Below are 128774 nucleotides of genomic sequence, written 5' to 3' on the forward strand. Positions count from 1 at the left end.
CACCCATTGAACATTGACATTTATGTAATGTTTTTTACAAAAATCAAAAATGCTAAATGCCAATTCTTGTAGGTCTAATTTCATGCTACCCGACTCAAATATTTTAACACAGTTCTGATTGTCTGTGAACCATTTAACAGAATTGTATTTCAAAATGTCTTTAAATGAAAATAAAGCTTGTTCAATAGCTTTCATTTCTCTCCACGTAGAACTCTTATGAACCTCATGTTCATTCCACATCTGGTGAAACTTATGTTCGTCTACACCTACTGTACATGCCGCTGCTGCGACATTACTAGCATCTGAATAAACAATTATACTTTCTTGGTTTGTATTAGTCAGTTTTCTGCTATTATAGACTCGTATATTCTGTAACCAAAAATTCAATTCTCTCAATGTATTTTCTTGAAATTTCAAATCGATTCTTGCATCCCAAGATTTTCTTAACACTATCTCCATATAACAAAATCTAGTCATCAGTCTGCAAATATTTCCAAAAACGGAATGCAAAGACATAATTTTTCCCGCAGCTTTTGCCAGAAATCTTGCTGAAACATGAGGTAACAAAGAAATAAATCTTGATAACGTCTCTTCTACATCTTGTATTCTTCTTTCTGGAATAGAAATACTGAATTTTACAGAATTCCACTGTATACCCAGCCATTCGATTTCTTGCACTGGTCTGAAAACAGATTTGCTAAAATTAATAAGCAGGCCTGCATCTTCCAAGGACTTCTGTATGAAATCTGAAATACTCTCACATTTTTCATAAGTTTCAGCCATAGCTAAACCATCATCTAAGTATAATACAATTCTAATATTACATGCTCTCCAGTATCGAACCATAGATCTAAGGCACTTTGTAAAGACGAAAGGTGCGCTTGAAAGGCCAGAAGGTAGGACAGTAAAACAATAGTACTTATCCTTCCACTGAAAATCTAAATATGTTTGGCATTCTTTACTAATATCGATGTGATGGTAACCCGACTTTAGATCAAACTTTATGCAAAAACAATTTTTCTCAAAATATTGTAGAGCTGTTTTGTAATCCTCAAATTTGATCTTTTCTTTCTTTACATACTTGTTCAAAATACTTAAATCTAGAATAAGACGCTTCTTTTCTCGGTTCTCCGCTACACTCAAGGGGCTGACTACAAAAGGCTTGAACGGCACCTGTAAGACACAACCTGATTTCAGCAATTCATCAATGGTGTCTGAAACAAACAAAGAATTAGCCTCAGCAGACTTATTATTCTTCAGATACATCCTGGGTGGATTCTGTTCAAAAGAAATGTGATAACCATGCTCAATTATTCTTAAAATGTGATCATAAGTGCCTATTCTTTTCCAGAAATCTAAATGATTTGACAAACTTTTCTTGATTCCTTTATAAATTTTTGACTCGCCAGAATTAAGATCATCAAAGAAATGAATGTGCTCTTGCAATAAAATTTCATTATCATTGTATTGGTCAAACATATCAAAACTGACTAAATACTTATCATTCACTTCACTTGGAGGTGGAAGGCACTGCTGTACTGAACTGAGATGGGCATCTGGATTTCCAGTGTCCAGTCTGAAAGCATCTATAGCAGACGTCACTGGGCTGCGGAGTGCGTCTGCTAGCCGAACGAAAGGGCTGGAGAAAAGGGTTTGTTGATTGCATTGGATTATTCTGTTGTTGAAAACCAAAAGAAGCAAGCTGAGCAGAAGAACCAGCCGCGGCCGCTGGAGCTGGTTTAGAATAAGGTTGAAATCTTGATTTCTTTCCTTGTTTGCTTTGCCTAAGGGCCCTGTTTTCTGCACTTCTGATCCGTTTTTCGCCATCGGAATTTTCGGCAACGTCGTTGAGTTGGTATTCCTGGACAGTTTTCCATCCTGCTGGCGACCCATCTGCGATTCTTATGTACTTCTGTCTTGTACTGATTTTTTTCTTTCAAACGTTTGACAATTCCTTGGTCAGCCGAGGATAAATCTTTAAGTTTTTCAAGTTCTTCCAAGCACTCTTCATTAAATGTGTATTGTACTTTGTTACCTTCAAACTTTAGCTTTCCAGCAATGTTCTCTTTCAATTTTTTCTTTAATAACTGCGCAGAATTGTTATTTTCTTGTTGAAGTTTCTCTGCGAGCTGTTGAAACTGAGTGCTGATAGTAGACGAAATTAACTGCACAGCGTCTGTCAAAGCAAATGTACTACTAGTACTTGTATTTTTTGCAGTTTCTGCTGGAGTAAAACTGGGCTCTTGAAGTAATTCTTCTTCGCTATTTTCCGCCATTAGGTTAAGCACGTCTAAACTGCACGAAGAGAGAACCTTCGAATGGGGTTTACTTGTTAAACTGGTGAGAAGGCGTGTCATATAGATAAACCTGTTTAACAGGTTCTATTTCTAAAATAGCTAACCAATGAAAATTGGTTTCCGGTATAAATATCAATAAACAAACACGTGTTCGATCGACACACGTGTTACTATAACTGTAATAAATACATGACTCAGGTGACCTAAATAGAATTCTATTGATTTTGAGGTCAAAAGACAAACACCATGATCAGAAATTTATATGTTGCATAGTCCAGCGTTGGGTTCAATTATTTTTCAAATACATTGATAATTTTGTCAATTACTTGTAATTACAAATACATCGAGGTTTACAAATGTAATGGATTATTCTAAATTACTTTGAAAAATGTAATTAAATACATTTCAATTGCGATAGTTTTATTTTCCAAAATCTTGAAGAACAAATACATGTATATTTTTGTTCTCTGATAGAGGGGGCTTCGCACATGAACAAATTTAGACCCCTTTTTATTGCCCTGGCAATGTGGTCATGCTGTATAAACATTATGAGGCATTTGATTATCGCACAGACACAAGCCCATACCGAACAGCTGTATGCATCCGTACTAGACATATTTTTATTCTTTTAATTTGGAAAAGAGTTATTGAGATGTAATTGGAAATACATTACATTTTTAGAATGTATTTAAATACATTCAATTACTTATAATTGAAAGCAAACTCAATTATAAAAACTTTCAATTAGTGTGAAAAAATGTATTCAATACAGTTAATAACAATGACTAATTTCAATTACCCCATCCCTGTTGCATACATAGATTTCATATGATAACTTTAGGTATTTTTTTTAATCTAAAATAGACGTACCCCTATTTACTTTAAGGCCAAAAGCCGAAAGGCTGGCTTTCTTTCTTTCTACATCTGCATGTTTATTTCCAATTCTTTCACCCTCTTCTTTTTCTCTTGAAGCCAGGGAGACAAATTATGTGAAATATAATTAGCTTGTTTTCAAAATTTTAAATATTTCCCAAAATCAGAATGATTTTTTATGGAAATAGTTTTTGTTTTACATATCATTTATTGCTTTATAAAATTGTAGACTATCTTAATTAATTTTTGAGGAATTTTATTGTTATTTTATTATTATTAATTCACTTAAATTACTAAGTCAATCTGGTTCGTCGAGAAACATTTGTCAAAAACACGTTAACCCTCTGATTATGATAGGACGTTTTAACAATGCTTGACGTCAGGCGATATTCAAAAAAAAATTTGACTGCGCAGAATTTATGCGCATATGGTTCTCTAGCTGTTATACATGTATGTATTAATTTTGCATAAAACATTCAATATATATAATAAATATTCCATTCACATGTGTTGAAGGTAACATTGAAAAATTTTATCCGGCGAAAATCATTGCCATTTTCGTCTGTTCCTCGGTTACCCTCAACTACATGCGATATTTATATAATATAGCTCAATTCTTGCAATTTTAAAATTCTTAGTTCTTATTTCTCATTATACCGGTGTCCTCAAACACCAAGGAATAATGGCTCGTATTTTAGGATCATTTTAAAACAGAAAACCATTCTTGTCATATTTTTCTTCAAGTTTTCTTGGTCCTTACTAGTACCTCACTACAATTCAAAATCTGATAATTTTCTAATATTAGTATCCATATCACTTATTTGATTTATGATAATATTAGTACATTTTTTGTGATCACCCCGAACATTAGCAGTCGCTGTTGATTTATATGCAATAAATGCATAAAACATGAGTGGTCATTTTTAAATATAAGGATGTGTCGATTTTATCTTGACAGTTAAGGAAAAAATGGTAAATCATTATATACATATTGCATTCACCTTTAAAAAGAAATTGATGGTAAATTAGGCGATAAACTTCAACAAAACTTTATTTTGGTACAGGAATACAAGAACGGAATAAATTTAGACAGCTTAAACAACTCATTAACCTTATTTCTGAATTTGTATTTCTTTAACACAGGACGTATGTAGTTCATAAACAATTCATTAATTTTCCTTTTTTTAAGATAAAAGTAATATGATGTTCAGCTCATCTACTCAGATTCAGGAAGTACATGTACTAAAATGTATTAAAACCGCCACGTTTTTGAAGAATGATAATTCTATACAGAAGAAGAGAGAAAGAATATTAATTATTCATATAAATATTATACATGTATTTTTTACTGGATAAAAGATTGACTTTTACATGTGTTCATAAAATCATAGAAATAAACAGTGTAGAATAAAAAACAAACCTTAAAAAAAATCATTATTAGACTTTCATACTTTTTCGAGTACTTTTGTATTTAGTTTCATTTACTTCAGCATTAGAAAGTCACAAAAATCTAGCATATTTTTATGCATACTAGTATTTTGCCCTAACATTAAACATAAAAAAAATTAGATTTTAATGTTATCACAGAAACGTGAGATTTTCTCTTTTTCATTTTTATTTATGCGTGATTATTCACAAATTTGATGCAACGTGTGAACGTTATTAAATATGACCTATTTAAAGTGTTGTCAGACATAAATTTGATGTCATAACAAATAATATATCACCCTAGTATACATTAGATTAATTTTTGCATTTTGTTTGATAACTATTGTAATTATATGCTTAGACAGCTTTAGCTGCTTTATTGTTAAAGTAATTGAGGCCATTTTAATGTCTTTGCAATCAGTTCTACAAACTGCGCGCTAATTTTACATTTGATTGCTTAAATGAAAATATCAAAACAAAGGACAATTAAGATAATTGAAATAACTGATGTGAATATTTTTGAATTTTTATTGACATACACATGTATACCAGACATATATCTCACTCCACTCCCAAATTCTAACGACGGAACAGCCATTATTCAGTATCTACCCTTCTGCAACAGAACGAAAATAAAAATTATGAACGTTGTGTATCAAGTCACTGTTTTTGTGTTACTTTTAAAACATAAAACCATATTTTCATTGCTTTCTCAAAGGTTTCATAATATCGGATTAAAATATTTACATGCTGCATGTAAGTGCATGCGCAGCCGCTAGTATATGTGTGTATTAAAACAGAATGAACAGCTTAAAATACAGATAATCATGTTATCTTTAAAACCTTGGTATTCAAACAGAATAAATATCTTAAGAATGCATATGAAATTATTCTTTTAAAAAACTTACTCTTTTTATTCCTCCAGAAAGGTTAGGTCCAACTCCGTATGGTCCAGCTCCGTGAACCAATGAACCAGCAGGTCCAAGGGGTCCGCCGACAACAGGTCCAAGTGCACCAACTGGACCTAAAGATCCAACTGAACCCACGGGACCAACTTGTCCAAGTGTGCGAACAGATGATGGGTGAACACCTTGACCCAAAACGTGGTTGGGAAGAACATTGGCACTAACAGTACCGTCGTGGTGGTGAGTGGCGGTGGCCGTGTGGCGACCATCATTCACGTGGATTGATTTACCGTGGTGAGAGAGAGATTTTGTTATGTGTCCACCGGATCCAGAAAGACGGGTTCTGCCATTATTCAAAGCGTTGAACAATGTACTTTGATGGAGTCCGGGTCTTCGAGCGAAGGGATTGTAGTGTACTGATCCATGGTGAACTGGGCCGTGGTGACCAGGGCCGTGATGGTAAGGCTTGTAACTTCCGGCTGCGACGTAAGCAACCAAGAGAGTGGCTACACAGAAACGGATCATTCTGACCTGTAATGTTAAAATGTCTTTTGTTCTGAATATTTTCGATTTTTTTTTCAATGTGTTTCATCCGCCAACATTAGAAATTTACAATGCGTATTCTTATCTTTGAAATACAAATTAACAGTTGAATCAAAAGTACATGAAATACAATATGCATTTTGTGGTTTTGAAGCAAAGAATATTACTTTACAAAAACCTGACTGTGAATCATATAGGTGGATAGAAGTAGCATATTTAAAGTACCGGTACATGAGTTATTGATATATGTTCACGATTCAGAATATGAATTTATAATATGATTGCACAGTGTAATACCGGTATGAATTTAACGTTTCTTAACATTAACATTTCCTTAATAAAAAAAGTTGCCAATTATTTTCATATAATTTTTTCTCAAAAATATTCCTAGTTTTGAAATATTTAGAGCTTATGGAAAATATCCAAAAATACATAATTGATATCGATAATTTATTATGGTTGTTTTATATATATTTTTAATTCATGTGATTTGTATTGTCAGTAAAGGCCTATGAATTTTAGTCCTTTCTCTGCAAATGTTAACAATGCTAATCATTTAATACAGCGAAATTATTTACTTATTATTTGTAAGTTCTTAATAACGATTTTCTTTGTTTCCATTTTCTTACCTTCTGAATATAAGAAAAGTATAAATAGACCGTTTCCTGAGCTTGTCTGGTACCGTGTCATTCATAATTCGATCCATTTTATACCCAAATTTGTATTGTTACGTCACGAAATTTGATCTGTTTGATTGGTTGTACAAAAATAAACTGATTCAGCAATGTAAACCATTTCCTCGTTAGGACTCTTTATTTTGTGGTCTTAACGTCTATATTTGACAATCAGTTTATACAGTGAAATATTTCATGCGTCATGTATTAATGATTACAACTTTCTTCTTTGTTCTAAATCATTGCCCTTCGTCATTTCAAATTTGAAAATTTTCTCTCTCTCTTTCTCTCTCTCTCTCTCTCTCTCTCGCAATGAACTGAGATTGCAAACTTTCAAGTTAGGTATATAAGGTGCAGTGATGATGAACTTGTATATCTCTTTGTTTTGTTTTGTTTTTCTTTCTTTTTTATTAACCAAAAAGGACTTGTATAATACTTAACATGTATGTATGTATTTGTATGCCTATATGAACCATGAAGTTTGATTTTACTTTCAGTGCTGTTGTTTTGTATGTTGAAGACCTTCCAAAGTTTGTTTTTATCAAAATGTATTTATTACTTATATACGTTCTTATTCATTAATTGGTACTCTAAACACAAGATAGCTAACTTTATGTTTGGCCAGTATAATTCTTGAAAGTGGTTGCATGGATATAAAACCTGTGTGATGACTTTTCTTTCGGTCCTTTTTTATGCTTAATGTTAACTGTATTTATCTCCAACTTATTGTTAATTTGGTCTGTGTATGAGGAGTCTATGTTTCGAAACTATTTTAAACCACATGTCATAAAGAAGACTAAGGTCTTTACCCTATAATTATGCAATTTATATTTGAGATACATGCATTAGTTGCCAATCGCTTATATGCTTAATATATTTAAATACTTACATGTATGTCAAATAACTTTGCTCTTAAATTTTAGTATGTCCTAATGATTGGAATTAGTGGTACAAAACAGAATCAACAGACAATGATAAAAAAAAATTGTCCATAAATTCCATTTTTTATGCATATTTTATTAAATATGCTAATTAAAAACCTTTGCAAAAAAGAAAGGTTTAATCATTTTGCGTCGATTAACTTACATCGTAAATCAAATTTCCTAAGTTAAGATATAACATGTCATCAAAAAAGGTAATTTTAGATAAGGTCTTATATCTTAAAACTCTATGGTTGATTATATCCTCAAATAGTAATAATCAATTTTTTTTAAAAGAACCAATGAGAGATACAATATGTAATGAAAGTTTTACTTTAAAAAAGATACCATACAGAAATTTTCTGTATCTACAACAACTCGAGAAAATTCAGCATTGAAAGACCTATGAAATCTTTTAACTTCTATTTGATAAAATTCAGAATTGAAAGACCTATGTAATCTTTTAACTTCTATTTGATATATTTTTTTTTCACAAAACAATTTCAATAGATATTTTCACTTCAAACAATGTCAAGTCAATGTGTTTTTTCTTTCGGAATTTTATTTTAGTTCATTTATTCTAACTTCCTGTAAGTATATAGGTATTTCTTTATCATAGTTTGAGAATAAAAATTTTATTACATATATGTAGAAAAGGTAATGAGATGTTTCTCTTTACCACTGTATTATGCATTTTTGAACACATTTTTATTATACCAAAAAAAATTACACTTTTACAATTTATTTAGACATGATGTTCATTGCTTGCATTGCAATCACTGTTGATATTCCCTTCAATATAAAATGATTTTTATGGGCACTATAGTCCTGCTTGGAAAAATTCATTTATAAGTTTCGAAACATACATTTTTTTAAACAATGTACATGCTCTGAAGGAGATCATTTGTTAGAAAGTATTCAAGGAACATGCCTTTGTATACATTATTAAACAGGAGGTAAAAATATATAGAGAGGGCTTGCCCCTTCCTTGCCCCCTCCCCACTACTTTTTACGACCATGAATAAGGAAGACTTTCAAATCTAAATCAAAAAAATATTTAAAAACATATGTTAAAAACCATAAAAGATGCATTTAAAAACCTTAACCGTCTTCAACTGTCACAATGAAATGAAAATGAATGATAATGGTAATGGTCTTTTTAAGGCTAATTAACATCGCTTTTAAGACTTGTCAGGTGTCTTGACATGAGGGCTTGCACTAAATCTGTATACATTATTATATTTATATCCTTTAGGGGAATTTCTTGGATTTTACTTTCAAACTACAGGTAATTTTTTTTTTTATAAATTAAACGAGATATATTACAATTTTCAATTTAAACATTTTTTTTATTGAAATGCATTTTTTAAACTTTTATACATGTTCAATGAATACTTACTTATTAATCCAGCAATATCAAATAATAATAATAATAATAACTAGAAACTCATTGCGAGCAATGAGAGGTCTTCCGTCCGATTCTGAAAAAAAGAAAACTCAAACTGAAAAAGTGATAAAAGAAATTCAGACACTCTGGAGATTTAACCCTCGTCGTCAGCCTGAAAATCCAACGTGCTAACCATTAACCATTCCCTTATTTGCATTACTTTCTGTCACGACCGGAAGTAACGGCGATACAAGATTTTGTCACGATTCAAATAAACTGATCACTGACTATCAGTCCTGAAAGTTTCAGACTTCAATCGTTTACTGTTGCCGAGCAATAGACCGGAAGTTGACGTTTTATTTCCGGTGGAATCTAACATATTTCAAAACAGCGAAAGAGATGCAATCAAGTGATGCAAGTTTTAGCTTAAAAAAGAAAGAAGAGAAATAATATGATTGCATCCTCTGATCTAAATAATAAAACAGGTTTTGTAATCCTCAGAAAAAGTTCTATCATTTTATAGTTGCATATTTAAGATCAGAGGTTACGCTCTATATTAAATATCGAAAAATTAGCTTTAAAAATTGGTTTGTTTTGTAGAATTTTTCACGATATGAGGAAAATGTCGCATTTCATGACGTCATAATGCATTGGCTAGCCAGAAAATTACGTCATTTTGAAAGATACGCAGTCATCAAAGGTCTAAATGATATTTAATGCATTGTCAAAGAAGTTTCAGTTTTTCTGAAATTCACAGGGCCAAAAAAGGCCCTAAGTGGACCTTGTTCTTTAATATTGATACCACTACACTAGCGCAATGTACCAGCCATCATTGATGTTTACCTTGCACTCATTTCCTGAAGTAACGAGTGTCAGGCATGTTAATCTTTATTTCTTATAGTGTGGAATTATAGGATGAAAACTTGCCAGCTAAATTTTGTGCAAGTACTAGTAGATTTACATCGGATTTGTTACTTGAGTTTTAACAATAACTGATAGCAGAGAAAATAATCTGTTACTGATAAAAACTAAAAAAAAAACTATTGTGTTTACTTCCTTTATTCTTTATGCATTCAACATTCTATTCTATGCAATTCCAAATTCAGACATGTCCGTGTAATCTTTTTCTGTACTTCTACACTGCTGCATCAGACCATTTGTGAAAGGCGGGTCAAGATACATTATTTCGCGCCAAACGTCACGAGTAAATCATCGCGCCTTTTCTTTGGAATGTGTCTTCAATTGAATAAGAGTACGTGATAGCTTCAATGAAAATTTTAAAAATATGTTGCTGTAGCCTGATTTTCGAGTCTAAGAATGTATATTTATCACACTGTACATATTACATATCGTATACGGGCAAGTAACATAAAGGCAGCACTAAGTTTTCTTACACATTTTATATTCCTCTTTACCCCCAAAGTGGATTATTCCAATTAGTAACACATTAATGAAAAGACTGGAATGTTTCGCAACAAAACACGTCTCGCCATATGACGCTCAAGGAATCTGATACCTATTATGTTCTGTAACTTGCATCTATAAAGGAATATTGCCCTACTAAAATCAAAGAAAAATATCATTGAAGTTTATTTTTCTCTCATTTGAAATTGCTATATATGTTATTCAATCAACATGAGAAAGTAACAAATTCTACTTTCAAAATACAATTCCGCAACTCTCCAATTTATGATACAATTGCATAGGTATCCAGCTACATATACATTTGCACCAACATGTTTTCCTCATTTTGTCATATCACAATTGCATATCTATGCACATTAATTAGTGCAAAATTAAACTGCAAACTCTTTATGAGGGAGTAAAAAGACACGCTGATATTGTGCCGTCAAACACCGCTGCTCTGACGTCTAAAGACATAGACCCCCCCCCCCCCCTTAAGATAAAATCTTATATTTGAGCCCCAAAAAGTGAGAAAAAATTCGGAAATTCTTTGGATTGAATCCAGATCGCCCACTAGAAAATTCAACATGCTAACCATTACACTATCAAACACCGTCTCTTAAAATTGAAAAATGATAAATATTCAGAGTATGGGTTAATCAATTTTTAAACAAACTACATATTTAGCATTCTTGTAAAACTCTTTATTAAGCCTATCAACATCATAAAAAAATATTGAAAAACAAAAAAGTTCAAAAAATTACCCTTTTTAAATCACTTCCTGTGACGACCGGAAGTTACGACGACACACGAAATGTTTCCATCACACATCTACAAACCAAATTCTATCATACCTGAAAGTTTCAGACTCCTACCTTTAACAGTTTCTGAGAACATTCACGGACTAGATTTTTAGTGGAAAAAGTGAAAAATCGTAATAATTCCTGACCGGAAGTAATTTTTTCCAAACTTTTTCAATATTTCAAAATGGCATGAGATAACACATCATTCCTGAAAATTTGGCTGAAAATGATTGAGTAGTTTTTGAGATATCGCGATTTGAAAAGGTCAGAAAAATAAAAATGAATAATAATAATAATAATAACTAGAACCTTGTTGCCATGGCAACAAGAAGGTCTTCCGTCCCTTCTTTGTCATAAGAGAAGTTGCTTTCTCACTAAACAATATTTGTTATGTTTTACATTCCCTTTGACACCTTCACACATAAAATATGATTAAACGTTTATATTGTGAAAATTTATTTTTAGTAACCATATAGCAAAACCGTTCATTGAAATCAAGAACCGATAAGCAGAATTATGTCTCTTTGTGTAGTGTACATATTTGCCAAGTTTTACTGAAATCAGACCAAAACTGTAGGAGGAGTAGCGTTTGAAAGTATTTCACAGAAATTTCTATTTTTAGTAACCATGGCAACATCGTTCATGAAAATCGAAAACCGATAAATAGAGTTATGTTTCTTAGTGTAGTCTACTTGTGTGCCAAGTTATACCAAAATCAGAGTAAAACTGTAGGAGTAGTGTTTCGGAAGTATATCACAGAAATTTCTATTTTTCGTCACCATGACGACACCGTTCATCGAAATCAAAAACCGTTAGACAGAATTATGTATCTTAGTGTAGTCTACTTTGTGCCAAGTTATATTTAAATCAGACGAAAACTGTAGGAGGAGTAGCATTTTGAAAAATCGTTTAGAGACAGACAGACGGACGGACGACTGACACCTTATTATCGCATATGCTCTTCTGTCTCTCCGAGTCAGCACCACTCACACATAAGAAACTGATTGACAATTCACTGATGTATTTCGTGAAAGCATATTTTTTTCACATAATGTTCGAGTAGTTTTATTTTGTAAATACACTGTTTATCATTAATTGACAATGCCTTTTATGCTTAGCCGCTTTGAGCTCCTTATTATGATGGATCTTGCTCTAAACTAAATGTCATTAAGTTCTTTTTCTCATTTGAAATTGCTTTATGTAATTCTATTAATAATCATCATGAGAAAATAATAAATTCTACAAAAAACAAGTTGGCAAGTCTTCAATTTGTGATACAATTGCATATGTACCTAGCTACATATACATGTGTACCTCATTTATATATATCACAACTGCATATACATGTATGCATTAGTGCAAATGACAACTGCAAACACTTTATGAAGGACTAAAAAGACACGCCGTGAATGTGACGTCAAACACCGCTACTCTGATGTCGAAGGACATAGCCCCCCCCCCCCCCCATTTAAGAAAAAAATTATATTTTGGGCCCCCGAAAAGTGAGTAAACACTCGGACATCCTGGGGATTGAATCCTGGTCGCCTGCGTGAAAATTCAACGCACTTACCATTACGCTATCGAAGACCATCGCTTAAAATTGAAAAATGATAAATATTTAGACTCTGGGTTAATCAATTTTTTAATAAATTACATAATTAGCATTCTGGTAAGACTCTCTGTTAAACCTGTAAATATCATAGAAAAATAATGAAAAACAAAAAAGTTCAAAAAATTGCCTTTTTTAAATCACTTCCTGTGACGACCGGAAGTGGCGACGACACACGAAATGTTTCGATCACACATCTAGAAACGACATTCTATCATACCTGAAAGTTTCAGACTCCTACCTTTAACAGTTTCTGAGAACATTCACGGACTAGATTTTTAGTGGAAAAAGTGAAAAATCGTAATAATTCCTGACCGGAAGTAATTTTTTCCAAACTTTTTCAATATTTCAAAATGGCATGAGATAACACATCATTCCTGAAAATTTGGCTGAAAATGATTGAGTAGTTTTTGAGATATCGCGATTTGAAAAGGTCAGAAAAATAAAAATGAAAAATAATAATAATAATAATAATAATAATAATAATAAGAAACAGTAGAATCACTATAAGGTCTTCCGTGAAGACGGAAGACCTTAATAAGAAACAGTAGAATCACTATAAGGTCTTCCGTGAAGACGGAAGACCTTAATAAGAAACAGTAGAATCACTATAGGTCTTCCGTTGAAAACGGAAGACCTAATAACAAAATACATACATCAATTTTACTGCTACACCCATTTTAAGGGTACTATATTTTGTGACAAAATGCGATATTTTCTTTGAATAATTAATTATCAGTTTCTTTGGACATCTTTTAATAGTTTTATATGCTTCATTCTTTTATAATATTATTATAGTGATATGACCAGTAAGCTGTTCTTTGAGGTTTAGGCAATCATTTAGGAGAGACTGTTTCCTTTGCAATCTATGAGGGACTGTTTTTGATAGAGTCAAAACTTCCATGAAAAAACCCCGCATTATTTCTCTTATTTAGGGGAATAGAAATTTCACAAGCAAGTTATTTTTAAATGATGGATACAGAAAAATCATTACTTAAAGGCAGGCAGATACATGTACTAGTATATTTAAAGATTTAAGTATTGTCATGAAAAACTTATAGTTATACATAGATATAAATAATCAATTATTGACCTCAGTCCTGAAGATGAAATAAATTTTCAAAATATTTTTAGCTTTGACTGGAAGATTCCTTAGAGACACAAGGTGAAATGAAATAAAAAGAATCTTCAGAAATGCTCCACAATGTAAAAATGGTTTGATTGATTGACTGTATGTTGTTTAACATTCCTTTCGAGAATTTTTCACTCGTATAGAGAATTCAACATATACCGGTGAAGAGCTTCAAATGTAAACTCGGCACTCCTCAGGGCCATTGAGCAGTGAGGATTCTTTATCGTGCAAACGCCTACCGTGACATGGGACCTCGGTTTTTAAGGCCTCATCCGAAAGACCCGTGACTTTCACTTCTAGTGTCGGACGCTTGGCGAAGTAACAGTCACTACCTATGTTTACGTCGTAAGTTTGTCGCGGCGCACCGAACGAGAATCGATCCCAGACCTCCCGATCACGAAGCGAACACCCTACCACTAGGCTATCGTGGCCGGTATGTAAAAGATGAAGATTACGAACAGTGACCAATTCATAAATCCAGTAAACAAAACTAATCGTGAACTGGGCAAATATGAGAGGTTGTATTTTCAAACAAGGTCATTAAAACGACTGTAGAATTTGTGAAAAGCTGACTTTAAACGAGTTTGTTGAAATCCTTGTAACATCAACTTATTTATCAGTATTTACAAGTTTCATTTTTATTGAAGAAACAGTTGTTTATCATGTCAAAATGCCTGCTCTTTAATATATCGTGAGGAATGATTGTATAAAGCGTAGAAAAGTCATATGTATTCATGCTAAATGAAATCAAACAAATCTCCGTGTTCTGATGGATTTACATTAGAATTCTTCTCTAAGATGTTTTGGAAAATAATTGAAGCTTTTGTTGAAAGGTTCATCAATTATGCTTGTGAAAAAAAATATTCAAAAATATGCATCACCCATCTTTTTATCATCACTTATATACCTAAATTGATAAACCTAGAAGACGATTTAAAAAAAGGACACCTAATCTCTTTTCATAACTGTTTTCAAATTGCATCTGACACAATTGATAATAGAATAGAACGTTTTTGCCTCAGTGTCTTGTACTTTTATACTGAACTCTTTCAGATATTTTATTTCAGAAATGGTTGATGTATGTATGTAAGTGTGTATATATATATATATATATATATATATATATATATATATATATATATATATATATATATATATATATATATATATATATATATATATATATATATAAAAAATTTCAGCATCCATTAATAAAGGAAGGAATCTATCAGAATCTTTTCACTTTTATGGATGTTGACATCAAGAAGATCCTTTGCATTTAAATTAGTTACTTATTTGTGCAAAAATTCTTGCTAGCAGTATACGACACAATAAAGAGTATTGTTGGAAGGTACTGAATGGAATTTATAAAAATTGGTAAAATAAAAGATACAACACGAACGAAAAAAGTTTTGAAAAATTATTGCTAATCTTAAACCATAATTCTGCATCTCTCCAAGCCTATCTAAAACTGACTGAAAGAAATAATAAGAAAATATTTTTCATTCATTAGTTAAGGGTGATAATTTAAGACTGAAAAAGCAGTTTGTGTGATGAATCGTTTGACGAAACCTCTTCAAATAGAGCTTTGATACGAGTAATGCTGAATGGAAATCTTTTCCATTCCTTTCAAAATTATTAAAGGTGCTTGGACACAGATTTGAAGTTAATATTTTCTCAAATTTTCTGTATAATTTCATGACTTATATGTTGCTATAGAATTTCGTACTAAAATAAAATAAAAATCTTATTTCATCTCGAAGTTATTGAAACTTCAAATTTCTGGACGCGTTTGATTGACACATCCTTGCACTTTCACAAATTTTAATTTTATTCTTAATACTTAAGAAAAGTGGCAATTTTGTTGTGTATTAATGAAAAATATTAGAACTATAATCCAGAAAATTCAGAGTAGAAATGTTCGAAAGCAAAACCCACTCACAGTATTGTCAGTCCGTGCTCAGTGGTGTGTGCAAACTTTAACAATTAAACACACCCGGTGAATCGTAAACATTAACAATAACAGAGCTCGTGCCCTGTTTACAAAAACAGTTTACGTTTCACGGGTGTATTCAATTTGTTAAGCTCTGTACACAGCACTGAACACGGACTGACGATATTAGTGAGAGGGTTTGCTTTCGCACATTTCTACTCTGAATTTTCTGAATTATAGATGTAATGTTTTTCATTAATACACAACAAAATCGCTTCTTTTCTTAAATATTAAGGATAAAGAAAAAATTTGTGAAAGTGCAATGATGTGCTAATCAGTCGCGTCTAGGAATTCGTAGTTCCAATAATTTCTAGATAAAATAAGTTTTTAATTATATTTTCGTGTGAAATTCTATTGCAATATATAAGTCGTGATATTATACAGAAAATTTGCGAAAATATTAACTTCAAATCTGTGTTTAAGCACCTTTAAGGCACAAAACTTCAATTGCTTCAATTCAGAATAAATAATTTAATTCTTGCAACAAATTCCTTCTTGCTCCAAATTCTTTAAAATACTTAAAATTTGTGTATATTTTGTAAAACAGAAACTGAAACCATAGAAGATTTGTTGGGCAGTGTGAATGTCCTCAAACTCGTATTCTCAAATTGATCTTTACTTGGTATATACTTAATTTTCTTGAATGCGACTTCCTTTAAAAGAATTGACATAATTACACATAAAATGCCATTTAATGAACCTAACGATTGTTCTTTCTTAATATAAATGACAGGTAAATTACTTCTACCTAGATTTTTCCATCTAAGGTGATAATAAAATAAAGTAAATTATTTCTCCTCTCGCGAGACTATTTCATGATTTTTATTTCCATATATATCTTCAATTGCAGAGAAAGTATTTTCTGAGCAGATATGACCATTATCTAATCCTTTGTATTATGATATACAATGAGATATGGTCAAATAGTTTCTGTATTTAAAATAAGTACAAATTATACATATCTTGCCTCAGATGAAAAATTCAGGTAAGACCCGAGCTACCATGTAGTAAGAAGAAAATTTAACATTTTATCCAGCTATACAATTGTAAAGTTAATACAAAGTCAAACTCTTTAAGATTGATATAAACACTTGTTAATTTTTCATAACAACTTTGAAACTACATGTATATAAAATGTATGGACCCAATGGAACGTTATTATCAACTGCTTAGTTTGTGTTACTGGGCATTTGTTATATAAAATACACTACATGTGTATAATACAGCATGTACAGGGTGATCAACACTCGCCATTTGATATGCTGGAATGACCTTTCGTTTAATGACAAGTGTAAAATATAACCATGGTAACACATTCTTCTTTCCAGAGAAAGGATATGAATAATTGCTTGGGATTATATAGTTCTATAAGAACCCTAGAAACATTCAATTATCGTTAATCTGATGATTGTTCTGTTTAACACCTAGGACTAGGAGAGGATCTGTTTTGTTAATAATGTATGATCCAACAATGAGGTGATAAAGTGTGTAGGCGTTTACATGTTACAGAAGAATGTAAAATACTTTTTTAAAATCTTAATTGGGCCACTGCAAAGGTATGAAGAGCAGTCCTAACTTAGAAATCAGGTATACCCCCCCCCCCCGAAATTCTTGAATAACTTCCTTACCATAGCTAACATTATCGTAAAGAATGTATATGCATCTTATTCCAAGGAATTAACCTTTGAATTCATTTAAACATCTCATTTAATTAAAAAGGCGAAGATAAATAAGACGTCTGTAAACAGGACATAATACACAGACTCTTGGAAATTCCATAGGTGGGATCAGGTTCCTAGGAGAAGTAGGCATCCTCTGTTGACCGTTCACATCCGTCGTGAACCCTATGTATTGATCAAGAAGAAGGGATATTTCATAGTCGAATTTAGTATTATAATAACAGTTGGTTCGAAACATGTCAGTCAACATATGATCCATTGAAAGGTTATATTTGCTGACAAGGTCATTATAAAGGTCATAGAATTTATAAAATGTCGACTTTAAACGAATTTGCTAATATCCATGTTACATCAACTTATCTGTGAATAGTCTGCCTCGGCTTAAAAATTGATCGTACTCAGAGCATACTTTTGGGTATCGAATAAGCTGGGCGTAATATTACTACACTAATATCGAAATATGACACTGGAAAATCTGCAGTCATTTTGTTTATCATACAATTAAGTTATTAGTTGGACATTATCGTATATAGTCAGTAAGACTAGTTTTAATTTACCATGAGGAATAGTTGTTTAAAGTATACTCATACTTTTTCATGTTACTGAATTTTAAAAAAAATGTTTGTGCTTTTGAATTTTTGAGCTTTTTTGAGAATCCACATTTAATTTGCACCATATTCTAGCATATGTTGTAGCATAATACGTCTGAAGTTTCTTCTTTACAGCAGTTAATATTTTGTGAGGAGTAAAGATAGGGTTTTGGTAGAATATTTGCTGGACTCGACATTTTTTTCTTTGTAAGGATTTCATGAAGTTTAGGAATCCGGTATAGTTTGGGTAGATCGAACTCACCTTCGTTGACTGGAATTTCAAAAATAGTAAAGACTGAAATGTGACTTTGAAGTTCAGAAAGTGAACTGTGAGTATAAGTTGGATTTCCAATTGTAGTATTTAAACTAAGTTCTAAAATACGGATAAAATAATGAACTTTACAAACAAAGACGATATTATTACAAGCCTTAGTGTCTTCTGAAACCATAACATATTGTAGACTTCTAATTCTTTTATCACCTCCGCTTTGGTGAAAACGGAAGGATTGATTGTTAACATATTGCCTTTTATCTCCCTAACACAATTCTTTTATATATTTCTAAAACAATCCATCCTGACAATGTTTAGGTCTTCCCCTTCATATTTCGCACGTCTGGCATTTTCTTAATTCGACAAAATTCCTAATAGAAATGAATCTCTTTCGCAAATTGAAAGATTGGGTCTTCCTGTAATTTAAGACCATTTAAAGGTCATACATTTTAACTATATTTACATCACTAATAATAAGGTGCCCAGCGGGACTAGTATAGTTGAAAGGAAGGGAAGAGTAATTACACTTAAGAGATGTTCATTAACTAGGCACTGTAACGTTTGTTTATAATTGAAAAGTTTGGAAGCAAGATTTTGGGAGTATGTGTAGAAATGCAGTGTACATTTCTACTTGAAATATGATGGAATGCAAGATTAAACTTCTCCTCTGATTTAGAATGTTATTAATGTTCCCATCACCTATTCCTCTCTGTTGGCAAATTTAACTTCAAGGAGCCGACGTGTTGAATGGGAATTACATGTATTATCTTCCAACACACTTGACGGCTTAAAGAACCTGCACTGGGTAACAACTTTAATTAAAATCACTAGCTTGTATTCTGCAGTTAAAGAATCCAAGTATGAACTTGCTTTAGCTTCTTCAAACGGTGTATTAAAAAAAATTAAGGGGAACCGAGTAAAGTTTAATGAGAATGAGATGAAGACCTAATTGTTTATTGATGAAAGGCCAAAAAAGTAGATCAAAAGAGACATCATGTATATGTGGTCTATAGTATGATCAATGTCCATGACTACGCATAGGTGTACATGTATGTATATTGTTAAAAAGCCCCATCACATTCACTCTTTCACATTGTGGGCTTGAAATATTCCCGACATTATTTATGAGAATTTTTCACTCATATGAGACGTTATCATCCACATACCAGTGAAGGGCTTCAAATTTAGACCTTTACTTGACACTCAGGGCCATTTAGCATTAAGGTTTCTTTATCGTGCCTAGTGCCTCTAGGCAAACACGACCGCTCTTTGAGACACAACTCTGAATAAGATCATAGTCTACATTTAGGCCAAAATCAAAAACATGCTTATGTATTTGATTTCAATCAAGAATCCCAAAGTTGTGGTCCAAAATTATTTAATGACAAAGAGACAGACATATAATCGTGACAAAAATGAAACATCTTCAGAAGAGGAGAAAATAAACAAAATTATTATAGAAGAAAAAAAATGACATTTCATACTAATTACATTTACTAGTACTCCAATTTCACCTGAATAAGGAACTTAGAAAAAAAATTAATATCATTTCAAGGTGATAATTGTCATACTTTTGATTTCAAAAGTTAGCAAACATTTTGACCATAGATTTCTTATCTGTTAAATGTAAATAGTAAATTAAATAGTACTTCGGTACTAGCTTGAAAATACGGATAAATATATAATTGCTGTGTTAAAATCTAGAAATTTATTCTAAAAAAAATTTAAGGATTATCTCCCTCATGCATAGCTCTGATCTTTCGACGTATTTGGCTCCAGTCTTTGGCACCAATTTTTCTGCTCTTCAATTTTTTTTATTTAAATATTTCGGATTTCCAACATTTCGGCATCAGCATCATTGAAGAGACATAATTTGTCGGAATGCGCATCTGGTGCATCAAAATGTGTACTATACAAGATTTACATTCTTTATAAGCCTCCTGTTATTAGCAATATTGCTGTACATTGGTCTTTGTATGTGCACACAACATAATAAATGATAGAATCAGGCCTGTACATGTATTTAAATTATGGCAGAATAGGTTAGGATTTCATCATTTAAAATCATTTCATAAAGACAACAAAAGTAATGTGAAAAGAAGTCATAAAGTTTGCTCCCATCATTAAACTTTAATTAGGAAAACTAAAAGCCCTCCCATTTTAAAAAGGAATAAGTGAACAAATAATGCAGCTCAGTAAAATTTGGCTTGCAAAGGATGATGTGACATACGGCCCCCGGTAAATTGACAAAAAATTAAATATCTAAATTTTACTCTAATTTTTGCATGCATTTAATCACTGATATGTATACCCTCATAAAATACTATTTTTACCGAAAATAGAAACATGATTTGGAAGATATATGTCTTTATTTTGAGTAGGGGTACCATGTTTACATCCAATTCCCATTGAATTTTGGCCCCACCCCACTCTTTGAAGCCCTTAAAATATACGAGCGCAAGTAGGTACATTTTTCTCATTTGGCTGGTCACTGTCTTTTATTGAAATCTACCTATATGTGAAAGGAGAAAAATGTACCTAATTGCGCTCACATGTTGTTTTTAAAAAAATGTAAAATCTAGCCGGCCTTTCCCATTATGAACAGATCGATGAAACTTTTTTTCTGACGTAAGAATAAATTCATATGCTAATCGAGGCACTGGCGATACTTTCTAACTGACCAATCAGCTAAATGATTTGCATAACTAGTGAGTACCACAAAAATACTAAGGACATTTTATGCTTGGAAAAAAGATTGGGTTTTTAACCTGCTTTCCGATGAACATTTTTTATGCATTTGAGTCACAGATTAGACACGGATCTACAATATCCCAGTTCACATTTACAAACAATTGATTTATAAATATACATACGCCTACACCGTATTCCCGAGAATCAGTGAATAGAAGGTAGATTCCTCAAACATGCATATCCCTCTATTGTACTAAGACCCGCCTATTCTCTTTTTATAAAAGAACGTATTGTCACAAACCAGGCCGAATTTTGCTGTCATAGGGTAAAAAAAAATCATAGATAATGCAGTAATCCTTGTAATTAAAATTTGTCGGAACTATTGAAACTATTCAAAAGGCGTCGTATTTATTCACTCATGTATGAAAACTATCAAAATCGTTGTAGATTAAATATAATTCGTCGTAGAAAAAGGGGCCCCAGATAGCAGTTATGTCACATCATCCTTTCAAGTGACAATTCTAGGTTATTTAAAGCATTTTGAGGAAAACTAAAATATCTTATATTTTTGGCTGAGACAATTTTTTAGTGAAATCTTATGGTTTATTTGTTATATTTATAATTTCAAGATGAGTGATAAGGTTACCCCCCCCCCCCCCCCCCCGCCCCAACAGCTCAATCTTAAATTATCAAACTGTGACTTGCACAGATGTTGAATCCAGGAAATTTAAAGACAAATAAGTTTTTCGGATTCAGTATATGTGACTTTATTTAACCAATAAAGTATCATATTTACAGGTAAATTAACTATTTACTCTTTTTATGATAAATAATTAAGGAATTACTAACTAGACAGTGATTCCTTATATTTCCATTTCATTGTGAAATAAAATTGTAAATTTAGATTTTAAAAATGTAGACTAATAGATTTAAATTACACGAGGCCCTACATGTCAATTTCAATAGTCCCCGCCCACTGACGTCAAACACAAAGACAGCCGCACAAGAATTACATGCATATTAGGCCTCCTTAGAGTCAGACACAAAGACAGCCGCACGAGAATTACATGCATATTAGGCCTTCTTAGCTCCTGACCTTTCGCTTAGCGAAATTTGCAATCCGGTAGAATGATGAAGAAATCAACTCTCCTAACTTTCAAAGAGTTATCACAGAGAAAACAAATAGAAATGAAAATATATACACACACACACACACACACACACATATATATATATATATATACATGTATATATATATATATATATATATATATATATATATATATATATATATATATATATATATATATATATATATATATATATATATATATATATATATATTACTTACGTTTTACTAACATTGTTGCCTTGTTATTTTTTATTTTCATATTAATTACCGGACACTGTGATATTTCTTTTCATTTTTGGATATATATATATATATATATATATATATATATATATATATATATATATATATATATATATATATATATATATATATATATATATATATATATATATATATATATATAAAATATTTTTCCTCTATTTCCATATTAACAATATTCTAAATTAAATATTAATATTGAATATATCTGGAGTTTTAACATCAATTTAACATTTGTCTCATTGGTGCTAATACTTTTAAAATTATCTTTTTATATGCCACTTAACTTTAATCATCTATGCTGACGATACACTTTGCCTGATTAAGTATCAAAGTGGGTCAAACAAAATTACCTGTGGCATTGAAAACTTTCATACATGTATTTTTCAGCTGTTCGTGAGTGTTTAATTTGATTTGCACTTGTATGCATAATAAAGACATTTACTTTGTCCCAGTAAAGAGATATAGAACATATTTACAATGTAGCAATATGATGATAACAATTTATTAATATTATTTCTCAAATTAAAAACAAGATAATTCAGTGGAAGTTATGATGTATTTTTATTCAACATTGCATTGCCATCTTTTATTTTGCATTTGCTCGCATCGAGATTCCTTATCTGTATCATTAAGTACGTGTAGCATGCTTTTAAAACGTAGCTCCAGAGAAATCTCCATAAAATTGAAATGTTTTGAATTTCAAATTTACTGGCGAAAATACATACAAAATTTGAATTTACTCCAATCAGTAAATACAAAATTTAAATCATGGAAAAATTATGTATTCGACTGAATAAAATTATGTGTCAAGTCTCCATACAATTCCTTTTAACAATATATGGTCATCTGTATCAGAGTCGTTTAATTTTGCAGGCAATGTTTGTAATTATCTTAAACAAAATTGACCGATAAAAAAGTACACAAAGATATTAAAATAGTGTTCAGTTCTGCACGATCTAATGATATAGATAAAGATTTATAATTTTTAACTTATTGAAAAAAAAAATTAAAAAAGAAAAGAAACAAAGACTCAAAACTTAAATATCGTACATTGAATAGTTATATATATATAGATCTAGAGTTGTCATCTTGATGATAATTGAATACACGAGTTTACTTTGTGAACTTTTTTGGGTGTGATATATGTGTGTCACTTGAACTTTGCCATGTCATTGATGATAGGTACGCGTTAAGTTTGTTTATCACTTGAGCACATTATTTAATACCTTAAAAATGACGCATTTAGTGAAACGGTATAAAAACAGTCTAATTTGTATGAAAACCTCGTCATTCGACATGATGTCAACTTTGACCCGAATAACTATTAACAAGAATAGTAAGAAACAATTAATGAGTTAGATTAGAATTTTTCTTTTCACCTACATGATAGAATCTACTTCAAAAATACTTGTACACTGGGATTTTTAAAATTGTCTTCTTTCCAATTTGTTTTCACTAATTTTTTTAAAGTTTGAATTTACTAGCCTGTGCAATTTTTTTTCTAATTTTTTTGCAAATACCATATATATGCAATATTGTATAATAGACTGACATAGTACAATTCACATGAAACGTATTTGGGTTGATTGTTTTGTTTTTTTCTCCCTATAACTTAACATACAAACGCAGATTAAACATATGCACTGCAAAAATGAATTGAAATTTATATATCTAATTTCCAAATCTTTGGATTTTATTTATAATGAAATTGGAAATGCAATCAACTTTTGCTATTTCTAGTTCCATCAATTTTTTGACATTTTGCTCAATCTGTGATATAGTTAATGTAAATTTAAGATAGTAAATTCATTTGTTTCATGTGCCTCTTGGCAAGCTTAATATATCTAGTTACAATATGTTTTATTCAAACAGGTCCCATCATTTTTTGCCATTTTTATTTTATTTATGGACATGTTTTTTAAATCAAGTCCCATCTTTTTTGCCATTTCAGTCCTGTGTTTTTATTGTGTATATATACAATTTTGTATTCAGAATTGTTATATATTAATTAATTAGGGCAAATTTAAAATGTGCACTTCATTTTGTATTGTACGTACCTTTTGGTTGTTTTTAGATTTTCCTTGTGACAGGTTTCACATTTATTTAATATCAGACAATACTGCTGTATATTTATGTTGTTTTTACTTTACATGGACATTTGTACTAAATGGTCTTTTTCAATTCAAAGAATGTTGCTATAATCTTTTGGCAAAAACCACAGCAGAGTAGATTCCGATAGAAAAATGAAGAGAGGGTATTTGAAGTAAACATAGATGATAGTATATATATATATATATATATATATATATATATATATATATATATATATATATATATATATATATATATATATATATATATGATCTGTGTGAATTTTTTTCAGATTCTTTATATACATGGATAACTCAATAGACTGAAGTGTTAAAATGTACCACAAATTCGATTCATTCTTGCAGAAATGTGTAAGAATCTAGTTTGTTTATAAATGTTTTTGATAGATATTTAAAAAAAAAAAATAAATATACCTGTTCACAAAACTTTTGTTAATGTTAAAGTTCATTTACTTTTCAAACTAGTGTGTAGCGTTTTAATGAATCAGAACACAAAATATTAACATAATAATATTAATAGATATATTATCATTATTATTTTTACAGGTAATCCAAAGAAAGTGACATGACATATTTTGGAAAATGAAATTTTAATTTCTTGATTTTTATAGAGACTAACATAATATGTACGCAAATTGACACCCAGTAATATTTTGTAATTGATTGATGAGCTTTAAATATTCATACTGAAAAAATACACACTTCACAAAGTTAACTGCTCAATATTAACTAATAAGAATAAAAAGTTAACCTCTTGCGATATCTTGCATGATCAATCACTTCACGACTGATATTTGACATTGCATCGAGGAACTAAAAAAAGATGTTTCAGCGCCTTTGTTAATCAAACTTACACAAGGGTCTTAAAAAATCTACAGATCCGGAAGTTCCCCGACAAAGACTTGAGTTGATTTTATTCGTCAATAAATTAATTATTATTCATGAGGTCTATTATTGCTCTAATGAAACCTGCCTTCTAGAAATAAATAGACCTTTGAATAGCATGATAATATATTTTCGATGCTCTGTCACTATTGGTGAAAATTTTGAATGTCATTGGAAATGGAAAAAAAAAGAAAAATACTTGTTGATGCTGCAGGATGGCAGTACCACGTGTACTCCTCTAGTATTTTCCAGAAAATGATCGTTATGTATTATTTAGCAGCGTGCCATTACTCAAAACACACACACACACACCCCTCACACACACACACACACACACACACGAGAGAGAGAGATTCTCAAACAAAAAGTACTTCCGTTGCCCTGCAAATAACCCTGATTCAAACTCATATAGAAATATTTGGGGTCAATTAAAGAAGACCAATTCTTACTGCAAACAACTTATAAATTAAAAGAAATATGGAGAGCAAACAAGCGAAAAAGGTGCTCAATTTAAAAAAAAATCTCTTACCTCTTGGCATATAACATGTCTAAACCCATTCATGCTTTTTTTATTCTTCAAAAAGAAAAAAAAAAGTACTTCAAAGTAAATTATCAATAATGAATATCAAAACTTATGTAGAATTGCAAAATTCAACATATCTTTTGTTTGTACCTTTTTTAGAACAAAGAATATACAAAGAAATGAACTATTATCTCTTTCCTCTGTCTGCTTCAGCACTTACTGTGCAATATTTCAACAGCTGAATATTTTTTTCTTTAAGTTAATTTCATATGCAAACTGGTTGCTCTTTATCTGAAAATATACACAAATAGCTTTTAAACTAGAAAGAGGATTTTTTTAAGCCATTTGAATAAAAAAAATCTTTTTGCGGTCAACTGTTGAAGGCTCTTCGGTCATGCGGGTTATGTACAGCCCCGCCTATCTTTTAAGCTCACATGGTTTTTCGTACAAATTAAGGTCACATTATTCTTGTAATAAAAATTAACATTATTTAACTTCAGTACAACAAAATGACCCTGAGATGCATTTGATATCTCATGTCAAGAGTACATGCCTATTAAAATATTATCTTAAGTTTTCAAAGTAAATTATTTAAAGGGCATGCAGTTTTTCAGTAAAATGGTACATGTACGATATAACAACTTTATGATTCTACAATAGGTATTTACAAATTGAGTTGATCGAGCTTTCTTTAATATCATTTAGTTGAAAATTTTGAATTGTCTTCTTAAAGATGAGTATTTTTGTAAGTACTTTGCCCATTTACCATACTTGTCTTGGTTTATCGAAATGTAGCGCTGAATAGGGACAACGCTGCAAATTGAGAAACCATGCCAAAAGGTAGGATAATGAAGTATAGCTTATCTTTAAAAATGGTTAATCCTTACTTTTGAAAGAAAAGTTCTTTTACATGTATGATGTGAAGTTTGGTAATTTTGCAGTGGGACAGATCTCTCATGATGCTAGATTTCAAAAAGTAAAAGAAAAATGTCAGTTTTTTAAAAATAAAAAGCAGTTGAAGACATGAAAAATAATGTTTTCATCTTACTCTATGGAGTCATGTTAATGTACAGAAAACACAAGTTACAGGGGCTGTACTGTGTTTGTGTCTAGGCAATACATCCAAAGCCAAGAGAGAATGTTAAAAAATTTAGCATTGCAGGAAAGGCGATTCATTGCGAGAATTGAAGAAAGGGATTGTAAAATGAAACATGATATCCTTGATTAAGTGAAACATCAATTCCATAAAATTATACGAAAGAGTAAAATAAAGAACTACGTTTCTGCAAAAAGCTACTACTTTCAAAAAAATGGATACAAAGACGACTGCAATAGGCAAGAAACCACAAAACCATTTGGAAATTGTAATAATTTTAGCAAAGAGTATATACAAGTCCTATCAATTATTATCTGTGAATTATGCTTTTAGTTAGTGAAATAAAAATGAAATAAGATAATAAATTTCGTTGTCTCCTTACACAATGTCGCCTTTTTGCAATTGTTCATCCCCGTACATACATTTTATTAGGTCACCTCAGTCACTCAGGTCACATATTGCTATCTGTTTTTGTCAGTCGTCCTGCGTCGTGTGTCGTGCCTTAACATTTTCAGCTTTTAGCTTATCTGGAACCACTGAACCAATTTTCAGGAAATTTTGACATATAGCATCTATGGGTGAAGGGGTCGACGAACTAATTGCACGGTTATGATGAGCAAGGATACCTCTTTAAAATTGTGAATTTCATGGTCTCAGGGTCAGGGGTTTTGGTGTTAGGACAGGGCTCTTGATCATAATTTGAAATGCATAAATTCTTTAAAAATCTTCTCTACCCCTGGATATTAAGCAGACAAAATTGTGAAATTCATGACCCCAGAGAGGGGTTTTAGTGTCAGGGTGCTTTATTGATTATATAGTGAAAATGCATTAAGTCTTTGAAATCTTCTTCTCTGCTCTTGGGTATTTAGCAGTAAAGTAAACGGTTATAATAACAAGGGTGCCTCTTCCAAAATTGTGAAACTGCGGTTCTGATATATTTACATGGCTCTATTGAACATAAATTGAAAAAGTATAAATTCTTTGAAAGTCTTCTCTCCCCCTGTAAACTAGGCAGACAAGGTAATGTATGGTTATAATGATCGAGCCAGGGGTGCCTCTTTCAAAATTATGAATTTCCTGGCCCCTATATAAGGGATTCTGGTGTTAAGCGAGGGCTTTATTGATGATAAAATGAAAAGGCAACAGTTCTTTGAAAATCTTCTCCGCTTCAGGGAAACTACGAGGCAAACAGAGTACACAAAGTTGTAACATGCAAAGGTTTTGTTTTACCAGATTTGAGAAATTTTGACCACTGGGTCAAGTTTTCTGGTGCTGGGCAGATCTCTGTGATCTTGTAAGGAAATGTGAATATATTTTCCCTTTGCTATTCACCTATGATTATTATACACTGTAAATAATGTAATTGATAGGTCTATTGAAGAAAAAAATATACAAGCATGTTTTATGTATAATACAAAAAGTACTTTAATAGTTTTCAATGGTCAGATAGACTTGTAAATAATAGATAAATGAAAATGAGAAAAATACCTTATCTTTGTACATAAAATGTTCTTCTAAGACCAAAAGAGGCCATCCTGAGACGGAATGTGACGTGTTTATATTTTTTGAGAGTCTACATGGTGATACATGTACAGTGTAGTGGCAAATGGGAATATTTTAGCACTGCTAATGAGTACTAGACAAAATAATAGTATTTTGTTGATCCCTGACCATCCTGTTTCTCTCGCTTTTACCAACATATCTTCATCTCTCAGTTTATTTTTATTTTATTTTATACTTCTGTAGATCCTTTACAATATTATACTCAGGTCACCGTTAAGTCCCTTTTGTCTTTTGTTCAATTCATGTCTGTTGGGGTGATAAACCTCACACTTAGTTTCATCATAATGAGATGCTTTGATCTTGACATTAAAAAATGAAAGACACGTCTACATCCATGACGATCTATTCCGGTCATTAATTTGCTATATCACACGTAAAAGTAATCCAAGGGTGATATTTTTGAATACCTCCATCGGAGTTGACATTCTTTTATATCTTGAAATTCTAGACCTTTTAAAAATAAAGATTTTCTAGGTATGGCCTATTCTGCTGACTTCATGAATGGCAAAAAAATTGAGATGTCACCATCAAAATCTTTACCTTCTATCTTGATATTGGTAAAGGAAACATATACACGTGTATATACAGATCTATTGAACATATATCCTTTTGCATTCTTTCATCACATTATATGGTACATGTATTTGTAGACTAGTATCTGGACGAAACATTTTAATACCACAGCTAGTGTATAATCTTGACCTACTCCTTTTACCATGTATCTTTTAAATTTAAACAAGTTTAACTGTTTGAACATATTCACTAGGAAGTTTATATCATCATCTTCTTCTTTCATGATGGACATCAGTATAAAGTGTTTAAAATACTGCCATTAGTTATGCCTCCCCCTGGCCCCCGAAATAGCCGGGACATATAGCGTTACCCTTTTCCGTCCGTCATCCCATCATTGTCATCATTCCGTTATAATTCGTTTTGTGGACTTATTTTTCGGCCCTGCTTCTACATAATAAACTGATTTTTGGTATATCTCTTGATATTGATGACTTACAGATCAATTTTAAGTTTCGTGATGAATGAACCATTTTTCAAAAGTTATCGCCCTTAGAGTTTGAAAATCTGTACATGTAATCTACAGTTTTCTGGATTTTTTGGCTATGCTTGTAGAAAATGGGCTAATTTTTGACATGTTTCTTTAAACTTATGACTTAAAGTTCAAGTTTGAGTTTCAGTGTGATGGACTATTTTTTACAAAAGTTATTGCCCTTAGACTTAAAAAAATATCTAATTACTGTTTTCCGGACTTTTTTGCTATGTTTGTAGAAAATGAGATGATTTTGGTTATGTTTCCTTATATTAATGACTTCCAGATCAAGTTTTTACAAAAGTTATTGCCTTTAGACTTTGAAAATTTATCAATTTTCTTTAGTGTTTAAAGCTTCCTTAAACAATCGATCCATCTAAAGAGATAGGATGGGGAGAAGGGTATGGGGTAATGAATAAATTCAAGTATATGTGATAATACATGTGAGGACCTTTATTCTTATTTGTTATATTTTGATATTTCAGAAAAACTGTATTTAAAGTACTACGCATTAAATTATGATATCTTATACTCACAGTAAGAGGTACTTGATGGCAGTACCAACGCACGAGTACGTATATAGAGAAAGGGTATTATCGTGATAAAACTATATCAGATTCCTCTTGCTTGTTGTAACTTGTATTAAACTTAATTCAGGATTCCTCCCCAGAGCTTTGCACTTAATTCTTTCTACGTCTGCGGTAGCTGGTAAATATACACGTATAACCACTGAATGGTATAATTAAAACTTATGAATAACAAGATAATTCAGTGAATTTTTGTCCCCCACAGAAGAACAAAATAAGTGGGTGGAAGACCTTAACTGCAGAAGAAGAAAGAAAAGGATTGACATAAACTTTTTACCTACAGGAATCAAAATCAAAGGATGTCTTTCCTATGTTTAAGAGAGTCATCACCTTAAGGAAGCTCTTAATACTACTCACTACAAAAGAGTTCAAATTCCATGGTAGTTTTATACAGTTAGAACGATCTCTCCTTCGATGTAAAATGGTATAAACAGAAATTGGAGTAAATGACCTAATAAAAATTTGAAAAATTGGAAATTTGAAAAAGAATATTTTAACATTATATTAGACAAGGATAAAAAAAATTTAAAACATTATTAGTATTTGCGAGTAATTTCCCAATGTAAGTAAGCAATAGGGATTTCTGTTCATTAATACTTCATTGTCTTTGGCAAGTACCCTATGTTGAAAATGAAGTAGGTAAATAATACATTCAAGTTTATATGATACATTTTTCTCAGTTAAAAAAATAAAGTTCATTAGAGTTTAAAGGTTCTTAAAGCTTCATTGCAAAAGCTCTCGAGAAATAAAGGTATTATTTGGCAACTACTTACTGAAATATATCGGATCCGTATACGTAGCAACGGTTTCAAAAGGGGGGGGGGATCTGACAAGCAATAAAAAAAAAAAAACAAGCTAATTCAGAGACTTTGTTGTCCCCCGCTTAAGGAAAAAAGAAGAGCATGCGCGGATGTAGAGGGAAAGGGGTTGGGTGGGGTGGGGGTCCGGCCCCCTTATTTGCAGAATTGTTTAATTTATATACTGAAGCAAATAAAAATAAAAAAAATGACTTTGGACCACATCACCCAGAAATCATGGACAATGTTCAGAAATAATTTTTTCACTGTTGAAAAAAGGAGTTTCGGTGTTTCGTTGTTTTTGATTTTGATTTTTCTTTTCTTTTTTGTTTTGTTTTGTTTTGTTTGTTTGTTTACTTGTCAAGAAATTTCTGGGTTGGAATTTTTTTGACTGCGGCGGACCCCCTAGAAATAATTCCCTGTTCAGCGCCTGGAAGATGTTGGAAGAAATGGAAAAATTTTGCAGATGGAGAAAGAAAAAAAATGGTTGACCTTTCAGCTATTACTGTAAACATCTACTTAACGATCTTTTCATACAAAATTTTCTCATTGTAAATGCCAATATGGATATAAAGAATTAAATGCTTATATGTGTGCAAAAGATTCTTTTTATATAAAATATTTATCACACTGATTTTATCAGGAGGTTTGTACTGACGTCATAACTGCTTGTATGAAATTTGGCGCTGATCCAAATACTCTGTGCACATAAATATTGGTGCTTTACGTGTTATTCACCACATCTCATTGGCCTTTTTCTACAAATACTTGTGTTTTGTCTGAAAATATCACAGATTTTCACTTGTCCTTATCACGTCCAAACGTCATAACTGCTTGTATGAAACTGGGCGCGGATCCAAATTCTTTGTGCATATTGGTGCTTAATGGGTTATTCACCACTTCTCATTGGCTTTTTTCTAAATATATATATATTTTTTCATTTGACCAACAAATACTTGTGCTTTGTCTGAAAATATCACAGTTTTCCACTGTCCTTATAACGTCCAATTTTTCGTTCTTGGCACGTTCGATATTGTCAACGGAGCGGGATACATTGAGAGGGGCGGGCGGGGCCATTGGTCGTTATGGTATTAATTTTTTATTTTGCAAAAGCCCGGAAACGAAAGTGTTATACACAGACAGGATGTATGAATTTAAACCTTGACCTTTTGACCTCAAAATCAATAGGGGTCTTCCTTAAGCCATAGGGAGTCGTGGTTGTAAATTTCATTGCAAAAGCTCTGTAACATGCAACGCGGCCGAGCCGGTGTGTGGTGATATGTCTTGTATCACCGAGGCTTTACACTCAAGTTCGTTAACCTGTTAACTCAGGTTTTTTGACCAAATACAATGTATTTACAAATTTAAATACAATTAAAAGAAATACAAAGGGTTTTTTCTTGATTGGATGACCACTATCTGTGGTCAACGGGTATCTCCCGCACATAAATTTTCTCTGGTCCTGCCACTCTACCTTTACTGGCAACTTCTGGTATTTCCCCCACCTTCGTGGTATGCCAACCTCTCTCAATAACCAACCAACTGCCTTATTCAGGTCTTATGTTCTGGCTATTGTATACTCTCAACTAGGTGCCCTCCACAACTGTATGCCTTATCCAGGTCTTACTACAATGTATAAGACGACACACAGCTAAGAACTATAGCAAACAACGTCTCTAGAGAGGTTTCAAAACACTATAATAAAGCGTGTATTATTTTAGTGCAGTCCCAGTACCTCGGAAGTTTCGACCTACTTATATGATCGTAGAATTAATAACTTTTAGTGTTTAAGAAATTAAACAAAAACGTATGTCCAACGTCTTATACGAAACAAAACGACAAAAACCATTTTCGTTTCAGCTCAAAGGCTTCTCGAGATATCGCCCGAAAACAAAAGTGTTAAAACAGACAGAATTTATGAATTTATGCCTTTGACCTTTGAATTTTTGACCTCAAAATGAATAGGGGTCTTCTGTAAAATTTCATTGCAAAAGTTCAAAGGCTTCTAGAGATATCGAAACGAAAGTGTTACAGACAGATCCCCCCCCCCCCCCGATCTTCGCAAGATCTTCTTTTTCCTTAAGTGGGGACACAAATTCTCTGAATTAGCTTGTCTCTCTAGAGTATAAGGGGATTAATTGATACTTACGTAGTGTATTCGACCACTGCAGGGCATGGAAGACTGGTCCTTCGGATTGACCTATAAATCGAGGTCACGTATCGTAGTCGGTTTTGGCACAAAAAAATTGCTCATTGGGCTAAACGCCGAGTATAGGGTCTAAATATGCAGCCTTCCACCTGTGTTGTCCCAATATGAGTAAAATATTTTCGAAGGGACGTAAAGCAAACAAACGGCCAACCACCCGGCTTAATCGAATCGCAGATGCATGTGGACAGGACCCCCCCCCCCCCCCCCCCGAATATGCACCCGGGTCCAAGGAGATTTTTTGTCTTCTTTCATAAATTATTCTTCTAGCACACTTGTACTATGTATTTACATATGGATATTCCAAAAAATAATTCTACGTTATTTTTTTTTGAATGTCAATATGAAATACATTGTTACGGAAGCCGGTAGGTGCCAGGTAGAAAAATATTTTATCTGGCGGCCGCCAGATAAATAACTGGCGGCCGCCAAATAAGCTTCTGGCTGCCGCCAGTTATTTATGTGGCGGCCGCCAGATAATTATTTGGCGGCCGCCAGATAAAATATTTTTTCTACCTGGCACCAACCGGCTTCCGTACATTGTAAATGTCTGCTAGAAGAATAATTTATGAATAAAGACAAATAAAAATATCCTTAATTGGACCATTGGTGTGTATTCTGGGGGTGGTGGTCCTGTCCACAAGCACCTGTGAATTGAATGGGATAAGTAGTATTCAAGACAGACAAAATCATTTTATGACTATATATTAAAATCACCCTTACAATGTATCTTTAAATGTAAAAATTTTAATGTCCTCAACGCATTATTGAAAATGGGTCCTGCTGATTTTATTCCTTTTTCTGAGTGGTCAGAGACCAAAAGAGCTTGTGTCATGGTAAAGTGTTCTAAGTCCGTCTGTCTATAGCTGTCTGTCTGTATATAACTGATTTTCCAAAAACGCTTCTCCTACAGTTTTGGTACGATTTCATTAAAAAAAACAAACACTTTGTACAAATGTAGAATTACGACATCCCATTGAGCTCATTTTGGTAGGTAAAAAAAATATATTTTTCGCGTTATAACGCGAAACTTTCGCTAATAAACGCTTAACGTTCGCGTTATAACGCGAAACTTTCGCATTATAACGCATAACTTTCGCGAATAAACGCGTAACTTTCGCGTTATAACGCGAAACTTTCGCGAAAGTTTCCCTGTAAAACAGAGACGTTTGCATAAGTCTACAGTTTGTTTTACTTTAGAATGATCTAGTTTATTCATTACAATGAAAAAAGAAAGACTATTTTGAACTTGGATTATCACAAGCTGAAATTTTATGTTTTCTCGCCATTGAATGTGTCTCTCCTCTTTCTAATTCTTTTTTGCCGTCACATTTTGTCTTTCTCAATGCTGTTCAATACAAGTGTTGAATTAAGCGTATAGCAGAGGAGCGAAAATACAAGTCAAATTTTAATTAGATTGAACACTCTTTATAGAATTTGAAATAAAAAATCTCAGAAAATTGACAACAATGAGGTAAATTTCTATATTTCACGGAACAATTGTGTCACATCACATGAGTAACCTAATGTGAAAATTGGATGACAAATATTCGTAGCAAATCATTCATCTCCGATATACTCACTGTAGAAATACAACATTGTATTTTAAGGTTGCACCACTTGGTCATACCATTACTTACGAAAACATTGACAATTTATTCAAAGAAAGCAACGAGTGGATATCTTCCTGAGAAAAAAAATTAGTCTAAAGAATTTCTTGGATTCAACAAGTGAAAAACAAGAAAATCTTTAATCTTTAAAATCTTTTAGGAATATTCATTTAATTAATTAGTAGGGTTTTGAGATTAAATGCAAAATCAACACTAATCTATCCATTTCTCGCATCAGTTCTCTTTTACATCTTCTGAAGAAATGTCATTTATAAATTCGTAGAAGTCCCCCTCTGCGTTCATGCTTTTTATCTGTCACTCAAGATCACAGGTTCCTGAGTAACATGACTATATATGTATAATTCCGCGTTATAACGCGAAAGTTTCGCATTTATTCGCGAAAGTTACACGTTTATTCGCGAAAGTTTCGCGTTATAACGCAAAAGTTATGTGTTATAACGCGAAAGTTACGCGTTATAACGCGAAAGTTTCGCGTTTATTCGCGAAAGTTTCGCGTTATAACGCGAAAAATTTATTTTTTTACCTACGAAAATGAGCTCAATGGGCTTTCGTATAGAATAAACGGAGAAAAATTCTTTTCATTGCGGTCTTTGATTTTTGACTCACTTTTTCGTGTTTGCTAAAAATAAATTTCTGTGAAATTCTTTGAAAATGCTACCTCTTCTAAAGATATGGTTCGATTTCAGTATGCCTTGGAACTCAAGTACACTTACATGATGTACAACTATATTTATAGTTCTTTTTTGAATTTTTTTTTATTTTGTTCAAAGGTTTTGTACGAAAGCCCATTGAGCTCATTTTCGTAAGTAATATATATATATATATATATATATATATATATATATATATATATATATATATATATATATATATATATATATATATATATATATATATATATATATATAGCGATATAACGCGGAACTTAATTTCGCGAATAAACTCGAAAGTTTTGCGTTTATTCGCGAAAGTTTTTGCATTATAACGCGATTTTTTTTTACCTACGAAAATGAGCTCAATGGGCTTTTGTATTCCCCCCAAAAATAAAAATCAGCTAACAAGGCCGTAACTACTATTGAGGCAAGTGAGGGAAATGCCTCACTTAAATTTTAGAGCATTCTGAAAAATGAAAAAAAAAGTTTTACTTAATTGGTGTCTTTGTACTAAATTGATGCTTTCAACTTATGTTTCAGTTTCTCTGAATCGATCTTCTCATCAGGTGCTTCATTATAGTTTAGAACGCCTAAAAAATTTTAAAGCGTGAAACTTTCAAAGATTAAGTCTTTAATTTGCTGAAACCCAGGTTTAGGGAACTCCCTCCCCCGGTAACCCCCATCAGGACTCTACCCTGGACCCGCTTGGGACTCGAATGACCCCTAGATCCTTCCCTTGCCTCACTAAAAATTTGAGCCTAGTTACGGCCTTGGCTAACCTGTGTCAGTTAAATCTATATAACATTCATAACGATGAATCATAATAATTCATTTTATTATATGATTGAATAATTCCCATCTCTCTGATTGGCTGAGATCTAATAATGTTAGAAAAATACTACGTTATATTGACCTGCACGTGACCTTCCAGGTCAATATAAGGAATTATTCATTCTACATTGGACCAAAAATAGATAGGGAAATTGCAAATTGATGCAAATAGTTTTGGAAAGTTATTTCACTTGCACCTGACTTCCACTCATGTGAACATAACATTAAGCCACAAAGATTCTTGGGTGAGGGGTGGGGTGGGTTGCAGGAAGCTTCCTGTCCCTCTCCCCGCCTTTTGAGAATGTAAAGTTTTAATTTAAATCTTAAGGATTAAAAGTTTCAATGAAAGCCCCCCCCCCTCCCCTCGTTTATATACCTTTACATCCCACTAAATAAAATTTTGAGTTGGGAGAATTATTTAAATTTCCTTTTTGGAGGGGGGGGTGTGTCAAAGAATACACAGGTAATCAACAATACAGAGTTCACAAGTAAAATTAATGCAAAGCATCAAATCGGTCGCAAACAAAATGTAGCATTTTAAAAAAAGTATTTTCACAAGTAAGCTTTCAAGGAAAGCGCAAGATATTCAAAGCTGGAAGAGTTAACATTTTTTTTTATTTCAGGATAGAACCCCATCCCCCAAAAAGAAAGAAAGAAAGATAAAAAATTGCAAGAAAAAAGGAATTCCAGTGCTTTTGTTCATTAAATTGATTCATCGATAAGAAAATCAGTGATGTGTAAATGATGATAAAATTGTAGGCCTATTTATATTCGAATCTACAGATGAACTGCTGATACCCTGATCTTTGTCAGGTGATCATGTCGATGATTCCTGCAGACTATGCAGCATGGCGCGGTGATGGACATCACAATAAATGCAAAGTGTAGAAAAAGTATCCTTGTTTCATTTGCAGCTGTAGCATATACAAATTTATTTTTACTAGTTTTACAAACTTTTCATTTTTTATTCATCACTTTACCACTGTAATTATTATCCGGAAAATCGTAACGATTTATGTTCATATCTTACACTCTTCCAAGTCGGGGAGTACCTATTGTAAACCCTTTTATTGCTAGCGCTCTCGAGCGCTAGCAACTACGTTAGTCTATATTTCTGGAATACGCATGCTCGACTTCACGGTCGGGCATTCTGGGAAAACTACTGTAGATAGACTGTGCGATAACAATTTCGTTTTGCCATACAAATATAGATATGATCAGAATTTACACTAGCCTTTCCTGTCTGATATGTGCGATATACATTTCTTACGTTAGAGACAGGCAATACCAGTCTAGATCCGGATTCTGATTTTTTTTAATTTATTGTCTAACCTACACGTAAAAGTACAAGAAAAACTTAGGTCATATAATGCATAAGATTCTAGACATCTAGCTTTTCTCACAGTTGCACCACCTTCCTGGATATTTCGGCAAACTCGGAAAAAAATATTTTCAGAGTATGTCGGAAAGACATGTCAGTTTAGTTTTTATCATCTGAAAATACATATGATCTGAAGTTTCGTGTTTTGTTGTCTATCCTGCACGTAAATGAACAAAAAGTAACAGTTACTCGGGTCTTATAAAACGAAGACTGCTATTTCTAAAATTGTCATGAGCTTTTCTAATCTACCTTCATTGATTTTTCCGGCAAGTTCGGAAAACCGCCGCAACCTCGGATATGTTTACCGAGCTTGCCGGAAAGTTCCGAGAAGATGCGATAACTAAAAAAAAAAAAAACAGTACCACACTGGAATATTTTAAACTAGGTGCTCATTGGTTCTACTGACCTTTTTTTCACCTCCAAATTGAAATTACAGTAGAATACAGAATGCTTAAAGCACAGTTAGGAGTTATGCCATTGCCGACGTGAAGCCCACTCTTAGATTCACCATTCTGAATTATGACACCCCCCCCCCCCCAGTGCTCCAATGTGCCTTCTTATTAATAATTAATCGATTCAGCAAATTTAACAAATGGTTCAGATATCTTCTGTATTTTATTATGCTACAGCGCTAGCTCATCAATCTTTTTAAAAAGATAAGCTTGTATAATCATAAATTAATAATTATCTGAAGAAGAACAAAAATTGAAATAATAAATAATAACAACATTTAAGACTTATTCAAATCAAGTTTTTAAAATATTTTACTCTAATTTTAATACATGTTATCATCAACGAATTGATTTAAAAAACTAAAAGAGAAATACATGTAACACCTCATTTCTCCATGCGCACTTTCTAACACAACCACAAATAGATCGGCCGCTCCTGCAGCCGATAAAAGTTTTTAAAATATTTAATTTTACTACATGTTATCATCAACGAATTAACTAACAATAAATGAAAAAAAAAATGAAAAAAATGACACAAGGTCATACACTAACAACCATATTACGGTATTGTTTTGGTATTGAAAAAGTAATATTCTTTCAAGAATTTTCTTCATTCTTCGAAGAACTACATGAATAAACTGTTATTATTATTATTATTATTTAGAAAAAAAAAATAGTTAATACATCAGGGACGTATACTAGTCGTTTTACGTTGTGACCTCTACCAAAAAAGCACATTGAAAGTGTTCCTTTTGGAGTTGGAATTTACAATGCAATTTTTAAAAGCAAAAGATCAGCATTTTTTTTTATTTACAGTTGAATGACGTTTAATAAAACCCAACTAACGTTACAACTTTGTATAATGAATTGTGGTAAACTGATATGTATAAAGTAGGGGTCCTGTCAAAACAAGAATTGGCCACCTTTTTATTGATTGTTTTCTAAGACTTTTTTTTTCAAATATTGGGCTGGTAAGTAGGTAAAAAACAATAGAATTAAAGAGTGCATTTATGTTAGAAATTATAATCCCCCCCCCCCCCAATGAAGAAGCAATAATTCCAACAATTTCCCAAAATAATTTATATTTATTCTTCAATATGAAATATCATTATTTGTTTATATTGCAAATTATATGAGTATAGTCAAGTAGTTGAAAAGAGTAATTAGGGTTACTACATAGAATTCAAATTTTCTTAGTGTTGGGAAATTGCACATCAGTTGTATTTTGGAAATCAGAACTTCACATGCGATCGACACACTGGACGTGCTTTTTTAAAATGAAGAATTTGATATTATATATCAAATGGCGATATTTCTAATTTTATCAGATTTTACGTTTAATTTTTCTCTTTCGAAAGTCTCATTTATCATGTTTACCTGAAAGTTAAAAATGATCCCAAATTTTAATGTTTTGTTCAAATTCTTGAAAATTTGGGTATAGGTCGGTCTTGAAAAACAACTAGAAAAAAGGTGGCCAAAAACTAACTTATTCAATCTAAAATGCTGGAAAATGCACCATTTGGAGCCATTTTTTAAAGAAAATTTCTCGGGGTAGGCCCCCGAACCAGTGGCGTATATTCCTATCTGCTAATGTGTAGGCTAATGAGAAGTCACAGATTTAAAATCTGAGGCGCAAAATGTGGGTAGGCAAGGAGAAGGCCCCCCCTCTCGACAGGGATTGGGGAATGGGGGGGGGGGGTCGGTGGGAGCTTTATTGCGAAGACATCTACGATTGTCATCTACAATTTGACAAGTGAAAATAATATTGTAAACATTTTTTCCAGTTTATATCATGATATGAAGACTACTTAACAAAATTGAGAATTTTTAACTTATTTTTACTCTGCTGAGAAAATATGGAAACTTCCTTACTGAATAATCTAAATAAGATCAATATATTTAATTTCCTACTAACCAAAAATATATATTTCAAGTAATATTAATTTTATTTCCTGCACCAATCATGGCCTCTTGTTACTGTCGATGGTTTTGAAATTGTCTAATACAGACTTAATAAAACACTTACTTCTGGAAGTGAAGAAGAAAATAAATAATCTGTTCTTGGCCGGCATGAAAATGAATAATCTGACTCGAAAAAAAATTTGGCCACCCCCCTCCGCTTCAAAATTAAATGGTCGTATCTTCATCCTGACTTTTGCTATTTTCTATTATGACCCCTCCCTCTCCCCCCCCCCCCCCCCCCCCCCCAAACACACTCGCATACAATCTCTAGTACATCTAAAATTTAATTAAATAATCCTTTCAAAGGGTAATGGATTGAAATAAATCCTGTTTTCAGATGAGAAATATAACTAAAATCTATTATTAACACAATTTTTCATCATGTGTATGTGGGAGCGTAGCGGGAACGACAACTCTGGATAGAGAATGCGAAAAATATGTCACCATTAAATTGTCGGGCTCGATATTTCAAATATACCAACGTTCAGATTTTACCCGGGAAGGCCGAAGGTAGCCTCATCATGATCTGAAATTTTAGAAAAAGCAGGATGAAAATGGGAAGCAGACGAAATCTAAGCGCTGCAGCACTGGTTGGTCGTATTCAAAAATCTAAACAATGTATAAATTCCGAAAGGGAAGAAGGTTCAATAGTGAGGATCAAGCTCGATAACTTTTTGTAAGTGTAATGGTTGCGCCATTCCCATCAAACTTTGCAGACGTTCTATGTAAGGATTTTGTGTGTGTAGTGTTTTTAAGAACAGAAAATTTATACAAACGTGTGTCAATGTTGACACAGCTAACATTACTGTTAAACAGGTCCAGTACAATCAGTTGTGTACATTTAGGTATGTAGCTAGAATTACCTATCGTAGCTTGATTTAGCTACTTCAGGTAGCTTTATTTAGCTATTTCAATCCAACTTTTCACAATTTTGCTTATTATTTTTAAAAGACAAAAAATCGCAACTAAATTCCTACTAATATTTATATTAAAGATGATTTAAAAAGCAATCCAAAGCAGAGATAGTTTAAACATTGCCGCATTTGAACACTTTTAAGCAAAAGATGTAGTTCCATTGTTTGAGTAACTGTACACCTCCTTGTTTGCAGTGAGGCACTGATAAAAATGATTACTTCACATTGTGCTGAATAACTACCAATTAATTATCATGTTAACCAAAACTGGTCTTCTTTGTTATTTCATTCGAGAAGTAACTGTTTGGACACAAAGTTACTGTTGTATATAGCCCCAAAACTTTTAGAACTTTGATTGCAATTGCGAAAAAAAAGACACATCTTCAAGAGTGATTTTTTCATGAATTGTTTTCGGATGAGTTGAAAGTTGAAATTTATCACTGCACCAAAGTGTCATTTTCTGCACATCCTGAGAAAAATGCTTATTTAAGAAAAAAGTTTGATTTAGTAGCTAAATAAAGCTACTTCAGGTAGGTAAATAAAGCTATGTGGGTAATTAAAGCTATGAAGCTAAATCTAGTGATTGTACCAGACCTGTTAAATGTTTGTGTGAACTTGAAAATCAGTTACATGCCAAAAGTGAGAGAGAATTATCATGTATGAAGGGTTTACATGTCAGGCAAATTGATGGCACATGTTCATTAAGTTGTTTTCCTCTGACAATGAAGGACAGATGTTTACTAGTTGTACACATACATGCATGCAGTGTTCGAAATTAGCGTCGGCCCGTCGGTCCTGTGCCGACGTACAAACGGAAGGAAATAAATGGGTCCTTGAATTAATTTTGGGCCGATGATGATTTGCCGGGAAACAAGTTAAAGTCAATCACATCTTCTTGGACCTTTCCGGCGAGCTTGAAAAAATACACCGTTGTTTTTCTTTACCGGTTGTTGGATAGGCTTTAGAAATTGCGATTGAAGTTAACATATATTGGTTTATGCATTTACATTAGCTTTTATATCTTTCCTGCATTTTAATTGGATATTTATTAAAAAAAATTAACCAATGAGCGTCTTTAAAAGAAATTGGACTTAAGATGGGTAAAACTTGTTATTTTTATCAAGATTGTATCAATTCTTCTTTTCATGTGCATTTTAAATAAATACTGAAGATTTATTTTCCTGCGTGGAATAAATTTACGCTATATGTATGCGGTTACAAACTTTCCACGAAAAATTGTCCAAGTATACTTAGTACATTTTAAGAACATACTGTGGTAATCTAAGAAACCTGTGTAATTTTCTACCTGCCGATTTTAAAAACAGAAATTGTAATTCCGAGGAAAAATCTAAACACATGTTAAACTCTTTACATGTTATATATGACCAAGTAAGACTGTTTGACGATTAATGTTTTACCGTTTCATATTGTTAATACTTGCGAGTTGTTGTAGTTACCCTTTATTGACATATTTCATATGAAGCGATAAACTTACTGAGATCATCAAAATGTAAAAGTTTATTTTTCCCAAATATTTTATGGTATTTTTGGGCCTATGCTTCCCTGGAAGGACTCATGTGGTCCCTTTCTCTATGGGTCCTTTGGACCCATAGAAAATAATTCTGAATTTCGAACACTGCATGCATGTTCATGATACAAGTGAAAGTAGAAGGACCAATTTAGACCTAGGAAAAAAATATGTTTGTTTCTGCTTTCCCGACCGAGCCTAATTTATAGTGCTGACCCTAACTTTTAATGATTTCGTTCCATGTAACGTGCAACTTGAGTGAAATAGTCGCCAACTTTGCAAGCTTTTCAAGACAGATGTTTCGGTCACCTTTCTACTTTCTTTTACTGTCATAAAATCATCTTCCTAAAATTGATTAGAGAGGAGAGTGTAATAATTAGTGCCCAATAAAGCTGATTTCACAGCAACAGTTCTGAATATCTCGGCAGGAATCATCATGGGATCGTATCTAAATTAGTGGTGCAACACATCTGGTAAATGGCCAGCGATGTTTTGTTATTAGATAAAATACATATTTTCGTGGGGTCAAATTTTACTGGTTTGAGGAAAAACTTTGAGATCTTGGGGATGTGATTTTGTGGATGAAGAATTGTTGAGTGGTTATGTACTGTAGACCACCAAATTTTCACGAACACCTTATTTTCACTAGATAGCTTTTTGATATTTATATGTGAGAAACATTTTTAACGAATTCTGGGTATTGTTGTATATAATCTATACTAATGAAAATATACATGAGTTGAGCAGAATGTCTCGCATAACTATACGAAAATAAAATTCTGTCAAATAAAAGGTGATTTACAGTATATGATATTTAACATTATGTGGTTGACATGAAGCTGTGGGCCTCTTCATGCCTTGAAAACAGAAAATTACCCCCCCCCCCCCATTTAATTAATGATATAGCAGTAAATTCTTCATAGTTCTTCAACTGATTGCAGAGATGAGTTAATTATTCACACCAACAGATGTCCATTTTTGTTTACTTTCCATGGTGTCTTGCTTAATTTGGACCCAGATCAGTTCTGATCATGGCATAAGGCCCTAAACTATAATTGTGACATAATTTGATTACAATGTTCATTAATTTTTTTTTAATTCAATTCAAAAGGGTATGTCTTTTTACCACAAGGAACCACAAGGTACCACAAGGAACCACAAGGATACCACAAGGAATCACAAGGAACCACAAGGAACCCCAGGGATACCACAAGGTACCCCAGGGACACCATATACAACCTTAATTATTCTAAATATGGTTTATATGCACTTGTAAATTAGAAAAAAAATGTTTTTGAAAGACAAATTAACACTTTTAAATTAATTGTCTTAAATATAGAGGAGTTACCCAAGTTAAAAATTTATAGGTAATATTAATTAATTAAACAATTAAGCTCAATTATGCATGTTTAGTTTTGAAGAACTTTAATATTTTATACGGTGTAAATAAATAATCATGTTTTAACTATGATTTGTGTATTTCAATACGCAAAACCAAAGGGCACTCACATAAAACCAAATAATACTCTTAAGGTACCAAAAGAAAATCCCAGTGTACCATAGGATACCCAATTCAACATTAATAAATGTACATGTAAATATGGTTTATATTTGCACTTGTAAATGACACAGTAACTGTTTATTGTATATACTTCAATACACAAATCAAAAGGATACTCGCTTAAGAACCAAAGGATAGCCTTAAGTTACCACAAGGGCATCCCAGGGTAACCCGAAGAATATCCCAAAATACCCCAAGGACACCCAGTTGGACCTTTATAAATCTAAAAATGGTTTTATGCTTTTGTAAATAACATAGTAACTGTTTATTGCATATTTTAATACACAAAAAAGGATACCAAGGAAACCCTAGGTATCTGAAGAATACACTTAAGTACCCCAATAATGAGCCATATAACTGACATCCAATTCAGCTTTAATAAATGTAAATATGGTTTATGTGCATTTTTTAATTACATCATTTAAATACATTAATACTTAAAGCTATATATGGCATATCTGAGGTAAAAAATAAAAATACGAGATAGAGTGTAGTTGAACATGATATTCGTTATTTACGTTCAAATTAAAATTTTCACTGATTCTGAACTTGAATAACCCCACGTTTCTATAGTTAAAATGACTTTAAACTGTGTCTGATATTTCAATGCGGAGTCAGTAAATAAATCGATTATTGTTTTACCCTTAAATTTCTAATATGAAATATATGGAGATAACGAACAGTATTCAAGCTCAAAAATCCATTATACAATACAAAACAGGAGCAGAGCAAACACGGACCTCCATACATCAGAGGTGGGATCAGGTGCCATGGAGGATTGAGCATCCCCTGCTGACCGGTCACACCCGCCGTGTGCTCCTTGTCATGATCAGGAAATAACGGAAAAATCCGTCGACAATTCAGTGTGTAAATAATGGCCTAACAATTAGTATGAAAAACGTCAGTCAGCATTTGACTCAATGATAAATTGTATTTGCTGACAAGGTCATTGTATCGACCATAGAACTTACGAAATGATGACTTTAAACGAGACCGCTGATATTCTTGTTTCATCAACTTATTTGTCAATAATTTACCTCGTTTTAGAAATTGTACATACGTAGAGCATGCTCTTGCGTATCGATCAACTGAGAGATATATACCCCGTATGCAGGTGATGAAGGTATATTGCTGCATAAGTAAGGGAAGTTGACGATTGAAAAGTTAAAGTCATCACGTTTATCATAAAGCTTGGTTGTTAGATTACCATTAACGTCTTTTTCAAGTAAAATATCCAAATATGAAACAGATGTGTCAGACTCTGTGGTATCTTTTATCTCAAGTTCACCAGGATATATCGTATCGACATAAGAATGAAAATAGCCATTGTTAATTGACAATATGTCGTCGATATATCTAAATGTCGAGTTGAACACAACAGCAAGTGTTTTCTTCTTTTCACGTACAAGATTTTGGACAAATTCTGCTTCATATGAATACAAAAAAAGGTCTGCTAATAACGGGGTGCAATTGGTACCCATAGGTATTCCAATAGATTGTTGGAAGACCTGGTCTCCAAAAACCACATAGATATTGTCAATCAGAAACTCAAGCATCTTTTTAATGTCAACTTCAGAGTACTTGTGTGTACAATCAGAATGTTTTTTAACAAAATAATTTTGCAAATGATCAATGACAAGGTAAGTATATTTACGAGTTCCATTTTTATTGAAAAAGCAGCTGTCAATGATATCAAAAAGCCTGGACTTTAATTTATCATGGGGAATGGTTGTGTATAAAGTTGAAAAGTCGTAAGTTTTATGAAACGCGATTGATTTAAATTGTGTAATTTACAGGAAAGTCCTATCCTTATACAAAGTAATTAAAACAAATAGAAAGATCTTTTTAATTTTAGTTGAGTCTGAACTTATCAAAAATACGCCATATATGACTTAAAAAAAAAATCATAATTCATTCTCATGCAAGTTTAATAATTATAATTCACACATATTGTATTAATAAATTATCTCCTATAGGATAGTAAATAGCTTGGCTACTTGTCTCAATCTATTATACCTGGTAGTAACTGCATGGTTCTAAGTTTTGTAGATCTATATTTATTAGAGAACAAAGTTCACTTACTAATAGGACCTTTTTTGGCCTTGTGAATTTCTGAAGAATCAAATCTGCTCAGTCTTCATTGAAAATATGTTAAAATTTCACTTGGAACCTCAGTGACTGCATACCAATTAAAAATGACATAATTTTCTCTCTAGTCCATGTATTAATAATTATGAAGTCATGAGTTGCCTCATTTTCCTCAAATCCTGAAAAAACCTCTTTAAAAACGGTCAAAAATTGAAGCTGTTTCTCAATATTTTGCATAGTCCCCAACCTCTGATATAAATTGTTTATTTATATATTGAAAGAACTGTTTCATCAGATTTTTATCCATGAAATTTTTTTTTGGATCGTGGGGTGGGCTCATATTTTAATTATTAACTGAAGATGCTCAAATTCATCCATTTTCTTCAAAATTCAGGAATATTGTAATTTCACAAAGCCTATTTTGCAATACCTGAACCCTCAAAGGAAACTTTTTTATGGGAAATGAAAGCAATATGTCTCTTCTTTATATTGAGGTTTAAAATGGAATCTTGGGACTTTGTCAGTTAATTGGTATATATAGGGACATGCAGAGCCATTGAAATTGTGGATATATGCATGCACACAAACAAGAAATCCTGTACACAAGAGAGTTCTCCATATGTCATTGAAAATAGATGTATGCTATCATTTCTATATTCCATAACTTCTCTTAATTGAGATGATCATATTCTGTACAATCTATAGACATTCATACAATATGCCATGAATGCATGATGATTTATTTTTTAATAAATGTATCAATCTAATATAGAGAAATTTATAAAGTTTGAATTCATGCATTTCCATAACAAAGAAACTCACAACCTTGGACTTCCTTTTTACATGTACATGATTGTTTTTATATTGTATTAAGGAATAAATGCTATGAAAACAATGAACGAAAATGTTTTGTTGAGAAAAGTTTTTGTGTTTATATATATATATTTAGTTTTTCTAGTTTATTTCCTGCGATTTTTACCCAGGAAATTTTTTCAAAAGCAGTGTAGTTTTAGTAAATTAACTGAAATTATTGTTGTTTACTTACATTTGGATATATAAGGTGTGTGAATTCAAAAATTGGAAATTTTGGAGAAAATTCAGTTTGTTTTAACATATTTTTCCAATTATAAGATCATAATATGTATATATACATTCTAGTTGAATACTTTTTAAGTATATCAATAGAATACACAAATCCATAGAAAAGTTTCAGAATTAATTTTTATTAACCAGTATTAACAGAATTTTATTTGAAAAATTAGAACTTTTTATTTAAAAAGACAAATCTCCACCAAAAATTTGATCATATACAGACAGTCAGACCATAAATTTAACTCGTGTAGAAAGTTTAATAAATGACGTGTTAAAATTAATTCCCAACAAATTACTTAATATCAATTTATATAAGGCAATTCTGAAAACTAAAAAAGGCAAAAAAAGAATTTTGAAAGTGTTATTTTTTTTAAATACAAGATTTGGAAGTGATTCTATTTAACCTCGATCATTTTGTTGCATTAGCTCCTGACTTCTGATATGTTTACAAAAAAACATCATCTTAAATTTATAACACACTCATTTTTTTTTATTTTGTAATTAAAGGCACTTCATTGTTTGGAAATTGTACACCATTTATGGGTAGTTTTTCATACTTTCTAGACTTGAATGAGGATGCAAGTTTTTTTCCCCCATCATCTATAGTTGCACTTCTGACATAAATAATTTATTTTATGTGTTAAATACCAGGGGCAGAAGGGGTTTTAAAAGAAATAATTTGAAAATGGCACCGTATGCATTTTCTCAACACAACTGTAAGCACTTTCAAAAGAAGATTTTCAAAAAAATGATGCTTTTTCACTATATTACCAATAGATCCTCACCCTACACCAGAACCCCTAGCTTACCCACAGGCCATAAAGTTTCACAATTTTGTAAGAGGCACCCTTGCTCATATATGCATCACACCATGCATTTACTGGTAACATGTTTGCCTAATCTAATATCCTAGAGTAAAGAATATTTTGAAAGAAATAATGCTTTTTCACCAGATTACCCTAAAACCTGACCCCTGGGCCACAAATTTTACAATTGATAGAGAGCTCAATTAATGCTTATTACATTCATGTCAACAGTTTGACTATTGGATTTCCAAGAGTAAAGAAGAAGATTTTAACGATTGCATATACAATGTATTTTGATGGTTTTAGTCCCATCCTTCAAACCCAGAAGGGGAGAGGGGTCAAGGACCATGAAATTCAAAATTCATGTTTCCCTTTACCTATAAAAACTGGTTAACTTTATACCCATAAAACTGGTTAAAATTGGTTCAGTGGTTCAAAAGAAGCTGAAAATTTCAACATTTTATGACCAATGAACAACAAACATAAACAAATCACAATTGGTAGGTCAACTGAATGACTCAGGTGACCTAAAAAAAATTATCTTTACAATAAACAGTTTACTTTGTAATTAACAAATGAACATAAATCATATTTAGATTTATTAAGGTTGAATGGAATGTCATTTATTAATCTAAGTGGTTCTTTGGGTTTGTTTGTTGGGATTTCATCATGATCCTAAATGTCCCTTGGGGTTCTTTTATTCTTTATGTTTTGTATTATACAAATATACAATAAACAGTTATAATTCATAATTAACAAGTGCATTTAAACCATGAAAAGATTTTTTAAAAGTTGAATTGAGTGTCATTTGGATTTTCTTTCAGGTACCTTGGCTTATCCTAGTGGTACAGGGGTTATCATTAGGATTCTTCTTGGATATCAACTTTTGGTTTGTGTATTGACTATTGCAATACACAATTAACCATTAACTTTTTGTACATCATAAAAAGATACAATAATTTAACTGTTCCTCTGAACTATAAATGCATAATTTAGCTTAAATAAGTATATTTACTTTTAAATTTTTAACTTGGATAACTGCTCTATATTTAAGACAATTAAAGTGTTAAATTGCCTTTCAAAAACATTTTTTTCTAATTTACAAGTGCATATAAACCATATTTAGAATAATTAAGGTGTATATGGTGTCCCTGGGGTACCTTGTGGTATCCCTGGGGTTCCTTGTGGTTCCTTGTGGTATCCTTGTGGTTCCTTGTGGTACCTTGTGGTTCCTTGTGGTAAAAAGACGCACCCATTCAAAAGACATGAAGAACTGTTGAAACTCTTGTTCCTATTTGGTGCCATTGGAGCCTTTCTGGCTTTAAATTCTTTTTTTTTTTGGCTGATATGTTTTCAGATGTTAACTATTCTATTTAAATTAAGTGAACAGTGTGATTCAAAATAATTTTTATTTCTAAAAAATTGACACAAAGTTGTACATTAAAAATAAAATATTATAATTTTACAGAACTTTGTATTTCTACATGTAATATATACATGTACTAACATTCTATCAAATGTATATGGTATAACCATATTTTCTGTTTGCTTGTCTGATGACACATAGGGAATGGTCATTTATATCCATAATCATAACCATTTCTTTTTTCCACATAAAATTGATGCTTTCAAAAATCTAGACTGTATATATATGTGTATATTTAAAAATTGAGTTTTACAAATGACCTTTCTAATCAAAATTCATTGTTTTGCAGGACTTATGATTCGGTGGAGTTTCATGCTGGTCCTTCTTTAAATGTAATTATTGGTCCTAATGGTACTGGGAAGAGCTCAATTGTATGTGCCATATGCTTAGGACTAGGTGGTAAGACTGGGCTACTAGGTCGAGCTCAGCAGTATGGGGACTACATCAAGTATGGATGCCAGAAAGCAAAGATTGAATTAGAACTGTAAGTTACTGCTCTCCGTATTCTGTCTAATCTGGCTAATTTTAATGGAGCTGGTGGTACACATGTACTGGTTTGGACAAATTATGATTATACTGTAGAATCATCAGGGTATGAAAATATATGTTCACTGAAAAAAAATATAAAAGAAATCTATTTGTTTGGTTTGTAAACTTGTGGCTTGTCCCTAAAGGTGCTTAGACACAGATTTGAAGTTAATATTTTCTCAAATTTTCTGTATAATATCACGACTTATATATTGCAATAGCATTTCACACGAAAATATAATTAAAAACTTATTTTATCTGGAAATTATTGGAACTACTAATTCTTGGACGCGTTTAATTTACACATCCTTGCACTTTCACAAATTTTATCTTTATCCCTAACATTTAAGAAAAGAAGCGATTTTGTTGTGTATTAATGAAAAACATTACATCTATAATCCAGAAAATTCAGAGTAGAAATGTGCGAAAGCAAACCCCCTCACTAATATCGTCAGCCCGTGCTCAGTGTTGTGTACAGAGTTTAACAAATTGAATACACCCGTGAAAAGTAAACTGTTTTTGTAAACAGGGCACGAGCTCTGTTATTGTTAATGTTTACGATTCACCGGGTGTGTTCAATTGTTAAAGTCTGCACACACCACTGAGCACGGACTGACAATACTGTGAGTGGGTTTTGCTTTCGAACATTTCTACTCTGAACTTTCTGGATTATAGTTTTAATATTTTTCATTAATACACAACAAAATCGCCACTTTTCTTAAGTATTGAGAATAAAATTAAAATTTGTGAAAGTGCAAGGATGTGTCAATCAAACGCGTTCAGAAATTTGAAGTTTCAATAACTTCGAGATGAAATAAGATTTTTATTATATTTTAGTATGAAATGCTATAGCAACATATAAGTCATGAAATTTTACAGAAAATTTGAGAAAATATTAACTTCAAATCTGTGTCCAAGCACCTTAAGAGTATTTCCTCTAGGGTCAAGGAGTCTCCTTACTAATGGATAATTTGTCCACATCCCCATTATAATTGCATTGATTGCAAGTGTAATTGTACTATAAACATTAAGTAATGAAAATTGTGAATAAATACTTAATATTTATCGTGGTAGATGTAGCATATTGCAAAATTTATCAGATTATCAGGGATTTATCTAGCAATTGTATTTGTCTAACCTTTTTACATAAAGGGGGAAAAATAAGAACGATTACACAACATTAGCACTTGAGGTGTAAATATACAATTGGAGTCCAGGGGCATTAACCCTTTGAAATTTTCAGATAAATGTAAAATTAAATCTGCATTTTGAGAGCTACTATAGGGGTCATTTCTAAAAATATCATAAAAAGATATATTTTAAATATGTTACAGGGTTCGACACTAACGTTAGTCCGTTAGTCTCAGACTAATACATTTTCATTCGGACTAATAAAATATGTGGCTAATTAGTCCGAACGGACCAATAAAAATTTATGAAAAACAATATGAATAAATTACCGATGTCCGATTCTCGACAACTTTTACTGGAAAACCCCGCGTGTATTTTTAGATTTCTAGCTTTTGGCAGGTAGTTACGTAATGCTGGGTCAATTCAGCGCTTAATTTTTCGACTGATCGATATGAAGTACAAGGTTTTAGCGATCATGATTTAGTATGACACTTTTAAGAAAGATGTTGGTCATTTTGGATGTAATGTAAAGAGAGAGAGAGAGAGAGAGAGAGAGAGATCGGGAATTCGATCGTACTTGCTGATTGCGAGATTTCAATGAATCTGTGGAATAATATATTTCATGTAAATACTTTGTTTATTTCAAAAAATAATACGTATATTAATTGTCACGTTAAATTAATGTTAAAAAACATTGATGTTTCTTTTTTTTTTTTTGACGGACTAATAAAATCGCGTGCGGACTATTAAAAGTAACGAAGCACTAGTCCGGCTGGACTAAAGCCTTAAAAAGTTAGTGTCGAACCCTGTGTTACATATATGTTTAATCTGGAAATTTTTGGTAAGTAGAGGGGGGGGGGGATTTTGACATTTTTTCCAAAGGGGAAAAGTACCTTTTACCAGTAATTAAAACAGCATTGATAAATCATTGATTATATACTAAACATGCTTAATTCTTTTGAAAATGGTTAGGTATTGTTGATGTACACTGAAAGAACAAAAATGGCATTTGGTTTGTGTAGTTTACACTCTATGGTTAAATTTTTCATTACAAGAATATAATGATATTTAATCTTTTGTACTATTTTTTGAAAATGATCACCAATTCATGTACCTAATACTTTTCAAAGCTCATTTTATTTAGAGTTTGGTTTATGGAAAATGAAATGTATTAATTGATTTTTGTTACAGATACAACAGCAATGGTGAAAACTGGATCATTTTGAGAGAAATCCAGAAAAACAACACATCTTCCTGGTCTGTTAATGGTCGCACAGCAACTATGAAATCGGTACATTCTGAAATCTTAATTATATATATCCAATTTCCCGAAATTTAATTTAATATCAGTTTTCTCTTTTTCCTAAGATTTGCTAAAATCACTACCGCGGGGGCATGGATGAGGTCACCAATAGAGTGGATAAGTTTTCTGTAGGAATAAATAGGAAAAAAATGTTAGAATAACTTAAGTCTTTTTTAGATCAGCAGAACAAAATTAGACTAAGTCAAATTAATATGCAAGCATCCCCATGTAGTGAAGATTCAAGCATTTTCAAATTTTGGTCTCCAGGGCTTGGATGGGGATACAATAGGGGATCAAAGTTTTTCATGGGAATAAATAGAAAAAATAATTAAATTTCTTCAGATGAAGAATATAGCAGGGACATTAGTCATAAAAATATGCAAGCTTCTCCATATAATGTAGACAAAGTGTGGGTGCCAGGGCTAAGGCTTGGCCACAATAGGCGATAAGTGTGATATAGGTTCCACATGTAAATATACTATAAATGTACTTAATTTACCACACTCAAAATGTAGTGCAGTCATCCTCCTCAAGTGATAGTGCAGCCATAAATTATCACACTAGAGTTTAAACAATGGGATGTATTTAGTTTTAATCATACTTGTTTATTAGCATGTACATAAAATAGCAGGCAAGAAGCAGTGCTGAAGGCACTAAAGTATAAATATCGCTAAAAATAAGTATGTCTACGATATTGGGAAATCTTTAAAAAAAATCTCAAGAATGGCATTCTCTGCAAATATCCCCACACAGTGTACATTCAAGTTTGTTGTTCAAATCTAATTTTTTTTCTTAGATAAGCAGGGTCAATGTGACTCAGGGGAGCTTGGCAGCCACAGGCTCATTGTTTCGCATGTGTTTCTACTTGTTTCTGAGTTTTATATATTTATTTTTTAACTCCCAAGTTTGATGTGTTTTAAGGTGGATGAACTGGTGGCCAGACTGAACATTCAGGTAGGAAATCTCTGCCAGTTCCTGCCTCAAGAAAAGGTCGCAGACTTTGCAAAAATGACACCAGAAGATCTCCTAGAAAACACAGAAAAAGCTGTAAGTTAAATTAACTGCTTCACTAATGCCTTGTTCACATGAATGTGCATTTAATATTTAATTTGCAGTAAATTAAGGCTAAGTAAACTAATACTAAGTAAACTAATGCAAATTAAATTGCATCCACACAACAATTAATGTGAAGTAAACTAATGCGCATAAAAATTTTATTTCTACAGTAAAACTTTTATGATATCATTTAAAAATCATGTCACCTTATGCAGAGCAAATTTTACATTTGACATAATTTCATAGAGTCTGTACACAATTTTAAAGATAAACTTAATTTTCCTTTGTTTTTCACTCCAAAATAGCAAAAGTACTTATATCTGACCACCAACATGTGGCTTAGTCTTGCTATTACTCATGGGTCAAAGTTTAATTCAAATTAGCTTCGCTTCATTATACATGGTCAAAATTTAATTCAAATTAACTTTGCTTGACATTCATGTATAGAGTTGAAGTGAAGCAATTTGATGCGTAGTGAATTAATTCAAATTAAATTAATTCGCATTAAATTTCTTTGTGTGAACACGGTTCAAATTTAATTCTACTTTGACTCTCAGGTGACCTTCAAGGCCTATGGGCCTTTTGTATACTATGTATTTTATTGCATTGTAACTTTCTACAGGTTGGCATACCAGAGATGTATGAAAATCACCAGCGGCTTAAACAGTCCAGGATAGAAGCTCGGTCACATACACAAAACTTTAATAGTCTGAAAGAAAGATTAGCAGATTTGCAACAAATGAATGCTCGCTTAGAGCAGGATGTCAAAAACTTTGAAGAACGGGAAAAGCATCTGGAAAAAATAAGAATCATGAAAATGAAGAGGCCATGGCTTGTAAGATACTTGCACTTTTTGTGTTGTATAACATGATATGGTATTTTTATACGCCCGTCTTAAGACGGGACGTATTATGTTATGGCGTTCATGTCCGTCCGTCTGTCCGTCTGTCTGTCTGTTAGCTTTTCTCATGTCCGGCTCATAACTTAAATACTATTAGGCCTAGAATTATCAAACTTTGTCAGCTGATACTTCTTGGGTAGAAGGTGTGTCGTGCATTTAAAGTAGGTGGCTGTGACCTTTAATTAAGATGCTATGGCCAAATATGGAAAAATCCTGTCCAGCTCATAACTAGAAAATTATAAGACCTAGAATCATCAAACTTGACCAATTAATGCGTCTTATGTAGAAGGTGCGTCTCACCCTACTTCAAGGTCACTGTGACCTTTAATTTAAGTGAAATTTTTTAAAAACTACGTCTTTTAACTTTTAAATCACACAATCCAAAAAAATGTAAGAGTATTGCAGTATCCTTATTAAAACAATGTTAAATCAAGAAAATACTTATTTTTTTCATGATATACTTTACAGCAATCTATAACAAATGTAATGTTCTGAGAAATTCCACCTCTCCCCATGGGTGTAATTATCAAGCAACTGGTCATGGAGAATTTTGATAACAGAAAATTGCATGTCAAATTAGAGTGAAATTAATGAGTTTAGTGTGAGGAGATAACTGGTAGAGCATCTCTGATCAAGCAGATGTTATCTTTATCTCTTGGGAATTGGGCAGAGGAATCAGCCTCTTATTGCTTGTGTTGATTAAATAATTTTTGTTAACTAGCCCCTTAACTTTCAAAATAAATTTGGTGTAAAGTAATTAAAACTAGTTTGATATTGTATAATATAATTGAAACTAATTTGATATTTTATAATATAATTAAAACTAATTATACCGGGGGGGGGGGGGGGGGGGGGGGGCATATATTGGAATCAACATGTTCATCTGTCCATATGAATTGCAGCTTAACACCAGTCATTAAATTTCAAAAAAATATCACCAAGTATTAAAAAAAATGCTTTATGGTACATGTAGATAGTACAGTGGTTCCCGTTTTATCGAATAGTCAAGTTGTCAGCCCAGTTTTATCCGAATAGCCGAAAATTAGAATAGCCGATTGCTCCATACCGAGTCCAAAGATAGATGTATAGAGCTACATGTATTGATAATACATCGTAGCAAATAAACCGCTATCCGATAAAATGGAAGCCACTGTACCTACAAATCTGAGAGTCATGCAGTATTAAAAATGTTGCATCAAGATTATACAATTTTTTTTTCATGTTATAAATCTTTGTAACAAATTTAAAAAAAATTAAAAATATTTGTTTTCAACAGAATGACATTACTATGCATTTTTATTGTGACTACAAAGCAGAAAGTACAGATCCATTTCATCTCTTGGGAGTAATGAGTGGACATGCATCCAGTTAAAGATTAATTAATGTGTTCAATGTAGGAAGGCTAGCTGTCTCAATCACTTCTGTTAGAGCATCTCTGATCAAGCAGCTCTTATCTGTATCCTTTGGGAATTAGGCAGAACTGCTGGTCTCTTTCTTAATTGTAGTTGATAGCAAATTATGTCACTTGATGGCCACTTTCAAAATTATATTGGTATAGATTAAGTTGTTAACAGTGATTTTTTTTGTTTTTTACACCACCACCCCTCCTTTTGAATTGGGAAAAATTAGCGACATTTTCCTCAAATTGGGAAAAATCATTTATAGTAAATTAGAATGCTAAAAAATACATAAAACAATCAAACTAAGTAACAACAACAGATTTTGTTTGATTTTAACTTTAAATTTGATTTAAATTCATAAAATAATCATTTAAAATAATTAACATCAATATTATATTGAATGTGAACATGGCTTATATTAGTCACATCTTGTAGCTTCTATTTTCTTGGTATTGCTTTGTCTAATTTCATTAAAAAAAAATAATAACCACCATTTAGACTCATAATTTAGTAAACTGTCTTATATTGATAATCAAGTTTACAGTCTTTTCTGTTTGTTTTTTCCTGATTTTAGTGAAAACCTATGATTGTGTTGTCCATTTCCTGTTATTAGCCTGACCCTCTATGTAATATTGGCGGTCAAACCAAAATCATTATGTCAACATGCAACATGACTTGTATCTGGAAACTATTTACCAATTCATTGAGAATATTATAAGTTACTTATCTGCTTATAAGGATATCTGCATTGTTTTACACATTCATTAAAAAAATCGGCTGCATATGCATGGATTTGAAGAATAAAAACGTATTTACTCTGTCAGCAAATTTAGCGACTTTTGTTCAAAATTGAAACATAATTTTGTATGTTTGAAATTGGGAAAAATATACTAATAATTGGGAAAAAATAGCTTATTTTTGTGAGGGGAAACAGCCGAATATCGGTGGCATTTTGACCCATGCCCATGCCCATTTTGCGGTGTAATATTTGATGGGTGTATCATGCTGTGGCGGGGCACTTTATTCAGTTAATGCTATAAGGAGGATTATTTATTTTGGCCAACAATATTTTCATGACCTCCATATTAAAATTAATCTTGTTCTTGCTTTTAAGTGCTAGATGGTAATGTGTACTTCTTGAATACTTGTATAAGAGCCAAATTTAGAAAAAGCAACACGTCGTAAGCCTAAAATGATGAGTCAATTAAATGCCCATGCCCATTTTGCGGTGTAATATTTGACGGGTGTATCATGCTGTGGTGGGGCACTTTATTCAGTTAATGCTATTAGGAGGATTATTTATTTTGGCCAACAATATTTTCATGACCTCCATATTAAAATTAATCTTGTTCTTGCTTTTAAGTGCTAGATGGTAATGTGTACTTCTTGAATACTTGTATAAGAGCCAAATTTAGAAAAAGCAACACGTCGTAAGCCTAAAATGACAATGACCAAATTATGCATGGAAAGTCGATTTATACAGAGCAAGAAGTGCCAGACAAGGCTTGTATTCTGTTTAACAGGAAGATTTTTTATGGTCACATATGATAAGAAGACAAGTCACTTATTAAGACATTGAGTAGCTAAGGCAGGTTTGACTCAACTAAAATTATGTCAAAGTCAAGTCAGTAAGGTATAAAAGTTTTTTTAATTTTTGCATATTAATTGGGGGATGTGTTGTCAGCAGATAAAAAGGACATCTTTTTCTTAAAAAAAATGTAACTTTGCAAAGTGAAATTATACTCTCCTCTCAAAGAGAACTGAAAACATAAACTTGGTAGTTCTCACTTGCTGGAAGTCAGAACTATAAAGCTACATGTATGTTCAAGGATCATAGCCTTCAGAAAAATCTCTACTTGATTAGGGGAGAGAATTCAGGTTTCATAAATGCCATAAATTGTCTACATTCATTAGAGTTCATTTCTTTTTGTTAGATGGACACATTATGGGTTCATGGTGTCTGATAATTTGGTAAAATGCTTTAAAATTTGAAAACAATTAAGCACTTTTATTTGTACATTCATTATTGATTAAAATTATAAAATGGGATTACGAAATATTATGATAGCATGTATCATAATTCAGAAGTACAATAAAATATTGGTAAACAATAATTTGCTTGACTTTCTTATGGTACTATGTATTAACATTTTATGTCCATGAATTCAGATTTTGTCAATTTAGATATTTTAAATTAATTTAAAAAGTGTTTTTAATCATAGAGATTATGGAAATACTCATGATAATTTGGTGACATGCATGCCTCCTGTCCTTAATTTGAATTACAGACCCTGAAACGTGCTATAACCCCAAAAAAGCGTGTGACTTTCGTGCGCTTTTCGTTTCGTGCAAACCGTGTAGCGTTTCGTGTAAACTGTGCAGCGTTTCGTGCAAACCGTGTAGCATTTCGTGTAAACTGTGCAGCGTTTCGTGTAAGCTCCAAAGCGTTTCTTGCAAACCGTGTAGCGAGCATGCGAGAAGCGTGTGAGAAACGTGCGACTTTCGTGTAAGAACCGTGTGAGAAACGTGCGACTTTCGTGCAAGAATCGTGTAAGAAACGTGTAGGATTCATTCGGAAGTCACTTTATTTTAAATATGGCTATTGATGGATCAACATGTCATTCTGTGTTGTTTGTAACTAATATTATTCGGATCTATCATACCGGTGGTATTTTAAAAGAGAAAAAAAAATACGGAAACAACAAAATTAATTTACTCGGTAATGTATAACATATTTGTTTGATTTTCTTTTTTATTTAAAGAAAGATGGAAAGAAAATGTGTTAAAAGTAATTAATTATATGAAAATCAATTTTAAGGTATTTGATTCAATACATTTTTATAGGGAGCAATACTGAACATTTTTTAAAGAAAATTCATCAGGAATTCTTTTCATTCATTAATTTGAATATCTTCACCATTTTACAATTATTGTATATAGAGATTACAAAAACATATGGGTGATTAATACAAAATAATAGATAAGACAGGCATTAAAAATAAAATACAAAATTTAGTGCGTTGAATAAATGTGAAGTATGGGAATTCTAGGCCGGGGAGCACAATTAATTTTTTTTTATAAACGGACATAATTTTCTCACAAATAATTTTGAACCGATGAGTCATTTATAGTCTTTTTATGCATATAATTGATTGATTAATAATTATAAATGAATTATAACTCACATGCATCGGCAAATACAGGTTTAAATATTTCTGGTGGGGGGGGGGGGGGGGGGTCAAATGAAAACACACAAACTTTGAGTTTTCGTTGTAAACAAGTTTTTATAGATAAATTTCTTTTTAAAGAAAATTATTGCTTTTTTCGGGGTGCGCCCGATACACCCCTTACCCTTAAAAATATTTTGGAATCTTCTTTACACATCCAACACTCTTCTTATGACTGTGATCAAGGTCATTTACAACAACGATCACGGACTCCGCGTGCCGGGAACTGAAAACGTTTTCTGCTACATGTAATAGCTCTTGTCAATCATGGCTAAGATGACAACCGACAATAACGATTGATTTTTGATTCGTGAAATTAAATTGTTTTATTAGTATTTAATAAGTACAAATAAATACCCATGCATTTTATTTCTTAAATTTATCCGATGATCTGTAAACTGCGAATTAATTTGCCAGTCTATTCGTGAATAAAATATTATAAAGAAATAAATCCTGAATAATTATATAGTAGTTGTTTTATTAATCATGCAGTTCTTGAGCATAATTTTTAGCTTTCATTGGTCATGTATACATCTATATTGAATGTATTGTTAAGAGCCGTGACTACTGATTACATAATTATTGATATATTTTTTTTGTCTAGACGGGAATTGAAGTCAATAATTTTACAAGGAGGTGGGTATATTATTTTTATTTGATAAACAAAATGCCTCAAAAGAGAACTAAAGAATTACAATACCTACCCCCCCCCCCTCCCACCCGACTTTTTATTAAATTTAAATGATAAATCAAAGTTTAATTCTGTAATGAAACTATACATTTACCATTCTGAATAAAGTGCATTTAAATAATTACATGTATCGGTTCTCGCTGGAGATATGGATATCCTTTTTTTTCTTAGAAGGGGCATTTGTTTCTATATTTTTTTTATAAATGGTATACTTACTGAAACAAGTGCCCGTTTTATTTAGCAGTGTACAGAAGTAAGATCTCGGTAATCTACCCCACCCCCTTTCCTGCATAATGTTCTTACACATGTAAGTGATGCAGTGTACATATTACCTTAAAGTTTTTTACCTTTTAAAGTTTGCAAATTATAAAGAGATCCTAATTTAATAAAAATGAAATCATTTATTTACTACATCAAAAAAAAAAAATGAATAAATCAATCAATAATTAAATTAAAAAAAGAAAGGGAAAGAAAATCAATCCGTTTACAGAAATCATACGCAATTTAATCATTTTTTATCCACACCAATAACTGAGTTTATTTGTCAGTAATAAAACGACTTTTTAATATCAAACTAAAATTGTAAAATCATTGAATGCTGTAAAAGATTATGAATTACAAATATAATTATTTTTTCAGTGCGTAATTTAGAGTCTAGTGAAAAAGATTTGTACATTGATGATGATAGGCATTTCACCAGGTGGGTCACATACTCAGTGACAACTATTAATTAATTACAAGTGAACATTGAGTATTTTATCCGTGAATATAGCACTGGTGTAGCGAGTTTTACTCTTAAATTAATCTGAATGATTGCAATTCTTAACTAATCTTGGATTAATCTGTGATAACTTAGATAAAGTCCGAGCGATTCCGAATAGAAAATCCAGATCGAGGCCAAAGCGTGCGAGAATCGTGTACAAAGCGTGTGAGAAACGTGTACAAAGCATTTCGTGCAGGCTTTCGTGTAAACCGTGCAGCCTTTCGTGCAAAGCGTTTCGTGTAAACCGTGTAGCGTTTCATGCAAACCGTGTAGCGTTTCGTGTAAACCGTGCAGCGTTTCGTGCAAACCGTGTAGCGAGCGTGTACCGTTCGTGCAGCGTGCGTGTGGGGTAGTAGCACGCTTCAGGGTCTGTAAGAATGTAAAATAAATGTTTTTCAGGAGTACGAGATGCACAGACAAGAGCATGATAAACTAAAAATGCACAGAGATAAGAAAGTGGAGGAGTTGAAGGCAGCCAAGTCAAAGCTTCACCCTCTGGACAGAAAAATAGATGCCCTGAGGAAAAAGAAAGAGGAAATGGATGCACAGATGAAATCTAAGGTGCATTTACTAAGCTTATGAATGTTACCATTTACAAGGGTTGTCTCAAAATTTTGTAGACTGAGCTAATATCTTTAATAGAAATGAATGTAACTCCACGTAATTTATTTGGTTATGTTTAGTAAAGTTGATTGATGATTTGTAATGTTTTTGAATATGATTACATGAAAAACCTTCAAACAGTAATTTGAATGGTAGAGCTATGGTGTCGTTCTACCAGATGCAACATCTGATGTTGAAAAAGTCTCGCCAGTATTGATTTTTAGCTCTTCTGAGCCAAAGGCTCAAAGAGCTAATGCTATGGCCATTTGTGCGGTGTGCGGCGTGCGGTGTGCGTAAACTTTTTAGAATATGGGCCATAACTCAAGAACACCTTGGCCACTTATTGTCAAATTTGTCACAGGGTATCCTTGGCCCAAGGGCTTCCGATTATACTAAAACTAGGGTTGTGACCCTTAAACAAGGGGAGATAATTAGGAAAATAGAAACAAAACTACTGGTTGCTAAAAAATCTTCTTCTCAAGAACCACAGGGCAGATTATCACCAAACTTACACAAAAGGATGAGGATATGTTGTAGATTAAAGTTTGCATGGGGAATTGCCCTGGGGCAAAGGGCGTGGTCTCAAGGTCACTTCAAAGTTGACCAAAAATTACATTTTATTAAAATGTTGATATTTTGCTTACTATAAGGACTAGGATCATCAAATCTTGTAGTTGATGCATCTAAGGACCTAATATCATGTCAACTCAAAAGTAGGTCACGGTGACCTACTTTTTAAATTGTGCGGCCATTCTTTTTCAGAATGATTTAGAGGCATATTTTGAACAATTTAAGGCCTATGATCATCAAACTTTGTCAGTTGATATATCTTTGGTCCTCGGAGTACGTCAACTAAAAAGTAGGTCACCTTGACCAATTTTTCGAATTTTATGGCTAATCTTTTTCAAAACAACTAAGGTCATTAATTCGAATACTGAGAGGTTTAGAATTATTAAATCTTGTAACATGATGCATCTTGGGGCCATAAAACATATTTATTAAAAAGTAGGTCACAGTGACCTACTTTTGAAATTTATTGCTTTATTTAAATATTTTTAGGTACTTATTGGCTTAGAATCACCAATCTTTGTCAGTTGATGCATCTTTGGTCCTCAAAGTCTGTCATCTGAAAAGTAGGTCACTGTGACCTACTTTTGAAATTTTATGGTTATAACTTTAAAAATATTTTAGGTATTAATTGGCTTAGAATCATCAAACTTAGTTGATGCATCTTTGGTCCTCAGAGAATGAAAAGTGATAAGTAGGTCATGATGACCTACTCTCAGGTACTAATTGGCTTAGAATCATCTTGGGTTCTCAGAGTGTTTCATCTAAAATGTAGGTCATGATGACCTACCTTTGGAATTTCAAGGCTTTATCTAAATATACAGGATACTTAGAGGCTTCAGATGGAAGTGATAGGTTGTACAGTTTATCAGAAGAGTGATTCAAGGCCCTTGGGCCTCTTGTTAAGAAATATGTACTAATTACATGTACTAGAATCACATCCTTAAATTAATAATAAAGATTTTGGATATAAATGGTGTGAAATATCCTGATTGCTATGATAGTTCCATAGTGTCACTTTTTTTTAATGATTTCTTAGCCCATCTCCTATGCCTGCATGTCTTTTTCTTTGCTTCATTCTTCACATTCCTTTCCAAAACCCATAATACATGTATGTCATTTAAAACCTAAGGACTAGAAAACATACATATGTGTTCTGACATTTGTGACTTTATATATATGTTTATGTTGGAGTGAATTTAAGTTCCCTACAAATGTTAATACAAGGTCAGTGCCTGTGTTAAAACAGCAGCTATTTTTAATTAGGCCATCATTAAAAATTTTGTTTTTGGATCTACTCTGACCCACATTTTTCAGTGGGGGAGGTAGGATTTTAAATTTTTGGAATTACATGTATTTAATAAATATTTTATAAAACCTTGTAAAAAACACAACCTTGAAATGTATTGATGTTTTCATTAATTTCAGACATTGAAACTGGGGAAAATTTACTTAGTTTAATTCTGAAGTTTCAATAATTTATGACACTAGATTACCACGAAGCAATATTTGTTGAAGGAATCATAGGACAGATTTCTCATTTCTTTCAGGGTTTTGTGAACAACCCAGTACATGTATATGAACGTGATATAGCAGTAATGCTACATCTCTGAATTTCTTCTTTCAGACAGATGTTTTGAGAAAGTATGCCAATGATGCCCATGGCAACAGCAAAGAAATCGAAAAGTACACAGATCAGGTGAAAAATTAAAGATCATTAGACAAGAGTTCTTAAAAATCATAAAAATGGATCATTAGAGTCTTAAAAAACATAGAAATGGATGTCGTATAGCAATTAGAAACAGACTTGGCCGAGTTTTTACTTTGTTCCCGATTAAATTGCCTAGTAAATTAGTTGTGATATAAAAGACTTTTTTTTCATTGTTTTTTTTTTTCCTTTACAAAAAAAAAAAAAAAAAAAAAATTGATTGTGGTTTACATCTTGTAACTGATATGTCTAAACTTGTTGAGATCTGAAAAGCTTAATTTCAATCTAAACAAGAATTTGACTAATATCAGCTAAGTTTTATCTGTAAATAAAGTGTTATGTAAAAATATCCAATTGATGCAAACTGTTGTACAATTGACTCTTGATGGTTTTGATCTCTCAAAGTTCTTGATCTCTCAAAGTGAGTCTCCAGTCCCAATTTTGTATGTAGCTTCAAAAATTAACTTTTGATTTATCAAACTCTCAATCTCCAAACTTTTGATCTGAAGAACTGAGATTGCAATCCTGTAATGCATATTCTATTGCATTTTACCCTTGATATTGTGAAGCGGCTTTGTGTACACAAAGTTGACCTAATTAGTACCCTTTCCTGGACATTTTGGTGACTTGTGGCAAAGACACTCAACACATGCATTGGAATGTATAGAAAATATCACTGCACTTTGACCCCTGTATTATATATCTACCAATTATAACCAGCACTTAAATCAGTTTATACTATTTCTAGTAGTTTGGAGAAATAGATAATATGAAAATTGAATTTAATGATAGGACCGACCTAAGTTGGTGTAATGTGTGTGGCTGTGACCATCACTAATGATGTATAAACGGATACTGCATACAGGGAAATTTTTGCCCCCATTTTATTTTCGCCCCTTTTTTCCTACTCACAGGAGGGCGAATATGAAATGGGGCGAATTGAGTATAATTTCTTAAACAGAGTTGTGACTGGGCGAATTTTAAAAAGGTGCAAAATTGTTTGCAAGTTTGAAAGGGTGAAAATAACACGGGGCAAAATAACCCTGTATACAGTAAGTGTTGGAGTCTCTTTGCCTTTATAAACTCTGAGTGATCATTTTATAGAAGATATATATATATATATATATATATATATATATATATATATATATATATATATATATATATATATATATATATATATATATGACCTGGAAAACACTTCTTGATATAGGAGACATGGAGTCAGATATACAGGTGACTCGAGATGGCTCGAACTCCGATCTCTCGAAGTTCTCGATCTCTTGAAGTGAACCTCCGGTCCCGTTTTTTTCCTCTATATAACTAAGCAAATTTACTCCTGATCTCTCGAACTCCCGATCTCTTGAAGTTCTCTATCTCTCGAACCAAGACCTGGGTCCCGTTACACATATTTCATAGTTTTTTACTCTCTATCTCTCGAAGTTTTGATTGCGCATGTATACACGTCGATCAAGCGTAAAATTAATTCAGCTTGGACTTACCTGGATAACAGTGAACGCCTGGGGCTGGGATGGACGGGTTAATTGGGTATTTACATAGATGATACTACACCTGTGAGTCGTCAGAGTGTTGAGAAAATTAATTGGTAAATTATAAACAAATCGCTTCACAACTTATTTTGACTGGACGAGACGATAATTTTGAGAAAATAATTTAGGGACGTGTCAGTAATTTTCCATTATGGACTTTAATATTATTAGAGTTTACATAATCCCAGTTTGCCAAACATTGCACAAGAAATCCTATCTCAAGAATTGTATACCGATTACGAGCAATCTTGTGAAGGACCGATCAAGCCCGCGCACGGCGGTTAGCAAAATCGACAATTGCTATTCAGGTTTCATTTTATCATGAAATAAGAACAAATAAATATTGAAACTTAAGTTAATCATTTCATTTATTCAAAACACGATCATTGCTGTTGAAATCAAGTGAATTACCTGTAAAATACGAATGAAAACGTGTAATGACATTATCAACATATACTTCCGGTATGTATAATAGTAGAACAATGATGATCGGAACTGAAAATTCCGGATTTTATTCACTTTCTATCTTGAGAACCCCCCGATCTCTCGAACTTTTCTTACGGTCCCTTGAACTTCGAGAGATCGAGAGTCACCTGTATTTGCTTGATTTATTAAAGGGAAAAAAATGAGACTTGGCTTGACACCAAAAGATCGAGACTTTTGAGAGATCAAATTTCAAGCCACCAAGGAATGCAGGAGTCACCTGGTAAAGGAAATTTGCTTAGAGTTTACTAAATATTGTACACTTAGTATCATGCAAGTGGTTGCTGTTTCAAGTCAACCAGCTACGTATGAGGGTCAATGTTGATACATCATCAGGCCATTTTATAAATTTTTATGTGCTTAGGAATATTTTTCTTACAGTTTCAAGAGGTTCAAGATCTTCTTAAACAAAAAGAAAGTGAAGAAGAAAGTAGAAAAAGAAGGTAAATTGCATTTGCCTAATGTAAAAAAAGATGAATAAGCCTTGCATTTAGTTTTTGTAAATGGACCAAAGTTCCAACCAGAGAGCAAGAAGTGTTTGTAATACACTTAAGTGTTTGGAAAACACTTGTGTCCCCAGCTGACCAAAGTTTAAGTTTTTCAAAAGTTGGTCAACTTAAAGTTCAATAGGTAAAAAACATAGGTACCCAAAAGGAAGCTATCATCACAAGGAATACACAGTGTGAAATATGAAAGCCCTAGCACTAATGATTCGGAAGTTATGGTCAAGGTTAAAGTTTTTTTTTTAAAAAGTAGGTCAAAGTCCAAGGTCAAGATGTCAGAAGTGTTGATACCCAAAGAAAGGTTTTTTCACAAGGAATACACATACAAAATATGAAAACCTAAACACCAACAATTCAAAAGTTATGCTAAGGTTAAAATTTGGTAAAATTTTTGCAAAAATGGGTCAAACTCCAAGGTCAAGAGGTCAAATATATTGGTACTGAAAGAAAAGTTTTAACACAAGGAATACATGTATGAAATGTGAAAGCCATAGCTCTAACCAATCAAAATTTATGGGCAAGGTTAAAGTTTTTGCAGACAAACAGAAAGGCCAACAGGCAGGCCACAGATCAAAAACTTATATACCCCCAAATCTTTAATTAGGGGCATAAAAATGACACAACTTACCAAATATGAATACAGATTGTTTTGTTAGCCATGTAATTTGGTTTTAATTGATATTTAGGTAGTCTTTTGATATTCAAACTTGTCTATAAATTTAGTGATCCTTCTCAAGTAAATGTATTGAATTTGTTACATTTTATGATAAATGTACACAAACACTTACTAATATCATAGAATTATATTTACAGATTCACCTGTGTTAGGCTTCAGGGTCATGAGTCTTGACTCAAAAGTGTTCTTGAAGTGATTCTTCTAAATGTACATATTATCTTTGATTGTTTTAGAATTTTGACCTCTCCAGAAATCACTTCAATGAATAGATACACTGTAGCACTTGAGAAGCAAGCTTGTGCAAGAGCATTCCAGTTTGTTCTAGTGAAAGGGCCACAACAATCTTAAGTTTATAGAAAAATCTTCTCTTAAGAATTACAAGACTACAAATTGTCAAATGGCATTTCATGTGATAAAGAAGCAAACACGTTCAACAATTACCCCAAGGACAGCTAGAGAAAGAGTCGCAAAGAGATCTAAATTTTTGCAATTAAACATATTGGTATTTTCTTGGCCAGTAAAACAGGGCTTTACAAATTCATAGTACAGAATCAACTTAAAAAGAGAAGGGGTTGGGTCCGTCCTTTATAATAATGTATATTAAAAGAAACTATGTTAAAAATCATACCAAAAACAGGACTTCTTATTGTCAACTTCATGTGAAAATGTCTTTGTGTAGTGTAAATTCAAATATCTTTTGGACCAATAGAGGTGCATTAGGGCTATCAAGTTGTATAATGGGGCAGATGAGGAATAAAAGGGCAGATAAAGTCACTCTGGAATAAAAAAAAAAATGGCTAGGAAGATGGAGGTGATAGTTATCAGCTTAAATAAGTTTTTTTTTTTTTTTTTTTTTTTTTCAAATGAGTGTGAATCCTAAATTCCCATGCACAGGATGGAATAATGAAAAGTCACTATAATTAAAAAAAATGTGATAGATTTTAAAAATTATCATTTTATGCATGTTTCAATCTATTCCCATATAATTTTCAAAGAAGATAAAGTTCTTCTATTTACTATGGCATTGTAGAATCGTGGACCTTAAAAGACAAGTAGAGGCTTTAGAAGAGGAACTGCAGACATCTGTGGAAACTGCTAACATTCAGGTGGGCCAAAAAATAACAGGGTAGTCCACAAATTGAAGCCAATGCTTAATGGATTAAATAAATAAAAAAAGGTCCTATTTTTACTTAGCTTGGTTTTAAATTCTTAACCAAAAAAGATCGGTTACAGATTATCGGGCCTGTTTTAGTGCTGTGGCACTATTTTCATACGCTAGATTCTAAGCACTTAAGATTTCCGATTTTAGATTACAAGTTTTGTATATTGCCAAAGTTTGCACTTAAGTGGCACTTACCTTGTTTTCAGTGATATACTGTAAAATCACTCATTTTCGTGGAGTCAAATTATTGTGGTTTTAGAAAAAAAAAAACCTATTAGTCGAGGGGATTTGATAGTGTAGAATTGTCTTGATTACAATTTTAACACCAGTGGAGGACATGAATTTGTGGATCTCTTCATACAATGAAAAGAAAAAATTAAACTCACAAACCACACTTGAGACTATTATGAATCTATTGGTACCTTCTCTTATGCATACGAAATGAAGCTGTTGTCTTCTGGGAAAGATAAGAATTGGACATTCACACCAGAGAGATGAAGATCTGCCAATTGAAAAAAAAGATTTACATCTACACTTTTTTGTAGCAATTTTGGGTTGTATTTTTCACATAATATGAAATTCTTCACCTGAAGCATGGTACATGTATCCATTAAATAAACACATATTTTACTCGCTACTTTTCTTACTTCGTCCACCTTTTAAGTTCCAAACAAGGCTTGGAATATCAGTGTTTCGGAAACTAAATTGCCTACTGCCAGGGATATTTGTGGCTAATAAAGTGTAGGCCTGCAGGGAAAAGTATGTCTACCAGTTAATAAGCTTTTTTTAAAATGCATGCTTTTCATTTTCAAGGTAGCTTCCTTCCTGGAAGACGAGCCAAGTTTGTTGTCTTTTGACAACTTATTCATTTTTCTGCATTTCCTTGTCTAGCTGTCATATTACTCATGGTGAAAATTGTGTTAGATACACACATATTCATAAACAAGCTTAAGAAAATATAAAAACACATTTAAATTAAAAAGGGGGAAAATCCAGTATATAATTTGGAAATGTAGGTAAAAAAGTGCAGTGCAAATTATTGTGTTTACATGACAGTAATGAGAATTCTCCTCTGATTGGTTTATTTTTGCAGGTCCAATTAGAGGAGGTGACCAATGAAATGAGAAGAACGAACCAGAGAATGACAGTGCTAAATCAAGATGGAGACAGAGTGCGGCGAGAAATTGAGGGCCTGAAAAGACAAGTAGATGGTAATTTTTCCATTTAAGTCACCTGAGTCGCTCAGATCACCTATTGATATCTATTTTCTTCTGTCATCGTTTGTGAAATTCATGGCCCCAAGGTTATGGGCTCTGGTGTTAGGATGGGGCTCTATAGATCATATAGTGAAAATGCAAAAAATATGCAAAAACCTTCTCTCCCCCTGTACATTTAGAAGACCTGTACATTTAGAAGATGAACTAAGTTCATAGTTATGATGAACCTATTCCAAAATTGTGAATTTCCTGGTCCTTGGGTCAGGTGTTCTGGTAAAGTTGTCTTAGTTCTTGATTTAGTTTGTATTTTTTAAAAAGGATTTGGATTTCCTGTGATGACTGGAAGCAAAAGTAGTATGAAGAAATGATCATTATTGCCCTCTTTAGCATGTGTATGCTGTTTTGTAGATGAATAATTTCAATCTTTTGTGAGATTGTTGCAGATTGTGGAGATTTTACATTAAGTATACATAAATTTTATATGAAATATCAAAGAAAATTTTGTTATAATTTAGATTTAATATATCATTTTCATATTTGTCATAAACTAGTGTGCTTTGTGCATTTTGCTTGCCTTTTTTTGCCCATCTTCTTAAAGTGGCAGACTTCTGCCTAAAGCAGTAGAGTTAACATGTATATAAATATCCTGTTAATTAATTGTCAAATTTGTCAACACATGCTTGGTACATGTCGCGTTCACCCAACTATGCATTTGTTTAAACATTAGAATTTACACTTAGCATGCTTAGCAGCTCCATTTGATACAGTTTGCTGTTTACATCACAACTCCCTTGAACAAAATTTTTATATCCATGTATCCCCCCCCCCCCCCCCCCCAAAAGAAAAAAAATTATTGGGATTGCAGCTGTGCTTATATAGATTACTGAACTAAGTTCTTTTTATATCCATATGCTATACAAGCAAAGAGAGATAACTCTGTTACAAATTAAAACAAAATGTCAAATCTGAAATGTCTATATTGATTTTTGATGTTTGATTGATGTGAATTTTTTTCAAATGCTACTTTCTCTGTAGCTTTGATTTCAACAAAACTTAACTGAGACGGTATTAGAAATCAACCATAATTGAAAATTCTGTAAATGTAATACAATAAAAAAGTTTTGCAAATTCATCTGCAACTTTCCTCTTCAGCTGTGATTCTTTGATACTTGTAAGTACACACAGTAAAGCCACAGTATTGGCAGACCTTTTTTAGCTACATTGGTCAAAAGGTGCTTGCATGGTCTTTGATTTCAACAAACAGTGATCTCAAGGTGATGAAAACCTAGAAATTTCTCTTTAACTCTTTTAAAATTCTACTCCTACCAGGGATTTTTTTAGGGTCTCTCTGGGGCCGAAATTCGGCCCCATTCCCAATGCTGAAAAGTGCATGTTTTTCCCAAAATTTTACCTTAAAATTCCCAATATGAAAAAAGTCAGTTGTAAATAATTAAAGTAAAAAAATATTCAAGAATGACAAAAAGGTGTTTCTGTTTTCTCTGTGTGATGAACGAGCCATCCGAGGAGTTCCAAGAAGTTATTCGGAATACTTTGGATGTTTGCATGTGTACTTTTTAGAGCGGGATCGATGTTTAAAATTTAAGTCGGGATCGTTATTTAATAAATAAACATGCATTATGTCAGTTTCTCCAGTTTGCCTAGGACGGTAATTTTCAGGCTGGGTTGGGTCGCTCTTATTCTTGTAAATTGGTCAAACAATACCGATTATCTACTCATCTGGAACAAACCCACTATCAATATTTTTAAAGAACTTTTTACATGGAACACTTCTAGTATACCGGTCCCTATAAATATTGCGCTAAAATAGGTGCCGCCGAAGGCGGTGTACAATATAATAATACAATATAATATAACAAAATCGATAAAAAAAGGCCACAAATCGCAAAATTGAATCAAAAATCGTGTTCCTTGTGAAAAATTGGGTTTAAAAAAACTGGTTTTTAAACACAGTTTTTTAAATGAGAATTAAAAGGTTTCGTAAAATAACGTACTTGTTTAGTAGATAAAACTCCATTTTGCGTTGTTTAGGAATGTGGTCACATGATCAGTTTTTGACGTAATCTCATAAATATTCATGATGTGCGTCACTTGTGTTTTGACGTAATGAAGACTGATGAAGAAGTAGCTGATAGGACTCAAAGTGAAATGCTACTAAAATTGCGAGATTTTTGTGAGAAATGCAGGGATTTAACAAGTGATAACTAATTACTAGTCAGGGTTCTCCATCATTTCAAATTTAACTGTGGCGCAAGAATTGCGTGAAGTACTAATATTCGCGGTCATTTCGCGACCGAATTCGCGAAGAAACCCCGAAATAAATTGAAAAACACACAGCACCTTTGAATCAATATTAAGTTCAAATACAAATAACATTAATTATTTGACAAAATGATTGTTGAATTTAATAATAATAAAAATAAATTGATATCGATTTAACATAGTGTAAACGAAAAATTAAAATATTTTCACAATATATGTATACTGTGAAAAAGAACCCACCCCTCTGAAACACACATACGTACTGAATAATTAGATATTTGCTTATACATGTAGAATCTGAAGAAAAGTATCAGTAATAACAGGTTTTAAGTATTTAATCATAAATACTGTATTTAACCCTAATTTAAAAAAAAATGTTTACAAAAGATAAATATACACATACAGTGTTTATTAAAGGACAGAGGAAATTCTGATAGGTCACATATGATGTTTTGACTCACAGTGCGAGTGCAATGTTAGAGACATGGTTAACTGTAGAACTATTTAAGCATGAACTAATTGATATATAAAATTTCCTTTGTAATTATCGTGAAGTGTGAAAAAACGGCTTCATGTGTCCAGCGAGGTCTAGAAGATAATTGATTGTGCAAGCCAAACAATGGGCCCTAATTAGAGTAAATTGACAGTTTAGCATTAGAAACTGAAAACGGTACGTAATTTTGAGGTTTAGAGGTTTATTTGATTATCAAATTTATATATTTATCGTACTGACAACGACGATCTTACTGTGGCGCTAATATTTTTACTGTGGCGGAACTATGGCGCTGATTTTTTAACTGTGGCGGGGCTGCCACGTTAAACGGCCCATGGAGAACCCTGCTAGTAATTGGTTGATTGAATTGTGCATCACCATTGATTTGAAAGAAAAAATATTCTGAATAAGGACATTAGAAGGTTAGGATATCGAGCTTAAGTAAACGGTAAGTCGCTTTTACCAATTACTTGCCAAAACTTAGCGCACAATATCAGGCATGTTTCAACATTGGACCAAGTTTCGCAAAACTTTCCTGTTCTTCCGGTTCTTTGTAAGCAAAAATTACATGAATAAGCCCAAAGTGATATAGATGCGAGCATGGGTGAATATAAAACAGTTACAATATTCAAGCTATATATACACTAACCCTAATCCGTAGATCGCATACAATGCTTTACTCTTAAAAGATGGTATATCGGCACGGTTCGACATTAGGCTGATTCATGCAAGTTTTGGGTCACAAAAGGCACTTGGCAGTGCCTTTTGTAAGCAAAAATTACATGAATTAGCCCAAAGTCAGGAAGATTTAAGAGTGGATTTATAAAACAGTTCCAATATTAAAACAATATACCCTAACCCTAATCACTCAATCGAATGCGTTTTGTTGAAGCGAGGGGAAAATGGCGGTTTGTTTACATTCTGCATAGCAACGGCATGGGAAATAAATGCTCATGCGCAAGCGCGTGATTCTGGGGACCAGCATACTAGAAACTTCCCCCTGTGGCTTTACCATTCTGAACTTCAACAGCTACTATTATGTCATATTCACTACAGCTGGTTTATTATAGCCAGCTTCATACTACCAGTATGAATAATTTTAAAAAATGATTAAATATTTGACTTTGCTTGTTTTCCCCATTTATTTGTATGAAAATACATATATCTTTCCCAATTTCAACCAAATATCGCTATTTTTCCCAAACTTGACGGCCCCGGCCCCTGGAATCAAAGGGTAAAAAAATCCCTGCCTACAGTTTTTTTCTAATTTTAATAAAACCTGGTACTTGATGGATTAAACCCCACCCATAAAACCTAGACTACACTGAGATACATGATTCTGTTCAATGGGTTTTGATTTTGATGAAAGGTGTTGCCATGGTCCTAAAATTAGAAATTTCTGTGCAATTTTTTTAAAATGCCACACCTCCCACAGTTTGAACTGATTTAATTAAAACTTGGTACACATGTAAACAATTTTAAGATAAATAAATAAAGGATTTCCCATGATTTGTGGTTGGATATGGGTTTTTTATCCAACATGTTGTGTATCTCGTGTTTTTATCCCCAAGCTTTGGGAAGGGGGTGAAAACACACAACCATGCAGTTGAATAAAAAATCATATCTTACCACAATCCATTGGAGATTATTTTTATCACATGATGTTTTACACATAGCTATCTATCACATGTTTCACACATAGCTATTTCATGTTTTAATCTGTTTCATAAAATCCATAAAATTTGACTTGAGATCAAATTCATGTAAAAAACCATTGTGGCATCACAACCATGGATATCAAAACAATATCCTATGAGCTATTCCACTGTATAAAGTTCATAATTTTTTTAAAATCAGTGTTGCCATAGCTACTACCAAAAAGAAAAAGTGGAAATTTTTCAAAATGATACTTATTATAAAGCTATGATTTGATTTCATCGAACTTGGTAAAAGTTCAGTAAACAACAGGATTCAGATCTGTCTTTAAAAAAAAATATGTTTCAAGATATAGTACTACAATTTTGTGGAGATGTTTCAGTTGTATCAAAGTTGGATATTCATATTTGATTTAAAAAGGCTACAAAAAAAGTGATTCATTTGTATATCCTTTAACATTAGTCTATTTTATATACAGGTTTCCAACAAGAACTTAAGGAAATTCAGAATATCGAAAACCGTAAGCTTGAAATGCTGAGGAACAGGCACAAACCAACTTATGATGCAGTCATGTGGTATAAGGACAATCGTGATAAATTCCAAGGGCAAGTCCATTTGCCTCTTTTACTGTCAGTAAGTACAGTCTGTCAATGTTCTGAAATAGGTACACGTTTACAGGTCCTCTTGATGGTATCTGGTTTACTAGAAATGAGTAGAACTGAGCCATTTGTATGTCCTTTCTACAAATTATCTTTCACCCTTTATGTTTGTTCATGATGCATCTTCTTTTGGTCCATCTACTTTTCCAGGTTGGTAAAAGTTATAATTATACCTCCCGCAAATGAAGTTTAGGGGGCTATATTAGAATCAGCATGTCCCATCTGTCTGTAGACTTGATTCTGTCCGCACCATTTCTCAGAGACTATTGCATGGATTTGTCTGAAAATTTGTATATAGTCATTATTTATCATATGAAGGTGTACACCTGATATTTACATCAATATTGGATATTTTTTCTGCATTTCACGGTGTTTTTTTTATGCCCCCGAATCGAAAGATCCCGGGGGTATATTGTTTTTGTCCTGTCTGTCTGTTTGTCTGTTTATCTGTTTGTCCATTTGTCTGTTTGTCCGTTTGTCTGTCTTTCTGTTGTCAACTTTAACCTTGCCCATAACTTTTGATTGGTTGGAGCTATGACTTTCATATTTCACATGTGTATTCCTTGTGACAAGACCTCTCTTTGGGTACCATCATATTTGACCTTTTGACCTTGGAGTTTGACCCACTTTTGGAAAATTTTATGAGACTTTAACCTTGGCCATAACTTCTGAACAGTTGGTGCTTGGGGTTTCAAACTTCACATGTGTATTCTTTGTGACAAGGCCTTCCTTTGGATACCAACAACTTTGACCTTTTGACCTTGACCTTGGAGTTTGACCTACTTTTGAAAAACTTTAATCTTGGCCATAACTTTTGAACTGTTGGTGCTTAGGTTTTCAAACTTCACATGTGTATTCCTTGTGACAAGACCTTCCTCTGGATATCAACCACTTTGACCCTTTGACCTTGACCTAGGAGTTTGACCTACTTTGGAAAAAATTTAACCTTGGCCATAACTTTTGAATGGTTGGAGCTAGGGCTTTCATACTTCACATATGTAACCCTTGCGACAAGACTTTCCTTTGGATACCAACCACCACTTTGACCTTTTGACCTTGACCTAGGAGTTTGACCTACTTTTGAAAAAATTTAACCTTGGCCATAACTTTTGAATGCTTGATGCTAGGGCTTTCAAACTTCACATATGTAATCCTTGTGACAAGACCTTCCTTTGGATACCAACCACTTTGACCTTGACCTTGACGTTTGACTTTTATTTAAAAAACTTTAACCTTCGCCATAACTTTTGAACAGTTGTATCTAGGTCTTTCAAATTTCACAGGTGTATTCCTCAAGACAAGACCTTTCTTTAGGTATCAACATTTTTTATCTTTTGGCCTGGATTTTGACTTGCATTTGAAGAAACTTTAACCTTCGCCATAAGCTGCCATACGGGGGCATCAGTGTTTCACAAACACATCTTGTTTTTCATTTTTATTAACTTAGTCATTTTGAGTTCATGTAGGGCAGTTGGTACATCTGTATAAAAATGTGAACTACTCATTAAAACTAAAAAAATCACCAAGTATGAAGAAAAATAGTTTTTGGTAGATAATCCATTCAAATGTAAGAGTCATGCAGTAACCTTATTAAAAAAAAGTTGCATCAAGATTACACAGTTCTTTTTTTTCATGGTATAAAACTTTGCAACAAATAAAAAAAAAAATATTTGTTTTAGACAGAATGACATATACATGAATTTTCCATTGTACTGCAGACTCACAGTGCATAACACAGCAGATAGTGTAAATCCATTTGTCTCTTGGAAGTAGTTAGTTGATATGCATCCAGTTGAAAATTAATGAGTTCAGAGTGGGAAGCTGTTAGAGCAATCTCTGATCTAGCATGTTATATCTATATCTCCTGGGAATTGGACAAAAGAACTAAAGATTTCTGTTCTCTAACTCACTTAATTGTAATATATATAGTCTAGCTGTCAAATTAAAATAAGTAGTTACTGGATGACCAGCATTTTATTTTTAAAATGAATTTAGTATAAAGTTATCAAGATTAATTTGATTTTGTATAATATGATATTTATATTCTTCTTCAACAAATTAATTTCAGAGTGTAATGTCTCACAAAGATGACAAACGCAATTTATTTTTTCAATCTAATAAAAAACAATATAGTTAAACGATGATAATTATGAATATAGCTAATTGATTATTAAATTTAATTAGAAAACAATAAAATAATAACTATTATTATTTATGTTTTATTAGGCTGCACTTTATTTCATCATTCATTAAAAAAATATAATGATCAATTTAATTTTCTTTCTAAATGTTTAAACAAATTGTGAACACCTCTTAGATTCATAAAACATGTTTAGTGATTTAGCACCTTTTCTGAAAAACCCAGCGGGAGGTATTTATCCATTTTGGACAGTTCTAGTTAAATAAAATAAGCATATATATTCTAAAATGAGTTCAAATGTAGATGTTCTTTGTGTAACAGGCCTTCCTCATACATATTAATAAGCTCATTTGTATGGAAATGCCCAATTACTAAGGTCATAGTCTGAGAAGGCAAATATGAAATGTAGCAGGGGGTATTGTTTTCTGAGCTCACTATGAGTGGTTGTTATAATCAGCAGTGAGTCAGAAAAGGTTAATATATGACACTCAGGTGACTATCAAGGCCCATGGGCCTCTTGAAGGACATTTTGGGTACATGAAGACCAGACTTGACATTTAATAATTCTAATGAAAAATCTTTGGCATTTCATTGACAGGTGATGATAGTAATTTTCGGATAAAATCAAAATGTCATTTGAAAGGTTATCATTATGTTTGGCTTAACTTTTTGCTATTTATATTGCAGGTAAATCCAACATCTCCTGCAGTAGCAAAGTTCATAGAGATGCATATCAGTGCTAATGACATGAGGGCCTTCATTTTCGAGAATACAGAAGATTATAATGTGTTTATGAGGGAAGTCCGAGATAAACAGAACCTTAGGGTTAATGCTTTGAAAGTGCCTCCTCAACAACTGGCAGCCTTCAATGCTAGACACAATATCTCTCGTTATAGGTAAAAAAAAAATTATATTACAGGTCTTCACAACTTGTTCTTTGTCAATCAAAAAATATTCATGACACTCTGTGGAACTTGGATATCTTGAAGAGTCCATTGATAAAAGGTTTGAGATATTGAAGTTAAAACTCAAGCAAATGATAAAATTCTGAACCTCCCACTTATATGGAGATATCCACAGGTGATGTACCAGATACATAAGTTCAACTGTACTAATTAGTTTAGAGTAATTTAGAGATTAATTATGTTCTATTTTCATTCCTCTGTCTCCTTCTTCTCACCTTTGTTGCAGTAAGTTCATTTCTCATTTATTATGAAGGTGATTTTCATTAACGTCAATCACAGATAAAGACCATTTGCTACATTATTTAACAAACAATATTTTTTGTGTAAATCATGAAAATACGAGGGTTGTTCGGAAAGTTCGTGGACTACCGTCAAAGCTTTTTTACTTAACGTCAAATTATATCCAAATTTGGAAGAAATATTTCAACAGTAAATTCAAATGATGTGTATGAAAATTTTTTAAATATCGTGATTTATTTCAAACTAATTTAGACTTTACAAATGCAAAAAACGGACCACGGAGCAGGTCAAAATTTTGTAATTTACATTCAAGACACTAGATAATGTCTGAAGTCATATTTTCTGTAAAATGACACAAAAATGGAAAAAAATTCAACTCGTTCAAATTAAGAATTTTTTCATAGTTATGACTTAATATTTTGTTTCGCTGAAAAGAAATCAGTTTCAGAAGATAGGCAGTCCTCATTGAAACAGGCAAAAAAGATGACGTCGTTGAACGTCACGGAGCAGCAGTTAACCATACAATTTTGTGTTGTACTTAAGAAAACTCCAGAAAAAAACTCTGAAAATTCTGGAGGAAGTAGGAAATTCGTCAAAAGCAAGCCATGCATGTGTATGTAAATGGTACAAGCGGTATTTGAATGATAGACTACTCTGCTTGCTTAGACGATGGTGATCTGTGAGAAAACGGATTATCCGTAAAAATCTTATCAAAAACGTTGAAAAGCTAGTAACGTCATGCTAAGAATTTGGCGCTTCACAGACGCTGATCTTGTGAAAGCACACTTATGCAGTACAAAAAGAAAATATACCATTGACAAACAAAATGATGCTACTGAAACAATTGTTAGCAAAATAGATTTCCAGTGATAGAGAAACGTTTTAAATGAGTGCACTGGTATTGGGCAATACTGTGTGAAATGTACAGGGATAGTATTTTTGAGAACCTCGTGTCGGTATGTTTTTGACGTTACAGTGTTGTTGAGTTTGCTCCGTAGTTACAAAACGTGTTGATTTTAAAATTAAATAACAGGAATTCTATTAAAACAAATGGAATGAAACTTCACATTTAAACAATATAAATATTTTTACATATGATAATGTGCTCATTTTAAATTTCTTGAAGATAGTATAACGGAAATTGGCATAGTCCATGAACTTTCCGAACAACCCTCACAGATACTTTGTAAGATTGCTCAATAATGTTCTAGAAATTAAGTGGTAAAAAAAAATTGAGAACGTCACAACCATGCCAGAATTCGTTTGCACAAGTCTTAGTGTCAATTATTCCTATATTTTAAAAGTTTTTGGCATTTTTATTTGGTTTGTAGGTTGTGTATGATGGAAATTAAGTTTTTAATAGCATAGAAGATTGAAAGAAAAAAAAAAAGAAAGAAAACATTTAATTTATTTCAATTGTTGATCTATAAATTTGAAATGGATGCATTGAACAGGAGACAAAAATTGCCATTTATTATATAGGATAATTAAGTTAATGCTTGACTTTAATATCTTTAGAACATGAAATAAATCTGAATAGAGACATTCTGTAGCCACACCAGGCCTCAAGACCATAAACTGAGAATAGACTTAAGTCAAAATTTTGATTTTTTTATATCTTGAGTTCCATTTAACACATGTGCATAAAAACTTACAGATTTTTTTAACACACAAACTCAAACACATGTTGAAAATTTTGTTTCATTATCAAAATTATTTAAAAATTATATTGATTTGAAATTTTTACTGAAGTCTGTTCTCAGTTTATGGTCTTCGGGCCAGCTCAATAATTGAAATTTTCTTAAAAGAAGTCAGAGAAATTTCAAAGCAAGACAAGATGGCAGATTTTTTTAAATCACAGCTTAAGGTAAAACTATGTTTCAGTAAACCAAAATAAAGAGATGCTGACATGATAATTACCGTAATGGAAGAGGAAGCTATAAAATGAAAAACAGCATTAGAATATAACTTGTGTGGGCTGGGTTACAAAAGTTTAACCTGAAACTGCTGATGCAGTTAAAATAAGCTAATTCAAGGAATTTGTATCCCCATATTAAAATTTAGATGTTATCTGGAAACAATTTGTAACAATATAGGTTTGTGACCTTGGCAATGATCTTTGACCCTATGAAATGTACCTCAGAATCAATTGGATCATATTGTTTATATACTGAATCAGGAAACCATTTCTACTGAAGAGATTTAATCACTGAGTTGTCTATTAAACCTGTTATGCAACAAATTAGTTATCATTGGATTACTGTCTGTCTAGTTAGTTCTGGAGTGTTAAGATCACAGGCACTTGTTTCTGTAATAAATTTTTCAACCCATAGTATAATAATAACACACTATATCTAACTCCGAATTACACTGAGTAAACCCCCCCCCCCCCCTCCCCGGAATCGCAGTCATTTACACTTTCAGAGAAATGCACTAGCAAACTAACTGTTTATTTCCATTGTCTTCTACAGTTATTTATCTAAACAACCATGTATGACATGCCTTCTTTTTTTTATCTCCAAAAAAAATTGTCAATTAAAACTGCTCACCAACTGGAAAATTCGACTCACACCATGAAGTGGTATGTACTAATCTTGGGCAGAGAACATTTAAAAATGAGTGGGTTAAAAAATTTAATTCCAATGTTTAAATATTACAGCAAATGAATAAGATTTGTTTACACTTTATTTTCCACAAAACATTACTATATTTTTCTATTGTAACTTCTAGAAACAGATTTTTATCCAATCAGATTCCAAGACGAAAGTTTTAGACTTATCATATGGAAACCATTTAATACAAAATAATTTGCTTGTTATCTTTATCTTTGTCTTTCAAAAGCTTTAGCATTTCAGAGATATCATCTGAAAAGAAGTGTACCATTTCATAGCACTATGTGAATTTGTGATCTAGCTGTCCTATAACCATTTGATCTCGAAATCAGCAGTGCATGGTCTTTCTTAAGTTAGAAAAAAATCATCATTTTAAATTTCATTTCAAAAGCTCAAAAAAAAAAAAGAGAAGAAAATTATCTTGAAATCATGTTATGAACTCTGTAAATTTGTGACCTTGACCTTTTGACCTCAAAATCTATAGGGCTATTCTTTAAGTCAAAGAGAGTTAAATGAAATCATTTCATTGCAAAAGCTAAACAACTTTCAGAGATGTCATCTGGAAACGTAAGTGTCAATTTATAACGTACTTGTGACCTTGACCTTTTGACCTCAAAATCAGTAGTGTCTTCTTCAAGTTACAGGGAGCTATCATGATATAAAATTTCATTGCAAAAGCTTTGGAACTTTCAGAGATTAAAAAAAAAAGTATTATAGACGGAAAAAATGTTAGAAAAACGGATGGACTGACAGGCAGACAGATTCTGAATCAAATGAATATCCCTTGCTCTTTGAGAAAGATGAGGACAAAAAAAGTATTACTCGGAATGAAAATGTATAGGAGAAATGACCGATGTATTAGAAAGTGAACTTTCTGTGATGAAATCAGGACAGAATATTGTGCATTCACTTGAAAATTAAAAAGGACTGGGAAACTATGAGTCCATATTGTATGTGAATATTGAAAAGAGGAAAGTATTCTTATGAAATATGGAGACTCTTGCACTTGCTGAGAGTATCTCCAGTGCTAATAAAAATGCATTGAAAAGATGAATATAAATTGTCACTGTCTGACTGACAGTAAAGATCATGTCTTTTAATTAATGCAGCAATCCCTCTTTCACATTGAGCAAAATTTCCTGTGATCGAATGAAGCACAACTTAGTGCGCGCTAGACTCTATGGATTTTCATTGGTTGAACACGCACTATATATATATAAAAATTCTAATTACATGTACTATATATACAATTATTAACTCTGTAAAAGTGTTATTCATAAACACATAAAACTTACAACAACAGTACATAACTTTTCCATGAAAATTTCTTGAGGGGTACTTTTGTGTGTGGATGGTAATTATGTTTTGCTCATCTATAAACTTTACCTTAATTACTCCAAGACAGATGGAAGAAAGTTAATTTTCTCAAGAATATCTAAAAAAAAAATTAGTTTGATTTAGGCGAGGAAAAAAAAAGATTTGTTTTTGACTCCTTCTATGAAAGATACATGTAATTGCTTTTTCTTTTCCTCCGTTTGTAGCTCACCTTAGCGCACACTTGTCAGGAACTATTTTCACATATTTCATTGATATCATTTTACACAATATATTAAAAGATAGAGTCTGAGCAGACCTGCACTTCCTATTTTCTAATCAATTTATAAATGTAAAGTGCATTATTTTCTTTCAATTGAAATGCTAAAATTGATGTCATTTTTTTTGGGACAAATTTATGATGTCACAATGGTTGAAAATATTTATTGCTTTGAAGCTTGCATATATTCTGGTTTGAACATAATCAAAGATTTCCCATCAAAGTTTGATGGGGGGGGGGGGGGGGGGGGCAGATATTGGGCATTACTGAATATCTTTCTTTTGTTCAAATCATGATCATACTCCCCCCCACCCCCCCCACCCCCCCCATCCCCCCGCAGATGGATGAGGCCACAATAGGTATCGAAGTTTAACATGGTAATATACAGGGAAAATCTTTAAACGAGCTTTAAAGAGGCTGGGGGGTTGTGGCCATTTTTAGACTATATTGATCTCCTTTAGAAGAAGAGCTCCATATAAAGATATAGAAAATGATCAAATTTTAAAACTAAAATTTTTGAAATTTTTCTTTGCCAAATGAAAAACGACAGCTTAAGATGTCATATCTAAAAAATTAAGTTAAATCTGGTGGTTAATTTGTTGACCCCCCAGCCTCCTTAAAAAAGCATCATCTGATGGTGCAGATTTAAGTTTATTTAGATCAAGGCCCCAGGGGGTAGGATGGGGATACAACAGGGGATCAGAGTTTGATTAGGACTTAGGCAGCAACAAATATTTTACACGAGTAGCAAAATTCTTCAGCTGTGAGATTCACCTTTTTTTCCCTTCAAATTATGGACCCTGGGGGTAAGGAGAAGGTTTACATCAAAGATCAAATTTTAAATCGTTCAAGTATACAGGAAAATAATCACAAAAAAATCTTATTCTGAATCAATAGAACAACAAGCGGGCACTGTTAGTCATATCGTTATTCAAGCATGGTAATGTGTGAATTAAAGTTTGATGAAATTGTAAATCTTGAGGGTAGATAGGGGCCACAATATGAAGTCAGAATTTTTCATGGTTAATAAAGAGGGGAAAAATCTTTTAAAAATTTTCTGAAGTTGAACAGCAGGACAAAGGTGACTCATTGAGTATTGTGACCCATATAGGCCTCTTGTTGGCAAAATGTCTCAAAGGGATGTTGAAGGTTTTATTTGAAATGCAAACAATGTCATAGGGCAATTTAAGATAAAGAAGGGAATGTCAATCATATTTGAAGAAATTTTGGATAAGGCTTAAATCCCTTGGGTAAAAAAAAAAATCAGTTTTTCAGAGGCATCAATGGAAAGACTCAAATGCAGGATTTTTTCTCAATTCTATTAAAATTGCATAAGGGTAGTACATCCATTCCTATGACATAGTATGACATAAGAAAGAAATATCTTGACCTCTATTACTGTTCGACTTGTGCATTTGGAGAACTACAGAACTGTTGGAGGTCTGTACTCTTGAGAGAAGTACTGGTAGTTTTGTTCATGACATGGCATAGTTGTGCACAGATTACTATATTTAGTCATGAGAGGCTTTAATTGTTTTAAAAATATGCTAAATGTACTTATTTAGTAAAGTTCAAGCTGAACAAAATGGCAGTGCAAATTTTTGCATTATAACAATTGAAAAATCTTTCGTGTTTTAAGCAGGTCCAACACAATCTGTGAACTGATTGATAAGCTACAGTATTGTGCCATATATTTATGAACAAACGTCGGTGACGTCACGTAAACGGACGTAAACAGATGAGTTACAGGGAATGTTATAGCCATGTATAATACACTAAATTTTGATAATAAATAATAAAACTTACCTTAATATTTTGTAATATTGCCCTTGGCACTGACTACTTTAAGCAGGCGTCTAGGAATTGAACGATACAAGTTTTCTATGTATGTTGTTGGGATGGCTGTCCTAATATGACGGATTTCACGTTCCAGGTCGGCAGCATTGTTTATATTTAAAATTCGTTGCTTCAATTTATTTTTTAATAATAACCAACAGTTTTTAGCTCACCTGAGCCAAAGGCTCAATTGAGCTTTTCTGATCCAAATTTGTCCGTTGTCTGTCGTCGGCATTGTCGTTGTCACATTTTCATCTTCTTCTCCAGAACTACTGGGCCAATTTCAATCAAACTTGGCACAAGGTATCCTTGGGTGAAGGGGATTCAAGTTTGTTCAAATGAAGGGCTATGCCCTCCTCAAAGGGGAGATAATTACGAAATAGCAAAAAATTAATGGCGTTATTGAAAAATCTTCTCCTCAAGAACCAATGGGCCAGGAAAGATGAAACTCATGTGGAATTATTGTCAGGTAGTGTAGATTCAAATTTGTTCAAATCATGACCCCCGGGGGCAGGGTGGGGCTACAATGGGCGATCAAAGTTTTACATAGGAATATATAGGAAAAATCTTCAAAAATCTTCTTCTCAAGAACAGCAAAACTATGATTGGTCATATTTATTTGGAAGCATCTTCAGGTGGTGTAGATTCAAGTTTGTTCAAATCATGACCCCCGGAAGTAGGGTGGGGCCACATTGAACGATCAAAGTTTTACATAGGAATATATAGGAAAAATCTTCAAAAATCTTCTTCTCAAGAACAGCAAAGCTATGATTGGTGATATTTATATGGAAGCATCCTCAGGTGGTGTAGATTCAAGTTTGTTCAAATCATGATCCCCGGGGGTAGGGTGGGGCCACAATGAAAGATCAAAGTTTTACATAGGAATATATAGGAAAAATCCTCTCAAGAACAGCAATGCCACGGTTTGTCATACTTATATGAAAGCATCCTCAGATAGTTTAGATTCAAGTTTGTTTAAATCATGACCTCCAGGGGTAGGGTGGGGTCACAATTAAAGTTCAAACTTGTAGAGAAAAAAGTCACAGTTAGTCAAAAAATTATGTAAGCATCCTTAGTGTAGATTTAATTTTGTTCAAATCACAACCCCCCACTCCCTTTTAGGGGTAGGTTGGGACCACTTACGCATTTAAGCTTTTCAATACTAAACTGATTTTTCCTTTTTTCCTAGCCACAGTGCTCAGGTGAGCTATGTGGCCCCTGGGCCTCTTGTCTATAATATTACAATCGGGATTGTGCTGGCCATGTCATCGTGTTGATGGCATTTCTCTGCTTAAATTCAGTAACAATCCGGGCCTGATGAATGGGCGCATTGTCATCTTGAAAAATAAAATTGTTTGTTGGAAAATACCGAGCTACAACGTATTTTTGTGCATTGATATTACCATCTATGACACATATTGTCCCCACACCATTCCATGTTATGCTTGCCCAAATCATCAAACTTACTCTGACCGGCGGACCAGGGCATAAACACTCAGGCATCCAATCTTCACCCGGTTGTCTCCAGACATACACACGGTTGCTTTCTCCTATTACTACCTTACATTCATCTGTAAATATCACTCTATCCCATTCTCCTTCAACTCTCCACAAACTCTTTCCTCTTGCCCATGCCACACGTTTTTTACGGTTCTCGTTGCAAATACGGATCTTCTTTCTTACAATCCTCCTATGAAAATAATTTTCATACAATTGTCTCTTGACTGTTTTCTGTGAAACAGGAGAATTCCTACCCTGAGTGATAATATCCGTAATACTGTACCAGCTAACGGAACAGTACGTTTGGTTTTTACGACTCTTAAAAGTTTCCTAGTTTCACGGTCGTCCATTTTTTGTTTTCTGCCACTTCTTGGGGCCTTTTCCACCGAACCTCTAGCTAAATAGCGCTGTACAATTGAATACACACTGTTCCGAGGAATGTTCAATTCACGGCCAATAGTAGCATATTTTTGCCCTGACAGATATTTGTCAACAATCATTTGTTTCACGGGTGTAGAAAATTCTTTGCCTTCACGAGACCTTTTCATTTTAAGCTGACGTCATATTTAACAAATGACGTCATAGATCAATAGTGGAAATTCTTAGCTATTTATAGAGGTAAGACACATGCATGGTAAGATTGTGTAATTGTGAGAAACCTTGTATTTTTTTATGATTCTTTCAAAATCATGACGCTATTTTTACGTTTGTTCATAAATATATGGCACAATACTATATATATATGGTTTGAATCAAGTACACGTATAGGGATTTTGTCAAATTAATCATTCTTATTTTCATATTGACAGTCAGTTTGGCTTTGTGAACTACCTGACTGATTACATCGTTTGTGCGGATGGAGTAAGACGCTATCTTTGTGCTCAGTACCATATTCACAACATCCCTGTAGGAAGCCGACGCACAAAAGATCTTGTGGAGGACATCAAAAGAAAATGTCCTGAACTGAGAACTTTCTACACTGATGAGTACCAGGTTTGTAGACTACGTTTGTTCATATCACCAGAACATTTGCACCATATGCATGTGTATTGATAAAATAATGTTGATGTTCTGTTTAAAAGTACATGTGTTTCCATTATAATTAAAAGTAGACTGATAAGAATTACTTCATCTCGCTGCATTTTTGTTTTGGTTGAATTGAAGAATTGTGTTGATTAATTTGTCTTAAGCATGTCCATGTATATATGTTTGCAGTACACTTGTCGAGTATCAAAGTATGACAAATCTGTGTCTTCCAGGAGCACCAAAATCAGGTACTAGCTTTATCATTACTGATATGTAATTAAATTTACACTAATTATGCCCCCCTTCAAAGAAGGGAGGGCATATTGCTTTGCTGCTGTCTGTCGGTCCACCAACAGTTTCCTTTCGTTTTCTTTGCAGAGGTTGCACATACTGAAATGAATTTTAGTCTTCTGTTTTGGGTATGATTGAGCAATTTTTGACATAGTTATGCCCCTTGGACTTGGGAAAGTTCCAATTATTTGCAGTTTCCGTTTATTTTCTTTGCAGAGGTTGCACATATTGAAATGCAATGTGGTATACAGTTTTATCATAAAAATAACTAGTTCAAGTTATGTTTTGGGTACAATCGTGCAAATTTTTGACAGAGTTATGCCCCTTGGACTTAAGAAAAATTCCAGATATTTGAAAAGGGGGGGGGGGGGGTTGCATAAGTGTTTCACAAACATCTCTTGTTAAATCAGGTACACTTGTTGATGTTTATTACTTGTTAGTACATCACCGGAATTTTTATAGGGGAAATAAAATTGCATGGGTTTCAATCTTTCATTCACATACTCATTCATCAAATAGATAAAAAAAATGTCTTAAATGAGAATTACCTATGAACCTTTCATTAAAAAATAATTTTTAAGTATGATGTTTTAAAAGGTTGAAAAACATTGTTAATAAATTTGGTTATGCATCGATCTATAATTAAGGGATTGGTGAGTAAGAGTGTATTTAATAAAGGGGGGGAAAAACCTCAATCTTTCATGAAGTAATAATACTGTACGTAACTGGATCATACTTTGACTTGTACAGGGATCCCCAGTGGATGTCTGCTTCAGTGGATGCCTCCAGAATCCAAGAACTCAACAATGAAATCAAGGTAAGTATCAAAACAGTATGTGTATCTCTGAGTCGAGAACAAAGATCAAAGTATCACTTCAGGACTAAGAACTATAAAAATCAGGGTAAGTTTCAAAACAAGAGGTAATATTACAGCAAGACTTTGGCAATGAGATCAGTGTTTTAAAATATTTTAAATTGAGGTTAGGCATATGAGAAAAAAAACTCTTGGACTGGTCAAATACAAAATCGGATGTAAATTTGTGGATTTCCCGTAATGACAAGTTTAGATTTCTATCAAAAGAAAAGCTATTACAGTCAAACCTCATTATCTCGAACTCATTTGGACCAAGAAAAAACTTCGACATATCCGAGGGTCAAGATATCCAGGGTAAAAACTTAAGAAATAAGTGGTTAGGACTTCCTAATCACTTCAACATATCCGTGGTATTCAAGATATCTGTGTTTGAGATATCAAAGTTCAGCTGTATACCGGTAATGAAAAAAGGAACAGAAATTCATAAGTTAGATCACAGTTATGCATATTAAATGATACATATTGAATTACAGAGTTGTCAAGAACAGAGGAGAGAGAAAGAGGCTACATACACTAGGCTACAGCAAGAATCGCAGGAACTGGACACGAAAATGAACAAACTCCGAGAACAGAAGGTGTGATATCAATCAGTATTTGACCATTAGCTGAGGTTTTAGATATTCATTAAAAGTAAAATTATGTAGCTGCCATTTATTAATAACCCTTTATGATGAATTCAAAATTGTTTCCTTTCTAGAAAAATCTCTCTCAGTTGAAGGACAAGAAGAAAAGGTTGCAATCTCAGATTGACTCCAAGAAGCAAAGGTGAAGAGATTGAAAGATTGAATGATAACTTGTGCATTTGTAAGAAACTTGGAGAGACATTTCATTAATTTACAGGGTTTTTCCAGTAAGAATTAGTGAAACAACACAAATTCTTAGTCCCACACCTATGAAATAAAATTAAATTTTTTTGGGTCACCCAATCCCCCCCCCCCCCCCCCCCCCAAACAGAATCAATGTAAATAAGTAATGCAGTTATGTTTAGATAATACTTGACTGGATGGCATTAAAACAGGCTTTTCCAGTCAAACAATTAGCACAGGTATAGACACTTTTTCTAGAGGAAAAGATTCAGCTACTTTTTCCTCTGACTCTATCTAACGTGAGTCTTTTTTTTTTCTTGTATTATGTATGATAAAATTCGTCAGTATGTTTAACCTTCTGAAAGCTTTTTCTTGTCTGGCTCATATTTTTCAATCTGTGATGCCTATGACCATCAATCTTGTCAGTTGTCAGTTGCATCCTGAGTAAGATGTGTCATGACCCCAAAATGGGTTATGGTGTCTGTTTTGAATTTTTCTGGCTATAAAAAATTGTATTGAAATGATATCTTGCATAGTGTAATACTAGGATCATCAAACCTTGATAGTTGAGGCATCTTGACAGATAAGAGGTTTCACAACCTAAAAGTAGGTCACAGTGACCTCATTTTGGAATTTTATGGCTTTACATTGACTAATTGGGTCCAGATCATATCTTGCAAACTCTGAAGGTAAGGACCATCAAACCTGCTAAGTTGATGCAAGGTGGAAGTTGGGGGGGGGGGGGGGGGTTGACCCAAAGCCTCTGCATATTCAAAGACCTGTCTTCCATCCATGTTGTAAATAAATTTATTAAAAAAAAGAGGTACTTCTGGTTTGGTCTTAATTTTTAAATACATGTACAAGACAACTGGAAAATTTCTTTAAAAAATATTATTTCTATGGTATTGGACCTAATTTATAAAGAGTAGACTATATGACAATTTATAAATATCACTCTTCTTTTTACAATTTCAATATATTCATTGCATCATGCAAGAAATTTTTTTAATGTTTTAAACAGTAAAAAACGGTTAGGCCAAAAAAACTTATCTATAGTTTCTCAGGCACATTATTTTAAACACTGCCACTATGATCTATTTTATTGACATATTGAAAAGGGAAATAAGCTAATTTTCTATTTTTTCAAGGTGAAAAGAAATTTGAGTAATTCCCATTTTCATACATGCTAATAGATGGACGCATTATTAGATACATAATGTAAGAATCAGTTGATATCTACATTTTGTTTGACTAACATGTAAAAAAGAGAACACTGGTTCAAATAAAAAAGAACCTGCCTGCCTTGTTGATTTTTGAAATTTTCAGCCAAGATTGATTTTTTTTCGCCTTACAGTGAACACACTTGTAATACATGTATATTCATGCTTATAGCAAACTGATTCCTTGTTTTAAAACATATCATGAATGTAAGGGATATAATGAATAATATTTATAACAAATCAAAATTGATTGTCCCTGACTTCATTATTTATGATTTTAAAGCATGGATCTAATGGATCTAACCCCCCTACCCCTCCTACCAGTTTCCAGAATGAAAAAATTAATTTATACCCACACATTATTATTTGAAAATTAATTGGAAATTACTGTTAATATCATTTTTCTAGTGATAATTAGTATTTTATTAACTTTTCTATAGAATTCTAAATGAGGAGGCCGAAGCAATAGATTTAGATGCAGAGAAGGAGGCAACAGACAGAAAAAAGAAGGACCTGAATATTAAAATGTGTGTTTGTCTCCAGAAAATGAAGGATAACACTAAGGTATGCTGTGTCACCTGTTGAGCTGGACATAGGGGTCACTTTTCCTGCCCCACAGCATCTATGGGAGGAGTTACACTTTTACAATAACACATGTAGAATGTACATAGAGGCAATAGAGATTTTTTTCATTGGAGCACTCTAGTGTTTCATTCTTGCAGTGTGAGGCTCCTTCTACATGTATGTTTCGTATTGATACTAGCATTTTCTTCTTTAAAAAGCTTAAATGTAAAAAAAAATAAATACCAGGAAATACTGTGTATCCTTTTTAACTATTAAAAGTTCATGGGGAAAAATAGTTATAGCCTAATAGACATGTCACTGTTTTCCCTATAAAGTACCAATAAAGAAGTGTTAATTGAATGAAATGATCTAATGAAAAAAAATTGGAATTACCTGCTATGCAAAGCATATTTGATCTGACTATGATTATCAATAATTATTTTACCACCTGCAAACAAAGTCTAGGAGGGTATATTGGAATGGGCGTGTCCATCAATTGGAATCGGCATGTCCGTCTAGCTGTTTGTATGTCTATAGACATGATTTTGTCCAAACATGTTCCTGAACACTACGCCATGGATTTATCTGAAAATTTTTACACTTTGCACATTATTTACTGTATAAGGATGTACACATGTTATTTTTCATCACGATTAGACAATTTCTCTTCACTTAACAGGTGTTTTTTTCATATTTATAGACTTAATCATTTTGGGTTCATGTAGATTTGAGACATAAAATCAACAAACTTCCAGTTGATGCTTGTATAGAAAAATGTGAAGTGTCGTTAAAAAAGGTCATTAGAACTTTAAAAAAGTTAACAAGTATTAAAAAAAGCTAAGGGAGATAGCCCCTGCAAATGTTAAGAGTTATGCAGTGACCATTTTAAAAAATGTTCAACTTGTATTAAGATTACACATTTTTTTTCATAATATACAGCATGCTAACAATATCTTGCACACTATGAAGGTAAGGACCAACAAAAAGGGAGGGGGGTATTTGTCCATTTCGAACAGTTCTAATTATTAGCTCACCTGAGCCGAAGGCTCAAGTGAGCTTTTCTGATCACATTTTGTCCGTCGTCCGTCCGTCCGTCTGTCTGTCTGTCTGTCCGTCCATCTGTAAACTTTTCACATTTTTGACTTCTTCTCAAGAACCACTGGGCCAATTTTGACCAAACTTGATACAAAGCATCCTTGGGTGAAGGGGAATTTAAATTGTTAAAATGAAGGGCCAAGTCCCCTCACAAGGGGAGATAATCAAGAGAAGACAAAAATAGGGTGGGGTCATTAAAAAATCTTCTTCTCAAGAACCACAGGGCCAGTAAAGCTGAAACTTATATGGAAGCATCCTGGGGTAGTGTAGATTCTAAATTGTTCAAATCATGACCCCCGGGGGTAGGGCGGGGCCACATTGTAAAATCAATGTTTTACATAGGAAATATATAGGAAAAATCTTTAAAAATCTTCTTCTCAAGAACCACTGGGCCAGAAAAGCTGAAACTTATGTGGAAGCATCCTGGGGTAGTGTAGATTTTAAATTGTTCAAATCATGACCCCCAGGGGTAGGGTGGGGCCAAAATAGGGAGTCCAAGTTGTACATTGAAATTAATAAGAAAAATCTTTTAAAATTCTTCTTCTCAAGAACCACTGGACCTGAAAAGCTGAAACTTATGTGGAAGCATGCTGGGGTAGTGTAGATTCTAAATTGTTCAAATCATGACCCCCGGGGATAGGGCCGGGCCACAATAGGGAATCCAAGTTTTACATTGAAATATATAGGAAAAATCTTTAAAAATCTTCTTCTCAAGAACCACAGGGCCAGAAAAGCTGAAACTTATGTGGAAGCATGCTGGGGTAGTGTAGATTCTCAATTGTTCAAATCATGACCCCCGGGGGTAGGGCGGGGCCACAATAGGGAATCCAAGTTTTACATTGAAATATATAGGAAAAATCTTTATAAATCTTCTTCTCAAGAACCACTGGGCCAGAAAAGCTGAAACTTATGTGGAAGCATGCTGGGGTAGTGTAGATTCTAAATTGTTCAAATCATGAGCCCCGGGGGTAGGGCGGGGCCACAATAGGGAATCCAAGTTTTACATTGAAATATATAGGAAAAATCTTTAAAAATCTTCTTCTCAAGAACCACTGGGCCAGAAAAGCTGAAACTTACGTGGAAGCATGCTGGGGTAGTGTAGATTTTAAATTGTTCAAATCATGACCCCCGGGGGTAGGGCGGGGCCACAATAAGTACTACCGGGGGGGGGGGGGGGAGAAATCAGGTGAAAAACAGCAAGGCCAAAGTTACTCAGGTGAGCGCTGTGGCCCATGGGCCTCTTGTTTTAAAACATGAAATACTGTATTGTGTCATCAATATGATAATTATTTGATTTCCTTGTCAGTGAAAGGATTAATTGTATTCCCATGCAAATGAATATTTTGGGAAGGGGGGGGGATAATGAGAAGTTACCTTGACTGTCCATCCATCTGTCAGTCTGTAAGATCACCTTCAGAAAAGAAGAAACATAAGAAGCTCATACTTGTCACAAAGAATGCTTGTGACCTGAGGGTGTGTCTTAACCTTAACTCAAGGTCATATGGTTAAGTTTAAGGTAACTGGCATAACAAGTGTAAAACTTGTGTTTAGTCTAATTGAAAAAAAAATGCAGCAGGAAATATCATTTTATGAGCTTTGTCGAGTGAGGATTGAATGTGAAAATGCTACAGTCACAGACTCTTTTGGCTGAAATGTCTTTGTTAACACGTTGTGCCTAGTGTGATATAATTTATCTTTCTTAAGGCCAGATTCTGTGGATTGCTATAAATTTAAAAGTTCATAAGAACTTAAATTTCCAGGATGAATGTTAAGGCTCTAAATTTGTACTAGAACAAAAGGCAAAGTATACACTCTGAAATCCACAAAAAAAACAGAAGCCCCAAGAAATATAAATAATTTCACAATTTTACTGATTATGAAAATTACGCACTCAGTTAAAATTGCAAAATATGTTAGAAATGCATTTCAAACATGTTTACTAGAAAAATATATGCATATTATATTCAATATGTATGTCACTTTCATAAGATACGCTTGTTTGCTTTCAGGAATGTTTGAGTCTCAGTATAAGAAAGGTAAGGCTAAGCCTGAAGCATGCCTCCATTGTACGGGATCTTCAGAATTTGGAGGACGCAAAAAGAGAGCAATCCCATTCCTTGCAAGACTTGGAGGTAAGTGTTAGAAACTTATTAATAAGAATATAAGTCAGACTTCAAAGGGAAAAAGGGGGTAGATAATAGAGTCGTATGTATATGCAAGAAGCATTCAACAATCTGTACGTGACACATGGAATATTTCACATTAGTTGTAAAGGCCCGGGATATCGCAACTTATCAATTTGTCTGCTGTGATATTTACAAAATGAGATTAGTTAATTAGCTGTTAATTGTGTGAAGTAAAGCAAAATCCTTTTTTCAGAGGGAGTTTGAGGAGGCTAAAGAGAGAGTTAGAGAAATTAAAGACAAGGCCAAGAGGTTGTTATCTATAGCTAAGAAAGCCACAGGGACGGCTGACAATGAGGAATTATCTCCAGAAATCAGAGCGGTTAGTAATCTGTACATGGTTGGGAATGGCATGTCTGACATGTTATGGTGAAACTAATATTGCCTACCAGAGTTGCTGAGCTGGTAGCTTCCTTTATAGCATGTCTTTATTCTATTAAAATTATTTACCTGTAAATAAATGATCAGTGAATAAGTTTGATAAAAAATAAGATAATTTAATCTGTTGAGAATTTTTCCAGGTATTTAAATCACTTCTCCTTTTGACATTATGACATAAAGTTTATAATATTCTATAAATATGATATATATTTGTTTGCAGTTATTTAAGAATGTAATTGGTAACACTGTGGAGGAGATTGATGAGGCGATCCACATTCAGGAAGCCAGGGCTGACTCACTTTATCAGACGGATGAAAAGGTAAGTCTTCATATAGGGTGCTAAGGTGATTCGCTTTTTCAAACGAATGAAAAGGTAAGTGTTCATATAGGGAGCAAAGGTGACTCGCTCTATACTTATAGGATGGTAATGGTGAGTCACTCTGTCAAATGGATGAAAAGGTAAATCCAGATACAGAGAACCTATGGTGATTCTCTGTTTTATTTGGTACGCAATCCTTTACCCAGTATGAATATCAGTTTAACAGAGACACAATTGTTGGTAATTTTATTAAAATTCTACATATACTAACTAATATTATAAGTAATGAAGTCCTGTGGAAAATATTCTCTCTTTGTCTTTATTTTAGGTTGTGCAAGAATATCGTAATCGTAAGACAGAAATCAATCAGTTAGAAACCGAAATAGAAAATCGTGAAAGAGAAATAAGTGGTCATCAGGAAAGAATTGAGGAGATTAAGCGACAATGGCTGGAGCCTCTGCGAGAACTCATGGAAAAGATCAACGAGAACTTTGGCTATTTCTTCTCCTGCATGAATTGTGCTGGAGAGGTGGATCTCAGTGTTCCTGCTAATGAGGTGTGTAATTAATTTGTTTGAATGGGGAGAAAATTTAAAGAAAATTCAAATTTATTTTAAAATGGATGGATTTGATGTGCCCAGCTCTGAACAAAGAAGTTTTAAGAAAATTATGCTATGAAACTCATGTTAACTACAAGTATTGAAAGTGTCTGTTCTCATTTTACTTTTGAACCCCCCCCCCCCCCCCCCCCCATTTTTTCCCTCTGGAAATATTGGATCAAACCTTGTGTTCTTCATTACATAAGGGTGCTTGCAGGTCACTCATATTACTTATTGTGGTCCTTCTGTTCTTGAGAAAAAGGATTTGAAAGATTAACGCTTAACTTTTGACCCATTATTGTTATCCTACATAACAACTATTAGTTACATGCTAAACATTTTCGTATATCAAAATGCAATTATTAGTAACTTATATCTGAAACATATTTGTTTTTGTTGATTTTTTTTTAAAGAAAATGAAAGGGGAGAGTTGAGGACAAATTAAAGAACAGATTATTCAAATTTCCACTCAAACTTCTGTGTACATCAATCTTTTATAATTCTCTTGACAGGAGGACTACGAGAAGTATGGTGTAAGGATCAAGGTGAAGTATCGTGATGCGGAGCAGTTGAGGGAGCTGAACATGCACCACCAGAGTGGTGGTGAGAGGAGTGTGGCTACCGTCCTGTATCTTCTGGCCCTCCAGGAACTGGCCAAGTGTCCATTCAGGTGTGTCGACGAGATCAACCAGGTATGTCAGCAATCTCCATCTAGTTGTGTGATTTTGAGTCATGTATTAAAAGAATTGAAGAACACTCGATACACTATTGCAAATTTCAAGTGGACATTGAAAAAGTTATAAAGTTGTAAATAGAGAACTTATCTATTTCATTTTCAGCATCAGGTATCTGGCATTTTCTTCCAGGATAAATGTTCAAAGACTAAGTACTGTATTGCTGAACAGAATTCACTGTTGTTTAGTTAATTAGGGAAAATATATTGCAAATAAAGTGTTCAATTAATTTATCTTTGCCAATTAATCATTAAGAATGCTTGAATTGATTAGAAGTTGAGAATTAGGCTGTAGATTTCATTTGTTTCATTTAAGGGAAGATAACTCTTAACTGCATAGAAAAAACACAGAATCAGAAATTCTTTTAGTGTGCAGTGTATAGAGGGTTCTTAACTGTCACTTGCATGTGCATACTAGCTGTCTGAATTGTCAAATGGCAGTTTTTTCCAGATTAAAGGAAGTAGCAAAGGCTTCTTTGAAGTTTTTGCATATTATCAATCCTTTTGAGAGATTGTACAAACATTAAGCATACCAGGAATAAATTGAATAAATTAAATCTGCTTTTCTATTGATATTACAGGGCATGGACCCGGTGAATGAGAGGAAGGTGTTTGAGTTGGTAGTAAAAACAGTCTGCCAGAGATCTAGGTCTCAGTATTTCCTTCTTAGTCCCAAGGTATGGAATTAGTATTGTATCATTTCTTTTTTTAACAGTCTTTTTTAGAGAATTCCACAGTAGGATATGTAAATCTGTCATATAGGTTTTTGATTTGAATGAAGGGTGTTGCCAAGGTTACCAAAAATAGAATAGAAATTTTAGAATGCTGCTCTTTCTGCAGTTTTGGTTAAATTTCAGTAGGACATGGTTCACAGGTATATTATACCTTTGTAGGCAATTAGTACACCTTGTATGGTTTTGTTCTTACACCTATAAAAACTGGTAGACTAATTCACCTAAATAAAACTCATAAATCTACTTATCAATGTTGCCATAGCTTCTGAGAAAAGAATACGTGAATTTTTTAGAATGCTACTCCTCCTAAATAAGTTCAATTTTAATTTGTTCCAGCTACTGCCAGATATGGAATATGCAGACAACATGACATACCTCTGTGTTTATAATGGACCTCATATGCTGAGTCACAAAGACTGGGATCTCAAGAAGTTTATTCAGAGGAGGCGCAAACTAGGGAACGATGATTGAGCAATGAAACAGACCACAAAATAAAGGAATCTTTGAAGGGGTGAAGATTCCGGGACAAGGATTGCATGAGCAATAAATGAAAACAGCAAACCAAAACAAACTAAAAAAATCTGTGAATATCATTTAATTATTAAACAAAAATTGGTTTTGATGCAGTTTTCTTAGGTTACCTTTATAATAAGATACCAGCCAAGGGAGATTATTTGTACATGTACGTCTATATGCTTGTGAGAAGACTCTGATACATGTACAGTGTACCTGCAATTGTGCTGTCTGCAGAATAGGTGATGTAGATAAGTTAGTGCATGTAGTGAAAGGTATTGGAATGTGATGTGCAATACACAGACTATTTATTTACTTGCTGGAAACTAAACTAGTCATTTATACTGTACGAAGATATTGAGATGCTCTGGTTACCACGCCTGATTTAGATAAGCATTAAGTGTTTAATCAATACCACAACTAGAAACACAACACCCTGTTATGAAACTTATATCATTTTACAGAAAATGTCACCTTTGATATACAAGTACTTCATTAGATTTGTTTTAAACTTGGTACTAATTCTTAAACTAATGATTAAAATTGAAATGTGTAATTTGTAAGAGTCCAAAATGTTGTATTTCTGAATTTGAATAAATTTAAATGGGTGTCTTGATTTTTGTTAATTTGTATCCAACCACAGACTTTTTTCGAAAGGAAGTTTAAAATATTTGATATTTGACTCATGGCTCTTTACACTTCTGTTTCCCATATATTTTTTTTTGTCTGGAATGTTTTGTACTCAATGTAGGAATTAGTTTGTGTTAATGTAGTTTAGTTGTGTTGTAATGGATAAATGTACCAAAATTGTCCCCCATTTTCATTTTGTTTTCCCTCCTTTTTGTTATCTTTCTATTTATGTCAATTTCTATATTTTATCAGTGATTTTTAGCATTCCTGTAAAATTTTCACCCTTCAGCTAACAAATGAGGACTAACAATGCAGCTTGCCCTCTGATCAGTGTCACTTGGTCAAGGACAAGGTCATTTGAGAAGAATTATCTGTATTGAGCTAAAAGATGTACGTTTCAGTGTGTTGTAAGATATTTTTGAATAGTGCTATTTTCCTATCATAAGTAAATATGTATATGCAAATACAAATTCACATTTTTACCATGTATTTTAGAGACAGTTGTACCAGGAAACATTTTATCTGTATTCTGTAATATTTAAAAATCCAATTGTATTGGTAAAACGGTTGTGCATCTTTGAATCCTGAAATTTGAATCATGAAAATGTTCAGTTCTGTACTCTGAAATAATTTTACTTAGTTTGATTTTAGATTTGGATACATGAACATTTATCTGAAAAAATAGGATTGTTCTCATTATAGTCAATAAATAGAAGATCAACGAACAAGGGATAATTTTTTCCCTATAATAAATGTTTATGTTGATTACTTCTTTTTTTATTTTGTATGTCCCCTACTGTATAAAAACAAAACTGCCACAAGCTAGGTAACTGCGTAGTTCTCAAGACGCACATTTAATCTTTCACTGGAAAGTGCCCTTAATGAAGGTACGATGTTTTATCTTGAATTTATGGATAAGTCCAAATTTTAGATTAATATACTCTTAACTACAGAAGTGAATTAAGGCTGTCTCGACTTTATTTACATATAAATTACATGAAAATAATAAACGTTGGAATATACGTTGTAGCCCAAAGTACGCATTAATAAAATGCAAATTTTATGTGTGAAGAAATGCTGCTATTATATTTAATTGTCCAGAAATTGGCATGATGAACCAATGAAAACTACAATTTTTTTATGTGAAGGTCATATCAGTGTTCAGTTCCAATAAGCTAAATAAAAATACATAGTAATTGATGTTTAAGATGATCAAGAAGCAGCCCCTCTCGAAGATTTCATGCGGAATCAATTTTCACCTAATTATATAATTGTTCAAGGGCTGACCCCCCCCTCCCCCGGGAAAAAATTTAAAAAAAATGAATCATTCAATCATTTTTTTTCTTGGTCGTCTAACAATTGTCCCATCAATGTCTGACACAGTTTTTCCGATACTGTCTTGTATGTAGGAAATAGCCACTTGAGCGTTATTCCCGATGCGACCGCCCCCTGTGTTTATTCCTCGGATTTTCCCCAGCAACCTTCGGAGATGTGGACGTATGTGTGACGTAAAGTCGGTAGCGGCATAGTCTTGGGAATTTTTTATATTAATTCTGGTGCGCCTCTTGTTAAATGTCGCAGTGGGACTGGCACTACTGATGAACTGCATGAAATTTTGGACATAATTCAGCACATTTGCAACGTCCCGTTTCCTTCTTGATGGTTTTTGCAAACCTTTTAAGTGAAAAAGTAACATTTGTTTCAGAAAACAAAATGTGCAGTGTACATTAATCTTGCGATAAATTTCTTGAATACTTTCTTTAAGAGCGAAAAGTACAATGTAATTTGGAATAATATACATGTATAGAGTATAATATGCTACATGTTTATCAGAACTTCTCACTAATGAGTTAACATACGACTGTTCAACACTTTATACAACCATTTCCCACAATAAATTAAAGTCCAGGCTTTCTGACATCGTGGAACAGCTGCTTTTTTAATAAAAATGGAAATCGTAAATTTACTCTTGTCATTGGTTATTTGCAAAATTATTTTGTTAAAAACATTCTTATGGTACACACAAGTATTCCGAAGTTGATATGAAAAAGATGCTTGAGTTACTGATTGACAATATCTAAAGTATGTAGGTTTTAGAGATCAAGTCTTCCAACAATCTCTTAAAATTTCCATGGTTACTAATTACGCCCTGTTATAAGCAGACCTTTGAAGCAAAATTTATTTAATACTTCAACATGGAAGGAAGTCTCATGCTGTGGCCTTTATTTTAACATTTAGATATATCGACGATGTTTTATGATTATACCATTATCACCTGCATATGGAGTTTGTGTTTCCCAGTTATTCAATACGCAGGAGCATTCTTTACGTACGAACATTTTCCAAAATGAGGCAAGCTATTGACAAATAAGTTCATGAAACAATAATATCGACATTTTTGTATAAAGTCAACATTCTATGGTCGATACAATGACCTTGCTAGCAAATACAATCTATCAAAGTCGAATGTTGACTGACGTTTTTCATATTAAGTGTTAGGCCATTATTTTCACGCTGAATTACATTTTTCATATTAAGTGTTAGGCCATTATTTTCACGCTGAATTACATATCTACGGATTTTTCCGTTTGCCCAGTCATGACAAGGAGCACACTGGGGCGGGACCGGTCGAAAGGCGATGCTTATTTTTCCATGGCACCTGGTCCCATGCACCTCTGATGTTTTTAGAGGTCCGTGTTTGTTGTGCTCCAAATTTGTATTGCTTCAATGGATTTTTAAGCATGGTTACTGTTCATTATCTCCATATTTCATCCTTATACCAGTAATGTTTTATCCCCGAGTACAATGAATAGGAAGTGTAGTGAGAATTCTTCATGACTTTGCTCCTTACCTTGCAAACACTCAGGAAAAGCTCTGAAGATAACACACTTATTCCTAACTGGTGCCTTTCGGAATGAGCGGTCTTTAAAGGTTTTCAAAATGTCATAACAGGTCCTTTTCAGTAGAAACTGAAAACGAGAGAAAGCCAATCATTATACACGTTTAAGAATTTGTTACATGAATAGACCTACTGTGAAATCACAAATTTTGGTGGGGGGTTTAATTTAATTTTCGTTGTTTTCGAAGAGACCCAAGTTAATGTCCATCACGAAATGCAAAATTTCATATTCATAACTACTTAATTCTTCATCCACGTAATCAAATATCCACGAACCTATAGTTTTTAGCTCACCTGAGCCGAAGGCTCAAGTGAGCTTTTCTGATCACATTTTGTCCGTCGTCCGTCCGTCCGTCTGTCCGTTGTCCGTCTGTCTGTCTGTCTGTCCGTCCGTCTGTAAACTTTTCACATTTTTGACTTCTTCTCAAGAACCACTGGGCCAATTTTGACCAAACTTGGTACAAAGCATCCTTGGGTGAAGGGGAATTTAAATTGTTAAAATGAAGGACCAAGTCCCCTCACAAGGGGAGATAATCAAGAGAAGACAAAAATAGGGTGGGGTCATTAAAAAATCTTCTTCTCAAGAACCACAGGGCCAGTAAAGCTGAAACTTATATGGAAGCATCCTGGGGTAGTGTAGATTCTAAATTGTTCAAATCATGACCCCCGGGGGTAGGGCGGGGCCACAATGTGGAATCAATGTTTTACATAGAAATATATAGGAAAAATCTTTAAAAATCTTCTTCTCAAGAACCACTGGGCCAGAAAAGCTGAAACTTATGTGGAAGCATCCTGGGGTAGTGTAGATTCTAAATTGTTCAAATCATGACCCCCGGGGGTAGGGCGGGGCCACAATAGGGAATCCAAGTTTTACATTGAAATATATAGGAAAAATCTTTAAAAATCTTCTTCTCAAGAACCACTGGGCCAGAAAAGCTGAAACTTATGTGGAAGCATCCTGGGGTAGTGTGGATTCTAAATTGTTCAAATCATGACCCCCGGGGGTAGGGCGGGGCCACAATAGGGAATCCAAGTTTTACATTGAAATATATAGGAAAAATCTTTAAAAATCTTCTTCTCAAGAACCACTGGGCCAGAAAAGCTGAAACTTATGTGGAAGCATCCTGGGGTAGTGTGGATTCTAAATTGTTCAAATCATGACCCCCGGGGGTAGGGCGGGGCCACAATAGGGAATCCAAGTTTTACATTGAAATATATAGGAAAAATCTTTAAAAATCTTCTTCTCAAGAACCACTGGGCCAGAAAAGCTGAAACTTATGTGGAAGCATCCTGGGGTAGTGTAGATTCTAAATTGTTCAAATCATGACCCCCGGGGGTAGGGCGGGGCCACAATAGGAAATACAAGTTTTACATTGAAATATATAGGAAAAATCTTTAAAAATCTTCTTCTCAAGAACCACTGGGCCAGAAAAGCTGAAACTTATGTGGAAGCATCCTCAAGTAGTGTACACTCTAAATTGTTCAAATCATGACCCAGGGGATAGGGCGGGGCCACAATAGGGGGAATCCAAGTTTTACATTGAAATATATAGGAAAAATCTTTAAAAATCTTCCCAAGAACCACTGGACCAGAAAAACTGAAACTTATGTGGAAGCATCCTGGGATAGTGTAGATTCTAAATTGTTCAAATCATGGCCCCTGGGGGGAGGGTGGGGCCACAATAGGTATTACAAGGGGGGAGTCTGGTAATGAACAGCATGGCCAAAGTTACTCAGGTGAGCGATGTGGCCCATGGGCCTCTTGTTAGCTCTTCTGAGCCAAAGGCTAAAAGAGCTAATGCTATGGCCATTTGTGCGATGTGCGTAAACTTTTTGGAAAATGGGCCATATCTCAAGCACCCCTTAGTCAATTTTTTAATTTGTCACAGAGTATCCTTGGCCCAAAGAGCTTTCATTTATACTAAAACTAGGGATGTGGTCCTTAAACAAGAGGATATAATTAGGGAAATAAAAACAAAAGTAGTGGTTGCTAAAAAATCTTCCCAAGAACCACTGGGCAGATTATCACCGAACTTATATACAAGGATGAGGATAATTTGCACTGGGAATCGCCCTGGGGCAAAGGGCGTTGTCTCAAGGTCACTTCAAAGTTGACCAAAATTTAGGTTTTGTTTAATCTTTCATATTTTGCCCACTATAAGGCCTAGGGTCATCAAATCTTGTCAGTTGATGCATCTAAGGACCTCATATCATGTTGACTCAAAAGTAGGTCACAGTGACCTACTATCTGAATTTTGAAGGTATTCATTTTACTTTTGATGCATAACTTGGATACTTTGAAGCTTATGATCATCAAAAATTGTCAGTTTATGCATCATGAGATCTTGAAGTGTGTCGACCAAAAAGTAGGTCACTGTGACCTACTTTCTGAATTTATGGAATTTTATGGCTTATTTTCTAAACGTTAAAGGTCATTATTTCACATACTAAGAGGTTAGGAATCATCAAACCTTGTAAGTTGATGCACCTAGGGGCCTTAAAACAGATTTATCAAAAAGTAGGTCACAGTGACCTACTTTTGGAATTTTACAGGTATTCATTTTCAAATTGTTTTAAGGGAATATTTTGGACACTTTGAAGCATAGGATCATCAAACTTAGTCATTTGATGCATCTTAAGTCCTCGGAGTGTGTCAACCAAGAAGTAGGTCACCATGACCTACTTTCTGAATTTTATGGCTATTTCAGTTACTTATTGGCTTAGAATCATCAAACTTTGTCAGTTGATGCATCTTGAGTATTCGGAGTGTATCAATGAAAAAGTAGGTCACTGTGACCTACTTTTGGAATTTCATGGCTTAATTTGAATATTTCCAACAGTAATTGGCTTGGAATTATCAAACTTTTTCAGTTGATCCATCTTTGGTACCTGGAGTGTGTCAACGAAAAAGTAGGTCACTGTGACCTACTTTTGCAATTTTATGGCTTTTTCAGTTATTAATTAGCTTAGAATCATCAAACTTTGTCAGTTGATGTATTTTGGGTCCTCAAAGTGTGTCAACCAAAAAGTAGGTCACCGTGACCTACATTTGGAATTTGATGGCTTAATTTGAATATTTCAAGTATTAATTGGCTTGGAATTATCAAACTTTGTCAGTTGATGCATCTTGGGTACCCGGAGTGTGTCAACCAAGAAGTATGTCACGGTTTTAGGAATTTGATGACTATTTCAGATACTTATTGGCTTAGAATCATCAAACTTTGTCAGTTGATGCATCTTGAATCCTCAGAGTATATCATCCAAAAAGTAGGTCACTGTGACCTACTTTTGCAACTTCATGACTAATTTTATATATTTCAGATACTAATTTGCTTGGAATTATAAAACTTTGTCAATTGTTGCCATGCTGACCTACTTTTGGAATTTCAAGGCTTTATCCTTATATATATAGGTTACCAAGAGGCTTAAAACAGATGAGATTATAGGTTGTACAATTTTCAGAAGAGCGATTCTAGGCCCTTGGGCCTCTTGTTCCTCAAAACACAAAAATATGTGCTTTTAGAGTCCTTACATACCTAGCTCTATATATTGGTCAAATATGTACTCTTCATTAGATAGAAAAATTCCATGAAAATAGTTAAAAGAGTTATTTATTGTATGTTTATGAAATGTTTCTGAAGTAATTAAGTGCCCCCTCCCCCCTTTCTGTAATTTGGTCGGTACCTTGGGGTGAGGAACGTTAACAATGGGACATATCTTCTCTGAAATCTGAAAAGAGAAAAATATACATATATATATTAATTTAAAAAAAAAAAAACAACATCCATTTTCACATGATGTGTTACTTCGTAAAAATGAACATATTGCAGTAACTGCACGATAAATCCGTGTTGCATATAAAAAAGTCATTTTGCAAAATTATAACGAGCGCAGTGACTTTAAAATAGTTCGATCTGCTCTTAAAACTTGTACCTGTTCAATTATCAAGAAAACGTAGGTTAGATCCAACATCTGCATCCCAAGATGAATCCACCATGCAAGTTTGGTAAGCATAGGGCTTATTCATGTAGTTACTTGGACTTTCTCGAAACTTCAAAGTAATAAAACGTTTTACCATTTAAAGAAAAGGTCAGATTTAGCATCCGAAGCAAGTCTTGTAGTATGCTTCCCTAGATGCATTATGCAAGCAAGTTTAATTCAAAAGGGATATACTTCCTCGAAAAATTTCAACCTGGTCGTTCATCCAGTAAAATAGGTTAGATACTGCATCCGAAGCAAATCTAGTAGTGTAGATCCCTAGATGCATCATCCCGGCAAGTTTGGTCAAGGTATGGTTTATAGTTGCTTAACAACGAATTGACATGCTTCTAAAACTTAAACGGAACGTGGAGATCGGTCCTTCGGATGAGACCGTATAAACCGATGTCCCGTGTCGCAGTAGGTGCTGGCACGAAAAAGATCCCTTACTGCTCAATGGCCCTAAGTGCCGAGTATAGGTCAAAAATTTGCTAGTGGTTGCGTCTCCGTATGAGTGAGAAATTCTCGAGAGGGACGTTAAACAACAAACAAACAAATAAACGGAACGCCGGAATAATTATATAGCACAAGCTCTTCTTGACTTCGTGGAGGCGAGCTAATGATTTCTAGTTCATGTATCAAACTGGGACCTTAAATAGATGAATAAACAGAACGTTCTGGTAATGAAAAAAATGAAGATCAATCACAATCACAGTGATCAATCTAAAAAATATTGTTCGAAAAAACAATACAAATTAAGGACGGGCAAAAACACAGACCCCTCCAAAGGGAGGATAGGTTCTTTGGAGAATTAAACATTCCCTGTCGATTGGTCATATCCTCTATGAGCCCTCTGTTGATCAAATAAACAGAGTAGTCCTTGATCCAAATTGCCTAACAATTTGTAGGAATTATGTCGGTCAAAATTTGGTCATCTTTTTCATTACTAGATCGTTCATGTGGCTAAAGTACATTCAAGCTTTTGAAATCATTAGCTTATCTCCACGAAGTCGAGATGAGCTCATGCTATACATGTAACCCGGCATTGACGTCGATATTGAGGTGCCGTTGTAAGTATCATAGATCGTATTTTGACTGACATATTCATAACAATTGCTAATATGTCATTGTTTTTATTCAAATTTTGAGCACGGAATATTCCTTTTACCTGAACATGCATTATACAGAGGACTCAGAGGATGTGACCGGTCGACAGGGAATGCTTACTCCTCCTAGACACCTGATCCCTCTAGATAAGGTTTTTCCAGAGATCCGATTTCCCCCTGTTCATGGCTTATGCAGGATTTATAAGATTAATCATGATCAATGTTCGCTATCTTCATTCAATACCGCCAGTGAGATGTTTCCTGAATCCAATGTATTCACTGTGTTGCATGGACAAAACTAAAACATTCCTTGTCCAACAATGATATCCGCATTGATGAAGAATATCTTGTATCGAACTAAAATGATGTGGAAAATAAAGAACAGAAGATCTGTATGCAGTCTAGCTAAGCTTTTTCAAAATGTGAACGAGGTAAGACAGTTACTGCTTGGCTTCCGTGTGTTAATGAGGAGATTACTCTTTGATTGTTTGAAGGAAATTGATTCGAAAACACATCTTATGCCGGAATTAATTAAATGGATGGGTGGGTGGATTTGACTTTGGAAAAAAAAATGTAAAGGGAAACTTCCCAGAATTATCCGGCGACCTATAAATAAAATCGACGTGTTGTAAAACTATTCCTCAATCGTTAGTAACGTCTGAAATTAAAGTTAAAAAATACGGAAGAATAACACTTCAGTAAGATACACACAGAAAGACATATATTATTGCTATGTGAAGTTTTCTTGGATACTTAAAATACTTTGTATTACATGTAATGTGGTGTCCTTTATTTCGAGTGCGATTCGCATATATCGATTCAACTTAGGAATGAAAATGAATGTTGTTAATTAATAAAACGTCGTCAATATGTAAATGTCGAATTGAAGGCCACAGCAAGAAACTTCTTTCCATGTAAAAGTTTTTGAAATAAATTCTGCTTTATAAGAATACAAAATCAAGGTTGCTATTAACTGGGAACAATTGGTACACATGGACATTTTTTTGTGAACAGGTTCTGTTCATGTTCATACGTTGTTTGATATGCATGGAGTTGCCGATGTCATCAAACTGTATTTTATATTAATAAAATAATTTTTTTGTATGAGGATCTGAAGTTTTCAAAAGTAGTGTTATTATGATATATATTAGACATAACTTTGGCTATAAAAAAGGTATATTTGTGCGCCAACTTTAATAATTTTCTCCATCGAAATATATGCAAATTTTCAAACCGTATAGCTTCGTATAAATCTACACAAGATTTTTAAAAAATATTTTTCTCAAGGGAATCCTGACTTTCTTCAAAATCTGAAATAAAATAATACGACGTCGTGCAATTTATTGAGAGGTTTTACCTATATATATTCTTTTCGGTACTTTGCAATTTGCAATAATCTCTTACATATAAAACAGGTGAAACAATAAAAACATTATTCTGTTATGATACGTTTGTAAACCTTGTAATTGTGTCTTATTATCTTGGTTGGTGAACAATTTTTTACTTGACCACAAACATAAAAAGGCAATAAACAAACCTTTGGTATGACACTGCTAAATAGAAGTTCGTTGTACGTACCTTCGCTGCTTTTATTGTCCTTAATATTTCTGTAATTATTCCACTGAGTTTTGAAAAATCTCGTCGATCATTCAAATAATTTGAATATGAGGGTTCTAGAGTTCCATTGTGATCGACTTTCGCTCTCTGAAACATTTAAAACAGTTAAAAGATAGATAGAGGATGCAGGGTGTACAGCCATTCAAATATTTGTAATGTCATTGTACAACAGAAATTTTTAGGAAATTACTACATGTTTGGTACAATTTTAATGCAAAAATATTGAACGAAAATGTTAAATAAAAATTACTGGATATTTTGTTTACTTTAATAATTTCACAGAATTCATTTACCTTCTCGTTAAGTAACATGTGCACTGCATCGATATGATGAAAGAGGAAAACCACCAAAAACAGAACTTGTCGCATCTTTGAAACTAAATCGAAAATTTTAATTGAAAAAAAAAATTCAAAACAAAAAAAGAAATGAAAACAATCGTTTCCTTAAAATTGTATAGCAAGATTAAAAAAAAAATTGGAATCAATCAGGTATCATTATGATAAGAAAATACGGGACTTGATAAACTAGATATCCTTACCTGTGGATGGTACTTATTTGAATCAGCTTTGATTGGTAATTATTAATCTACCTGGACTGACCACTTTGACATGTAATAAGTGTGTCGCCAAACATAAAAGGCATTCATAGGAGGAATGTTTTCTTGTGGTCAGGTCAAGCATTGATTTCGTAAAAGTAAAGGCCTGTAATGACAATTAGACTCAATTAGTTTCTTCCAAGAAAAAAAAAAGATAATTACATACTGTGTGCCACATATTCAAAATTAGTTAGTCTACTTGAATTAAAATTTTATTTGTGATGTGTGGTAAGTTTGGATAAAATGTATGGGGAAGCAAGGAATATTTATATGCAAAATATTTATCCAAGTCTTGACAGCAAAATGTTTTTAAAAAACCGGTCTGATTAAAAAATAAAAAGGAATTATAAACCTGTGATATTGAGGCATGCAATTGAGACCTATGTTGAAATCACGCATTAAGCGATTGAGGGGCAAATGAGAACCATCTATCCTTCTGTCTTCGACAATGCAGAAGTGAAACAAGAAATTCAATTAAATACGAGATTGATTACACGATCAGTATGTACTGTTCCTGCTGACAAAGCAGGTAACAACATTGTCTTTGTTTGTAAGGCTCATTATTTCAATTGTATTTTGGAGGAATTTTGATTTAACTCTGCAAGTACTAATCTATCTTATACCCATTACTCCCTTTCTAAGGAGGAAATGCTTCAAAACAATATGTCATTTTTAAATATTTTTTGATATTCCCAACAATCAAAATAAATTTGAAATACCATATTTATACTGGATTCCAAAACTCCGTAAAATCTTTACAAACATAGATACATAGCGGGTTCTAGTAAACGTTTTACCAAGCCTCTTTCTTTATTTCTCACTAAAATATTTACAGCAAAGAAGGAGAAACTTTAGGAGTACTGTACAACAGTGTTGGAGAAGTGGTGTAAATCAGACGTGGATACTTTAAAACTCCAAGAAACTTTTAAAAATTAGAAATAACAAAATTTTAACAAAATCAATAACATCAAAACGTACGACTTTTCAACTCTTTTATACAACTATTCCCCGAGATAAATTAAAGTCCAGGCTTTTTGAACTGAAAGACAGCTGCTTTTTAAATATAAATGAAACTCATAAATATACTTACCTTTTCATTGGTCGTTTACAAAATTATTTTATTAAAAAACATTCTGATCACCTGCATATGGGGTTTTTGTTCCCCAGTTGATTCGATACGCAAGAGCATGCTCTACGTATGAGCAATTTCTGAAACGAGACAAGCTATTGATTAACAAGTTGATGAAACAAGGATATGAACAATCTCGTTTGAAGTAATCATTTGGCAAGTTATATGGTCGATACAATGACATTGTCAGCAAATGCAACCTGTCATTAAGTCAAATGCTAACTGACATTTTTCACACTAATTGTTAGGCCATTATTTACACACTGAATTGTCTACGGATTTTTCTGTTTTTCATAACAAGGTGCACACGGTGGATATGACCGGTCGGCAGGGGATGCACTCCTCCATGGCACCTGAACCCACCTCTGATGTTTTTGGAGGTCTGTGTTTGCTCTGCACCCAATTTGTATTATTTAATTGGACTTTAAGCTTGAATAATGTTCGTTATCTTCATATATCATGTACTACATGTATATGCTTTATTTATTATATTAATCATAATGATGCCACCGCTTTAAGATAAAAAATGGAAAAGAAAAAAGAATGTCAAAGAGTGCATCTTTATTATTTTTGTAATTCAAACTTTTTTCTTTTGGAAAAGCTAGAAATACATGTACTCTCAAAATGCTGATTTGGACACCATTTTATTAGTAATAATTAATTTGTTCGTTCTAAATACAGATACTGACCATCTATAATACATGCTCCTAAATGTTATTTTTCTTCCTCTACTTTTGACTATAAAAAATAACATTGACATAACATTACTGGTGTTATATGATATATGACAATATGAAAGCAATCATTTAAAAAGGTCCAAATTTCAAGGACCCCATTTCATGACGTTAAAATACGAATAACGTTGAGAGTACGCCAACTTATAGGCTAAATATAGAGAGAAAGACCTCGACATTTTGTCAGAATGAAAGAAGAGTTTAAAAGTATAAAGTATCGTATTGGACAAATAAAGGCAAAATGCGATCCACGTATCCTTCCGTTTTTGGTAGACCAGAAATGGTTCTGACAAAGCTTGGAACAGTATTGACTTTATTTGAAAAGCTCATTATTTAAACTGTATTTTTAATTCTATATCTGGTAGTCCAACTTATACATGTACTTACATTTCCTTTTCAAAAAAAAGAAATTCTTTTATTTTAAATGCAATGTACTTTCGATATCCCACTCAACGGAGTGATTTTTTAAAGGTAATCTTTATTACCCAAGAAATACAATTATAGCGTTGAATTAATATAACAAGCATACATGAACAAAAGTGAATGTGTTCCATTATAATATACATATGTAGTATATAATATTAAATTATAAAAATAATTAAATAATATACAATTTGACCATATATTAGACAGAAAATGATTTTGTGCCTAATGAGTATATTTTATTCCAAAACTTCATAAAATCGTTACAAACAATTACAGATACATGTACATGTACGTTGCAGGGTCAAGTAAATGTTCCAAGTCCTTAATCTTAAAGTTTACCTCGACTGCTGTGAAGGAAAACATCAAACTTCTACATGTATACTTCAACTTATTCTTTCTTGTGGTGTAAATTAAATGTGGTTTTCTAACCTCAAAAATTTATTTTAGAAAAGTTGAAATCCGTTTTTTTTTGTTTTTGTTTTTTTTTTTTTTTTACAAAAAAATCAAATACATCAAAAGTATTACTTTTCACCAAATTCCTCATGATAGAATAAAGATTAGGTTTTTGACATCATGGACAACTTTTCTTTCAATAAAAATGGAACTTAATGGAAATTAACTTGCGATTGGTCATCTGTAAAATGACTGCTCAAATCACAACTACACTGAAGATTCTATTATGATTTTTGTTGGAGTTCATTGACAGTATTTTCGTATTCTTTGGAGAACTGTTGAAATTCATTAGGCTTAAATTGTGCTCCCTTATCAGCCGACTGTTTTATATTGTGATGAAATATGAAGAAAAAAAAACAGTCATCAAGCTCCAAAATTGGAAGGAACATTCACACTGTAAGCATAGCAAACACGTACGGACCCCAAAACATCAGGGGTAGAATTTATTCTATAAATTCTTAATGAAAAGAAGAATACTTTGGATTTAGCCTTCAATACGACAGTGCATGAGGTATATCGTTGTTGCTTTATAAATTAACAATATAAATTGTCATCCATATGTACATGTGCACTCGATATACACAACTTTAAAAAAAAAAGACACAGTCTGCAACATCTGTTTAATATTTGGATGTTATACTGACTGTAGAATTTATTGACTATCAAGTAAATAATGTGTCAAACTTTGCGACTTTAGTTTTTCCATCGTCAACTTCCCCTATTTATTCAGTAATTAGTAAGTAGTTATAATTAACTTGTTTGAAATACAACATATCTTTAGGTCAAATGTTGACAGTGAAGTTTCTTTACTAAATGTTTGTCCATTGTTTTTATACTTCCAATGAAGGATTACTCTGATAATCTCATAAACATAGAGAGAGTTTGTGACTGGTCGACAGGGATGCTTACTTTCCCTAGGCACCTGATCCTACCCCTTGTGTTTCTAGAGGTTTGCTATTTGCTCTGTTCACAATTCGTTTTTTTTAAACAGAATTTACGGAGTTGATAACTATTGGATTATTTTTTTCTTTTTCATAACTAAACATCTCACTTCATTAGAGTACAACAGACGAGCTGGATTTTTTTCCATAGTTTTTTTTTTTAAATTACATTTTTATATTCGTATCCAAAGTTCAAACAAAAAATGTAGAATTATATATTTGATTAAGTAGACTAGTTGTAGTGAAAGATGTATTTATTTTTTCATATACTTTGTCTGTTTATGGCGCTCTCACATTGTCTTTGTCCTGGAAAATGGACAGTTCGCCCCGATGTTTTAAATTGTATATGTATGGGTCATGTGTGCAAGACTCAGTGCTTTTAAAGCGAAATAATCGTCTTTTAACACCTCCAATGTTTATTAATCTAAAATCTTATATGTAAGTAAAGATTTTTAAACCATCATCAGTTGATAAAAATCTTGTTTCAACTAGTTCTAACTGGTTTTCCAGTTACTTTTTGACCTATGTTAATTAACACACTGCATGGAGTTGTTAGTGACCTTGTCAAGAAGCTCCTCCCTGTCTCGGCTATGGCGTGTCAGTGATGGACAATGTTGGACAAATCTGTTTGCATAATTAAGTTCCTTATAAATGTGACACCTAAGGTTGTCATTAACGACTGCAACCTCAAGAAATGTGGACGACTCCTTTTCTGCTAGTCCTGTGTTGCAGCCTCCTGGCAGATTCTCACAAATTTTCTCAGATTCGCACAGAATTTTCCAAACAGGTAAAAGTCAATTGTTCTTAGTGATTTTCTATGATGATTTTTGCGCAATATTAACAATTAAAATGAAAAGCAATATTTTGATTATGTCTTTTTGTCAGCATTTTTAAAAGTTTGAGTCAGATATCTGAATAACAATAAATGAATGAATAGACCATATTTATTTAATTCATGAAATACACTATATATATAGTTTCAAGCAATAATTTTTAAAAAAGGTTTTGAGAATCAATCCTGAATATAAAATTAATTTTATTTAGAAAAAGAACATCGCACACCATTCAAACCATTCAAATTTCCTCTATTTTTTATGGTTGTAAAGAAATCTGGTGTTCAGAAATTGCATCAAAATATTGCCTACATAATGAGTTTATTCTCTTAGTGTTTCAGTAAAGAGTATTCAGTTTGAGATGATGTCTGACAAAATATTCCATGTTTTAGTAATATAATGATTGTTTTTCACCTTCAACAATGCGACAACAATATGTTAAATTTAATTATTTGAAATTTATTTTTTTTTCATTTAACAGATCGATGCGGAATATAACATCAGAGAAAGCAGAGGTAAACTTTATCTTTAAACACTACAAAACACTACATACTGTACGTGTACATAAATTGACGTATTCAAAATTTAGCGCAATCACTAGGTATTGAGATTGTGGCGTATTCATGAATTAGCGCAACACACTACCGCGCTGTATATTGTATTCATAAAATGATTTCTTAGTCTTGAATTAGCGCATCGTTGTCCGCGCCAAAGCTGCTTAAATATGAAGCCCGCTTTAATAAGTACACATACAGCATTCTTGTTATGGAATGGTCATTTTGTATTTCTTAGTGGGAAGTAAAAAACTGCAAAATATCTGCTTAACTTTAAGTATAAAAATTTCAAGAAGGCAATACATGAATATTTAATTATTCTGATTCTTTTTTCAAAGCTTTGAGACACAAGCGTATGATTAATGAAGATCCTCCCGAGGGAGGGAATCTAGGACCTCTATTACCACCAGACCCAGTCCCTGCTGTAACGTCACCAAAACCAACACCAAACTCCAAAAGGAAGACCAAGAAAAACAACAGAAAAAAACAGGGACCAAAAAAGGCAAAGAAGACCAAAACAGGAAGACAAGGACAAGGGCCAAAAAAGTCAGAGAGAGGCACTAGAAAAAGCAAAGGGAAAGGTCAGAAGAAAAACAGGAAAGTGAAACAAGCCTAAACCAACAATCTTAACAGTACAGCATTTACATTTACAACAGGTACTAAACGGAATCTGCTTCTGTGGCAGGGAGAGTTTATAAGCAGTCTCCTTTTAAAGTACGTAGAGTAAGATATACCTGTACAGTTATTTATGTACCTGACTTTTAGTATTGGTAATATATTTTAGTGAAATCCACATAACGTCACGCCTTCGTTAGGACTTAGAAGTTATAATTTACACACTTTTAATATTTTTTTAATGTTCTACTCCGTGTATAATTTAATAATTATGTAATTTGTTACAATCACGGTGTCTTAGAACAAGTCGCATAATTCTTTAGATTTATTAACTGTATATTATGCAAAGTTATTCAGTCTGGTTAAATTAAGCTCTATTAGTTTCTCCCTCTCTCTTTTGTTGCGGTGTTAACGACTGTTGTTAGGCTGTTGGTAAAAATTTACTTAAAATCTAATGAGGTTTTCATTTTAGATTTTTATTTCATATCTATTTTTTCAGTTTACCAAGGATACACAATTTAGTATATTTAAAATTTCATGATGTAATATATACATGAACGTATTCATATTTCAAAATGTTAATGTAAAATGCATGAAATGTGAAAACTAAAAACAAATCAGCATCGATTAATAAAACGTTATGAAATGCAAATAAATATTTAAAAAACCGTCTTTTTTCTTACTGAGAATTGATTGAAGAGACAATATTTTCACTTTCCGTGTAAAATTTATACTAATAAGGGTACATTGTTTGGCCAGTAGATGACATACACTAGCTACAGAACTGTAGCGTTATGGTTATATATTTTAGTCTTTGACCATAAGGTCGTGGTCAAAGACTAGAGTATAAAACCACAACGCTACAGTTCTGCAGCTAGATATACACATACCTATATTCAGGAAATGCATATTCTCTGATGAAATCCTTTCTATTTTCAACGTATCTTAAAATGTGACCGTCCATTTTTCGCCAGAATTACATATAACATGATGACAATATATGTTTGTAATCATATGTACTTGTCAAGTAAATTGTGAGTTATGTTATAATTTTTTAAATCACAAAATATCAAGTAAGTTTCTCACAAAAAATTAATCCGAATGAGTCATGTTTTGTTTTCGAAGTATTCATAAGGACATGTAGATAATAAAAGGGTTGACATACAAATATCGTTCATTTATCAATATTATATATGTAAAAATTCATATTTGAAGCTTTTTTAAACAGAATCTTGGTTTTAAAATATAGTTTATGAAATAAACTAATTTTTGACAACCTGTAGGTATATATTTGTCAGATTTGTTCAAGCGTAGCGTTGGGGGAAGTAATTTTGATTGTGTTATGTCCTTTGCATATAAAGCAATTTAAATGTGATAATACACTTCTGATGGATACGTGGGGAAAATTACAAGATCAAAAGATGTAATTAAGGTAAATAAAATCATTGAAAGATTTGTAAGAGCATCGCAGAAAGTGCAGTATGATTTGACAAAATATTTTTGAAAGGGACTATCCTGACAGCACTTCGACCCATTTAAGTCAAGTAATGGTTTTAAGTGGAATACTGTCTGAGATGCTAACATCCGAGGAAAGTCTAATATCTGACATGATGATCTCGAACTCTCAAATTAATCATTAACATACTGGACAGCTACAGGTAAAATTACTTTGTACTGTCCACAAGTTAGGTCCAGGGTTCTCCATGAGCTGTTTTACTGTATCGGCCCCGACACAGTAAAATTTCCCCCGACACAGTAACGATTCAAATTTAAAGAGTGCGACACAGTAAAAATTTTACGACACAGTAAGATCTGTGATAATCAGAAATCAATACATAAATGTTCTCTAACTGAACCTTTAATCAAACATATCTACCGTCTTTCAATTTATAATGCAGAGTATTTAATTACATGTCTTTCTCTTAATTAGGCCACATTGTCTTGCTTCACCTTGCATTGTCAATTATCTCCTATAGATCCTCGCTGGACATGAAGGCCCAAAGACAATTCATTTGTTTTCGCACTTCCATGTTACCGTATAATTGCTAGTTGCATTTTTGAAAAATATTATTTGAATATCTAAAAACTAATTAAGGTCTTCCGTCTTCACGGAAGACCTTATAGTGATTCTACTGTTTCTTATTATTATTAAGGTCTTTCGTCTTCACGGAAGACCTTATAGTGATTCTACTGTTTCTTCTTCTTCTTATTATTATTATTCTTATTATTATTTTTTTGACTTTCTAATTTTGTGCACGCGATTTCTCAGAGACTATTGAGTGGATTGGGATGAAATTTGCAGGGAAAATGTGTCGTAGGCTGAAGTTATTTTATCCGGGAGCAAATTCCAAAAATCACATCCGGTGCCAAGTAATGGACCATTTCCTGATTTTAAAATGAAATTTTGTCCAGGGATAATCTCAAGAACGGCTAAAGATATCAATGTAAAACTTTCAGGAATAATAGATCGTGATAAAGACTTGTCGGGAAGCTTATTTTTGTACGCCGTCGGCACTTCCTGTCGCTACAGGAAGTGGCTTTCAAAAATCGATTTTTTCAATTTTTTTGTTTTTAAATATTTTTCTGCGATATTAGTAGGGATAATAAAGCGTCTTATCGGATTACTAAATATATAATTTGTTTTAATGTTGATTCAAACATACTCTAGGAATTCGCTTTTTTCGTTTTAAGACACTTTCTAATCTTGTGCACGCGATTTCTCAAAGACTATTGAATGGATTTAAATGAAATTTTCAGGAATAGTGTGTTGTAAAATGAACTTGATCTATATGAGAGAAAATTTGGAAATTTACTTCCGGTGCCAAGTTAAAGACCATTTTCTGATTTCAAAATGACATTTTGTCCGCGGATAATCTCAAGAACGACAAGAGATATCAATGTCAAACTTTCAGGGATTATAGCTCGTGATAGATACTAGCCGGGTCGCTACTTTTTGTTCGTCGTCGGCACTTCCGGTTGCTTGCGGAAGTGATCAAAGAAATCGTAAAATTTCAACTTTTCTTTTTTAAATCAATACTTACATCACTTTATTGCATCTCTTTTGTAGTTTCGAAATATGTTAGTCCCACCGGAAACAAAAACGTCAACTTCCGGTTACAAGAGAAAAACTACATAATTTGAGTATTTTCCTTTCCCATTAATATCTTCTGTAGTTATTAATGTCTTTTGTAGCATTTGAAATGAATTCTAAATGTGTTATTTAGACTGCAAATGTCTAGAGTAACGTCAAGTATCTTAAGCTTTGTAAAATTCTCTTCCGGTCGCGTGTTTTTCTGTCCTCAAAATGAGAAGTTGTCTGAGCAAGATCTCGGAAACGGTAAGAGATTAAGACACCAAACTTATATGAGCAACAGACCTTAAGATGTAGGCAAAACCATTTGGGTTCAGAGCGTCAGCCGTCACTTCCGGTCGTCACAGGAAGTGATCAAAGAATTCAAAATTTTAATTTTTCTTTTTTTAAATTAAAACTTGCATCACTTTATTGCATCTCTTTCACTGTTTTGAAATATATTAGATTCCACCGAAATCAAAAACGTCAACTTCCGGTTTTAGGAGATAAACTACGTTATTTTTATATTTAACTTTCTCATAAATATTGCTTATCGATAAAGTACTTGAAATAATTATTCATGTTGTAGATACTGCAAATGTCTAGAGAAAAGTCAGAGATTTTTCTAAAATTCACTTCCGGTCCTTGTCTACCTGTCCTCAAAATTAGAATCTGTTCTCAAGATACGGCTCGGCAACAGTAAACGACTGAAATCTAAAACTTTCAGGACTGATAAAAGGTCATCACTTCATTTGAATCGTGAGAAAATCTTGTATCGCCGTTACTTCCGGTCGTAACAGGAAGTGATGCAAAAAAGCGAATTGTTAATGATTAGCACGTTGGATTTTCACGTTGACGACCAGGGTTAAATCTCCAGAGTGTCTGAATTTCTTTAAACACTTTTTCAGCTTGAATTTTCGTTTTGTTTTCAGAATCGGACGGAAGACCTCTCATTGCTCGCAATGAGTTTCTAGTTAAATATATTTTTTTACTGCAGAATAACGTCTTTAGAATTATGACAGCAACGTGAGTCAAGTATATCATACCGTAATCATCTAAATTAATTGATGTACATGTATTGTTGAAGAATGTACAGGCACTCCCTAAAAGTATTTTACTTTTCTAAAGTTTTCTTTCTAACTTCAAAAATCTACCAGTAATTCGATCAACAAAAAAAAAAAAAAAAAAAAAAGAAAAAAAAAAAAAAACAGGGCAAATTTACTTTTAAAGAGGGTACGTAGTTCGATTGTATTGAACAGAATTCCCTCTGCTCTTCAGTGCACATGTGTAGAATATAAAGTTATATATAAAAATATCAAGGTTAATACTTTAATACTTACAACTGATAAATACTGATACAAATATAAAATATAAGTATTTTTCTTAAAATACTATTAATTTTTTTTAAGCTTTGGGGGGGGGGGGATCTTTCAGTTGGTTTGTGTTATATTATGTATATTATTAAATACACTTGGAGACATTCTAATTCTTTTCAATATATATTAATTCATTTTTTATTAATACGTACAATCAAACCATTTGTGAAACGAATTATTGAGTCAAAAAAAATGTGTGTGCGTGTATGCTTGGGTAATTAGTTGCGAATTTGATCGGGAAAATATTAGTGCTTTACGTAAAGTCTGCAACACAGTAAAATTTCAAATGATGGAGAACACTGTAGGTCAATAAAAACTAGTATTAATTGTAACGGGGACCGTTACAGATGTTCCCCAAACGCTCCCCAACTTCCTTTTGGTGTCTTATTCCCTGTAAGCTTCATTAAATAAGGCAATCAAGTATATTGTTTTTTTACGCATTACACGCGCGCGCACGGACATGCATGTACAAAATGACCATGTCAACTTGTCTACACTTTCAAATAGTTTCAATACATCTTTATATTCAAATTTCATCAAAAGATAAAAAAAAATTCGGCTATATTAAGTATATCTGTCATTTAACGCTTTGCAAGCGTGCACACGTGCATGCATATCCAAGTTGACCGTGTCATCTTATCTATACTATTAGTATATATCTACATATTTTGAGTTCAAAGCATTTCATCAAAAAGTATAAAAGTTACAGCTATATCAAGTATATTGGTCATTTAAGCGTTGCATGCGTGCGCACGTGCATGCATGTGCATGTTGACAATGTCGTCTTTTCTACATTAATAATATGTCTATATATTCTGAGTATCAAAGCATTACATCAAAAAATGTAAAAGTTATGGTTATAGCAAGTATATTGGTAATTTTACTCATTCCACGCGTACTCACGTGCATGCATGTGTGCGCTGACCATGTCATCTTGTCTACACTTCTAATATATCTTTATATTCTGAGTTTCAATGCAATTTATCAAAAAATGTACAAGTTAAGTCTATATCGATTATATTGGTTATTTCAATCATTGCGCACGCGAGCACGTGCATGCATGTGCATTCTGACCATGTCATCTTGCCTTCACTATTAATATATCCTTATATTCTGAGTATTAAAGTATTTCATCAAAAGATATGGAAATTTTGGCTATATCAAGTATATTGGTCATTCTACTCATTGCACGCACACGCACGTGCATGCAAGTGCATGCATGTGTGCGCTGATCATGTCATGTTGTGTGCACTTCTAATATATATTTATAATCTGAGAACCAAAGCAATTCATTAAAAAATGTGCAAGTTAAGTCTTTATCATTTTTATTGGTTATTTCAATCAATGCGCATGCGCACACGTGCATGCATATACATTCTGACCATGTCATCTTGTCTACACTTTTAATATATCCTGATATCCTGAGTATCAAAGCATTTCATCAAAAAATATGAAAGTTATGGCTATATCAAGTATATCTGTCCTTTTACTCATTGCACGCGCGCGCACGTGCACACACATGCATGCATGTGTGCGCTGATCAAGTCTTCTTGTCTTCACTTCTAATATATATTAATATTCTGAGTTTCAAAGCAATTCATCAAAAAATGCACAAGTTAAGTCTATATCAATTGTATTGGTCATTTCAATCAATGCGCATGCGCGCACGTGCATGCATGTGCATTCTGACCATGTCATCTTGTCTACACTATTAATATATCCTTATATTCTGAGTATCAAAGCATTTCATCAAAAAATACAAAAGTTACAGCTATATCAATTAAATTGGTCATTTTACGTATTGCACGCGCACGCACGTGCATGCACGTGCGCGCAAAATGACCTTCGTTCCGCAAATCTACATAACATTCCTATTAACCCTAAAAAGGTTTCACCTCAATCGGATGTGTAGTTTCGGAGATCACTCACGGACAAAAAAGTACCCAGGAAGAAAAATAATAATAACTAGACTCTTGTTGCCATGGCAACAAAAAAGTCTTCCGTTCTTCTAAATCTGTAAGAATTTGCTTTTTTCTGTGTAAAAAACATACATATCATATTTACTGTGAAAGAAAAAAATAACTGGAAAAAAAGTCCTTTCAGTACTTAAGGTACTTTGATTTTCATTATCAATCTTGTATAATGCATTTGGCACCTATAAGAGATATACGTAATATATCATTAGCAATTAAAAAAAATTGTTTGCAATCATTTCTAAGACAAACAAACAGACGAACACCGTACTATCATAAACTTCACTGTGTGTATGTTTTGGCATAATTGTGTATGGTGTTATAAAAAAAATATAATGAATTAAGTTAGTATCACATTAACCTAAAGTATCTGAGTTTTGTAAAGTTATAATATCAAGATTTGACAGCATACCTATAAGACAGATTATTCAATTACAGTAATTCTTCAGCAATCGATTGATTGATTATACGTATGTTGTTTAACGTCCCTCTCCAGAATTTTTCACTCACATGGAGACGCCACCACTCGCCGGTGGAGACTGCAAATTTTTGTCCCATACTTTGGCACTTATCGCAATTGAGCAGAGGGGAATCTTTTTTATGCCAGCACCTTCTGCAAAAAGGGACCTCGATTTATACGATCTCATCCAAAGGACCTGTCTCCACGTCCCACAATCGAAGTTCATAATACCGAGATATTTTATTTTTTATTTTATTCTATTTTTTCACAAGTTTGTTGCATCAGATTTACTTAAGATCATACTTCAAGATCATTTCGAACTCAGGCTACGTAATTGCAGTGCATACAGCGTCAAGTGATTTTGATTGACAGGTCAACACAGGTGCACTTCGTGTGATACTTTTTAAGCTGAAAAATATACAGGATGTGACCATGACTGACTATGAAATCAGAAAACATTTAATTAAGAATGGGTGTGACCGATATAGAACTAATTTTTGCTCTATGTAAATGGATAGGAGGATCGGGATTAAGAGGGAATCTCTCTCTCTCCCCCCTCTCTCTCTCAGACGTAAATTGAACATTTCATAATGACAAATCTACCATTATAGAATATGAAATTCTGTATACATGTAAATGGTAATTATATTCACATGTTACAGATTTAAATCTAAAACGAATATATTTATTCAAATGCCTAGCTGCACGAACGTCTCCAAATATTAATCAAGACGGGGGTGGGGTGGGGGTGGGGGGGGGGGGGAGTCTTCAAAGGAATTAGATAGTTTTATGTTTTATGAATTATAAGGAAAAGTACGGACGTCAGTTGCATGTACATAATTATATATCATTGCATAAAATTGTGTTCATTCAGGTATACTTATCCCACATATCAACAGACCTGTGCAATTTTTTTTCATGTTTTTTTTTTTCAACAGAAACATATAGCGTACCATTATTTCACACAGAATCACGTTTTCACATATTTTTTTTTTAACTCTTTGAGTATTTCACAAGAATCCATGCCCAAGAATCGTCTTTTCACATCTTTTATAATTCCTTGGGTATATAGAATATAGATCATGTGTCATAAATAATTTAACTTTTTATAAAATTTACATGTAATAACAAAATCTAATCTACAGATTGATTTTCTTTCTTTTAAGTGGCAGATATCAATTTATTTATAAAGGCTTTAAAACAGTACTGAATTACAATTTTCTATCGCTCAATTCCTTTTTGAGTGTATGTAATATTTCTTTTAATATCGAAAATAAAACTCGGAAATCGGGATAATTTCGCATTCAAATCATAGAGAATAATAAATCGTCTGCATTATAGAAGGCTTATAACTATCGTATTCTGAACTTACTATACGAGATTGATAAAACTGCATTCCTGTCCATCACTATAAATGTATACTCAGTGCTTATAATATATTTACTTGAATTAGGTACCTAGCATATATATTAATTTTTTTTTTTTTAGATATATTCATGTGTAAATAAATTAACTGTCAATACGGACTTACACTACACTGGCAACTTAAACTATACATGCATTGGAAGTGGTAACCAACGTACTCTTATATTTAGAAGAGTGAATATGGAACGTCTAAATATTTTGATATGGAGAGTGTATATGTCTCTTACGTCATCGATACTATTTCCGCCTTTATCTCAGTTCTATTTTCACTTACAAGTCAGAGTTATCTTTCTTTGCCCATTGTTTACACACTAGGTAAATAGGGAAAATGAGGGTACCGAAAATCTGCAAAATGTGGAATCTGATTTCAAAACAAATTATATATTTAATATTTGTAGAATAACCTCTGTTATACATAATAATATCTTGAAAAAATATTAAAAAACAAAAAAGTTGAAAATTGACCAAACACAAGTTCACTTCCGGTTCGGACAGGAAGTACCGGAAACACACGAAAACAACTTCGAAACAAAGAAAATGTCATGATCTAATACTCCTGTAAATTTCACATCTTTACCTCAAACCGTTTCCGAGAAAAATTCCGGACAAAAGTGCATTTAAAAAGTGGAAATTCGGCCGTAACTTCGGACCGGAAGTGAATTTTTCAAAAAACGGAATTTTATATAAACTTCATATATCAGCCTACTATCATGTGAAAAATTGTGAAAATCTATCCAACCATCTCTGAGTAATCGCGCTCACAAAATTTGGGAGGAATAATAATAATAATAATAATAATAATAATAAAAAGAAACAATACAATCACTATAAGTCTTCCGTTGTGAACGGAAGACTTAATAATAATAACTAGAGCAAAGCTCGTTGCAAAGCAACGAGTAGGTCTTCCGACCTGTTTTGACCGGAAGTGACGTCAACAAGAGAAAGGAATGAGTTTAGACGTCTCCAGTGACTTTAAAATTACAATTTTGCATCAAAACCTGCAAAATAAGCTATTTCTGGCACTTCCGGTTTGACCGGAAGTGATGTTGAGGGATGATAAATTTGTGGTTGGACGCTTCTGGTTACATAGATTTACTAATAACATGTCGAAAACGGCAAAAATATGCATTTCTGATTACCACCGTTTTGGCCGGAAGTGACGTTATTTGACGACTTTCGACAATCTTATTCACTTCTACTTGTCATTTTAAACAATTTTGCTTCTTTGATGTATCACAAATTCTCAATAGTTTTGGAGATATTGAGAAAACACTTTCAGCCCCTGTAGATCCCTTATTTTATGGGTCAGCCCCTAATTGTTGATATCAAATGAAAGAGCTTGCCATTCTGCACAACTTTTGTTCTGTATGTTTTTACAAAATATTTACAATTAAAGAGATATTCTTGAATAAATGCTAAAAATTTTGATATTCTCAATAAGAGTATTTTCGGAGCATACCAAGCGTCAAAGTGCGGCACTTCCGGGAAAAATGAACCTAGTACATATTTATGAACATTGCTCTATCATTGTTGAAAATATCAAGTTCCTGTGTTAAGCGGTTTTTTTTAGAAAACGAGCGGACAAAGTGACCCTCTAAAAATCACCTAATCGCAGAAATCTCCGGACCGGAAGTGAGGTCATCAAAATAAAAAAAAAGATATCTAGATTTTTTTTATTTTCTACCAGACCTGAAAGTTTCCTGAAAATCAAACAACCCGTTTCCGAGAACTCGCGTGCACAAAATCGGTAGGAAAAAAACAATAATAGAATTATGCCTGGACATGTTTTTTTTTTATTTCTCTGCAAGTGACCTTGAACTTGCCAGAAAGACCTTTGATCAAGGTCATTAAACAGCCTCCGTTCATAAGCAATCTCTGTTTCAAGTAAGAGCTTCCAGTGATTTTCTTTTACTAAATCATAGCATGAAATAGAAATTAATTTTTTTCTGTCAGTATCCTTGAACTTGACGGAATAACCTTGGGTCGGTGTCAAGACAAACCCTCAATCTCAAACCACCTCTGTTTTAAGAAAGAGGTTCTAGTGATTCCCCCTTAGAAATTCATATCCCAGATAGGCATTTTACAACTTTTTCTGCCAGTGACCCTGAATTTGCTGAAATAACCTTATTTTAAGTCATCTAAATCCGGCGGACCATAAGCAATCTTTGTACCAAGTGCGAACATAAAAAATTACAGCCTAGATCGTAATAATACAATTTTCTTTGTCAAAGTCGAAGCAAACCTTTTTGTCACAAGCAATCTCTGTATCAAGTATGAGCTTCCAGTGATTCTCAATATTACAAATAAATGGCTCGGACAAAAGATTTATTCTTTCTCCACTGACCTTGAATTTGCTGGAATGACCTTGGATCAAGAGAATGATACACCCTAGGATCATTGGCTATCTTTGTACCAAGTATGAGCTTCCAGTTAATCCAAAAAGTCATAGCCTGGGCAAACTTGGAGGGACAGGCGGGCAGCTAGACAAGCGGACAGACAGACGGACAATATGATTCCTAATCCCCCCCCGGCCCAGACACTTCGTTTGCGGGGGATATAAATTCCTATGTTAAATTTTGAACACCCATTCTGATTTGAAAAAAAAAAAATAAATCTTTACTATTTCAGGGAGATATCATAAGTATGTTTTCTCATTCCGGCCCACAGGTTTCTAGAGAATAATTTTTCAAATGACCTTTCCAATTTTTACTACTTGTATTTCTTAATTATCTTCTGTTGGAAGAGAATGTGGTCATTCATTTGATCAACAACGTTTGGTTGATACTGACCCAGTGATTATTGAAAAGATAAGAATGAGAAAAAAAATTACAAGTACCAGGTTTACAGCGACAACGTCGATTACGCTTACACCGAGAAAGCCAACATCGAAGTCAGAGAACAAACAAATTGTGAGCAGAAAACCTTACCTAGCCTTTGGCATGAGAGATGGGGTACTGATTAAAAATTGAAATTATTTTTATATAGTCAATTTTTTTTATGATCGACGTTTTGACTCCCCCCCCCCCAAAAAAAATGATTGAAAACTTCGCCTCTGAAGGGAAGCATTTTATCTATTTTCGGGGGGGGGGATATACGTTTACTGATGAGAGGAAATTTAATCAACTATCAGTCCAATAAATATGAATGATTGCTTCGGAATATTTGGTTACAATTACATGGCTTTTATATTTATTTATACACGTAAGTTAATGTCGGCTAAGAACTAAATTAACATCTGCTATAGACAAAACCAATAAATATTTAGCTATTTAGGGTTATCTACATATATAGATCTATTTGTAAGAACCACTTTTTATAAAACAAATTTTCGCCCATGATATATTTGGCACTCTATTTAATTATCATTTTATTTGGATGTCGATCAACACATTTTTTCAAAAACCCCAGAGTGCAAAATAAGCGAAACTGGCCAATGAAGATGTTTAAAAATCCTGATTCCGCAATCGCATCATCTCGGGCGTTTCCGTCAGAGGTCGGAAAAACAACCCCGAATGTTTTAACATTACCAGATGTTAAAATTTTATACAAGATGGAGTAGCTTCCTATTTATTAAGGATAGACGGAGTTGAAAGTCCCTTCTAGCTAATTAGTATATTTTAGGTAATATCTTTACATTCAATAAACTTAAACTCAATACTCAACAGATGAAATGTCTTCCCTCATTGAGGAAAGATCTTTTATAGTCATTTATTTCAAAGTTTGGGAAGGGGGGGGGGTCTACGTAATACATTCGAAGTTTTTTTCAGTTAGTTGGAAAGGCCCGAGAAGTTGCGACTGACTTATCTTGGTCTAAAAACACTTTGACAAACCCAAACCACGTAGTTTTATTCAGTTATTCAGGACACGTGTACAGTGAAATGAAAAAAGTATATTCCATCCAGTTAATTTGAGAAAAAAAAAAATAGTCCCGCATTTTTTCAACCTCGTTCGGTTAATTTATTAACTAATCTTTTTTTCTGTGAAGGAGGAAAGCATGGACGAAAGATTAAATAAAAAATATTTCCATGTGTACAAAAGCACCCGTGCATGGCTTTAATTTAAGTACGTGTATTACATATTGTGATTGAAGTTGAAGATAATCAACAAATAGATTTACAGAATAGAGAGATTATGATTGATATTGTAAATTAAATTACGAAAATTGAACAATATTTGATACAGGAACTACCTGGTATATATGTACATGAGCAAATCTCTCTCTCTCTCTCTCTCGTATTTTTTAAAACTTACCCAGAAAAGTAATGTACGTGAGTTACAAATCAATTATTTGAAAGAAAATACTCAATTCTATACGGTAAACGAAACAAATAGTTTAATAGTTTATGATACAAAGGCTGCCGATTATGATTTTGATAATTGAAATAAATTTGTCAAAGTGTATTAATTAAGAATGATAAATGTGTGATATTCAGTAGCTGCACTGAAGTTCACTGGTCTGAAAAAAAAAATGGGATGGATTACCAGAGACTCCGGTCCGTCAATAAATTATTTTTTTTTCGGAAAGCTACATGTACAGTTCTGCAGTTAGATATTCAAGTGATACTAAAATTTTCCCAGTGTGTACCTTTTCCGTCCCAATTGATATTTTAAAAATATATGTTATATGCATTCTGAAATTTACAGTTCTGGACATACGATATAGGTTTGTTGTTATCTACATTTATAACCCGCTACCGATATTTAATCCCACAACAAAATTATGATGTTAGCATACTATACTTAAAAAAGATCATTTACGGGTTTTGAATTAATTATAAAAACAAAATTCATTGCTTTAAAATCTTGAGGAATTTTATTAAAACTTTAATATCAACCCTGTTATATAAATAGGCATAGTGCAACACAGAAGTCGCTTATGAAGTTCAGACCTTTGCCACGTGACGGAGTTACCTATCAATGTTTAATCCATTCAGAGACATATTTATATGTCTCTGATCCATTTCATTGTTTACTTTTCAATAAAATAACGAATCATTTTTAAAGTAAGACTGGTCACCCTTATGATTCGGAAGATTCTCTTTAAAAGTTTAAAGTTGGTATAATCATGATAATAGCCTGTGATGAAAAAAATATGACTGGAAATATTTGTGTTGAAAACGGATTAATTTACTGTTTCAAAACGTAGAGAAAGCGCAAAGCTTGTGCGTTTAATGGCTAAATTAAAGTAACCGCAGATCGCTAGTCCATACGCAATCACTCACCAATTTAAAAGTAAAATTACACACGGTTGGGAAATAAATTGTTGGTAACATTAAAACAATTTAAATATGGAGATAACGAACATTTAAAATTTTTTAAGACTGATTATAAATGCTTAGCGTTTTGTACTTAAATCAAATCTAAGATATTAAGATAATTTATTTGAAAGATTCGATTTACTTAAAGAAAATAATATTTTCCCGTAAGTCGTTGTGTTTGTTAATTAGATTTAGAACAACAATGTTTGATGACTGCGCACTGGTTTACATGCACACGATGGACTGCTTTGACCACAAGTGATCGAAGGAATGGTTAATGGTTGCGTAATTATAAACAAACACAAAACCTGGCTAGACGTTTTGGATTAAGGCTACATGTATCATAATCAAATTTAAAACAAAGATAAACCAACATAATCTCAAATATTCGATATTAATAATTGTCCATTAATTGTCGTGTTTACAAAATAGACTTAATACGCCGATTTTTATTTTGTTTACGACTGTGGGTCAATGGTTCACACGCGGTGGATCGCTTTAGATCTTCTCGGCCGCGCGTGATCGAGGGATGGGTTACGTAACGGTAAACAGAATAGAATTTGGGGTTCAGGTGAATGTAAGAATCACGCAGTTAATGACTGTGAATTATTTGACTCTTAAAAGTTTTTTCGCGTTTATAATGTTTGCTTTCATATTTAAACAAAGAAAAGATACTTGTACTTTTTTCTGTTTCTCTCTCTTTCTCTCTTGGAAGGTTCTTTATTTTAAAACACAATAAAAAGAGAAAGTTGTCACCGAATAATCTGAATAGGAACCAAAGAGCACGTTTAAAACCCAATTTAAAAAAATTAGGATACAGCGTTGAAAGATATATTATTTATGGCAAGTTTATTTCAGTTATACGCATAAAGAGTTCTTCTTCACTAGCCAAATGAAAACGGGTCCTTGTTTACGGGTCTAGCTTTTTTCCCCTACCATACACAAGACTCGAACAAAATAATATTTTCATGAGACAAAGAAGGTATAAAGGAACAACTTTTTATCGACAGCCATATCGAAATAATTTCTCGTTTTTGAGTTAAAAAGCAAAAACTTTCAAGGGCCCTAGATCCCTAATTTTAGGGGCCAGCTCCTTTTTAGTGGTGTCAAATAAAAGGTAATTAAATTGTACGCAACTTTTATTCTACATGTTTTAATAAAATATTTCTTATTTAAAAGATACAAAGGAAAACATGTGTCAATTTTTGCTCTTTCATACGTCCTAATTTTTTACCCCTATCTAGCGGCAGTTTGAACGCAGAAATCAAAAAACAAAAAGCAATGTTCACAACCTCATTGCTTCTGTTTCTTATATTCAGTAGTATTTATGTTCCAACTTTTGTAGTCTCTGAATATTTGTCTGGAAATTAAAGACCCCAAATTTTCACATAAAGGGAAATAACTCGAAAGCGGAAGTGGATTTTGGAAAAATATTATATTATTCTGATAGAGTTTTGTAACGTCTATAAACTCTGAAATTTTGATTAAAGTCCCTTGAGAAATAAGCAAGATATGAGGCATCAAAGTTAACAAGTAGGAAAAAGAAGTTAAAAATTTGGGCTGTAGCGGACGTTGATGTTTGGTATTTTGGGTAAAAATGAACATCCAAGAACAAATCTACATACGTTGCTCTATCATCACTGAAAATCTCACGTTCCTGTGTTAAGTGCTTTTCTTGAAAATGCCCGGACAAACTAACCCTCGAAAATCACCAAATCTCGAAAATCTCCGGACCGGAAGTGACGTCATCTGAATAAAAAAATATATATCTAGATTTTTTAATTCTCTATCAGACCTGAAAGTTTCATGAAAATCGGGCGAGCCGTTTCCGAGAATTCGCGTGCACAAAATTGGTAGGAAAAAAAACAATAATAAAAATAGTGGAAAAGAAACCTAAGAATAACAGTAAGGTCTTCCGCTGAAGTCGGAAGACCTTAATAAGAAACAGAGTAAAAACAATATGTTCCCAAACTTCGTTTGGGGAACATAACTAGGCTTAGTTATACCTCCGCTCTGAAGGAGAGAGAGTTATACTGTTTTACCCTTGTGTTTCTGTGTGTCTGTCTTCAGTCAATAACAAATTTTCCTCGCAGTTATCGCAGCAACTTCTCTTCACAGATGCTTGAAATTTTAGCATGTGTAATGGTGGGATTCATTTTTGTGCGAATCCGATGTAAACTTCCTGTTTATC

General features: G+C 33.0%; 3 protein-coding genes across 3 annotated transcripts; 2 read left to right on the forward strand and 1 right to left on the reverse strand.

Annotated features, from left to right (window-relative positions):
* Window positions 1–5108: 5108 nt before the first annotated feature.
* Window positions 5109–6779, reverse strand: LOC133200993 (uncharacterized). Its single transcript, XM_061336801.1, has 3 exons — window positions 6676–6779; window positions 5507–6034; window positions 5109–5214 (listed from the first exon to the last, which is right to left on the reverse strand). The coding sequence occupies exons 2-3, from the start codon at window positions 6026–6028 to the stop codon at window positions 5200–5202; spliced, it is 537 nt and encodes a 178-aa protein (XP_061192785.1). The 5' UTR covers window positions 6029–6034; window positions 6676–6779; the 3' UTR covers window positions 5109–5199.
* Window positions 6780–40812: 34033 nt separating this feature from the next.
* On the forward strand, window positions 40813–97906 carry LOC133173821 (structural maintenance of chromosomes protein 5-like). The gene is made up of 25 exons (XM_061308874.1): window positions 40813–40991; window positions 50020–50214; window positions 52581–52680; window positions 53614–53739; window positions 54371–54583; window positions 61130–61291; window positions 63528–63599; window positions 66023–66084; window positions 67851–67926; window positions 69076–69193; window positions 74107–74261; window positions 77115–77323; window positions 85984–86167; window positions 86390–86448; window positions 87242–87308; window positions 87839–87940; window positions 88063–88130; window positions 89832–89955; window positions 93060–93182; window positions 93430–93555; window positions 93835–93933; window positions 94262–94489; window positions 95044–95223; window positions 95846–95941; window positions 96335–97906. Exons 1-25 carry the CDS (start codon window positions 40864–40866, stop codon window positions 96467–96469), a joined length of 3207 nt encoding a protein of 1068 aa, XP_061164858.1. The 5' UTR covers window positions 40813–40863; the 3' UTR covers window positions 96470–97906.
* Window positions 97907–111684: 13778 nt separating this feature from the next.
* LOC133201003 (uncharacterized) lies at window positions 111685–113693 on the forward strand. Its single transcript, XM_061336809.1, has 3 exons — window positions 111685–111806; window positions 112334–112367; window positions 112745–113693. Exons 1-3 carry the CDS (start codon window positions 111714–111716, stop codon window positions 113020–113022), a joined length of 405 nt encoding a protein of 134 aa, XP_061192793.1. The 5' UTR covers window positions 111685–111713; the 3' UTR covers window positions 113023–113693.
* Window positions 113694–128774: the final 15081 nt, after the last annotated feature.

Source organism: Saccostrea echinata, unplaced genomic scaffold (genome assembly GCF_033153115.1).
Source record: "Saccostrea echinata isolate AGI-Se365-2 ecotype Australia unplaced genomic scaffold, CSIRO_AGI_Sech_v1 ptg000002l, whole genome shotgun sequence".
Taxonomy (NCBI): domain Eukaryota; kingdom Metazoa; phylum Mollusca; class Bivalvia; order Ostreida; family Ostreidae; genus Saccostrea; species Saccostrea echinata.

Bases quoted from the DNA above. Each gene is read 5' to 3' on its own strand.
- LOC133173821 (XM_061308874.1), top strand. From the start codon at position 40,864: ATGAAAATGGGAAGCAGACGAAATCTAAGCGCTGCAGCACTGGTTGGT. The intron at 69,194-74,106 runs GTAATTTTTCCA...TTTTATATACAG, and splicing joins CCTGAAAAGACAAGTAGATG to GTTTCCAACAAGAACTTAAG. The intron at 95,224-95,845 runs GTATGTCAGCAA...TTGATATTACAG, and splicing joins GTGTCGACGAGATCAACCAG to GGCATGGACCCGGTGAATGA.
- LOC133200993 (XM_061336801.1), bottom strand. From the start codon at position 6,028: ATGATCCGTTTCTGTGTAGCCACTCTCTTGGTTGCTTACGTCGCAGCC.
- LOC133201003 (XM_061336809.1), top strand. From the start codon at position 111,714: ATGTGGACGACTCCTTTTCTGCTAGTCCTGTGTTGCAGCCTCCTGGCA. The intron at 111,807-112,333 runs GTAAAAGTCAAT...TTCATTTAACAG, and splicing joins GCACAGAATTTTCCAAACAG to ATCGATGCGGAATATAACAT. The intron at 112,368-112,744 runs GTAAACTTTATC...CTTTTTTCAAAG, and splicing joins TAACATCAGAGAAAGCAGAG to CTTTGAGACACAAGCGTATG.